The 131,361-nt window shown below is 44.7% G+C and overlaps 2 protein-coding genes across 3 annotated transcripts; one reads left to right on the top strand and one right to left on the bottom strand.

The window, feature by feature from the left end:
* Window positions 1-21,802: 21,802 nt before the first annotated feature.
* On the top strand, window positions 21,803-56,048 carry RHOC (ras homolog family member C). The gene is made up of 5 exons (XM_033917917.1): window positions 21,803-21,972; window positions 49,925-50,082; window positions 52,310-52,430; window positions 53,648-53,778; window positions 55,795-56,048. Exons 2-5 carry the CDS (start codon window positions 49,927-49,929, stop codon window positions 55,966-55,968), a joined length of 582 nt encoding a protein of 193 aa, XP_033773808.1. The 5' UTR covers window positions 21,803-21,972; window positions 49,925-49,926; the 3' UTR covers window positions 55,969-56,048.
* Window positions 56,049-64,252: 8,204 nt separating this feature from the next.
* Window positions 64,253-130,148, bottom strand: MOV10 (Mov10 RISC complex RNA helicase). Of its 2 annotated transcripts, XM_033917533.1 has the most exons (23): window positions 130,009-130,148; window positions 119,394-119,591; window positions 103,933-104,029; window positions 99,202-99,353; window positions 98,435-98,673; window positions 95,380-95,626; window positions 94,719-94,859; window positions 93,802-93,964; window positions 92,662-92,816; window positions 87,463-87,639; window positions 84,138-84,285; window positions 82,454-82,615; window positions 81,415-81,518; window positions 80,550-80,647; window positions 79,436-79,555; window positions 79,056-79,158; window positions 77,914-78,031; window positions 73,413-73,604; window positions 72,256-72,330; window positions 70,496-70,621; window positions 70,315-70,403; window positions 68,181-68,302; window positions 64,253-66,926 (listed from the first exon to the last, which is right to left on the bottom strand). In XM_033917533.1, the coding sequence occupies exons 2-23, from the start codon at window positions 119,525-119,527 to the stop codon at window positions 66,862-66,864; spliced, it is 3,027 nt and encodes a 1,008-aa protein (XP_033773424.1). In that variant the 5' UTR covers window positions 119,528-119,591; window positions 130,009-130,148; the 3' UTR covers window positions 64,253-66,861. The 2 variants fall into 2 exon arrangements, with proteins under 2 accessions (XP_033773424.1, XP_033773425.1); XM_033917534.1 differs by lacking the exons at window positions 119,394-119,591; window positions 130,009-130,148 and adding an exon at window positions 108,909-109,213.
* Window positions 130,149-131,361: the final 1,213 nt, after the last annotated feature.

Below are 131,361 nucleotides of genomic sequence, written 5' to 3'. Positions count from 1 at the left end.
ATAATGATATTTCACAAAAAAAAATCAATTTTTTGGCATCTGCAAGCCCTTTTTACCATAAAAATGTCGTCAAAACCACAAAAATTGGCCTACGATCCTTATGGTCCTGAAAGGGTTAAAAGGTGACACATTACATAAAAGAAGCATAGAATTTTAAAAAGAGAAAACCAGTTAGGATACCAATTTTCAAATAGCTGGGTCTTCAATAATTTTCTAAGATCAAGATAAGAAGATAATTTTACCGAACCAACCATTCAATTTAGCATCTTGAAAAGAGAGAGTATCAGTAAAGATGGAAGGGTGGGAGGAGTTGGGTTATCTTGAATATATCATCTGTGCAAGGTTCTCTTTAGAAAGCAGGTAAGGCTAAGCAAAGGATTTTAGTTCAGTCCATTGCACTGAGCGATTTCGTCCAAGGACTAGCCCGTTCAGTTGTTTCGTAAGCCATGGTATCCTTGTGACTCGGGTGCAATTGGCTAATCATCAGATGTTGTAAAGAGAAAGGTCATGACCTCTTTTTCCAGAAGGGTACTGCAAGGTTGGGGGGGTTATGGTTGAAGCGGCCTTATACTCCGCGGTCCCAAGTTCAATACCCTCACAGAAGATTCACCAGGAAGTAAAATCACTCACAAAGATCACTAACAGTGTTTGCATAAAGAATAGATATATTTGTGCAGAAAGCAAGATTCATAAAAGTTACAATTAAGCATTACAATTAATGAGAGATATAAGTTTTACAATTACAGAGACTGCTTCTATGCTCTTGTGAATGAGAGAATAGGTGCTGTGAGGACAGAGAGGTAGAGAGGAAAAGCGGGGTGGAGGGGGGGGGGGTGATGTTCCAAGCTTCAGGTTCCAGAGATAGAGCAAGAGAGGGGGTGTTGCAGAGAGGAGGCTTTTATAGCTTGGAATCTTATTCTGAATATAGAAACTATTGTATTTCCCAGTATCTTTCTGTTTATAATTTGTAAACTGTTTGACTGACCAGGAAGGTGAGTGAGGTGTGCTAGACTGGAGAAGAATAGACTGGAGTCAAATGTAATTTCCAGTAGGCTTCTGACAATATCTGTGCACTTGGACCCATCGGATCTCCTAAGCTGTCCATCTTAAGCACCAGACATTAACACATCTTCTTAACACCTCTTAGCTGTCTGTAGCACCTTTTTACTGCCAGGTCCTCTAATCATTGATTGAATTAAGGCTGTCTGCAATGACATTCCCTAAGGTCAAAACAAAAACCAACTGCAGATGTGTACAAGATGCAGGCAGAATTTATTGTGACAAATATAAATTTTTAAAAACCTTTTTCCCAAACAAGGGACCCGACACGGTCCGTGTTTCGGACAAACCTTCGTCAGGGGTCCTATTGAGTACAAATACAAACAAAAGTTTATTATTTAAATTATAAAAACAATATAAAATATCATATATATGGACAGAAGGATGTTGCAAAGCATGCAATCTCAAAACTGCATGCATGAAGATAAGTGAAAAACAAACATTTGTGATAGAAAACACAGGTATCTGCACAAAAACAAACAAACACATAGATGGCATAGGAAAGACATGCACAGATGGAACAAAAAGATGATCCAAAGAGCTAAGAAAGAAAGGGGATTAGATACGTACCAATATGCACTTATCTTCATGCATGCAGTTTTGAGATTGCATGCTTCTAGCACGACACAACATCCTTCTGTCCATATATATGATATTTTATATTGTTTTTATAATTTAAATAATAAACTTTTGTATTGTATTTGTACTCAATAGGACCCCTGACGAAGGTTTGTCCGAAACACAAGTTTATCAAGTTTATTATGCAATTTGATTAATCGCCTATTCTACATTCTAGGCGATATACAAACAATAATGAATAAATAAAAACTTGGGGTAATTATTACATAGACAAATAATATTACATAATTACAAAAACTTACAATCATGAAACACTAGGAAAACTATAATTAAAGGGTTACATTCTGTATCAAATTCTATATTTCAGGATTACAACAATAGGGAGGGAATAAAAGTACAAATAAGAAAATAAAAGGTTAAGAAGGAATGTAAAATTATTTATTAACTAAAAACGTCATTAAAAAGGAAACTTTTAAGCTTAGTCTTGAATTTAGCTAAGTTCTTTTCTTCTCTAATATAAATAGGAAGATTATTCCAAGATTGTGGGGCGGTCACTGAAAAAATAGTAAGCCGTCTAGTGTTAATAACTTTCAATGAGGGAATAGCCAATAGATGTTGATCCTGAGATCTCAGTGTTCTTGTAGTTATATAAGGAATTAACACTCTGAAAATAAAAGCTGGGGTTTGAGACATTATTGATTTGAACGTAAGCAAACATATTTTATATAAAATACGATGTGTCGGGTCCCTTGTTTGGTAAAAAGGTTTTTATAAATTTATATTTGTCCCAATAAATTCTGCCTGTATCTTGTACACATCTGCAGTTGGTTTTTGTTTGTTCCTGGTTGTTTTTTTCTGCAGACAAGGTTGGACCCCTCCTTCCTTTATGATTCCCTAAGGTCAGACATGAATGATATGATCTCCCATAGGCCTTTGCTGACATTGGTTAGGCTAAGCGAAAATGCCGATTGCTAGCAATGCTAGGGCTGACAGGTACAAACAGTGCTTCACGGACTTACCAAATAAATCTGTTGACAGGACTGCAGCTAAGTACAATTTTTGGAAAGAAATACAAATACTTATTAGATAATGTAGACGACAAGGAAAGATAGACAAACATAAGAGACAGAAAACATTATCCCTTTTACATTTCCGCACACAGTTCAAACCCCTCTTATTGACTTACACACGCATTCACTCGGCAGCTCTGTCTCTCTCACCTCCCTGGGAACTCTGTTCATGGGGGTAAGTCACTCTTATCTCTGCCCTTCTCTACTGCCAGTTCCAGACTCCGTCCCTGCTATCTTGCTGCACCATATGCCTGGAACAGACTGCCTGAGTCAGTGCATCAAACTCCATCTCTGGCAGTGTTCAAATCTAGGCTAAAAGCCATTTTTTTCAAGGCTGCTTTTAACTCCTAATTCTCATCACTTGTAAAGTACCCTTAGCTGTTTAATCATTCCCTCTGTGAGAAATTCCCTTTGTCTTTTTTGATTAGATTGTAAGCTCTTTCAAGCAGAATTGTCTCTTATTTGTTTAATGTACAGTGCTGTGTACATCTGTCAGCGCTATAGAAATGATAAGTAGTAGTAAGGGGTAAGTAACAATGATAAGTAAGGCCCAGATTCCCTAAATCTCTGTTGGCTGATTCTTGGCTGATTTTAAAACAGCGATTGATTCAGTAAGCGAATGAGTCAGGGCAGTCCCGACAGTAGTGACAGGAGAAGCAGCCTCCTGTCACTGCTGTCAGGACTTCTGCCGTTTTCCTTTTTCAGGTTTTTTTTAATGGCACAGATATTTTGCATGTATTACACACGCAAAATATCTTGCCAATTAAAAAAAAAAAAAAAAAAAAGAAACAATGGCCAAGCAGGGACTTCCTTAGGCTCCTCCCTAAGGAAGTCTTTGATTGGCTCAGGTGCCTCAGGCCCCTCCCAAGGGAGGAGCCCAAGGCGCCTGAGCCAATCAGGGTCTTAGGCCTCTCCCGTGGATCACATGATGCACCGGGGCGGGACCTAAGGCCCTGATTGCTTTGCTGGAGCCCAGAGGAGCAGAAGGAATGGAGCACCCCTCCTGTTCCCAACTTTCAGGTATTGAGTGGAGGGTGGGTCATGCCAGTTCTGATAGCAGGAGGGAGTTGGCATCCCTCCTGCCATGTTTGGGTGGGTTCCGACGGGGGGGATTAGTTTGATGTGGGGGGGGGGCGTCTGATGGCAGGAGGGAGTTGGCATCCCTCTTGCCATATTTAAGTTGTACTCATCTGCATGGATGGATCGGGTAGGAGATTGATCGGGCAGCAGTTTAGTGAATCAGGTCGGGGTCCAGTTGCAAAACCAGTAAAACTGGTTTTGTGATCGTTGTTACAGGATCGGTAGGTTTAGTGAATCTAGCTCTAAGTGTGCAGGGGTAAGATTGTGGAATTCCCTTGTTGGGCAAATATGGAAAAGTAGCGATAGGGATGCATTTAGAAAACGCCTTAAAACACATTTGTTTGTAAATGCCTTCCTTTAAATGGTGATTTTCCCTGTTTACTGATTTTCTGAAAGAATTGAACTGATTTTGTGTTCATTTGTTTTATTTGTTGCAAAATTTTACGTGTATAATATTTTTGTAAACCGTTTTGGTTTAAAACGGTCTAGAAATTTTTAAAATAAATAAATAGTAATTTCTATAAAATAACTATTTTATATTAAGTTTTAAGGTTTATCTAAGTGATTTTTCAACCAGGTACTCAAGTATTTTCCCTATCTGTCCCGGTGGGCTTACAATCTATCTAACGTACCTGAGGCTATGGAGGACTGAGTGACTTGCCCAGGGTCACAAGGAGCAGCATGGGCTTTGAACCCACAACCCCAGGTTGCTGAGGCTGTAGATCCAACCACTGCACCACACACTGCCAGCCTTTATTTAAAAGGACAAGTAAATCTGAGCACAGCCATGTAAGGGACACAACTTGGACCTTCTTTGCACTTCTTATGGTATCAAAGAGAACCAGTAGACATGTCATTTTGAGGAGTGCAATGCAAGCTAGAGAATATTCTAGCTTTCAAGAAACTGACCGCTGTTGAAAGGGGGCACTTATAGCTTAGGCTAGTGTATCGCAAACTGTGTGCCTCCTGAGATTTCAGGCATGCCGCGACACACTGGCGAGGAGGAGAGTCATCCACATCGGCTGACTGCCTACAGGACCTGCCTCTCGTGGCGAGAGGCATGTCCTGTGGGAAGTCAGCCGGCGTGGATGACTCTCCTCCTGGCCGGCAACTCTCCACGCACCTCCCCAATCCCTTCACTGAAGCGTGTCAGGGCCTGATGGACCCCCGTACACTTCCAGGTGTCTTCCGGCCACGGCACTGGATTTAATGTGCCGCCGGCCGGAAAGTTTGCGAGACACTGGCTTAGGTAAATGAACAAGGTCTGGGCACACCGGCTCCTGTTTGAACTTCAGAACTGGCATCGCAGGCCATCAATCCAAAACAGCGTCCATGCTCACAAAATAATGGGCGCTAATGTGCCAAGGGCCAGCTGCGAAAAGTTTACTGTTGCAGTGAATACAAATTTGCGCTTAAGTTTTCCACGGGCAAAATTTTCATTGAGATGAATCGTTTAGGCCCCCTTTTATGAAGCGGTGTTAGGCCTTTTTAGCGCCAGCTGCAGCTGTATTAGCTCTTAGGAATTCTAGGAAGTTTTACCGCCACGAGGGTTTTCGTTGCGCTGCTAGGATGCAAAATTATGCAAAACCGTTAGCAGATTAGGCAGGAAATTGTATTCTCAGAACCACTGATTTGCGCATTCAGATTACAGCAAACCAGTGCCGATGCGCGCAAATAAAAAGTTTATTTATATACTGCAATACCTCACGATTCAGTGCGGTTTACAATAAGAGGTACGAACTGTAAAAACACGGCAAATTTACACCACAAAGCAGTACATTATATTTAAAATATAACATTAAGAAATTATTAACTTATCTAGATTATACATATTTATCAAACAGATACGTTTTTCACGATCTTCTAAAAGCCTGGTAAGAATAATAATTAAGATCAAACCACTAAAACATTTGTTCCAAAATTCTGCCTGTAAGGATAGGGTTCAATTATGGCAGAGGTAGGGAACTCCGGTCGGGTTTTCAGGATTTCCCCAATGAATATGCATTGAAAGCAGTGCGTGCAAATAGATCTCATGCATATTCACTGGGGAAATCCTGAAAACCCGACTGGAATACGGCTCTCGAGGACCGGAGTTCCCTACCCCTGAATTAAGGAATCTTTTGTATACACCTTTTATTGAGGGGGGTAAAAATAAGGTTGTGTTTCGTGAAGAATGTCTGTTTTCTACTAGTTCAAAATGATCTAAAACAGGGGTGTCAAAGTCCCTCCTCGAGGGCCGTAATCCAGTCGGGTTTTCAGGATTTCCCCAATGAATATGCATTGAAAGCAGTGCATGCACATAGATCTCATGCATATTCATTGGGGAAATCCTGAAAACCCGACTGGATTCCGGCCCTCGAGGACCGACTTTGACACCTGTGATCTAAAAGGTGACTTGGTAACATGGGGTTTCTGTTCCAATTTAAAAATTAATCTTGCACTAGGTGGGCATCAAGCAGTTTTCTCTCAGTGCACAACCTGCATAAGACACAAATGGAAGGCGCCGTTTACATGGGCGGGGCATGCGCTTTCCCCACAATTGCGTGCGTACCCGCAGAACAGTGGGATTTAGTTGCCATGCGCATCTACACTTACCGTGGCATAAGTGGGCGCTCCTATAGGTTGGCACCTAAGTTCCAACGCACCCAGCATTTTGGCAACTAAACTTCCAGAACTGCTCCATTGGGTGTTTAGCGTATCGAGCACCATCAGAACGTTGCCCTGGTTTAGCGACCCTTTCTCTAAGCTGTGGTAAGCAGTGTGCTTACTGCGTGGTGCGCTGAGACACCCCATGGTCCTTTTTACACGTGTGCGTGTCCCACGTGCTTAAAAATAAACTTTATCTTTTTGTGCTGGGGGGAGGGGAAAGGCGGGACTGAGTATAAAATATTACTTCTCACCTTTAAAACTAGACTTGCACAAAATCCTTACCCCCATATACCTCGTCGAGAACACTTAGATCAAGCTCCCAAAATCTACTAATAAGCCCCTCTGTCCGCCAGATTGTCTACGGTACTACTCGAAAAACGATCTTTTCAGTCATGACTCCTTCAAGTTTCAAGTTTAATAAATTCTTTGATTAGATCGCAAAATCTCATTTCAATGCAATTTACATCAGATAAAAATCGGTTAAAATAATAAAATCCACATATACTGCTAATTGACATGAAAACATTAGGGAAAAGGACAACTTAAATTACAATATTAAAAAAATAAAATCGGGTATAGGTTTAGTACACACAGGATGGGAGACACATACCCACATATTTCAGTAACCTCCTCATCCTACCCTAAAATATAGTAAGACTGATCTATTAAAAAGCGTCTTTAAAAAGCCAGCTCTTTAGGATACTTTTAAATTTGTTCAATAGTCTTTCTTCTCTTAGATTAAGTTCTAGATGTGGGGGGCCGAAACAGAAAAAATCATGTCTCTCCTAGAGTATAGAACTTTTAAAGAAGGAACTGTTAATAGGGCTTTACCTTCTGATCTTAAAGATTTTAATGGGGAGTATGGAATTAAATATCTTTCTAGAAATGCCGGGGCTTTATTTATAAGTATTTTATGAGTAAGTAGAGCTATCTTATAAGTGATTCTATGGATTACTGGCAGCCAGTGTTTTTCCTTTAAAAGTGGTGTTACGTGATCAAATTTTTTCTTTTACATAATTATTTTTATTGCGGTATTTTGAATGATCTGAGTTCTACGTATTTCTTTTAAAGAGGCTCCTTTATATAGGGCATTGCAATAATCAATTTTTGATATTACCAGTGAATGTATTAAAATATTTAGCGCTGATGCTAGGTTGCATAGGGAGAGGTATGGCCAGTAGGAAAAACGAGGTACTGATGCCTCTGTATAAGACTCTGGTGAGACCTCATTTAGAATATTTTGTACAATTCTGGAGGCTGCACCTTCAAAAAGATATGAAAAGGATGGAGTCGGTCCAGAGGAAGGCTTCTAAAATGGTGTTTGGTCTTCGTGATAAAGCGTATGGGGACAGACTTAAAGATCTCAATCTCTATACTTTGGAGGAAAGACAGGAGAGGGGAGATATGATAGAGACATTTAAATACTTGCGTAATATAAATGTACATGAGTCGAGTCTATTTCATTTGAAAGGCAGCTCTGGAATGAGAGGGCATAGGAAGAAGTTAAGAGGTGATGGGCTCCGGAGTATTCTGAGGAAATATTTTTTTTACAGAAAGGGTGGTAGATGGGTGGAACAGTCTCCCAGAAGAGGTGGCGGAGACAGAGACTGTGGCTGAATTCAAGAAAGCCTGGGATGGGCACGTGGGATCTCTTAGAGGAAGAGATAATGGTTCCTGTGGATGGGCCATTTGGCCTTTATCTGCCCTCATGTTTCTAAGACTTCAGACAAGAATCATCCTTGGCAAAATTCAAATCTAAACTTAAAACGTTCCTATTCAAAGATGCATTCAACACGAGAATGAACACTTCATCTAAGGATGACAAGCTTGATTTAACTATGTTCTCCCCTCCCCCTTTTCTTCTTGGTTTCATGTCAGTTAAGCACAGTCTGTGAAAACCCCTTAATTTTTTATATTATAATGTTATTTTTTTTATATTATCAATTTTATGGGCAAACCATTTAGATAGGTCTGATTGACGGTATATCAAGAAACTAACAAACTTGAAACTGTACATTCTCAATTAGCACATGAGCTCTTACCATAGTTAAGTGGCCATGCGCTAATGGGAAAATTAACACATGGCCATTAACCCTTTCAGGACCATAAGGATCGTAGGCCAATTTTTGTGGTTTTGACGACATTTTTATGGTAAAAAGGGCTTGCAGATGCCAAAAAAATTGATTTTTTTTTGTGAAATATCATTTTTTTTTTTTTAAAAAATCAAACTTCTGGCTTATGGACAGTGTGGCAAGTGAATCTTCTCGTCAATCTGGCACCGACGCTAATGAATGAATGTCGGAACCAGTTTGTTTACATAAAGGCAGTATCATATGGAATCCGTATATATCAAATTTAGAACTGTAGACTATCCCAATCAAAATTTATAGGATTTTAAAGTTATGGGACAAATATGTCCCTTGGTCCTGAAAGGGTTAATGCTGAGAATGGAAAGATCGGCCGTTTTACTCATGCGGTAACGCATATACATAAGCACACTTTTTATTACAGCTTAATAAAAGGGCCCCTTAGGGCCAGATTCTATAAAACGGTGCAGTCATTGTCGACCAGCTAAAAAAATGGCCGCCGCTCGCACGTCAATCGCGCAGCAGCGCTGTTTTTTTTTTTTTTAAATCGCAGCTTCGAGAAAGATGGGACAGGGAGAGGCAGAGGGGATACGGCCCCCACCCGAGACATTTCAGATGCCAGAAATGTAGGCCACGGTTTTAAAAGCTTACGTGCCCCGGCGCTTACCTTTCACGTGAATCACAACTACGGAGGTGCTTTATGATGCCCAACGCCACTTCCCTCATTAGCCGCACCTACAGTGGCGTTAGGCATCGTAAAGCGCCTCCGTAGCCACGATGCAGGCACAGCTTTTTTTAGGCACCTACTTTATTTTAAAACCCCCAATTTTAATCATTTTTAAATGGCATTTTCCATTTAAGTTAGGGCGTCTAACTTAAGGCACCATTATAGAATATGAGCCCTTTTTTTAGCAGCCATTTCGTCTTCTGCGTCCTGGGTGTCTTTTTCTTATATAGCGATCTCTTCCTCTCCTTTTGGGGCGTGATTCATCCCAAGACGATGCCCTTTCTTTCTATAGAATCACTCCAAAGCTCTCACTGCTGGGTTAGAGAGGTTCTATAGTACCCCCTTGATATAATTGTCAGAAAAGAGAGAGGAGGGGGCACATGGGCCATGGCCTCCCCAAAAATTTCCAGTAGTATTGTTAACCGGGCCAGGCGGGGATCCTGTGAGGAAAGAAGCACCTCTTGTGAGGCTGGGAGCGGCATCTTGCTACTAGCCAGCGTGCCTACTGGTCGGCTCTCTCGGCCGCATCCTTTCACCGACATCTAGTCCTTCCCCACCCCACTCCCACCGTGTGTCTACCTTAAATGTCTTGTAAAAGCACAGCGCTGACCCCAGCATCTTCTCTCTGCTGTGTCTAGCCCTAGCGGAAACAGGAAGTTGTCACAGAGGGCAGGACACAGTGGAGAAAAGACACCGGGGTTGGCAGCAGGGTGGCGCTGTGCTTTGACAAGATATTTAAGACAGACATGCGGTGGAAGGAGTATGTGTCGGCGAAGGGACGTGGCAGAGAGCCGACCGTAGCAAGATGCCTTTTCCACCGGAGTGCCCTAGAAAAAAGGCCCCACATGAGACATTTCAGATTTGGAGGAGTAGAAGGTAGAGAGGAATGAAGGAAGAGATGCGGCATGCAGAAGGAGAAATGTTGGACATGGGGCTGGTGAGCAGGGGGCGAAAGATGCTGCACACAATCCGGAGGAGAGGAGAGGAAGACATGTCGGATGTGGCAGTAGAGGGAATGGGAGAGATGCACCCTGGATCCGTCTCTCTCACTTTCCCCCCCTCCCTTTGCAGCAAGGGAGGGAACGAGATAGAGAAATACACGGACGTTGCACATGGGGTGGGGAGGGAAAAAAGAACTTGCTTTGTGTAGTTTAATTTTGTGGTTACCATTGTTAGTAAGATTATATTGTGTGTATATGAAAAATGAAAGAAATGGCATTTACAATTAGTACTATTATTATGGGGGTGGGGTCTGGGGCAGAGCTTTTAGGCCCCCAAGCAAAAAGGCTGCCTATGCCCCTAGAGATTCCCCAAAGTACTTACCAGTAACATTTTATTGTTAATTTCTAAGGGTGCAGAATGTTCTTTTCCAACCTCCTCGGCTTTCGCGCACTGGAAGAGTTTTCTGAATGCAAACCCATAACCAGTTCCATACCATTGCGTCCTGTGTTGTGCCAATAGATTTGCTCGAGGTGGGAATCGATCCAGCATTAACTAAGGCTCATCAGAGGTGCCAAAATCGATACTAGACCTGGACCAGTGAAAGAAAGAGGCCGAAGAAACTTCCAGTCTGTAGCACATACTTTTTTTCTTTCTTGTTCCGAAGCAGGGAGCGGGACCAGCGCCTCCGAAGTGAATGAGCAGCACCGGCAAGGCAGTAGATTGTATAGTTATCTCCAATGGGCAACATGACTACCCCTAACTACACAAACCACTACCTCAGCCAGTCAACAGCTCAGGCAGGTGCCTTTCCTCTGCCACACACGCGACTGGTACCTCAGATCGGCTTAAGCACTAGGGCGGCAGTGTTTCTGCAGACATCACCAACCGCGTCACTTCTGCTCTCCTGACGTTAGCACAGGCAAAAAACAGCCCCCCCCCCCCCAGCAAATCCCTCCTTCCCTACAATACCAAACCTTCCAAATTTGAGGGCGCCAGTTTGCTGGTATAGTCTTATGTCCAGATTGGTAGCAAGGCGAAGCTCCATGACGCTTTCTTATCAGGATAAGGGAGCAGCTTTAAGCCTTGAGTTAAGGATTTATATTTAAACTAAACAAAGGGGCTGCCCATTTTTACAGATTTGGAAGATTTTTGTCTTTTTTTAAGTATCCTGCCAATCTTTTCCTGGTACACGCATGACGCATATACAGTAGGACCTCTTCCTCACATCTGCATGGCGTGCCATAACCGTCTCATCATTACGTTGAAAGGTTAGAGATGAAGCTCTGACACACTAGATTGTAGCACTTTGCCTTCAGAGGAGGAAAACTGTGGGAAAAGTTAGCAGCGCCACTGGATCCCACCAGTTAAATAGCGGGCACATGCTTAAAATGTTCTGCCGGCACACACGGAGTTAACACAGCTTTACAGAGGCTGTGAACGACAACAGAATTACAAATAAAAGGTTCAGAAAGGCAGAACAATCCCCCGCAGTCTGTATAGGTCACACACATGTAGGCACTGATCCCAAATCCCTCACACACATACAGCCCCCTCCCCCTTTTCACCCAGTCTCTTTCCCCTCACCTGGCTTCAGGTGCAGAAGAAACAATAGGATTCCTCCTGCCTTTCAAGTCTGCAGAGACCTGTTTGACAACCACAAACAACCCAATCAGCTGCCACCACTGGCTGGCTCAAGCTTACAAAGAGCCGCCAAGCTTTTGAGGGCCAGTAAAAAGCACTTGGTAGTTTGAAGTTTGTTTAAAATTTCCAACTCCGCCTAATCAAACTTCTACGCAGATTCTGGCCTGTGGGCCGTAGGTTGGACAAGCCTGGTCTACGCAGCCTGCTGTAGGAGCACATTTTAAAACACAACTGAAAATATACACAGCCACCTCAGGACCAGATTAAGTCCAACCAATGCCCCTACGCACAGTCCAACCATGGTGCCCCTGGGCCCTTCCACTGCTCAACTGAGAAGACATTAAGATGTTGAGAAACATCTTTATGGCGAGGAGTGGCGTAGCGGCAGAGTTGTTGCCTCTGCACCCTGAGGTTGTGGGCTGTGCTCCCTGTGACCCCCTGGGCAAATCGCTTAATCTTCCATTATAGGTGAACCACTCTGAGCGAGTCCCAATCCCTTCCCTTATAACGATTAGGAAAAAAAAAACGCTGAAATTCATGGTGGATAATGATTGTGAAAGAGTTAAGGGCACAACAGCTAGAGGCAAACACTGCACTGTCCTAAGTGGGTGCTTATTTTGCTTAATCGTTCATTCAGGGCTGAGCCAACCCTGTCTTTCCCATAAGCACACACCTTGGTCAACACACACTCTCGCCATCCCCTCACCCGTGTCCAATTCTGTGCGACTAAATCTCTAGATCAGGAGTGTCAAACTCAATCACATAGGGGCCGAAATTTAACACACAGGCTAAGTGGAGGGCCAAATTTTCTATTAAGATTCACGGGTCTATTAGTCCCCCATCACAGCGAACACGGAGGGGGAAGTTATGTTTAAATGCTGGGCAGAAGATAAATTTTCATCTCAAAAATTGCTTCCCACTTTGTCATATCATTTAAGGCTGCCTCGATTCATTCGCAAAGCAATGTTACCCTTAAAATCATTCTAGAAAGATTTATACCCTGGATGTACCACCTGAAAAAAATCTCACTGTGGGATGGTTCAACTTTGTCATCTCTGGCATTATTACATTACATTCGTGATTTCTAGTCCGCCGTTACCTTGCGGTTCAAGGCGGATTACAGAAGAATTGTCATGACGCTACAAAATACATTCGGTGGATTACATGAGAATTGTCTTGATATAAAAACATAGTAGATGACGGCAGATAAAGACCCGAATGGTCCATCCAGTCTGCCCAACTTGATTCAATTTAAATTTTTTCTTCTTAGCTATTTCTGGGCAGGAATCCAAAGCTCGTTTAAACACATAAGTGCAATATAACAGACATTTTAGATTACAAACACTTTAAAATAACTATTGATCACCATTTTAAACTTGTTTTTAGGTGGGGGGTGGGGGGAGAGGCACATAACACATATTCAAAAACTGTACTCGGTCGAATATATTGACAAGAGGCTTTTACTTCATCCGGAACATTTAAGAAGTCTTATGGACCAGCTTACAGATCAATAAATAACGATATTTCTTTTAGGGCTCCTTTTACAAAGGGGTCCTTTTATCAAGCTGCGGTAAGGGTTTAATGTGCGCAATACCACGCGTTACACCGCCTGCCATGCTAGCCACTAACGCCTGCATTGAGCAGGCGTCAGATTTTCAGCTGGCTGCGGGGGTTAGCGCGTGTTGAAATGTCCGACGCGCTAACCCCGCCAGCGCGGCTTGATAAAAGGACCCCAAAGCCACGGTAGCGGTTTAACGCGTGCTGGCCGCCCCCGCCCCCTCTTGAGCAGGCGTAGTTTTTCGGCTAGCGCGGGGGTTAGCGCGTGATTAAAAGTCACGGGCGTTAAAACAGCTTCCGCTGCGTAAAAGGAGCCCTTAGTCCCCTCCCTTCCCTCCAGCACATTGAGTGACTTTCAGGCTAACCAACTCCAGGTCTCAAACTCCTTGAAATCCAGGATCCCAGCCAATTATTTGGAAAGGGCGGGCGGGCTACTTCCAAGCTAGATGGCATCGAGCCATGCCACGCTAGCAGTCGACAGAAGAAACTCAAAGCCTGAAAACGAAAGAAGAAGAAAAAATAATAATAATAATACCCGGTAACGTTATTGCATGCGGTGCGGTTTCCTTTGCATCAAATGAGCCTGGCCTGGTGATCAAGAGTTATACGAATTAAAACCAAATAACTAGAAATACGAACACAACAAAAACAAAGCACCCCAAAAATGATCGTTATACCTCGAGAAACGAAAGCTCAACCGGTAGAAGCAGATCCGACTGTTTCGTGTTTTTTTTTTTGTTTTTTTTTTCAGAAAGCATTTCGTTTAATACCGAACTGCCGTCCCCCACCCTGTATGCAAACATGCAGAATTCCCACTGCCACACAAGGCATCTTTTGGGTTAATCTGCCATCAAAACGCCTTTTATTAAGCAAGCCAATTTTCCAAAAGTATGCTCGAGAGAAGCAACGTCTGCAATCATTCGGAAGAGACAGTCTGTAAAGAGCATGCATGAAACTAAAATAACATTTTAAAAGATGCATGCATGAAAATAAATAACATTTTTAAAAGATGCATGAAAATAAAACAACATTTTTAAAGAAGCATGCATTAAAATAGAATAACATTGTAAAAGAAGCATGCATTAAAATAAAATAAAAATTTTAAAGACCATTACACTGTTAAACCGTTGAGAAATCTGTGCTATAAATGAGGAAGTGCTCTCTGCCGATTGCAGGGACAAAGAATTTTAACGGCTCCTGCACGGCTTTTTCCCAGCCCCACATGCCGCATCCAATTGCAACTGCAAAGCTTCACCGATGCAGCTCCCCCCCAGCAGCATTCCTGCAGCCCCCACCCCTCTTTTGTGTTTGTTGTATATCCGCTTAAGCCTCTGCTCTAAGGACTCCGGAGAATCAACATCCAGGGAGCGTCGCTCAGCTCCTGCAGCTGGAGAAAAGCCCGGGGCAGTGGGAAGGGAGAGCTACGGAAGCCTGGGAGAGTCAGTGCCCATCAGTCCGATTCCCGAAACGACTTCGCTTAGTTGGTGCTTCCCAATGGCCCTTGTTAAGGGGGAAAAAGCAGCCAGACGGTGTTTGGACAAACCCTACAGAACGAAATAGGAAACGTTCGTGTTTCGTTTGGTTGCAAACCCTTTCTCCCATACCCTACCACAAGATTTAAAATAGCCCGCTAATGTCTTCCCTCCTTCATCCCCATTGCATTAATTAGCATACACTAATTAATATGCAGAGTTTGCTAATTGTAAAGAGCACATATTAATTAGCATTCACTAATTAACACTTGTTAATTAACATATACAAATGCTAATTAGTGTGCATTAAATAGCATGTGTTAAATGCCAAACACTAATTAATGTGTGCTATTTTTATGATTAGTGCATACTGTTTGTAATTAGCATGTAATTGCAAATGCTAATTGGTGATCGCATGTATTAAATTAGCCTGTGTAAATTAGTGTGTGCTAATTTAAAAGCGTTTGCATTGATTAGCTAGTGCTAGTCCAATGAACATGGCCAGGATAGCGGCTGTGCCCCCACTTGAGCTTTTAACAATTTCAGCCTGCCAGATGTGATATTCTAATTGTTTTCTGTAATTAATTCTTTAACTCTCAGTGTATCAAACCCCTAAAGTCTTGTTCATGACCTCTATAATGTGGGATCACTTATAATGTGTTTGAGGGATGTGGCCTTTTTAAATATTATATTCTGTTATTACATTAGATTGAAAGCGAAATAAACAGGAGCAATTTCCAGTCCCAAAATGGCCGCTGGGACCTCCCACTGCATTTCGGAAGTTCTGACAACTATTTTGGTTGAGGGACCTGTAGGGACATGAATAACTGGGGATCATTCATGCCCAGAAGAAACCACTAGACCACCAGGCAGTTGAAAGCAAAAGTAGGCCAGAGGCAGGGGTCCATAAGGTGCCATTTTCACTTTCAGTTCCAGGTCCAGTCAAAACCAAGCAGTGAATTTCAGCCATAGATTCAGTTTTGACCAGAACAAAAAACACCAGTTTGGATAAGGAGCTGCTTTGACACGCAGCTCCTGATTGGTGAGGCCCAAGTGATTTCCTTCACTCGCCAGCGCTCTGGCTGCCCTCTCCTGCCTCTCCGGCTGCCCTCTTCTGTCTCCCCTGCTAAAAATCGTATCCGCGGTTTATCAACATTTGCGGGGGCTCCTGGAACGGAGTACTGTATTCCACAATGTTCAACAAAGGATTCAGTGTGGATCACGATAAGAAACAACAATATAGTACATGACATCCAAATCAGTTATTCTATATCATATTTAGGTTTTTAAGTTCTCATGAAAATAAAATAAGAGCTATATTTTCTAAGCTGAGAAGGCAACTATTCTAAAGCCAACAGTACCTGCTCTATACCACAGGAACAACACAGAAAACCAGCCCTCCAATGCTCAAAGCTAATGGCATTTGAATTCTATGTGCGCTGTGAGACTGAGAGTAAGGCAGATGAACATGTCTGGTGCATATGCACAAGTTTTGCACGTGGCGAACCCTGAAGCTTTCCAATTTTTTCCCCCCTTGAAAGACTTACATGTAAGCACAGAAAACAGGCTGTGCTTTCTAGTGCTGCCCAATTTGAATCGATTTACTAATTCACTTTGGTGAATCGATTAATTTTCCCCCCAAATTGGACACAACTCTGTCGCGTCACTGATGACATCATAGTCTCAGCTCTGGAATGTTGCTACGTTTTGTGTTTCTGCCAGGTACTTGGGAACCTGGGTTGGCCACTGTTGGAAACAAAATAATGGGCTTGATGGACCTTTGGTCTGTCCCAGTATGGCAATTCTTATGTGAGCCAAGTGCAGGAGAATCAAGCCATTGTGACATCACCGCTGAGGTTGGCTCTTAGGCATTGGTGGAACGAGGCATGATGACATCACAATCTCAGCTCTGGAATGTTGCTACTCTTTGGGTTTCTACCAGGTAACATAGTAAATGATGGCAGAAAGACCAGTCTGCCCATTAGCTAAATCCATTAAAAATACATGATTCAATTAACTCGTCTCTTCTTTGATATTTCTGGGTCATAGACTGTAAAGTCCACCTGGTATTGTCCTATGTTCCAAATGCTGAAGTTGCCATCTAATCAAGCCATTGTGACATCACTGCTGAGGTTGGCTCTTAGGCATTGGTGGAATGAGGCATTATGACATCACAATCTCAGCTCTGGAATGTTGCTCCTCTTTGGGTTTCTGCCAGGTACTTAGGACCTGGGTTGGCCACTGTTGGAAACAGGATACTGGGCTTGATGGACCTTCGGTCTGTCCCAGTAAGGCAATTCTTATGTGAGCCGAGTATAGGACAATCAAGCCATTGTGACATCACTGCTGAGGTTGGCTCTTAGGCATTGGTGGAATGAGGCATTATGACATCACAATCTCAGCTCTGGAAGGTACTTAGGACCTGGGTTGGCCACTGTTGGAAATGGGCTTGATGGACCTTTGGTCTGTCCCAGTATGGCAATTCTTATGAAGTACTGATTATGTTTAGATTTCGCTCAGCCTTTTTCAGTTGTAGCTTAAAGAGCTACATTCCATTTGCTGGAGAGCTCACAGTCTAAGGGGCTGATAATTGCTAATAAGAATGGTAAAAAAGATTTTTTTTGGTGCCTTGGGTTTTTTGACTTGTTCCTGGGATTATTTGGGGTGCTGATTCAGAAAATTGCATTGGATAGACCGTATCAGCTCTAGTTTCTTCAATAGGGTTGAATTTATGCTTTTGGGATAGTAGAGGCAAGTATGACCATTGGGCAAAAAAAAAGATTGGCCTCCGAGGGAATATATGAACATAAGAACATAAGCCGTGCCTCTGCTGGGTCAGATCAGAGGTCCATCATGCCCAGCAGTCCGCTCACGCGGCGGCCCATCAAGTCCAGGACCTGTATAGTAACCCTCTATCTATACCCTTCTCCTTCAGAAAATTGTCCAATCTCTTTTTGAACTCCAATACCGTGCCCTGTCCTATCACGCCCTCTGGAAGCGCATTCCAGGTGTCCACCACCCGTTGGGTGAAGAAGAACTTCCTAGCATTGGTTCTGAATCTGTCCCCTTTTAATTTTTCCGAATGGCCTCTTGTTCTTGTAGTTGTCAAAAGTTTGAAGAATCTGTCCCTCTCCACTTTCTCTATGCCCTTCGTGATCTTGTAAGTCTCTATCATATCCTCCCTAAGTCTCCTCTTCTCCAGGGAAAAGAGTCCCAGTTTCTCCAGTCTTTCTCTATCTATCTCTCTCTATTTCTGTCTCTCTCCCTCTTTCTTTCTATCTCTCTCTCTATATTTCTCTCTGTCTCCATTTCTCTCTCTCTTTCTGTCCCTCTCCACTTTCTCTATGCCCTTCATGATCTTGTAAGTCTCTATCATATCCTCCCTATGTCTCCTCTTCTCCAGGGAAAAGAGTCCCAGTTTCTCCAGTCTTTCTCTATCTATCTCTCTCTATTTCTGTCTCTCTCCCTCTTTCTTTCTATCTCTCTCTCTCTATATTTCTCTCTGTCTCCATTTCTCTCTCTCTTTCTGTCCCTCTCCACTTTCTCTATGCCCTTCGTGATCTTGTAAGTCTCTATCATATCCCCTCTAAGTCTCCGCTTCTCCAGCGAGATAGAACCCTACTGCCACCACTACATATAAAGCTAGGCCTGATGAAACAATTTGGAAAGGCTTTGAATAAAGACGGTTTGTGCATTGAATACTTAGCGCATATGTTACCTGGACTCACCATGGAAAAACTGAAGGCAGGAATTTTCAATGGTCCACAGATCAGACGACTTATAAATGACCCACATTTCATAGCATCAATGAATGAAATCGAATCATGAGCCTGGTCTTCATTTGTTCTTGTTGTGAAAAACTTTCTTGGCAACAGGAAGGCTGACAACTACACACAATTAGTAGAGGATTTGCTCTTTCATTTCAACAGGCTTGGCTGTAACATGAGTTTTAAAGTCCATTTTCTGCACTTAGATCGCTTTCCAGAGAACCTTGGCGACATAAGCGAAGAGCAAAGACATAAAAACAATGGAAGCCGGATACCAAGGAAGATGGGATACACACATGATCTAATCTAATCTTCTATTTCTGCTTCGCTCATACCTAGGTAGGCTCAAGGTGACTTATAGAGGGGGGCGAGGAAGGAGGAGGGGTGGGAGAAGAGACGAGGTGGGGGGGGGAGGGGGAAGAGAGGATGCAGGTGATTAAGTGTCAAATAGTTGAGTTTTCAGTTTCTTCCGGAATATGGTGTGATTAGGTTCCGTTTCGGTCTAAGGTCATAATGGCCGACTATTGTTGGAATCTTAGGCGGGATTGTCCTGGCAGATCCCACTCTCGAAAGTCATACAAAAGAAGCTTGTGTGTCGAATGACTGGAAAGTTTGTATCATAAACTGGTGTTTTTGGTATGAAATAAGTCGATTTTCATGTTGTACACTTTTCTTTTAAATTTTAATATGTTTCCTTCACGCAGAAAAGATATTAATTTAAAGTCTACATTAAAATATCCTGATTTGTTAACGGGCGAGCTGAGTGAAGAGTGGTATATGGCCCATGTTCTGTATCTCAAAAACTAGAGCTGATAGGAGAAAACTGGTGCCCTTTTTGGAATCAGCAGGTCAAATATACCCAGAAACAGGTCTAACGGTTGAGGCACCAAAATGAGCGTTGGCATTACTTAACAGCTCCAATTGGCATTAATTGAGATTTTTCAGGCACATTTTAGGAGCCAGAATCCGCATGTAAATGTAAGATGCAGAGCTGAAAAGGGGGCTTAGGCTGATCAGGGGCATTCCTGGAATTTATGCCCACTTTTTTAGACAAGGGAGATCTCTGCCCAATCTAGGCGTGAGAATTGACACCGGGTTTTACTTGATGTAAATCAGGGGTGTCCAAGTCCCTCCTCGAGGGCCGCAATCCAGTCGGGTTTTCAGCATTTCCCCAATGAATATGCATGAGATCTATTAGCATACAATGAAAGCAGTGCATGTAAATAGATCTCATGCATATTCATTGGGGAAATCCTGAAAACCTGACTGGATTGTGTCCCTTGAGGAGGGACTTTGACACCCCTGGTGTAAATCCTTGGGTCTGGATCCAAGTGCCAAACACTATCCTATAAAAGGTGCCCAACTCTGAGCATTGCTTATCCGTAGTTCCCAACCCTGTCCTGGAGGACCACCAGCCAGTCAGGTTTTCGGGATAGCTCTGATGAATATGCATGGGGCAGATTTGCATGCCTGTCACCTCCATTATATGCAAATCTCTCTCATGCATATTCATTAGCGTTATCCCACAAACCCAACTGGCTGGTGGTCCTCCAGGACAGGGTTGGGAACCACTGGTTTACATGATAGCACTTAATATTCATTCTTATTAGCATTTGAAAGCAATTTATAGAATTGAGTCTTCAGTGTCAATTTGTTCGTCAGTGCCTGAACAGAGATTAGCTCAGGACAAGAAAGTTGACATAAAAAACCCCACAGGCATGCCGTAACCTGCATCATCCCGTACCCCCAGCCCAACACCTCTTCCAATTCTGCCCTCCCCCAAAACCTGACCCTGGTGTCTTGTAGCACCCACTCTACAATGAAAGCAGTGCATGCAAATAGATCTCATGCATATTCATTGGGGAAATCCTGAAAACCCGACTGGATTGCGGCCCTCGAGGAGGGACTTTGACACCCCTGATCTAGACTTACCAGGGATGTGTGGGGGGACTTGGGATGGGGGGGGGGGAGAGAGAGGACTACTAGGGAATTTGTGTGTGGTGGAGGGTGGGAGGGACTAGACCACCAGGGCATTTATTTAATATTAGGAGAAGAGGAGAGTCACGTCAGCTGGGTTAGAAGTGGAGGCCAGGGGGAGGGGCAAGGTGTTTGAGATGGAGAGAGAGAAGGGGTGGGCTAGATACTGCTCTTTTCAACCCAGTGGCTTAGTAAGGGGGGGGCGGTCCGCCCCAGGTGCCATGTTGGTGGGGGTCGCTGGCACGTCCCTTCTCTTCCCATTCCTCCCTTCCACGTGCGCGCCCCCCCCCCCCCCAATACCTGTAGTTGAAGTTGTTCACAGCTCTTCATGACCCCGTTGACTATCCTTCTGATGTCACTTCCGGGTGCCATGCATAGGAAGTGACGACAGGGTTGCGAGGAGCACGTTGGCGCTCTTGTTGCTCACAATGGCGAACAACTAGAGGTTATGGGGGAAGGGAAGGGGGCACATGTAGCAGGCGGGATTGGGGAAGGAGCGGGAGAAGGTTGCGCATGGCAGGCACCACCGCCCCCCCTCCCGGCCCCTCTCACCCTCGCTATGCCACCGAGGCAGCAGTGGAGGGTTAAGTGACTTGCCCAAGATCACGAGATGCTGCAGTGGGATTTGAACCCTGGTTCTCAGGCAGCGGCCTAGGCAACAATATGAAAAAATGTGAGCTATGCAACCAGTAAAGAAAGACAGCGCTTGAGCACCCCCAATCCTGAACAACTTTGACTGTATCTAGGGAAGAGTAATTCCCATTGGGTATAGCAACCCCCTCCCCCATCATTTTGAAAAGTTGGCTTCTATGCAAGTGAAAACAAGCCATTCTTTCAGGGTGTGCAGCAGCCCCCCTCCCCCCACGGTCATGCTTTATCATTACTGTTACAAATGCCAAATTTCAGAGACTTCTGGTTGGAAATGCACCCCCCCCCCCTGCCGCATAGGATGGCACCGGGGCTCTTTAATTGACCCCTTATCTCTCCCCTCCCCCAGCCCACTACTGAGGCAATCGTACGGCGGGTGCATCGATTTCTGCAGGGGCGGCGGTGGCCAGATCGGAAACAACAAGATCAGTTTGTCCAGCTTTCATTGGCACCGACAGGGGCTGAAAAAAGCAAGCAAGCAATTGTGCTGCTTAAGGAATTGCTCCAGTGCTGCTCCCACAATCCTTCAACCATGATGTCATGCTTAACCCTTGCGGGAGTGGAGGCTTTTGTGCTAGACCTACAAGAGGAGGGAGCTGCCAAGTGACAGCTCCACTGCTGAGAAATCTCCAGCAGCCACTGCAGTGGGGCGAGAAGAGACAGCACCAAGAGTGGCCCGAGGCCGGCTGCAGAAAGCCCGAGATCTCCCCGAGCCAGGTAAAGCGGGATCCTGCTTGCAAACGATTCCGGAGTCTCTTTTTAGCAAGGACCGGCCGGGCAAGGCCGGGCCCGGCCCGGCCCGGAGACTTTCTTATAGTTGACAACAAGAACTTTATCCCACCCCACCCCACCCCACCCCCCGGTCTGTGTCTCAACTAGTTTGGCATGAAGGGTGCGGGCAGCAAATCCAGTTCCCAATTGGCTTGCTAGACAAAGACAATATGGGTCTTGAAGGTTTGTTGGCTTTCAAAATGAATGCTAAAATAGTCTTGCTTTACAAAGGGGATGTAGTGTGTACCTGGGTGCACACAGGTGAAGGGTCTCATACCTTTCCTGGCAGTGCAGGGCAATGGGTGCCCAGCTGTAGCCTAGTCTCTGGCTGCTCTGCTTGGACGGTGCCCGGTGCTAAGAGGTAGGTGGAGGGCTGTGCTTTGGCATTCTGGGCAGGAGGGAGGAGGTGGCCGTGGCAAGCTCAGGACCTCTCCCGGGTTGCAGTTCCCATGGAAACGAGTTGGATGAAGTTTGCAGGGAGCAGTGCCTCCATCCTGGCTCTCTGCCATAGCCCCGAAGGAGAGAGTTCTAGGGAGTGCCTCCATGGGGATCCGAGATCTCCGCCCTTCCTTTCAATGGCCCAACTAGGGTGGCTCCTTTGGGCCAATGGTCAGTATTAATCACTAATGGTCAAGCAAAGTAGGACCAGCTTGAAATATGCCGACTCAAACATCCGAAGGATGCAGTTTGTAACGAAAAGAAACCCTACTCCTCTGCCCTCCAACCGAACCAGCAGATTAACCCTTCCCCTTAATTGTATCCATGACATCCTGTTTAGATTGTAAGCTCTTTCGAGCAGGGACTGTTTTCTTATTCTTGGTGACTCTGTACAGTTCTGCGTGCGTTCGGTAGCGCTATAGAAATAGTTAATAGTAGTAGCGTGAAGAGTTTCAGCCTGTCATATGCAGAGCTGAGATTGTGATGTCATAATGCCTCATTCCACCAATAAGAGCCAACTTCATCAGTGATGTCACAATAGCGTAATTGTCCTGTAACTATTCCCTTTAATGCAGTGGTCTCAAACTTGCGGCCCGGGGACCACATGCGGCCCGCCAGGTCCTAGTTTGAGGCCCTCGGTATGTTTATCCTAATCACAAAAGTAAAATAAAACAGTTTCTTGATCAAATGTCTCTTTAGCTATAAATGACAATATTATTATTAAGACTTAGCCAAAAGGAAAAATTTATAAACTATAAAGAGTTTTTACCTCATGCAAAATTGTCATTTCTTTAATAAGACATTAACTATTTTTTTCTGAGGCCTTCCAAGTACCTACAAATCCAAAGGGTTTGAGTTGGAGACCACTGCCTTACGTTCTCTTTGTCTGTTTAGATTGTAAGCTCTTTTGAGCAGGGACTGTTTTCTTCTTCTTTGTGACTCTGTACAGCGCTGCTTGCGTCTGGTAGCCCCATAGAAATAATTAATAGTCTTAGTAGGAGCCGATGTAGACAACACCTCATGTGTAGCAAGCTGTCTGTCAGAAAAGGTTTTCTTCCTAATCCATATAATTAGGTGGACAATTAGTGATTAATGCTGACCGTAGGCCCAGCGGAGACACCCTGGTTGTGCCATTAAAGAGAAGGGCGGAGATATGGAGTATCCCTCTAACAGAGATACTTGTGGGAGGTGTTTATTTTTTTTTTCTTCTCCTAATTCTCTGTTGTTGCTGGTTAACAAGAAGCCAAAGGCCAAGAGGTTATGGAAATAAAACCTGGACTGGCTTAATCTGTCCTCCGTGACCTAAGTGAGTTCATTTTTGGGAGAGGAAGGAGAAGTCCTGACTGCTCTCTTTCAATCTGCCACAGAAAAAGAGAGCACTGGAGATTTTATTGGTCTGGGCTTGACTTTGTCCCATTCACGAAGGTGACGTCTTTCCTGGTTTCCCGCTGCTGACAGCTGCCCAAATGTAGAGTTATGCAGAGGTGATCCCCTTTAGAAAAAAAACAGGTTTCACCCCCTATAAATAATTATCATGCAGTATTCATAGATACGGTGTCAGGTCAAAAGCGTGCCGGGACAAAGGCGCACGCAGACAATTGAGCGCAGCGTGGAGGCGTATGCCGCAGAAAATTACTGTTTTTCCGGCTCCGACGGTGGGGGCGTGGGGGGAACCCCCCCACTTTACTTAATAGAGCCGCGTTGTGGGGGCATTGTGGGGTGTGTGGGGGGGTTGTAACCCCCCATATTTTACTGAAAACTTCACTTTTTCCCTGTTTTTAGGGAAAAAGTTACGTTTACAGTAAAATGTGGAGGGTTACAACCCCCCAAACCCCCCACAACGCCGGCGCGATTTCTATTAAGTAAACTGGGGGGGCTCCCCAACAAAAACCCCCATCGGCGCCCTTAAAAACTGTAATTTTATTCGGCGCGCGCCTCCATCTTGCGCTCAGTCGTCGGCGCGCGCCTTTGTCTTTCGCCGACTTGTCTATGAACCCATAGATACAGGTGCTGTTTCCAAATTCCTATATAACCATTCTGCGGTCCTCATCCTTCTTGTACAAAGAAAATAAAGTGTTCGGTACCACCCTTCCTGGGATGACACAGTGGTCTGTAGGAGGAATTATAGAGGCTGTTTCCCCCTCAAGTTTCGGCAGTCTGAGAGAGATGTGTCAGTGTGAGACAACTCTGTGACAGCCAGCTACTGCCTAAGAAGAAAAGCAAGAGAAACCATGAGAGAGGATATACAAGGGGTCGCTGAAAAGTTCTCAGCCCAACCAACATAGTTGGGGCCGTCTCCATCAAGGGCTATACACTTAGTCCAGCGATTTTTCACCTTTTTCGGTCTATCGGAAAAATACGGAACGGAGAAAATGGAAAATCGCTGGGCTAAATACGTATATAGACGTGCAAGGTGCAATTAGTACTATTATGGGGGCAGGGTCTGGGGTGGACATTGGGTAGAGATGGGCGGAGTCTGGCCCACGACTTAGCCCAGTGTTCTTCAACCGCCGGACCACGGACTGATGCCGGTCCACAGAATAATTTTTTTATTTCTGCCGATCCATAGGTGTAAAAAGGTTGAAAAACACTGGTCTAGAGGATGGCATCTGGCGTTTACATGCTAAACTGCCAGTTATTAAGCCAGTTACGCACATCAGTCCTACCATTCTGTAAACTGGGTGCATTATGATACCTAGTTATAGGCACTGGCTTATAGAAGTGCCTTGAAAGTGTTTGGGTCCAGCACTGAATGTGTTATTGTTACTTATCACAGCAGGGGCATAGCCTGACCTGTCCTGTTGGGTGGGCCTTCCAAAACTTCCCTCCTCCCTTTGTCCTGTGACCAAGCAATTCCCCTCACCCTGCTCTATCTTAGCATTTTCACCGGCGGCAGCAGCAGCAGCGTGCAAAATTCACTGCTTGCGTTTGTCCCGCAGGCTTCACTTTGCCATGCACTGTCAGAGAGGAAACAGGAAGTGACATCAGTGAGGGCGGAACATGGCAGATGGAAGCTTGTGGGGCTGTTGCAGGTGGCAGATGTGCATCACTGCTGTCACTTGCAAAGGCGCTAAGGTGTGTGTGTGTGGGGGGGGGGGGTGAAGTTGCTGAGCCGCAAGGTGGGGAGGTTCAAATTTCACACAGTAGAGGAAATCTGGGGAACTGATGACCATCAGTGAACTGTTTGGGGGGGTCAGACGGGGTGGCCTGAGCCAAGAATGGGTGGGCCTGTGTCCGCCCTAGCCCTCCCACAGCTATGCCACTGTATCACAGTAAGACACAGTTAAATAAAGCAAGGTGCTTACAGTATAGGATGGATCCCCTGTAGGCAATATGTCAATCTTTAGTTTGCTTTTTGTTTTCCTCTTTGCATATTTGACTACCCTTCTCACCATATGTATTTTAAAACATTTTTCTCCTGCAGTGTCCCAAAGTTCTAGGTAAGTCTCATAATATGTTCATTGGGTGGGCGGCATGTCATTGGAAGGAGAACTTGGATCACCGAGAACGGTATTGACAAGTGTGCTTTTGAGATTCTGTTAGCTGCAGTGAAGAAGGTTCCCATCTGGAGCCGAAACAAGGGCTGCCGTTCCGAGTAATGTTTCCTGCAGTCTTGCTGAGGGACAGACTTCAGAAGCTGTACAGTGCTTCTCTCCTTCCCTTGATGGGGGGTCTGGTAGAAGCGATATCAGATGCCCCATTACATCTGCCCCTCTTTTGGAGAGGGGCGCTCATGTATGTTGAAAGCTGTAGGTTCGATTAAAGGTTCGGCTCCTTGGTCTTGCTTTATGGGCGGCCATTCCTTCTGTTACCTGGCTTTTTATAATGCAAGGATATGTTTGTCACGGCAGTCGGACCAGTTTGGCAGGTGCAGTCTTTCCTTTTAGCTTGTGACAGCTTTATGTCTGAGGTGCCAGAAGGATGACGGCGGGGGGAGGGGGGTGCGGGATGTTAAATCCAAAAAGCCCTAAAAAATTGTAAGGGCTGAACTCTTTGACTACTAAAGCTGGCTTACGAGGTCAAAAAAGCCATTTTTATACCCTGTGCAAAATTTCACAATCAAACATGATGGTGGTGGTTAGTTATGAGGAAGGTTTTGAAGTATTGATAATTCCTGGCATTCGGGGGGGGGGGGGGGGAGCAGTTAAACTCTCTAGATCTGATTGGTCTATAGTGACTTTTTATAGAATTGCGCTTTATGAGTTGTTGGTCTAACTTTCAATTAAGTCCAATTAACACCAATTATGAGGAGTTAATTGCCAATTATTGGTTATGATTAAGCCCTATTAATCAATTAAGTTAGGCACCTGCATCGGTGCACTATAGAGTTTTGGGGATACTGTCTCCAGGGCAGGATTTTCTATTTTGGGACCTCAGATCTGGAACAAACTTCCAACCTCTTTACTGAAACCTCTTTAGAGAAATTTAAAAGTAATTTAAAAAGCTATCTTTATAAAGATGCATATGAATCTTAGATTAGATAATTTTTTCTCTTTTTATAATCCTTTTACTAACTCTTAGATTAAGCTTTCTTTTAAATATGTATTTTAGACCAAGTTTCACAAAAAATCAATGTTTTTTTTTACCCTTCCTAATGTTGTTCTTCCCTAAATGTTTTTTCTTTTGTTTTGTTTTTTAATTTAAAACAAATGTAGTTTATCCTTTATTCCTTATGTATTTTTAAACCTCTATGGATATGTTTGTATGTTTATTGTTCAAATGGTTTTATTTATTTCCCTGAATTTATTTTTTGTTATACGCATTGAAAATCTCAATAAACTTGATTAACCAATAGGCCAAGTAGGCACGTGCCTAGGGCCCGAAATGGTCAGGGGGGCCCGATGAAGAAGGGCATCAACATTGTTTTTTCTAAACGGCGATGGACCCCTCCAGCATCGATTGGCAACGCGGGCCTCCCCCCCCCCCGATCGGCAACGTGGGCCCCACCCCGATCGGCAACGCACCCCCCACCCCCATCGACGGAAAGCAAGACAAGCAAGCAACGTGGGTAAGAAAGGCAACGGGAACTGTAATTGTGCAAGTGGTGCTGCTTGCCCAAAGCTTCCCTCTGACGCAGTTTCTTGTTTCCGTCTGGGCGCATGGTGGGGTGGGGCGGGGCAGGGGGACCCAGTGTACTTGTGTGCCTAGGGGCCCTCGACGAATTAATCCTGCTCTGACTGTCTCTCCATCCCACCCTCTCTTCTTCCCTTTCCCCCAGCTCGTATCTTCTTCTCCCCAAACCTACTCTCCTCCAATCCCATCCCACCCGCCTCCCTACCCCAATCAGACAGCCTTCCATCATGTGGTTCGCACCCTCCCGGCTGGCTCTCCCTTCAGTTCACTGATCGCCCACATTTCCTCTAGAGGCTATCTGCTACCATTACTTCTCCAGCTGTTCTGTGTTGTGTTCCGGCCCTGCCGTTCCAAAATTCATTTGCTCTTCTCAGTTTTCAAGGAACGCATGACTCAAAACTCACTGAGAACGGCAGAGTGCCAGAAGAAAGCAAAACAGCTGTTCCAGAGATGCTGTCAGCAGGTCTCGGGAGAAAGTGCTAGAGCAAGAATGTAGTGAGGGGGGGAGGGGGGTTACACTTGTTAGAAAAAGCTGTCATTGGCTTCTAGGCTCTACGATGAAGATTACTGTCTTGCACCATAAGAAGTGCCGACAGGGATGGTTCAGTGCTTGCTATTATTTAAATTCCTATTTTCCTAATGTATCCTTAAAGTATTTTATCTCGGTAATGTTGCTTCCTCCTGCCAAGCAGCTGTAGAAAGTTGGAAACCCCTGAATAAGAGTAACCTTTCCCTGTTTAATCAGTTCGCCTAGGGTCAGAAGTAGTGTCTCAGATTTCTCTCCCCCCCTCAAAAAAAGAAAAAAAAGAAATTATGAAGAAAACAACTTTAAATATCCTCCCCCACCACATATTTAGGATATGTAATACTACATTTTAAGTAGCTGATTTATTTGGATCCTACTAGAGCAGCGGTCTCCAACTCAAACCCTTTGCAGGGCCACATTTGGGCTTTGTAGGTACTTGGAGGGCCGCAGAAAAAATAGTTAATGTCTTATTAAAGAAATGACAACTTTGCATGAGGTAAAACTCGTTATAGTTTATAAATCTTTCCTTAATTGCTTCTGATCATTTCAGCTATACACAGAAAGTGAAGTTTAGATAGTTTTTCACTTTCTGCATGATGCACTGCTTTCAGCTGAAATGATCAGAAGCAATTAAGGAAAGATTTATAATCTATAACGAGTTTTACCTGGTGGGCCGCATGTGGCCCCCGGGCCACAGGTTTGCGACCACTGTGCTAGAGGGACATTTTCTCTTGAAGAGCAGAACAGGGATGGCCAGTTCTGGTCCCTAGGGCAACAAACCAAGCCAGTTTCCAGGATATCTAATCTGGACCACCCTGGTGCTGACTCCTAATGCCTGCAAAGAGGCAACAGACTGTTAGCAGCCCAGGACGGACAGATTTTGCTATGTTTTCAGTATGTTTCCACAGATGACTTGCTTCTCTTTCTTTCATTTTCCCTAAAATAGTGTCTTTCAAACCGTGTGCCCTGGCATAGTGGTTTGTCCCAAATAGATTCCGGGTGTGCCACGAGAGATTCCAGAATTTTACCTTATTTATTTCTTAAAGTTCCCTTCATAAGTATACGCTAGAATAGATGACATGTACGTCACGTACACAATATTCTGTCAATTATTCTATAATTATTGTATTTCCTCCCTCTTTCCTTCATGTATCTTTTGTTAGTGCGTCCTTATTTAACCTAGTACGTGTTGTAGTTCGTCCAACAGTTTTGTATTTTCATTTTATTTTAAAAGTTTGTTTTAATGGTAATTCTGTTTGTTGCAATGTTATTTTATCTAGTGTTTTGTACAACGCTTTGCAGAATCGATAAAGCGTTTAATCAAGAAACTAATTAAACAATAAACAATAAACAATGTTATGAGAATCTGCGTGCCTAGGGATACAACTGCCCAGATAAGCATCATTCTTTGACGTGATTGGTCCTTGAAAACTAACGGCAAGGAATTTTATTTTGTAAGGAGTCGTTATCCGAACTTGAAGCAACAACGCCGAGAAAAATGTTTTAAAATACATATGCCGTTTGGATCTTCTTATCTTTGCGAACTTGGATTTTCAGCTCTGACAGAAATGAAATTTTTTTTTAAAAAAGAGACCGATTGTTGATGGTGGATGATGAAATGTGTGTTTGCTTGTTGACTATCGAGCCACGTTTTCAGCTAATTTGCACTCAATAACAAGCTCATCCATCGCATTGATTAGCAATTTTATTCTATCTACTTTAGTTTCACCGTACATAAATAACTTAAGTTTTTGTTGGTTTTGCAGTTTTATCATTTCAATTATAATGTGCCATGAAAAACATTTGCTCCGTTTAGTGTGCCGGAGCTAAAAAAAAAGTTTGGGAGACAGTGACCTAAGGGCGTGCTGAGGGGGTTCTTGTCTCTGTGTGCCCCTGCGGGTGGGGAGCGTGGGGGCTCTGATTTACCTTGAGATGGTGGTGGTTGATGGATGGGGGCGTTCACGTTTAGCCAGACACCTTGAATTGGCTTCATCTCACTTGTGTTGTGTGTGTTACTTGTTTGTTGCTCTGGGTTTTATGGTTTGTTGTCAACCTTTTTTGGGTGTGTTGCAAAGTGCTGTTTGCTCACTTGTGAGTCAGCTCTCCACACCTCTTTTCGTTCCTAGTACATACTAATCCATTCCTGTAATTGTGGTTGCCTGATTTGTTTACCTCCACCGTCAGATAGCCATCTCATTACTCATGGTCCATGTAGTTCCCATTCGCCATAAATTCTACAGGGACCAGCAGAAATGGAGTTGGGTTGGTAAATGGGATGCAGAAAGTTGGATTAAGATGGTGGGGAGTGCGTGGCACAGGGGTTAGACCTTCAGCCTTAATCCCCCCATTGTCCCAGGTACATTAGATAGAGTGTGAGCCCACAGGGACAGACAGGGAAAAATGCTTAAGTACCTGGATAAATTCATGGGAACCATTCTGAGCTGTGCTGGGAGAACAGTATAGAAAATTGAATAAATAAATAGTGTGAAAAGTTTCAGCCTCTGATAACCAGAGCTGGTATTGTGATGTCATAATGCCTCATTCCACCAATAAGAGCCAACCTCCTCAGTGATGTCACAATGGCTGGATTGTCCTAGACTTGGCTCACTTTTACTACATGTGGATTTCTAGAGTGGTGCAGTGGTTAAAGCTACAGCCTCAGCACCCAGAGGTTGTGGGTTCAAACCCACGCTGCTCCTTGTGACCCTGGGCAAGTCACTTAATCCCCCCCATTGCCCCAGGTACATTAGATCAGTGGTTCCCAACCCTGTCCTGGAGGAACACCAGGCCTATTGGGTTTTCAGGCTAGCTCTAATGAATATGCATGAAGCAAATTTGCATGCCTATCACTTCCATCATATGCAAATCTCTCTCATGCATATTCATTAGGGCTAGCCTGAAAACCCGATTGGCCTGGTGTTCCTCCAGGACAGGGTTGGGAATCACTGCATTAGATAGATTGTGAGCCCACCGGGACAGATGGGGGAAAATGCTTTGAGTACCTGACTTGTAAACCACTTAGGCAGTAAGAGGTAAATAAATGGTGCTCTTATTTGGCCTGGATTAGAAATCCGATGAACCTGACTCTCTCAGCATTTACCTTCCCTTTCTAAAGCAGTGGTTCCCAACCCTGTCCTGGAGGACCACCAGGCCAATCGGGTTTTCAGGCTAGCCCTAATGAATATGCAAGGAGCAGATTTGCATGCCTGTCACTTCCGTTATATGCAAATCTCTCTCATGCAAATTCATTAGGACTAGCCTAAAAACCCGATTGGCCTGCTGGTCCTCCAGGACAGGGTTGGGAACCACTGTTCTAAAGGATCCTGTTTCAGGTTTCAGCTGTTTGGATGGTGGGGGAGAGGAAGATGGGAGAATTTCTTGAGTTGACTACAACTCGCTCCTCTGAACTCCGGCCTTACGCACATGAGACATCAGAGGCCTCACTCACAGGCCATTTTCACAAGACTGGTTGAGAAACGGGAAGCTTGAGTTGCGGATTAACTTGAAATTTTAGGTAAACATTTTCAAGAGGTTTTTAAGGGTCTGATGCTGTGAAATAATGTTGAGAAACTCTAAGCTTTAATGAAGTACTAGCGATATTCATTTTCTATACAGTATGCCCCGAATTCTGTGTTTGCACGCTGAGCCAAGATGGACGCCCAACTAAATTTGGCCAACAAGCCAATTAGTGCTAGTAATTGGGTGCTAATTGTCCTCCGTTGGCACCAATTTGAATTTGAACGCGCATCTTGCTACACACCGTTCTGTAACAATATGCACCCAAATCCCATAACATGTAACATGAAAAGGATGTCGATGTGATGACATCACACATGCACATGATATCATCGCATTGACGTCTGCGCACTTCCAGATGCCCTTGAACCGTGGCCACCACGTTCAGCGTGCCGCAGCTTCGCACAATTTGTGAGACACTGTTTCAGAGAATGAAATATATAAGATTATAGGGGACTATTGAGTAGAAAAGGGGGGATTTTTAGTGCATGTTTGCTGTATATCATCCTGGGACCTAATATTTTTGGTTTGTTGAGATTTTATCCAGCCAAGATGTGTTGGTGTGGATTTGATCCAAGAGAAATTGGGAGGAGATATTTGACGTGGTTTGGCAGTATTTGAAGTCTTCCTTCCTCTTGTCCAGCACCTCTGCACCAAAATAAAGTATTGGAAGAGACTGGAGGACCTCAATATGTAAACTCTGGAGGAGAGGAGGGACAGGGGTGATATGATACAGACATTTAACCCTTTATTTGGCATTGTTATTCAGAAGCATCTGCATCTCAAATGCTTTTATTCAACATCAAATTACATAAAGCAGTCATAGAAACATAGAAATTGATGGCAGATAAGGGCCACGGCCCATCCAGTCTGCCCACCCTAATGTCCCTCCCCTACCTTCTCCCTGTGAATAGATCCCATGTGACGATCCCATTTGGCCTTAAAATCAGGCACATGCAGTGGAAGACTATTCCAGCGATCAACCACCCTTTCTGTGAAAAAGAATTTCCTGGTGTCAGCTCATAGTTTCCCTCCCCTAATTTTCCACGGATGCCCTCTTGTTGTCGTGGGACCCTTGAAAAGGAAGATATCTTCCTCCGCCTCTATGCGGCCTGTGAGATACTTGAACATCTCGATCATGTCCCCCCTCTATCTGCGCTCCTCGAGTGAGTATAGCTGCAATTTGTCTAGCCGTTCCTCGTATGGGAGATCCTTCAGTCCCGTGACCATCCGGGTGGCCATTCTCTGAACCGACTCCAGTCTCAGCACATCCTTGCGATAATGCGGCCTCCAGAATTTCACACAGTATTCCAGGTGGGGCCTCACCATGGATCTATACAATGGCATAATGACTTCCGGCTTACGGCAGTCGGAGAAGAAAAATTGGTAAAACTAGAGGACATACAGTAAATTGAGATTTAGGGGTGGCAGACTTAGGAGTAATGTCAGGAAATTCTTTTTCATGGAGAGGGTGGCGGATGCCTGGAATGCCCTCCCGAGGGAAGCGGTGGAGAGGAAAACGGTGACGGAATTCAAAAAAGCCCAGAGAATCACTAGAACACGAATGAGCAAACTTTCACGGTCTGAATCCTGCAAAGGAGATGGCTTTCCTAGGCTGGAGTAAGTTTCGATGGCAACTCCAGTAGTTGGAACCTAAGGACAGTACCGGGCGGGTTTCTAAGGTTTGTGGCCCAGACGAAACAAACCTCCCCAAAAAAAGACAATTCAATCATGAACTTCCACTGGCTCATTGAACACCTAGTAAGTTATTAACACTGGAGCACGAAGACTTTGAGCTCGAGATTACCTCAAAGCCAGTTGCACTGTACAGTGTGGCCTGCCACGCTCTGTGAACTTTGATCCGTCACATCACAGCCAAGGATGAATGACTTCAGAGGTTGCCATTTTCCAGGAAGTTATGGGAGTTTCTCTTTGAGCATCGATGGAAGAGGAGTTCTGTCAGTCAGATTTGTTCAAAGTTAATGCATGTGTGCTTTTCGGAGGAACCAAAAGAGACCTGTGGCCTTGGCTTTGGGCAGAATGGGTGATGCACGGCTTAGCTGTATGTTGCCATTCTCAGAACCTGAAGAGGATTTGAAAGGTGTACAGTGAAGCATAGGAGCAGAAAAAGTACAGTTCACCACGCCAGGTGCAACCTAACCATTTTTCCTTCTAAAAAGTGGTGCATTACATAAGCTGCAGCAACTCAAAGGGAGAAATCTTTGAACTCCCACCCGCTCCTTCACTTTCGAGCAATGAACACTGGCTGGCTCTTGCATCCTGCACCTGTTCCCTTGGCCCCCTCCACGTACAAGACTGCCGATCTTGTCAGCGGTGGAAACGCAAAGCTCTCTTGGGTAGCTGCAGCTGCAAGTCAACTCTGATTTGTCAACTACCTTACCTGAATTTTATGAAAATAATCTGAAACGGAAGAGCCTGGCCAGAAGAAAGGGGGATGGCGAAGGACATCTGCCTTTTATTTTTATTTTTGTCTCTTTGTCTCTATTTCTTCCCCTGGTTCAGAGTTGGGCGCCTGGGTGAACCTTCAGTCTTAAACACCCATCTCTCTAGGTTTTGCTAATTAAACTCAGCAAGCAGGACCATCACACAAAATGCAGCTTAAAGTATGTGTTGATGGTTCTATGAGTTTGTGGTTGTCAGGACTAGTGCTGTTTGCTGCCCCTAACAAACTGAGGCCCCTGGTGACTTCCTAGTTTTGCCTGTTGGTTGGCCAGCCCTGTCCTGTTCTTGTCTGCCCCTACCCTGGGACTGAGTTTGACCTTTTCAGGCAGTTCTTTATAACAACATAAGAATAGCCTTGTTGAGTCAGACCAATGGTCCATCTGGCCCACTCTTCCGTCTCCTCGGAGGCCAGTCCAAGTTACAAGTACCTGGCAAAAACCCAAATAGTAGCAGCATTCCATGCCAACGATCCAGGGCAAGCAGTGGCTTCCCCCATGTCTGTCTCAACAGCAGACTCTGGACTTTTTAAAATCAACTACATTAACCGCTCTTACCACATTTTCTGGAAACGCATTCCAGAGCTTAACTATTCTCTGAGTGAAAGAAATGTTTCCTATTATTGGTTTTGAAAGTATTTTTGACGGAGTGAAAAATCGATCCACTTGTACCCGTTCGACTCCACTCAGGATTTTATAGACTTCAATCCTATCTCCCCTGAGCTGTCTCTTTTCCAAGCTGAAGAGCCCCAACCGTTTTAGTCTTTCCTCATACTAGAGGAGTTCCAATCTTGGTCGCTCTTCTTTGAACCTTTTCAAGTGCTACTATATCTTTCTTGAGATAAGGAGACCACAATTGAACACAATACTCCAGGTGAGGTCACACCATGGAGCGATACAGAGGCATTATAATATTTTTAGTCCCTTTTCTAATAATTCCTAGCATTTTGTTTGCTTTCTTAGCTGCTGCCACACATTGGGCGGAAGGTTTCATCGTATTGTCTACGATGACACCCAAATCTTTTTTCTTGAACGCTGACCCCACCGGTAACTGTGATTCGGGTTATTCTTCCCAATGTGCACACCCCTTTGCATATGTCAACATTAAATCTCATCTGCCATTTGGATGCTCAGTCTTCCAGTTTCCTAAGATCTTGCTGCAGTAAGAGCAACCTGCAATCTCTTTCTTCAGAGATGACCCGGCTTGTGCAGTGAGTCGCCACTGAGGGACCCACTGGGTATGAGTCTGTTTTTGTAGCTGGAAAGCAGGTCACAGTCCTGGAATCAGAGAGCCCATAGGATGCAATTTGGCCACCCTGTGCATATTGAAGGTGTTGCTCGCGGCGGTGAACAACTAGAGATACGGGGAAGGGAAGAGGGCGTGCGTGTGGCGCAGGGAGGCGGGGGCGGAGAGGAGGGGGGGCCGGCACCTCCCCCCCTTATTACGTACGCTACTGTGCACACTCACATACATCCCCAACACATAGACACATGCACTCACAAGCTCCCCAAGAAGCATACACATACCCCCTCTACATTAACGTACGCTAACGCATCCACAGACTAACATTAGCACGCGCTAATCAGTTAGCGCACCTTAGTAAAAGAGGGCCATGGTGTATATCTGCGACACTCATCACCCAGCCTCTGACATCCCATCCACAGATAAACATAACATAACAATAATACATTTATTGATATACCACAATACCTCACGGTTCAGTGCGGTTTACAATAAGAGGCAAAAACTGTAAAAACACAGTGAATTTGCACCACATTATATTTAAAATAAAAGGCATTTCCCACACAGGAAAGCTAGGGACCTCCCTCCACTTCAAAATCACTGAGTTCTGGAACAACCTTACCTCCCCTCTTCAGAACTTGAGCTCCCTCCAAGTTTTCCGCAAACATCTGAAAACCTGGCTTTTCTCAAGAAATGTAAGTCTCCCTCCAACTTAGGAATCAAGGAAACTCTTATATCTTGGCATCCCAAGTCCTCTAAATTTTCTTCACACTTCTACCTCTAACCCTCTGTTGAAGTTCCTTCCTATTTCTCCTACTGTAAACCGCGTCGAGCTCTACGAATGTGGAGATGATGCGGTATACAAACCTAAGGATTAGATTAGATTAGATAACATTAAGAAATGATTAACTTTATCTAAGTTATACATATTTATCAAACAGATAAGTTTTTAACAATCTTCTAAAGGCCTGGTAAGAAGAAGAACTTAAGATCAAACCACTAAAGCTTTTGTTCCAAAGTCCTGCCTGAAAGGAGAGAAATCTCTTGTATACGCAACCTTTTATTGAAGGGGGAAAAAAATAAGGTTGTGTTTCGCGACGAACGTCTGTTTTCTACTAGTTCAAAAATGATCTAAAAGATAACTCGGAACAAGGGAACAAAAAAAACCAAAAGAGAACTGCAGACAGACGGACAAGATGCAGGCAGAGTTTATTGGGGAAAGCAATAAAACCACTTTTTACGGAATAGGGGACCCAACACGGTCCGTGGTTCGATCAACACGTCTTCTTCAGGGTACAAGACCATATAGGGCTCCTTTGGCAAAGGTGCGTTAGGGCCTTAAAGCGTGGAATAGCGCGCGCTAAATTTCCACGCACCCTAGCCGCTACCGCCTCCTTTTAAGCAGGCGGTAGTTTTTCGGCTAGCGCGCGCTAATCTTGTGCGAGCGCTAAAAACGCTAGCGCACCTTTGTAACGCTAGCGCACCTTTGTAATACAGGCATAGTTAAAAATTATTCTTGCCTCTACCGAAAGCCAGTGGAACTTTTGATACCATATTTTCCCGAAAATAAGCCCTAGTTGAATCGCTGGATTCGCCAGTAGCATCGCTTCCCCCTACCCCCCTCCCTCCCCGCTGACCCTCCCATCCGAACCCCGCCGACCGTGAGACCGAAATACCTTGTTCCAAACGGCAGTGTCGGCAGCAATCTAGACAGGCTAATTTGCAGCCTTCTCCCACCGCGGCGTTCCTCTGCCGCATCACTGATGATGTTATCAGCAACGCGGCCCCGGCGAGAGAAGTTTGCTGATTAGGTTGCTGTCGACGCTGCCGTTTGGAAGGTATATCGGTCTCGCGGTCGGCGGGGTTCAGATGGGAGGGAGAGATGGAAGGGTCAGTGGGGGTTCAGCTGCGTGGTGGGGGGGGGAGAATGGGAGAGAGTGATAGAAAGATGCTGCATGGTGGGGATAGGAGGAAGGTAGGGATTGAAGCTGTGCAAGGGTTCTGCTGCACAAGGGATGGGAGAGAGGGAGGGAAGATGCTGCACATGTGGGGGAGAGAAAGGAAAGAGGAAGAATCGGGGTGGAAGAGAGGAAGGGAGATATTGTACATGAAAAAAATAAGACCTAGTACGTTTTTTGGGCCCCAAATTAATATAAGACAGTGTCTTATTTTCGGGGAAACACGATAGTATAGTGTTACATGTTCTAATTTTTTTTAGATTGAAAATCAGACACACAGCCTTATTTTGGATGATTTGCATCTGTTTATATATCGCGATCCACCAAGTTTGCTGCGATTTACAGGGTTATCCCAAATGCTGGACGTGACCTTCCATGGAAATAAATAATACACATCACACTACCAACTCAGAGATCCAGACGCACCCGGCACACACCATCACTCACTCAGTACCCACATGGCACCCACCCCCATCCCCTCTTACCATGCGTAGACCTATTTTACTATGGCTGTTTCAGCTGGATTCCCCACACCGACGTGCCTTATGTCTCGAAATGCCACTGTATGTGCCCAGTTTTTCAACTTGCTAATCCCGATACCAAGTTTAGTTGAAATATTGTCGAGTGTTTTCCCAGTGTAGCTGCCTTCACCCTTATAAATCAAAGTAAATTAGGGTGTTCTTCTGCTCAGCGCAAATTGGAAATCTTTGCTAATTGGATTTGCTCTGATGTCCTGGAGTTGTTGCCTTTAATGGTTATCAATCAGCAGTGCTGAATTTGTAGCATCTAATAACAAATTAATTCCAACCGATGCCGTTGTTTTCCACAGTGAATGAGACAATGGTTAAAAACAAATATGCAAATTAAAGGCCTGATTTTGAAAACAAAGCTCTGCGCCTAATTTCTACCCTGATTTAAGCCAGACTTAGGAGCCTAAGGAGGCAATATTCAAAGTGGCAAAGCTGCCGAATACTGGCGCTAACCAGCTTTGCCCATTTTAAAGTCGCAGTTGCAATGAGCAGGAGTGATTGTTCAGGGTAGGCAATTCCAGTCCTCGAGAGCCACAGGCCGGTCAGGTTTTCAGGATATCCACAATGAATATGCATGAGATGGATTTGCATGCACTGCCTCCTTGAGATGCAAATCTATCTTGTGCATATTTATTGTGGATATCCTGAAAACCTGACCTGCCTGTGGCTCTCAAGGACCGGAATTGCCTACCCCTGAGCTAGACTATGGGGGGAGGGAATAAGGGATCAGGGAGTGAGGAATTTATCTGGGGTTTTCTTTTTTTTGAGAGAGAGAAAGGGGGAATTGGGAGTGGTCTATTGGGGGGGGGATTCAGAGGTGCTGAGGGCACCTTTTGATGAATTTAGGCCTTCCATTTGTTTGTTTCAAGTTTCAAGTTTATTATATTGTTTGATTAAACGCTTTTAAAATTTCAAAGCGTTTTACATAAATAAAATAAAGTGGACTTACTTATACAATTACTATTCATATAAACAAACTGGGAAACAAATTTAGACAAGAAGACAGCTGATAACAATGGGAAGGTGGGGAGGAAATACAATATTTATTTAAAGATTACATAAAAGGGAAACACATTGGGGAGATAAGAGGAAAAATGAGAGACCGAAAGGAAGTCTAGAAAAATGAAAATTTGTAATCTGTCAATTAAAAGCTTCTTTAAAAAGAAGACATTTAAGGTTCTTTTTAAATATTTTTAAATCCTGTTCTAATCTTAAATACAAAGGAAGAGAGTTCCATAACATTGGTGCCGTAACGGAGAAAATTGAAGCACGGCGGGTTCCAATAATTTTTAAAGAGGGGACATTTAATGTACATTGTGAAGATGATCTGAGAGTTCTAGATGAACTGTATGGGATCAAGAGCCTATCTATGAAAGCCGGAGTATTGGATTTTAATGTCTTAAAGACTAAAAGAGCTATTTTGAAAGTAATCCTATAAGATATTGGCAACCAATGAGCACTTTGAAGTAAGGGTGTGACGTGATCAAATTTTTTGGAACCTGAGATTATCTTTATTGCAGTATTTTGAACGAGTTGTCTGGATCAGGGGTAGGCAATTCCGGTCCTCGAGAGCCGGAGCCAGGTCAGGTTTTCAGTATAGCCACAAAAAATATGCATGAGATAGATTTGCATCTCAAGGAGGAAGTGCATGCAAATCCATCTCATACATATTCATGGTGGAGATCTTGAAAACCTGACTTGGCTCCGGCTCTCGAGGACCGGAATTGCCTACCCCTGGCCTAGGTTTATGGATGTAATGTTTGAGTCATCCCATCTCCTCATCATTTTTGTCACCCTTCTCTGTACCTTTTCTAAGACCACTATATCTTTTTTGAGATTTGTTGGCCAAAATTGTACACAGTATTCAAAAGCGGTTGCACTATGGAGTGATATAAACGCATTATAATATTCTCAGGTTTCATCTCCATTCCTTTCCTAAGGGTTCCTAACATTTTATCTTCTTTCTTGGCCACCGATGCACACTGAGCAGAGGATTTCAAAGTACCGTCAACGATGTCACGTAGAGCCTTTTCCTGGGTGGTACAATAGAAAAGCCCTTATTACACAGATATCCTGGTTGGCGTTTCAATGTTTCAGTATGATGGGACAGCACTTCAGAAAACCATAACGCTGCATCAGTGACGTTATGGTGAGAATACTAAAAGGAAATCTTAAGACAATCCAGGAAGATAAGACCTTTGAAATCAAAATAATAAAATATTTTGACACGCACCAGACATGACTTAACAAAAGATCTTGGGTTTTCTATGGCATTAGTTGTTTAGGTGCCTTCGACATGAGTTCGAGCCCTAGCAACTTGATGAATTACAGATCTAGAAAGAAATTGGTTTTGTGCTTCTCCGGGAAGGTCCTCCAGCGCCATCCCTAGGGTTGTTTTCAACGTGTCCAGCCTGGTTTTTTCAATCTTCTCAAACATGATGTCCTTCTCCAATGATCTTTCTCTTTTGACGGTGTGACCAAAATAAGACAGTCATGACATCATAATTAGGGCTCCTTTGAGTGACATAGCTGGCTTGAAGGGCTATGGCTCACTGGTTGAGCTGTTGCCTCTGCACCCAGAGATTGTGAGATCAAATCCTGGTGCTGGTCCTTGTGACCCTGGTCAAATCACTTAATCCTCCAGTGCCCGTTGCTTTGAATGTCAGCTTTGAAATGCCAAAGCAACCAAAAAAGGGGGTATACAAATTCCTTTTTCCCTCTTCCAGAATCAATTCGTTAGTTCTTCCGGCGGTCCACGTCGCACATAAAATCCTTCTCCAGCACCAAAGCTCAAATGAGTCAGTCTTGTTTCTGTAGTGTCCAACTTTCGCGTCTTGGACAAGTCTGATCTTCGTTTGGAGTGTTATTTCCTTGCCTTTGAATATTTGTCGGGGACTCTTGGCGTTACAAGCCATAACATTATATTGCTTTGTCGGCCTCTTATCACCCATCCATCTCTCTGTGTCTCTCATCCACCCATCCCTCTCTGTTTCTCACCTTACCCACCCCTTCCTTCTTCCTGTAAGACTGCTATTGGAATTCTTTCATGTTCCTCTTATATATACTGATATTAACATTTGCTTATTTCTGATCTGAAGAAGAACCGTTACCATTGAGCTAATCAAGAAATGCATTAAGTGAGTCCAACAAAAAAAGGTATCACCTTATTTCTTTATGTTTTGTTTTATTTCTATATATCACTTATGTTAGAAAGTACTAAGTCTCTTTGTCTAAGCTCTAAATCCTAAAAAAGAAAGGAAGAAAGTAGAGATCTTGTGAATAAGGAATAATTAAATTTTCTTATTGCACTGGCGAAGCATAGAGGCATTCTCCATCTAAGACTAAGAGTTACCGAGAGCCCCAGCTGTCTCTTTGAGGTGCTGAGTCATGCTTCGGCAGAACGGGGGAATGGAATTTGTTGGCTTTGGCTTTGTCTTCAACAGGTGCCGTGGCGCTGAACAAGTAATTGAAAGAAATCTCAGGGTACATGGAAATAAATGACTTGTTTTCTCCAACTGATATTTTATGCCATAGAAACAAAACACATTCTTTTGTTAACGCTGACAAATGATCAGTTTTGCGACTTTGCTGTAATAGTAGGTTTCTAATTCCTATCGGAGATTGTTTTATGCTCTTTGGAGGCGGAGATCAACAAGAGGCTTTTCCCAGCGTAGACTCTTGTTTAAATTCTCAGGGGTGGATATTAAAAGGGGGTTCAGCAAGGCATCTATTAGAGAATGACATGGGGACGAATTTGTCCCCGTCCCTGCAAGAACTCATGCCAAATAGAAACATAGAACATGACGGCAGAAAAGGGCCTTGGCCCATCTAGTCTGCCCATGAAGAGATCCCACATGCCAAATAGAAACACAGAACATGACGCCAGAAAAGGGCCACGGCCCGTCTAGTCTGCCCACCCTAATAGCCCACCCCCTAACTACCTCCATGAAGAGATCCCACATGCCAAATAGAAACGCAGAACATGACGGCAGAAAAGGGCCACGGCCCATCTAGTCTGCCCACCCTAATGGCCCACCCCCTAACTACCTCCATGAAGAGATCCCACATGCCAAATAGAAACATAGAACATGACGGCAGAAAAGGGCCACGGCCCGTCTAGTCTGCCCACACTAATGGCCCACCCCCTAACTACCTCCATGAAGAGATCCCACATGCCAAATAGAAACACAGAACATGACGCCAGAAAAGGGCCACGGCCCATCTAGTCTGCCCACCCTAATGGCCCACCCCCTAACTACCTCCATGAAGAGATCCCACATGTCAATCCCATCTTTTCTTAAAATCTGGCACACTGCTGGCCTCAATTGCCTGTTGTGGAAGATTATTCCAGCGGTCAACCACCCTTTCGGTGAAGAAATATGTTCTGGTGTCGCCATGAAATGTCCCACCCCTGATTTTCAACGGATGCCCTCTTGTTGCCGTGGGTCCTTTAAGGAAAAAGAGATCCTCTTCCACCTCGATACGGCCTGTGACATATTTGAACATCTCGATCATGTCTCCCCTCTCTCTGCGTTCCTCGAGTGAGTACAGCTGCAACTTACCCAGTCGTTCCTCATACGGGAGATCCTTGAGTCATGAGACCATCCTGGTGGCCATTCGCTGAACCGACTCAACTCTCCGCACCTCTTTTTGATAATGCGGCCTCCAGAATTGTACACAGTAGGCCGCATTATCAAAAAGATGGGGGAGAGTTGAGTCGGTTCAGCGAATGGCCACCAGGATGGTCTCAGGTCCTGATTTTTTTTTTTTTGGGGGGGGGGTGCAGGGACCATCTTTGCACAGGGGGAGAGGGGAGAGAAAGGCTGTTACAATTTGGGGGTGGGGCCAGTTTCAGTGGAAACAGTGGCGTAATGAGGGTGAGCAGGGCCCGGAGCAGTGGTGTCCCTCCCCCACCCTCTTCCCCATCCCCCCTGCTTTGCGCGCATGCCCCTTCCCCATACTTATGTAACTCTTACGTGAGCAGCCACCAGCTGAAGTGAAAAAGATATGGGGGAAGGGAAAGAGCGTGCATATGGCAGGGGGAGGACGGAGTGAGAAGGAGGGGCGGAGGGGTGCTGGCGCCCGGGACGGACTGCCCCCCACCTCCCCCTTTACTACGCCTCTGGGTGGAAACCAAAAAGTTTCAGGTGCAGATCGGTTGCCCTTAATTTAAACTTGTGTTCAAAATCGCGCAACTAAATAAGCGATTCGTCAAAGTCCAATCAAAATTTGAAACCTTTACCACTGCGCCACACTCCCCCTGTGAGAAGGTGCTGAAAAGTTCTCAGCCCCACCAACCAACTTCCTAAATGCCGAGTGTTAAGTGCCCGTTTTGACGTTGTTTCGGGTCATTCTCTTATTAGCTGGGCTGAGAACTTTTCAGCACCCCCTGGTAGTGTGAAGTCTCTGGTAACCAGAGCTGAGATTGTGATGTCATAAAGCCTCATTCCACCAATAAGAGCCAACATCATCAATGATGTCACAGTGGATTGATTGTTCTACACTTGACTCACTTTTATTATATACGAGGGGGGGGGGGTGCTGAAAAGTTCTCAGCCCAACCAACCCAATTCTTAAATTCAGAGAGTTATTTTGCTGAAAATAGTATTATCTTATTTCATTAAATGCCAATTTTCAGAAACAAAATTCTATATGTTTTTTAAAATATTGTTTCAGATCATTGATTGAACCATATCCAGGTCATTCTCTTCTTCGCTGGGCTGAGAACATTTCAGCACCCCTTTCTATCTGTCTATCTATCTATATGTGTGTGTGTGTGTATCCATTACTGTTCCCCAAGAATTAGACCAGAATGGCTAGCGATAGGCCTTGGGGACATAAAGTGGATCTGGCTATTGACATAAATCATGGGAGGATATAGAAATGAAACAAAAAAACAAAGGAAACAAGGTGATACCTTTTAAATTGGACTAATTCAAAGCCTTTTATGATGAGCTTTCGAAGGTAACCCTTCTTCAGATCAGAAAAAAAAGCAAATGTTGACAGGTATCAGTATATATAAGGACAACATGAAAGCATTTTGGGGATAGGAAGAGACAGGGGGACAGAAAGGTGGCAGAGCAGTTTTAAATGTCTTTATAGTGGGAAAGAAAGTCAATATCTCTATTAAGTTCTGTCTGGTTGGTGTCAAAATACTTTATCATTTTGATTTCAAAGGTTTTACGTACTTGGATTATCTTAAAGTTCCCTTTTAGTATTCTCACCATAAAATCATTGGTGCAGTGGTCAGTTTTTCCAAAGTGTTGTCTGAATAAGGCAGTGATGTACCTAGGGTATGTGACTCCAAGGCTTGGAAATCCCCCCCTCATGGTTGGTACCTGGGGTGGGCCGCCCCATCCCTTGGTACGCCACTGGACTGGGGTGACATCCTGGTTGGTCTTGCAATTCTTAATATGATATCTATGTAGGTTGATTCTGATTAGAGAGTTGTGTGGGGACAGAAATCCCACCCATCCCCACCCGTCCCCGCCAGGATCCTCTCTGTCCCCACCCGTCCCCGCCAGGATTCTCTCCGTCCCCACCCATCCCCATAAAAAGCAGCAATTACTTCTGATAAGATGATAAATTCCACAGTTTCTTTTGTGTTTGCGCTGCTGTTTTCCTTGTGGAATCTCTTTGGTGGAACCCTTTTTTTGTTTTCTGTTCAGGTAATTCACTTATAAACCCCCTCTTTTACTAAGGCTGATGTGTCCATTATATTATATGGACGAACCCTGCTTCCAAAGCCTTCCATCCCCGTGGGAGTCCCGTTGGCTAGAAGGAGGTCCCCGTGGGATTCCCGTGGATTAGGGGGGATTCCCGCAGGACCCCCGCGGGATTCCTGCGATCCCCGTTCCCATGCAGACCTCTAATTCTTGTCTTTAGCATTTGGCTTGTTTCACTGATGTAACGTGCCTCTCTGCACTAAATGATGTCTACCAGTGTTCTTCAATCTTTTTATACCTATGGACCGGCGGAAATAAAAGAATTATTTTGTGGACCAGCAAACTACTAAGACCGTCTCAGTGAGTTCGGTCTATAATTCTATGTATGAGTCTATGGAGCGATATACGGTTTGTAACCCGCTTAGAGCTCCGATTTGCGAGGATTTGGCGGGATCCAAGATTGAACGTAACATAACAAAATGGACTCCCACACAGAACACCAGTGGTAAAATCCAGAATTTAACTGTCGCAGCGCCTCAGACACTTGCAGTTGGATCCGACGCGGCCGAAAACACAAGCTGCCTCCGAAGTTACCAACTAATGTTGCGACCTGGATGATGTAAACAAGGGTGTGAATTCTCATAATTTGACTGGTGATGCTGTCCCAGAAGGCTGCGATTGAGCAAGAAAAAAAACAAACCCGACGAGATCTTAATCTACTTTTAAAACCACAATTGTAAAAACCATTTCCAACATTGTAGCTTTAGGATCAGCTTTTTATGGCCCACCTTCCAGCGGAGTGCACTGGTACCAGATCTACGCAAAGGTTTCGAAATCTAGTCCTGATTTACTGAAATATTAATTTGAGATTACCGCCCACCTCCAGAGATCAGAGGTTTATTATTATTATTAGGTGAGCATTTCAGATCAATTAACATCCTTGAAGGTAGCAACAAAACCCAGCTTTTCCACATGCAACCAGACATGGAATTAGAGCGAAGTTGTTCTCTGAAAAAGAGTATTCACCAACTTTAAAAAAAAAAAAAAAAAAAAGAGAGACAGCCCGAGTTGTGTCACTGGCCCTGACGCTTCAGACACTTAATTGCCCTGGTTACGTCAGGCACATCACAGTTTATTTAAGGATAATAAATTGTGCTGCTCTAGTTTCAAGTAAGGATCGCTTATTTGCTTTTGCATAAACCGCTGATAATTTGGTCTGGTATTTCTAGCACAACCATTTCTACTGTCAGTGAGACCCGTGTCTAGGATGTGGCATCAGAGGAAGAGCTGACGCTGATGCGAGCAGCAGGTTGAGGTTTCTGCTTGCGCCGGGGACGGGGAATGGGGAATGTGCGTGGGGAAGGAGCGGATGCTGGGGGGGGGGCGCCACTCACCCTTGCTATGCCATGGGTTGGGAGTTTAAACCCGCAGTTCTCCCTGTGACCCCGGACAAGTCACATAGGGCTAGATTCACAAAGCAAACCGATCGTGTACCGATCAGTTTGCGACCCCTTTGTGACCAGATTTCCCTCCGGCCCCATTCACTAACCTCTCCTGCGATCTGCTTCGAATCCGTGCATGCAAATGAGGAGAAACGCATGCAAAGTGGACAGGGACGCGATTCACCATCCAAATTTTAAAAATCGACTGGGCTGGCCGATCAACCCAAGAAGCGACTGCTGGGGACCAGTCAAAAACGTCTTTCCGACTCTCTGAAGTCCTGCTCTCTGCACGTCCTGCTCTCTGCTGCCCCGAATCTCCCTGCCCCGCTCTGCCCCAATGCTCTTCTCCTGCCTGCTCTGCCCCAATCGCCACCCTGCTCGTCCCCGGTTTTCTCCTGCCTGCTGCCCCGAATCTCTCCTGCCCTTCCCTGCACTGTGAGCCCGTGGTTTTAACCCGCGGGTTTAGGCGGGTTAAAACCACGGGCTCACTGGGCTAAAAAAGTATAAAAGAAGTAAATTAAAAAATTTTTTTAAAAAATTGCGGCTCGGACGGGTCTAGGCGCATGCGCAGACCATCTACAGATGATCTGCGCAAGCGTCAGGATCACACACCAGCGATCCGTGCTGGCAGATGGGGGTGTTCCTCTGATCTCTCCATGTGCATATTTGAATTTCGAGAATCCATCGGACATGCCCAGATCGGGCATGGGTCGGTCCTGATCGGGCAGGTTCGTGATCAGGCAGCCTTTAAACCCCCTCCCTCCCCCCCATTGCTCCAGGTACATTAGATTGTGAACCCACCGGGACCGACAGGTAAAATGCTTGAGTACCCGAATAAATTCACGTAAACCATTCTGAGCTCCCCTGGAAGAACGGAATAGAAAATTGAATGGTTAAATATATACAGTATACCCCCAAAGTTCGCAGGGGTTGTGTTCCAGGAGCAGCCGCAAATTTTGAAAAACCGCAAGTATTGGATGCGGGATCAGAAGTGGGAGAGGGCTGCTGTGAGTGCCGACGCGGGCCAGGCAGAGCGGATCGGAGGGGGCCGGAGGATGCGCACGGCGGGGTCCCGGGTCGCGGAAGAGGCGAGTTCGCGGGGGAGTACTGTATTCACAGCCCGTGACACTACCAGAAGACAGCTCATCAATCGGCCTGAACAAGAGGCGGACGGAAAAAAACGCGAACACTGGGGCCGCGAACTCTGAACCGCGAGTTCGCGGGGGAGTACTGAACACAGGGAGAGAAACAGGCTCCTGAAGGTGATGTGGTAGCAAAGAAAGTTATTTGTGTCTGAGAGGAGGAAAGGAAACCCTGCCAGGAGTGGCACTGAGCCATTCTGAGCTCATCTGCAGACTTGGGACTTAAGACCAGCCTCCCTTTTTAAGGAAGTCTGGCTGACGCTGTTGCCCTGCACAGGTTTCCTGCGGACTGTGAACTTTCAGCACCCTTAACTGATCACCTCATCCGTTTAGCATGGGAGCACGGGGCGGATGCCTCTTCCTCCAGGTTCTTCTGTGTCATCAGTGAATCACCCCAAGAGTTTTGAAAGAGCTTATTGTGACAACGTAACTGATATTGCTAACAGGGCTTTACCCATAAAAGTGCATATTGTACGCTCGGGACTGAAACCATGAACAAAGGTCACTGTGTCAATTACAAGGTCAACATTCAGAGGATGGAGTGGGAGGAGGTAATCCCTCACAGGGAGGCTCTTTACTTTGGGCTAGATTCACAAAACTCAACGATCCGATCCGTGGCCGAGTCTTCCCGGGCAACCGATTCACAAAGTGTCTTCATGCAAACTGCAGCGGTCGGAGGTGCGACCCCAGAGCGATCCTGACGCATTCGCAGACCATCTTCTTTGCCTGTAGATGGTCTGCACATGCACTGGCTCTCTGCGCAAGCAAGATCAAAACGGGGGGAGGGGCTTTTATGGAAGAGAAGACGCTTTTAACCTGTGGGTTAAAACCGCAGGCTCGAAGGGCGGCAGAGAGCAGGGTTTTTGCACAAGGGAGATGCTTTATTTCATTGGGAAAGGATGTGAGCGACTGGTCTCCAGCAGTCGCTTCTTTTTTGATCGGCCAGCCCAGTCGTTGTTCCTGAATTTGTTTAGTGAGTTGCTGCCGTCCTACTTTTGCATGGCATTTCCCCCTCATTTGCATGCGCGGATCGGATTGGTTGGAAGGTTAGTGAATCGGGTCGGGACACGATCGGTTTGCTTAGTGAATCGAGGCCTTTGTCAGGACCTTCTTTTGAGATTTGTGCCCTCCACCCCCACCTTCAGAACAAAGCACTGTACATTAAACACGTAAGAAACAATCCCTGCTCAACAGAGCTTACAATTAGAGGGAACTGGGTAGGCCACATGAGGTTTGTGATTCGAGGTCACTGGAATGCTGATTTGTGAAAAGTCCCATTCTCTATGGGGACATTCTTCGCGCTTACCTCAACTATTCCTGTCCTTGATTGGAATCTTATTTCATTACAGCCAGCGATTAATGTTGTCTTCCTAGCTTAGAAGAGCTTCGGGGAGTAACTAAAAGGCTGTAAGTATAATTGTCTGGCATTCCTTCTGGCCTAGAGACACTGCTGTATAGTTGCTTTGATGAAAACCCTAGTTAGTGACCCATTAAATATGCAGATGGGAATATTTCTTTTCTGCCTTGCTGAATTCAGTTTTCAATTTCATTATTCAGCAGGCCTGACCCGTTGTACAGGCAGTTTAAATCTCGATGAAGTCCCCGAAGCTTAGTCTAGTAAGACTGGTAGGTACCTCTATTCCCAGAGAAGGCAAGCACTGGTTAGCTCTGGTGGGGTTATACCAGTGGTCTCAAACTCAAACGCTTTGCAGGGCCACATTTTGGATTTGTAGGTACTTGGAGGGCCTCAGAAAAATAGTTAAATGTCTTATTAAAGAATATCAACTATAAAGAGTTTTATCTCATGCAAAATTATCATTTCTTTAATAAGACATTAACTATTTTTTTCTGAGGCCCTCCAAGTACCTACAAATCCAAAATGTGGCCCTGCAAAGCGTTTGAGTTTGAGACCACTAATGTAAAGTATAACGTTCTTTTACAAAAATTCCTGCTGGAACCAGTTTCCCAGTTTAAGCTCTTATCTGCGGAGGATTATAATAGTTTGAATGCATTAATCTGTTGTTTTAGCCCCATCGGTATGTTACATAATGTACAGCTGACAGTGTCTGTTCACAAATGATGCCTCGGGGAATGAAAATGGATCCTTTTCGATAAAGTGTTGTAACAATTTGTGACGGAGCAATTTATCATAAATCCTTAATTGGAAGTATTGATTTTGATTGGTCAGTAATGTCGTGCCAGTCAATTGGCTTTATGTTATGTTAATCAGGCTTTCTATTCCGCCTTTATCTATTCAGTTCAAGGTCAGATTACATTGCAAGAGGTTTGGTCAGTTACCCAGGAAATTACAATGGACAGTTTGACACGGACATTCAAGTTCAAGTTTATACCCCTAGGTTTCAGGCTCCAGTGTTGTTTTGTATGATTAGGGTTACCAGATTTCCCAGATGGCTTTTCAAAACCCAGGTTTGTCCGGGTTTTGAAAATCCTCCCTCAAAATCGCCGTCGGGCAGGAGGGCAACACGATGACATCATGCACATGATGTCATCCTGCCTGACCAGAGCAGGCAGCAGGGGGCGTGGCTGAGGCAGGGCTAGGGTGGGATTGGGGCATGATGGGGCGGGAATGGGTGGAACGGGATGGGCCTGGTGGCGTGTCTAAGGGGTCGTAACCCTATGTATGATTCGACAACTCAAACGAAGTTTGCAGCTGGCTCCCTTTTTTCCCCCCCGCTATTCGGGTGAGTCCAGTCCTGGTTTTGACCATACTGACCAGTTTCTCCTAAAGGGAAGCAGGAATGGGACTGAGTCTGCGGTGGGATAAACAAAACCTACTGTAGGAACGGTTCAGCCCGTTGTGGAAAGAATGGAGTTGGTTGGCGACCACACGAGACGTTGTGGCACGGTACAGGGATAGATTTCATTCTGTCACTTATTTCCCCCAGCCATGGCTGCGATCCGGAAGAAGCTGGTCATAGTGGGAGATGGTGCCTGCGGAAAGACCTGCTTGCTCATCGTCTTCAGCAAAGACCAGTTTCCCGAGGTCTACGTTCCTACTGTCTTCGAGAACTACATTGCTGACATTGAAGTGGACGGAAAGCAGGTAGGCCATGCGGTGATGGGAAGATAATGATGAAAAGGGGCAAAAGGGAGAGCTAGAGGGTCATTTCTATAAGGCATTTACCCTTGATCTTGGTAATTTTTTATGACCGAGCATCTAGCGCAGGGGTGTCCAACCTTTTGACTTCCCTGGACTGCACTGGCCGAAAAACATTTTTCGGGGGCCGCACAAACAAGCAAACGCTGTCTCAGGCATTGCTGGGCTTCTCCTCCAATCATAGGTATAGACCAGTGGTCTCAAACTCTCGCCCGGGGCCACATGCGGCCCGCCAGGTACTATTTTGAGGCCCTCGGTATGTTTATCATAATCACAAAAGTAAAAGAAAACAGTTTCTTGATCATAAGTCTCTTTAGCTATAAATGACAATATTATTATTAAGACTTAGCCTAAAGGAAAGATTTATAAGCTATAAAGAGTTTTACCTCATTTCTTTAATAAGACATTAACTATTTTTTCTGCGGCCCTCCAAATACCTACAAATCCAAAATGTGGCCCTGCAAAAGATTTGAGTTTGAGACCACTGGTATAGACACAGCGGCCATCGGCAACCTACAGGGCTCAGTCATTAGGACCCATATGCTCAAAACTCACCGTGCGTTTAACGATCAACGCTAAACCAGTTTTAACCGGTTTAGCATCAAAGTATTTCAGCTATCGATTCCCCAAATGGCTAATCACGGTCTTTTTTTGTGGTTTATGTCAGCCTCTGATAACTGTATGTAAATGGATTACAGCGAGTTCATCAATATTAAAATGAGCGCTCCAGTCAATGCCCAGATGAGGCACAAAATGAAGCGATCCAAATTTAGTGACAGGTCAGGAGGCTCCAGTAGCATTGAAATGCGTGTATTAGAAGCATATACAGTACCGGCAGGTCTGGGCTGCTGATTGCATATGGAAGTTCATAAAAATACTTTTTATGGGATTGGGGTCCATAGAGTATACGTGGGTGTAAAGAGCATGTCTCATGTGCACCCGTTAAAGGCACATCTCATGCATGTCCATGTAGAGAGGGAGAATGTGGCACAGCCTCCTGAGCACCCTGAGTTCAAGTTCAAGTTCAAGTTCACTTTATTTTTGATGAATCGCCTATTTAAAACATTCTAAGCGATGTACAGTTAAAAACAGATTATAAGGGAACACATAATCATATTAGTAGTACATTAATAACAGCTAAATAAATATTTGTTAAATAATTACATAAAACAGAAAAGATCCCTATATATATTGTTAAAAACAAACATGAAAAGAGGGAAAGGGGGGAAAAAGTTACAAATTTTTCTCTTGATGGAGGAAAAAAAACATAAATTAGGGAAAAAACAAAGGGAGGGGAAGAAGAAAAAGAAGAGGAAAGAAGAAAAAAAAGATATTAATTAATCAATAAAGGCATCGTTGAATAAAAAAGTTTTTAAAAGTTTTTTAAAAGAGACAAGATCTCTATCCTTTCTAATAAAAAGAGGCAGAGTGTTCCAGAGTTGGGGAGCTAAAACTGAGAACATATCGTTTCTCCTTGTTCCCACAATTTTTAAGGAAGGGACCAATAATAATTCTTGTTGTGACCCTGGGCAAGTCACTTAATCCCCCCATTGGCACAGGTACATTAGATAGATTTTGAGCCTGCTTTTTCTGAGCTCCCCTGGGAGAACAGTATAGAAAATTGAATAAATAAATAGTATGAAAAGTTTCAGCCTCTGATAACCAGAGCTGGCATTGTGATGTCATAATGCCTCATTCCACCAATAAGAGCCAACCTCATCAGTGATGTCATAATGGCTTGATTGTCCTAGACTTGACTCACTTTTACCACATTTTGATTTCTAGAGTGGTGCAGTGGTTAAAGCTACAGCCTCAGCACCCTGGGGTTGTGGATTTAAATCCACGCTGCTCCTTGTGACCCTGGGCAAGTCACTTAATCCCCCCATTGCCCCAGGTACATTAGATAGATTGTGAGCCCACAGGGACAGACAGGGAAAAATGCTTGAGTACCTGAATAAATTAATTTAAACCATTCTGAGCACCCCTGGGAGAATGATATGGAAAATTAGATAAATCAATAAGAATCTGAAACTGCTTCTCCCACATAAATGCACTGAGACGATTTAAAGCAGTGGGAACTGGGCTAAAATGAAAAGGGGCCATGTTATTAAGGCAGCCTTGAAGCATGCAGTTTCTCAAGGGACAGGAAGTAAATTGTGTTCTGTCTTTCCAGGTTGAATTGGCCCTTTGGGACACCGCAGGACAAGAAGACTACGATCGGCTGCGGCCACTGTCTTATCCAGATACAGATGTGATCCTGATGTGCTTCTCTATAGACAGCCCAGACAGTTTAGGTTCGGTATTAAAAAAAAAAAAAAAATTATAACAGGAAATACACTGCTTTTTCTCCATAAATCGCATTTCTGGTTTTTGTATGTGTATATGTTTTAATTTTGTTCCCCCCCGAGATGCTTTTATATTTCTGATTGTCTTGTGTGAAATGGGAACTACAGTTCCCTGCATGCACTGGGCAGAAAGCTAGGACTGGTTCAATCTATGTAAAAAAAAAAGATGAAACCCCCCCCCCCCCAAAGCTGGTGACCTCTGCTCACGTTCAGCATTCTCTAGGAAATAATATATAACCCCTTCCCCCCCCCCCCCCGCCTCAGTCTATAAACTGTCTGGTAGGTGGAAAGATGTTCATAATGACAGCAAGCTGCTTACGCTGAATCGGCTTCAGCTGTTGCAAAGGCGGCGGACGTCACGCTGGTCTGCTCAATTTGATCACTTAGTCCATATTCTGCAAAATGGGTGCGCAGTTTCCATAGTGCAGAACTGCAAGGGGTGTGGACGGCTAAGGAGTGCTCCTGGCACTTACAAAATACTTACAGTTACGCACCTGCAGTTAGGCGTGAGTGTTTACGGAGCCTGCATAAGTGCTTGCACTTAAAGTCAGATAAGTAATTGCAGACGTTTGTCCATATAAAAGTCACGCTCGGCCAGTGGTGTAGTAAGGGTGAGCGGCGCTCGTGGCGGTTGCACCCCTTCCCTGCCGTGCGTGCCCCCTTCCCTTTTTAACTTCTCAGGCATGAGCAGCATGCCTACGTCGGTGTCGGCTCGCCTTTTGACGTCACTTTCTAGGCGCAGGCCCTGGAAGCGACATCAGAGAGCGCGCTGATGCCGACACGGACAGCAAGCTCACGCCGGGGAAGTAAAAAAGGTACGGGGAAGGCAAGGGGCATGCATGCGCGGTAAGGAAAGGAGCGGAGGGGGGGCAGAGAGGAGGGGTTCTGCACCCTTAGGAAGACCGTGCCTGAGGCGGACCCCCTCCCCCGCACCCTCTAACTAACGCCACTGCTCTCAGCAGCATCTCAGCCCGTCATCCCCCATGTGCCCAGCAACAACCTCCCGAGTGTATGGAAATCAGAATCTGGTTTTTTAGGCTGCCATAGTAATTGCCCTTCCCCCACACCATTTGGTTGCCAGAGGGCGCTGGCATTCCCAGCTCGCAGCGTTCCTAAATTTGTTGTCAGAGAATAACCTGTGTGCGTTTGCACTTCTTCCTTTGCAGAGAACATTCCTGAAAAGTGGACTCCAGAGGTGAAGCACTTTTGTCCCACCGTGCCGATCATACTGGTTGGAAACAAGAAGGATTTGCGGAATGATGAACACACCAGACGGGAACTGACAAAGATGAAGCAGGTGGGTAACAATGCTCACCCTTGAATGTTTGATTTTTTTATCACACAGAGGAAATCTTAGGGTTACCAGATTTTTACAGGAAAAAAAAAAGGATGTGTGGCCCCCACCCTCTTCTGCCCACGGCCCTGCCTTGTTCCATCCCCCCCAGCCCTGGCCCCACACTACTACTACTACTATTTATCACTTCTATGGCGCTGAAAGGCGTATGCAGCGCTGTACATTTTCACATTTAGTAGATGGTCCCTGCTCAGAAGAGCATACAATCTAACTTGGATAGACAGACATGAAATATAGGGTTGGGGATGCAGCAGAACCCAAGGTGAGAGGAGTTAGGAGTCGAAAGCACTCTCGAAGAGGTGGGCTAGCATTTATAGATGGTCCCTGCTCTGAGGAGCTTACAATTTAATTTGGACAGACAGACATGACATATAGGGTTGGGGGATACAGAACCCAAGGTGAGAGGAGTTAGGAGTCGAAAGCACTCTCAAAGAGGTGGGCTAGCATTTATAGATGGTCCCTGCTCTGAAGAGCTTACAATCTAATTTGGACAGATAAACATGACATATAGGGTTGGGGGATGCAGAACCCAAGGTGAGAGGAGTTAGAAGTCGAAAGCATTCTCAAAGAGGTGGGCTGACATTTATAGATGGTCCCTGCTCTGAAGAGCTTACAATCTAACTTGGACAGACAGACAGACATGACATAAAGGGTTGGGGGATGCAGAACCCAAGGTTGTGAAACATCAGCCAGTCTCGTTTGCTGACTATCCAGAAGGAACATGCATGAGATATCTGAAGGCACTTTTTTCCTCATATGCAAATTATTGAGGTAGTCTGAAACCCAGAGAACCAAACTGACTGCTGGGGGGGGGGAGGAGGGAGGGGAGGCATGGATATCAGGGCAAAACCGGTACCCACTTCCCTCTGGAGTTATATGAAAAATACTTTCTTACAAGTCAAATTGTTCAAGTGGAATTAGTTTTCTAAACAGTCCAGTTTCCATTATTTGCTTGATAAGTTGGGGTTTTTTGGTTGGTTTTTTTTTTAACCTAAATGCAGTTATTGATTTAAACAGACTTGGTGGTTAACCAAAAGTGGTTAAGTTGTGGCTTCACCCCCCAGAATTCCTCCAAAATAATGGTTTTTCACTTAAATGGTAAAGGAGATGGGATTAACCATTCCCCTTAATAGTATCCATGACATCCTGTTTGTCTGCCTTGCCTGTTTAGATTGTAAGCTCTTTCGAGCAGGGATTGTTTTCTTACTCTTGGTGACTCTGTACAGCGCTACGTACGTCTGGTAGCGCGGTTCATAGATGAAAGCGTGTGGGACAAGCGCACGGGACAAATGCATGCAGGACGTCAGCGCGCCGGATTAAAAGTTAAATTTAAAGCATTTGGGGGGGGGGGTTGGGGGAACAGTTTACTTGGAAGTGTTGGCGCTGCCGTTGGAGGGTTCGGGGGAGGGTAACCCCCCTCATTACAGAGGAAAGTGTAATTTTTCCCTGTTTTAAGGAAAAATTATAGTTTCCTCTGTAAGTGGGGAGGTTCCCCTCCCCCAACGGCAGCGCCAATACTTCTAAGTAAAGTGAAGGGTACCCCCCCACACACATACACCCCTTTGGAGCACTTTAAATTTAATTTTTAATCCGGCGCACTGACATCCTGCGCTCATTTGTCCATGCGCGATTGTCTGGCGCGCTTTAGTCCTTTCACCAGTAGCGCTATAGAAATAATTCAAAGTAGTAGCAGCAGCACTGGCCTTGGCGGTTACAGCTCTAGTGGAGCTGTTACTGCCGTGACCAGCGCTAAAAACTGTGCTATGGTTTTGTAAAAGGCGGGGGAGGGGCAGCAAAAATTATGGTGCTTTGTGAGGTAAAAGACTAATTCAGCTTTCACACTTGCACAACCTTGGGCCTCCTTGTCGAGGGCCAATTAGCGGCTTCTGTGATGTATGGAGAATGGAACCAAGCGTTAGTATATTCATAAGCCAACCCCACAATGTGGTTTCATTCCAGGAGCCAGTGAAACCAGAGGAAGGCAGAGACATGGCCAATAGAATTAATGCCTTTGGCTACCTTGAGTGCTCGGCGAAGACCAAGGACGGGGTGCGAGAAGTATTTGAGATGGCAACACGGGCTGCACTACAAGTCAGAAAACACCGGAAGAAACAGCGCTGCCTGCTGCTATAAAGACAGAGCCAATGCGTGTGTGTGTGTGTGTGCGTGACAGAGAGAGAGATGATTTTCCTTAAAACGTTACCTGTACTGTATACCTGTCTGCTTTATTTTTCCATGCAACATAGGAGGTCTGGAGCCAAAGACTGAAGTTTTGTACCCTCCTGCAAAACAAAGCACAGCACACCTGGCAGGAATTTAAGAGGAATTTTCTCTGGAATATAGAGCCAGAAAAGGTTAAAGAGCTCTGATTATATATTTATTAGCATTGGATGTTTTGGGGTTAGTAGAGATCCCAGATAGCACATGCAGAGGAGGCCTTCCTGTAGAATTTATTATTTTAAAAAAATAATTAAAATCCATCATTCCCTCCTCCTCCCCCCTGTTTGGAATTTTCCAGACAGCATGAAGTCCATTCTAGAGAGTTGCGCGGGGACAGAAATCCCACCCATCCCCGCCAGGATCCTCTCCGTCCCCACCCGTCCCCGTCAGGATCCTCTCCATCCCCACCCATCCCCGCAAGGAATTACCTCCATCCCCGCCCGTCCCCATAAAAAGCAGCAATTACTTCTGACAGGATCATCAATTCCACAGTTTCTTTTGTGTTTGCACTGCTGTTTTCCTTGTGGAATCTCTTTGGTGGAACCCTTGTTTTGTTTTCTGTTCAGGTAATTAACTTATAAACCCCCTCTTTTACTAAGGCTGACGTGTCCATTATATTATATGGACGAACCCTGCTTCCAAAGCCTTCCATTCCCGTGGGAGTCCCTTTGGATAGAGGGGGGTCCCCGTGGGAGTCCTGTGGGCCAGAGGGGGGTCCCCGTGGGAATTCCATGGGTTGGGGGGATTCCCGCAATCCCCATTCCCGTGCAGACCTCTAGTCCATACAAAGCCATGGAGCTGAAGGAGTGCTCGGAGCTGGTACATGGACAGCTTTGGGAGAAACATCTTGGTTCTTGTGATTCCACCATTTCCTCAGGGAAACTGGATTATGGCGCACCCACTGGATCAGCCTGACCTTTGGTAACCCCTTCCAATGCAAATGCCAAAGCACCTTAAAAACCCAAAGAGGCTACACGTTTCAGAATACTTTGGGCTTGGTATATTAAAGGAGAGGATGAAAAAATTATCCTAGAGCAACCTTCAGTTGGCGCTTAAATGCAAGGGTCCAATATTCAGAAGATGCCGAGTGCCTAAATTTATGCTGTGGTTTTAGTCAAAGTTAGAGGTAGGGTTACCAGATTTTTCGTTTGGAAAATCTGGAACCCCCCCCCAGACCTGCCCATCATGCCCCCAATCCTGCCCTAGCCCCGCCCCCGCTGCCTGCTCTCGTCGAGCAGGAGGGCATCCGCACACACGTGAATGCCCTTTTGCCCGACGGCGATTTCATAGAAGCTTTTCAAAACCCGGACAAAGCGCCGGGTTTTAAAAAGCTGTCCAGGGAAATCTGGACCTCTGGTAACCCTAGTTAGATGCATAACTTTTCAGCTGAAAAGTCACCTAAAATTTAGGCCTGCCCTTCATGTGCCTAGTATTAAAAATCAGTGCTAAGCTCCTACATTCTTTCACTGCCCTAAATCCACCCTTATTGCCACCTACATTTTATGCTTCTAAATTTAGGAGTTTAGTAGCATTTGAGTAAAAAGTTATGTACTCGGGCCTACTAAATTTTCAAAGAAGCCAATTTATGACCATAAACCCTTAAAATATTAGGCCCCGATATTTGGCCAGTGATGGTGATCAATGATGGTGAGGATAATCAAAGCCAGGACTGGCATAGGCTTCGGTTTATTTTTAAGGCCTTTAAAGACAGCCACAAGTCAATATTCATCACATAAGCAGCCATGAGTTACCACATAAAAACAGGACAGACTTTTCTGCAGTCCTATTTATGTGGTATACCTGGATGCTTAAGGGCTGAATATCAACATTTAACTAGCCAAGTGCTGACTCTACCTCCAGAACACTCCTCCCCGCCCCCCCCCCCCCCCCCCCCCCCGATGTAGCCCCTTTGTAGTTCAACACTAAATAGTGAGATTCCGCAGCATTGAGCTGGTTAAGGGCCCCAGACTAGTAGCAGCGAGCCCCAATCAAGAGATTTAACCAGGCAGTGGCCAGCTAAATTGCTTTCATCATCAGGCCCACATTGCTTCAGTTAAAGAAAAGGACCCAAATGAGTTATCCACCTGCACTTGTGCATAATTCCGGTGGGCTGCTAAAACCCCTGTGGAGATTCCGGCCTAGCTAGCACCGAACCCTTAATTACATCAGCAGCAGCAACCCAATCTTTTAACCTCAAATTAGGTGTAATCCAGATGACTGACATGGTAACTCACATCCCCATCCCCACAGATAACCGTAGGAAACCATCCCATGTCACTCTTTAATGTCTATCTCAACCTCAGTCCTACACCAGCATTCTTCACTTCAAGGCTTGAGGGTCAGTGGCTGGGCCCATTTGACTCCGATTCTTCTCTCCTTAAAGAATGACAAGGGGATGTCAACAACTTCCTTCGTATCATTCTGTCTTATGTTCTTATGTAATCCAAGTATAAGACAATCAAGCCATTCTGACATCACTGATGAGGTTGGGTCTTAGACATTGTTGGAATGAGGCTTTATGACATCACAATCTCAGCTCTGGAATGTTGCTACTCTTTGGGTTTCTGCCAGGTATTTGTGACCTGGCTTAGCCACTGTAGGAAACAGGATAGTGGGCTTGATGGACCTTCACTCTGTCCCAGTATGGCAACCCTTATGGTCTTATGTTCTAACCATTCGGTGCCATTCTTTGTCTATCTACACCAGCATTTTTCACTGCAAGGCTTGCGGGTCAGGGACTCCGATTCTTCCCTCTCTCCTTAAAGAATGACATGGGGATGGTTTCCCCCCAGTTACCTATAGGGGAGGTGACAAATTCTGGCACCATGTCATTCTCTAGGGTGAGGACTGCACTCCAATCAGGTTTTCAGGATTTCCCCAATAAATATGCACGAGATCTGTTTATATATACAATGGAGGTAGCAACTGCACCTAGATCTCATGCATATTCATTGGGGAAATCCTGAAAACAACACTGGATTGCAGCCTTTGTTGCCCACCCCTGGATGGCTTCAGAAAGCTTTACCAGGCACCGGAGAGTCCTCTCTTAGGTAAACTGAGCAAGAGTAAGGCCACTTGTTCAGGCAAGATCGTGAATAGGTCGCTCTTGGACCAAGAATTTTGTCATCACCACCATGTGATCCACTATAAACCATCAGACCAGGAGTTCAACTAATTCCTCAGAACACAAGTTTCAAGTTTTATTAATATTTGATTTATCACTTATTCAGTTAACTAAGCTATATAAAAACATAGGTTGTAAAAAACTAACATGGTAATACACCTCTTTTAATCCAGGACAAACATGCAGCGTGGGGATAGCGGGGAGAAGTTACAAAATTTTTTTAGTTAAAAAGAGAGAACAATAAAAGGGAAAAACAAGAGGAAGGGTAACAGAATAAGAATTGAAGTTTCGTGTGGTAGATATTGAACGCATCTTTAAAAAGATAGGTTTTTAATGTTTTTTTGAATGAAGTTATGTGCTTTTCTTCTCTAATGTACTGTGGTAAAGCGTTGCACAGTTGGGTCAGGTTTTCAGGATACCCATGATGAATTGCTTTCATTGTATGCAAATATCTCATGCATATTCATTATGGGGATCCTGAAAACCTGACTCAGTGGGTGTGTCCCAAGGACTGGAACAAGAAACCCTGGATTAAACCACTATACCTTACCTACACCACTCCAGCCGCAATTATCCTTCCTGATCTAAACTATTCACCCAGTAGCTTTTTTTTGTTGTTGTTGTTGGGAGGGGGGCAGGGAGAACAGACTACCCCTGATGTCATCTTGGTGGGGGTGCCACACCTCTCCTCTTCGTTCCCACTCCTCGCCCGCCACATCTTCCACATAATACTCTTCGCTGGCATAAGCATTCGCTCCATCCTGCTCTTCACACCAGCCTCAGCATCCCACCTCACTGTGCTCATCACGCTTGCTACAGGAATTATGCCAGCCATACACTTAGTCCTGTGTACAGCTTCCTTGCTAGTGGCAGGCAAAAAAAGGTTCGTTAGGCTAAGGAAAAATACGAGGGCCAAACCACCAAAATTACAGCATTGAGCAACCAGGAACTGCAGCGAAGAGGGAAAGATGCAACCAAAATATAGCAAAAAAGTTAATGATTTACAAAGGCCAAGGAATGAGAGAGTAAACAGGTTAAGTGTCTGCATGAATCAGTTGCTTCTTCCAATGCACATGTGATGAGGAAGCATCTGTTGCCCCTCCATGTCAACACCTACTCACGACATCATGTATGCACCAGGAACAGCAGCATGTCTGATACAACTGAAACCTTAAAAGAAACCCAGACCTATGAAACACCCATGGAAAAGTATTGTATAACTTATAGCAAGCTAATAACTAAACTAAGTCTTAGGTTTATATACCGCATCAAGGGGCAATTTTAGTCAGTAGTGGGATGGATATTCAGTGCTGGCACTGAACAGCAGCAGTCTGGGGCCTGCTGGAAGGCACCCGAGTCCTGCCAATAGTCAGCAAGGATACCCAGAAAGCGACTCTGTTATCTTGGGCAAATTAGGCTGCCCTATCTCTAAAAATAAAGTTGTAAGTTTCCCCACCTCCTCTTTTAGTTTGAAAGTTCCCTTATGTTCATTCAAGCAGGAAGTCTTCATACTATGTGTGTAAAAAAAAAAAGTGGCCTTCCAATCGTTTCTGCTCCACATGAAAACCAGGGCAAGATCCTAAGTATTCCCAGGCATTATAGGTTTGCAAAAGGGCAGCAAGCAGTTTTGTCTTGTCCTTTCCGAAGCGGAGATGCACAATAGAGAATGACACGGTGACAAAATTCATCACCATCCCCGTGGATAACCGCGGGAAATAATCCCATGTCATTTTCTAGTGTCTGTTTCAACCTCAGTCCTTCTACACCAGCATTCTTCAAAGCAAAGCTTGAGGGTCAGTGGTTGTGCCCAATTATACTCTGATTCTTTCCTCTCTCCTTAAAGAATGACATGAAGATGGTTTCCCGCGGTTATCCACGGGGACGGGAACGGTGATGAATTTTGTCACCGTGTCATTCTCTAATGCACAAGAAACTAAAATTACAGTTGGGGCAATTAAAGAGTTTTCTACTGGTGGGTTTAAGGAATCCAGTGCAACCAGTTACCTAGGTAGGAAGAAAGTCCAGTTGGATGGATGAGACAGCATCAATTAAAGGGGCCCCTTTTACAGAGACACAATTGCTCTGCTGCCAAAGTAAATGCATTGAGTAGCCTATTTTTTCTGAAGCCCTCACAGTTAAAGTTTAACCTCTTTCCTTTCCACCAATCCAACATTTTTCTCTCTTCCTCCTGCATGCTTCTCCACTGGTCCTCCTTCCCTCAACCAAAACATCTCTCTCTCTCTCTCCCCCTCCACATTTCCTCTCTGTCCTTGCCTCTTCCCTCAGTGGCATCCCTCCTTCCCACCCATCTTGCCCTCTCCATGAGTTCAACACATTCCCTGTCCTTGCCTCTTCCCTCAGTGGCATCCCTCCTTCCCACCCCCAACCCAACATGCTCTCTCCCCCTGCACCATCTCACCCTCCCCTCCAGTGTGTAGCACCATTCCATTCCCTCCCTTTCTGCCAGGTCCAGCAGTACCCCTTCTCCCCTGTCCGGCAATACCTGTATTTTGCAGCCGTGGTCTGTATGCGATTTTGCACACTGTGCAAGAAGAGAAGCGTCAGTGACTTGCAGCTTCCTGCAGCCGTTGCGTATGCTGGGACTGCTGCCTTCGGGTATCCGGCGGGTACATGAAGGCAGGAATCCCAGCATACGCGACGGTAGCAGGAAGTTGCAAGTCAGCCGAGGCCAGCACCTCTCTTCCTGCCCAGAGTGTGAGATCGGGTACAAGAGTGCAGGCTGCAAAATACCACCCGGGGGGGCTGCATGCGGCTGTGAGTTTGAGACTGTTGCTCTACAGGGAATGAAGAGCCAGCCCAGAAGGGGGGAGGGAAGCACCAATAAGACACAGCTGATCATACCATTACTGGCAGCTCTGCAGGTTTAAAAAAAAAAAAAAATCTGAAAGGGCACATTTCACCAGCATTTTGATAAACCTACAGACAGCTAACCAGCAAAGATGTTTCTTTGATGTTGGAGGCTCCTCACCGGCTTCGTCTGTGGATCCCCCACTGCTGCATTCCGATGAGGATGGCTGCTGGAGGGAGATTCTCGGGCCTCACTTCTCTTCATGAAGTCTCTCAGTGCCCTCTTCCTTAGCTTGCGTGCATGTGGTGACACGTGCGCACAATGCAAGCCACACGGAAACCTCGAGCGCCGGATCCAATCAGTGGGCGCACAATTCATGAGGATCCAGTGTGTTCATCCTCCTCCTGCATCCCAGTTGTTTCTTTAGATGATTCAGGCATCTTCAAGTTGATGAGTAGAAAAGTTGTAATGGAGAGCTGTAGAAAATCCAACCGATGGGAACGGGCGGAAACTAAAGACTGGGGATTAGGGGGAAATGGGTAGGGCTCGGGCATGCCCAGTGGGGCCCGGGCACTGCACATGCTCAGAGAAAAAAAAAAAAAAAAATCTCTGAGCTATTGGAGAGCTTATCCGCAAATTGGGAGGTGTTGGGACAACACCCATATGTGGCTGACTCATCCTGCTTGTCCTAGGAGAAGCAAGTTTGTGAGAAAATTAGGATCTTGGGCAGGACAGGCTAAAAGGTGTCAAAGTCCCTCCTCGAGGGCCGTATTCCAGTCGGGTTTTCAGGATTTCCCCAATGAATATGCACTGAAAGCAGTGCATGCACATAGATCTCATGCATATTCATTGGGGAAATCCTGAAAACCCGACTGGATTCCGGCCCTCGAGGACCGACTTTGACACCTGTGGGCTAAGGTAGTCCTGGTTCTACTCATTGCTTGAACAGAGGGGCAAGTTCAATTTAAGTCAAGGGAAAAGCATGCTGAGCTCCCGGACCTGTCGGGTCCCGTCATCTTTTGCTGGTTCTCTTTCATGCCTTGCAAACAGTCAGGGGAGGGAGAAGAAACCAAAATCTATGTGAAGACATTTTGGCGTTTTGGTTTTTTTTCTTGCTTGAAATCTTTGACAGACTTAAATTATAAAAGTTAATGAATGAATGTACAAGAACAGGATAATAAAAAAAAAAAAACAACCATCCATAAACTTAGTTTAATACCAGCAGCTCAGGTGTGGTGAATCCAGCAGAAAAGTAAAATTGTTTATATTGAAGCTTCGGTGACTGGTGCCCTTGTGGGCATCCTACTACTTTCTGCAGGTATATCAGAGGGTTTAAATTAGACAAGGACATGGGGACAAATTTATCCCTGGAGGAACTCAATTTCTCCATCCCATCCCCACAAGGTTTGTCTCTGTCCCTGTCCCATTCCTGGAAGCTCTGCCTTAACTGCACAAGCCTCGAGCACTTACGATTTAAAAATATTTGAGGCTTGTGCAACTGAGGGCGGAAACTAGGCATTGGTGGAATGAGGCATTATGACATCACAATCTGAGCTCTAGAATGTTGCTACTTAGGATTTGAAAGTGTTTGAGGCTTAGGCATTGGTGGAATGAGGCATTATGACATCACAATCTGAGCTCTAGAATGTTGCTACTTAGGATTTGAAAGTGTTTGAGGCTTAGGCATTGGTGGAATGAGGCATTATGACATCACAATCTGAGCTCTAGAATGTTGCTACTTAGGATTTGAAAGTGTTTGAGGCTTAGGCATTGGTGGAATGAGGCATTATGACATCACAATCTGAGCTCTAGAATGTTGCTACTTAGGATTTGAAAGTGTTTGAGGTTTGAGCAGATGAGGACAGAGCTTAGGCATTGGTGGAATGAGGCATTATGACATCACAATCTGAGCTCTAGAATGTTGCTGCTTAGGATTTGAAAGTGTTTGAGGCTTGTGCAGGTGAGGACGGAGCTTAGGCATTGGTGGAATGAGGCATTATGACATCACAATCTCAGCTCTCGAATGTTGCTACTTAGGATTTTAGAGTGTTTGAGGCTTGTGCAGATGAGGACGGAGTTGCAGGAATGGGGCAGGGATAGGAAAAGAACTTGCCGGAACAGGAAAATGAGTTCCCATGAGGACGGAGAAAAATTTGTCCCCCCATGTCGTTCCCTACTTTAAACCAGTGTCGCACTACAGTGAGCCATTTGCACAGACCTGCCAAAACAAAAACAGGAAAAAGCAAACCAGTGCACACAGAGGACCGATTAGTTAACTGTTCCAAAATCTTTATTTAAAGGTCCAATGGAAAAAACACACACACACAATAGCATGAATTTAAGCAGCAAATTAAACAATGATCTTCTCCCTAAGCCAAGCTCCTGGGTGAGGGGAGCAAAGTTACCCTCCTGATCAGGTCAGGACAACGCAGCATGATGGAATGACAAAAGGGGCAGTGGGAAAGATGGACCGAGAAGTTTTCCCAGTTCCTCCACTCTTGACTGGTCACATTTTAAAAAAGATAATTCATATCCAAAGCTGACACTCGCAAACAAACCAGGAATGTTATATTGCAGAGATCGGAATACAATGATATTACAAAGACTTCCTTCCTACTTGCCCCATCCCCCAAACAATTCTCTTAAGCCCAGATTTGAATTGATTGCAAAGTATGTAACAGCAGTATCACAAAGCAGGTTTTGGGGTTTTTTTTTTCCATGGATAGGTCCACAGTGCAAAAGGGTCTCCTTTCATTAAGGCAAAGAATGCAAGAAAGTCCTAGGCTGAGTCTTTATCTCATAGGAAGTTTCATAATTTGAGAGTTAAATAGATAATCTGTATACCATAGTACACAAATCATGGCAGGCATTAAAATACAGGGTGAAATACAACCCCTCCCAAACCCCCCCCCCAAAAAAAAAAAAAACCCCAAAATAACCAAACAAATCCCAAAACAAACAAAAAAACTAAAGCCATTGTCCTAAAAAGTTAAACACCTCTTGCATTCTGTGGTGTATTTAAGAAAAAGAGTCCTTTTTAAAAGATCACAGAAGGGTCCGTTTCTCTCGTCAAAAGAATCAAAAACTTTGAACTGATAACTTGATTTGGAAACACCCAGATGGACATTAGCATTTCATCCATGTGATCAGCCTGGCTCAGCCTGTGCATGCCAGCGTGAGAAACATTGGGGTGGGGAGCAAATAAAAAATTCACAGAGACATGCACTGGGTCCTTCAGGCTTCGTAGGGCTGGGTCTCATCACCCCCATGCAGAATATCTACACACTACTCGGCGATGTGACTTCTGGGACCATTGTGGAGCCGACCGGTGCCAAGCCCTGTGACATGGATTTCCTGGGCCACGTCACAGATCATTCAGGCAGCTTCCAGCCATCTGGGTTAAGGCCCTAGTTTTCCAGTCCTCCAGGGTCATAAAGCAGCCAGGTTTTTTAGGATATTCCCAATGAATGCTTTTTAACTCCATTCCATGCAGACTTCCTTTGCATATTAATTGGGAATATACTAAAAACCTGGCCTTTGTTGACTGGAGGAGGGGGGAAGGGACGGGGTGCAGGAGGAGGTAGAGAAGAGACCCCCCATCGTCAGAAAGGGGATAATAGCGAGTCTGTGGCAAGCTGGGGGGGGGGGGGGAGGAGAAGGAAGAAGGTTGAAGCCACTGTTTTGCAGGCTTTGTTCACTCAGCCATGAATACATAACCTAGGCTCAGCTTTAAATAGCAACTTTTTTCATAGAAGATAAATTAAGGGTAGAGCATTTATGCTTTCAGATAGAAAGTCTGCCTGGTGGTTCAGTGGCAGTGCCACAAGAGGGATTCAAGTTGATTCTTGGCCCAGTCTTCTGTTTCCCAGGCTAGTCAATGATGCAGAATCAGTACCTACAAGTCTTAGTGGGATATTGAAGGGGGGGGGGGGGGAGATACAGTCCATTGTGCAGTGGTGACCCTTTGTGGTCAACTTTGGGACCTATAATATAATTACAGGAGTCCAGATGGAGCCCTGACTGGCTCCTGGCCAATGATTAACACTGCAGTGGTTGAACTAAGCAGAGAGGGGGGGGGAGACAAGAAAAAACAGCCTGGTTAATTAAAGGCTCAAGGTCCCGGATTCCAGCCCTCGATTCCAAAAGCACAACCGATCAGGGGCTAAACGACTGGGTCAAAGGAAAGCAGCAGCAAATTTCTCATGATTAAAAGAACTTACAAAATATTTACAGATCTTCAAAATATCAAAAAGGCACTTTTAAAACTTTTCCAGTAGTTTCCCCAAATCTGTTCTACAAGGGGACAGGAAGTATAGAGTAGAAAGCCAGAAAGCAATGCCACACTGGGAGGGGTTTATGCAGGCCACTGGGTACTAGAATAGCACTGATTGGAGGAGAGCTCCATCACTCCCATCTATCAAGCAATGACCTTTCTAGACTGCAATAAAGACCCAGTACAGACTGGCCCAAGGATCCCATCCAGAGAAACAAACAAAAAAGGTTAAGGGCGAGAGGTACAGCCTCTCCTCCGCCACCTTAGGTAAAAGGGGCACTTGGAAAGATCTAAATTTGCAGAACATATCTTTCTTGAAAAGGACACCCCCAGTGTGAGGAAAAGCTGGGCAATTATTTAAACGTGATGCGCTAAGCCATGGAAACCCTGAGTTACCCAATACCCAGTCTGGGGGCCATTTCTAAACTTCCACCTCACCCACATCTGAAACCCCATTGCCCGACTAATCTTGACCTTATGGGTGGGAGGGGCACCAAACTGCTCCCCCCCCCCCCCCCCATTCTCCAACAGTAGCTGAAAATGCACAGAAACATTTGGTCACGTTAGACACCCCAGATGGCGTTTATTCCGACGATGCAATCACATATCATTTCTCCACTCGGGCGCGATCTGCTGCTGGACTTGGCTTTCTCCAGAAGAGTTGCCTAGGGAAAGGAACAAATGCTGGCGTCAGAACTGGAAATGCAAAAAAAAAAAAAAAAACGGAACAATTACAATGTCGGGGGTGGGGTGGGGGGGACAGGAGGACAGTTAGTACTCAAGCCAAATTTGGGGTAAAATTTTAAGCTGGGACTAAGCAATTCTAATTTTACATGGGTTCTGTAGTTTGATCCGTCCTCACTACAAAAACTTAACCGGCTGCACCATGTGACAACCTGTTCAGTTGCATTAAAAAAAAAAACCAAAAAAAAAACCCTGCTCCCAAAGCAGCTTAAGATAAGTGACAAAGGACCTTCGAACACAAGAGGACATCCGCTCAAACTCAGGGGAGGGAAGTTTCGTGGAGACGTCAGGAAGTACTTCTTCACGGAACGAGTGATAGAGCATTGGAACAAGCTTCCAGTACAGGTGATCGAGGCCCGCAGTATCCCAGACTTCAAGAATAAATGGGATACCTATGTGGGATCACTGCGAGGGTCGTACCAATGAATAGGGTCGCTAGGATATTGACTTAATAGAGCAGGTCAGTAGACTTATAAGGGTGGGTCAATGGTGTGGGCAGACTTGATGGGCTGTAGCCCTTATCTGCCGTCATCTTTCTATGTTTCTATGGGTTTTTTTTTTTCTAATAAACCACCTCCCATAAACTGGAAAGAAAATATGGGATGTCGCAATGTGAATGGCTAAGAGGGAAATGAAAAAATATCCCAGGGGCATCGGGCACCAACTCCTCGGACCTGGTTAGGCTCTGAAGTCACTAAAGCAGTGACAAGTTCTGCACGAACTGATTTTTTCTCCCCTATTATTCCTGCATTTCCCCCCTCCCCCACCCCCATTAATCTTGCATTTGCCTGTCCAACCGCTCCCCCCTCTTAACATGTAGCCATTGCACAAGTCACTAGGTCTACGCACAGGCTACATGAAACTCGCTGCTGCCTCCTCGATGGTGGGTGTGGGGGAGGGTTTACCACCCAACCTGGGTGAACCCAGAAAAATCTGATCCAATCTCAATTCCGTTTCTTCATCCCAGGCACTGCTGTTCCCTGGTTTCTCTCTCAAAGGCACAGCGCTATAGTCATCCATAATGTGGGCCAAAAGCCAAGACCTGGTCGGGCTCTTCGGGTTCACTCAGCTTAGCTAGCAATCTTGTGCGTGCGCCACTCGGAGCCTTCGATTTACGGTGTGGTGGTACCACGGTTCCATCTTTGCCCAAGCCTTTCCGTGTGCGAGGTTCTCACCTGCCGGTTCAAAGCTCAGATCTAAGGAGCTGAGTTTGATGACCAGTTCTTCCTCCTCTATGTAGTCTTCCTCATACGAGTACCCCACATATCCGCCTTCCTGCTTGCAGTATCCCAGGAATCTAGAGGGGCGAAACAAAGAGGCACCATATCAGGACAATCTATGCTATGTTTCTGAACCAGGAAGGCGTGTCATGGAAGAGGTAAGACAACCAAAAGCTCGTTTAATTATGCCCACGTACATAGAGTGCTAGCTCAGACGCCCTTCTGACCCGTAGGTTGCGCTTCAACAAATGAAAAAACTCATATGGTCACTTGTACCCGCTTTTTGGGTAGGTAGGATTTTGCCAGAGAAGTAAGGCATGGAGAAGGCACTCCCTAAAGGGATGCATGTCAAGGGTTTAAGTACAAAGGGTATCGGGCACCCTAGCTTATCTTTGTATTCCCCCCTCGCCCCTAAACACGACCCCCTTCCCCCAATATACATATGTTGTGTTTTTACACACTTTAACCCTTTCAGGACCAAGGGACATATTTGTCCCATAAATTTTGATTGGGATAGTCTACAGTTCTAAATTTGATATGTACGGATTCCATATGATACTGCCTTTATGTAAACAAACTGGTTCCGACATTCATTCATTAGCGTCGTTGCCAGATTGACGAGAAGATTCACTTGCCACACTGTCCATAAGCCAGAAGTTTGATTTTTTTTAAAAAAAAATAATGATATTTCACAAAAAAAAAATCAATTTTTTGGCATCTGCAAGCCCTTTTTACCATAAAAATGTCATCAAAACCACAAAAATTGGCCTACGATCCTTATGGTCCTGAAAGGGTTAAGGGCAATTTCAAAAAAGTTTCTTGAAGATTGCCCACCCTTCCTGGGAGATGAAGGCACACACTAACAGCTCCAAGTTTGCGGCCCATCAGGATCTCCAAGTTTGCTTTGACAGCAGTTGTTTCCCCTAGACTATGGCCTGGTCTTGCCTAATAGTTGGCTAGCCGTGAGTTATGCCACATACGACTCTTACTGATGCGGCTGAAAGCAAGCATGTTATGGAAAAAAAAAATGTGTAAACTTTGCTGCATCGAGTGCTTGGGATTTTCAAATAGCTAATTTACCCCGTGTACAAAAAGGGTTCTGTTATACACTGAGTATTTTAGGGACTGGTGCGATATCTCAGTGGCAGAGAGGGGACCTGGTTATGATTTCTGACCTAGGCATTCTAGTCCCTTGCTCAGCTGAGGCTCAGGTAGCCTCAAGGGAAAGAGGCAGTCCTCCCCCCCCCCCAAACAGATGTCACTACAGCAACTGCCCTTAAAAAAAAAAAAAATGCACAAGGGATACAAAAACAGGAATAAGTCCTTGGGTAGTTCTGAACAAAGGCCAAGAATACCTGATCCCAGACCTGGTTCCGAATGAGCCGACGTTTAAATTGAAGAGCGGCAAATCTGCCAGGCCCAAACAATTCATTTTACCAAGCATTAAACCAAACTGAAATATAGTTTGTCCCCCCCCCCCCCTCCAGTTCCAAGAAGACTGGAGAGGACTGCCTTGTGTGGCAAGAGTTACATGGCTTCATGCCAACTGAAAGTATAAGAGCCCAACGATGTGTTCTCCTATCTAGCCTATATCAAAAGGATGCTGCTTATTGCCACAGCATTAAAAAAAAAAAAAAAAAAAAAATCCCAAAGATGAATATGCGTTTTGAGGTCACACAGACCTCAGTATTTCTGGAAAATTCTTATTAGTCCAGGAAGAAACAAATCAACTTTCTCCAGGACAGGGCCACGAGCCTGCCATCTTTGAACCAGAGAGCATTTCTTCCCCAACATTTTCCAATGCAAAGGGTCTTGGAAAAGCAACGCCAAATCTCTGCTGGGCAGGGAGAAGCTGGTAGTTTGAAGACAGCTGGATGAGCAGCACCCTACCCCCTTGATGCCAGGCTCCAAACATCATTAAATGCACAGTCGTGTAAAACCATACCCGAGCCTCAAGGAGCCCAAATCTACCTCTACAATCGATATTAAGCATTGATAAAACTCAGTTCCCCTCACTTTTGTTAGATTTTTTTTTTGGCACCTTTTATGGTCTGTTTCTGCCCAGTTTTTAACACCGACATGCACTTACTTGTACCAGCTTACATCCTTGCTGAGAATAATGGGGTTCCCCACTACAATTAGAAGGGCCTTTGCTCTGGTGGCAGCGACATTAAACCTCTAAGAGAAGGAGAGAACAGAAGGCAGAGCTTAGTGGGACACACACCACACTCCCTGAAAAATCTTCCCCCCTCCCCCCGTGGGCACCTCACCTTGGGGTTCCTGAGGAAGCCCAAGCTGAAATCGTCATCCATCTTGATGTAATCTACCGAGCTACGCACTGTGGAGATGATGATCACCCTCCGCTCTTGGCCCTGGAACTCCTCAACAGATCCCACCTAAGAAAAGACAGACAGAAGGTCCTCAGGTCCCCAACTCTAATACCACCCCCCCTCCCCAAGATGAAGACTGCACCAATTTGAAAAAAAAAAAAAAAAAAGGGGAAACAAAATGCTACATTAAGATGAATGAGACATGCTTCAAAGTCTTTCGGCATTTGAACTATTTTATCAAACCTAATAGCACGAGAAGCAGCTGTAAGAATGTTATGCATACAACATGGAAGGACTGCAAAACTTGCAATTTAAACATTTAGCTCACGCCTTTCCACTGGTAGCTCAAGATGTATTAGTCAGGTACAATAGGGGATTTCTTTTTGAGATTTTCCGAATATGAATGGTTTCACATTTCCACAGAAGTCCATCTCACAAAAAAATTGGATATAAATGCACCGATAAAGAGTGGCACAAAATGTGACTCTCCACCAAAATGTAAAAGCACAATTCATTAGAAAACACAGTGAAAGCAGTTAGCTTAGTAGGGTTTTAAAAAAGGGTTTGGATATTTCCTGAAAGACGTCCATAAGCCATCATCAAGATGGATTTGTGGAAATCCACTGCTTATTTCTAGGATAAGCAGCATAAAATGTGTTTTACTCTTTGGACTTTGCCAGGTACTTGTATAAATGTCAAAATGTACAGTGCTGCTTACACCTTTCAGCGTATTAGTTGTGACCTGGGTTGACTACTGCTGGAAACTGGGCTTGATGGACCTATGGTCTGTCCTAGTATGGTAGCTCTTACGTCCTTATATGATCTCTTTTATAAGGACTAGGTAACTAGAAGAATGAGCTGTCCACTGCTGTCTTCACTTTCTTTCATCTCAAGCGAACCTTGACCCTTTCCAATCAGGCTGTCTCCCTCTTCACTCTATAGAAGCTGCCTTTACCAAAGTCTCAACAACCTGCTCCTGGGCCAAATCCAAAGGCCTCTACTCTTATCAGCTTTCGACATGGTAAATCACCACCTACTCATCGATGCAATGCCCTTGCTTGGATGTCAGGGCTCTTATTTATTTAAAAATTTATATACTGCATACAACTATGCGGTTCACACATTACATGCACATATCCTGTGCTCCCTACGGTCACTACCAATGTTATTAATGCTTGCTCCTCATCTTTCCCATTGCACCGTTAGCCTATGCTTTGGGGGATCCTCCTCCACCGCCACCCTGTTTTCGGTTGGTGTACCTCAGGGCTCAGTCCTGAAATCACTTCTCCCCCTCCCCCCCCCCACCTACATGTCTTCCTTTGGTGCTCTAATCTCCTCTCATGGTTTTCAGTATCAGTTCTATGACGATCGACTCTACACCTGAATCTCGACAAATATTCAATCCCGGATTTCAACCTGCTTATCTTAGCTGACATTGCTACCTGAATGTCACACCGCTATTTTATTCTCAACTTCTTGAATTCACCAATGATCTTCTACTGTAACCCACCATTTATATCTCTTGTAATCCGCCTTGAACTGCAAGGTAATGGCGGAATAGAAATCTCCACTGTAATGTAATAATGAACCTGGGGAAGCTCATGCCACCGGTATTGCAGGATTTCAGTTTCCTCGTGAGATATGACCACTTCATTTACACCAAAGTGAGGGGCAGCAAAGAATCAGAAAGTTACCATTACCTTCAAATCCTTGATGTCGTTCAGACCTTTGAGATTTGGATCTACAAAAGTGATAGCTCTTCTGAGTTTTTCCACCTGAGAAGAGAACATTTTGTGATAAATTGTGTTACTTAAAAACAATCTCCACCCTCCTTACTGGCCACTTCCCCTGTCGTGTGGACTGCATGGTTCTGTTAAAACCTGTCCAAACTTAACTAGACAAAAAAACCCTACAATTATTCAATCAAGATAGATTTGAAGTAGAACTGGAAAGAATTCTTTTGGATCTCTAAATCTGCATATCTGGATAAAGTCATAACAAATTAACACTATGAAGGTATAGATCTTAACTGCACATCATTTCTTAACAGGAGGGAAAAGGCCTCAGACCACTTATCGTTTCAAAACAGCTGAAGCTGATCAACTGAACCAATCACTAATCAAAGGTCATAAAAAACCCAACCTGGTTTTTACAATACAAGTTGGCTTCGGCTGTTTTGAAACGATATAAGTGGTCCGAGGTCTTTTCCCTCCCGTTAAGAAATGATGTACAGTTAAGATCTATACCATCAAGAGTTAATCTGTTACGACTTTATCTGGATATACGGATTTAGAAATTCATAACAGTTCTTGCCAACTGTATTTCGAATCTGTTATTTGGACGTTTTGGAAATGGAGAACAAATAAGCTAAGAGATGTCTGGCTCATAGATCCACTTAGCTATAGACCACATAGCTGGGCCAGCCAATCGCTGCCTGGCTGGCCTGGAACTTCCTCTCCGACATCAGAATTGATGTTTGAGCCAGAACAGCTTCACTGTCACTAACTGATCAAATGCATCTAAGTAGGGTTACCAGATGCATTTTGTGAAGAGCCCGAAGAACAGTCTGGCTACAGCGGGGGAAACATTTGTGGTCTCCGAGTGTTACTGGTTTAGGGGCATGGTGATTTATAAACAGTCACCACTTTAATGTCCACTTGCCTTGGCCTAGCTAAAGGAGGACATTGCTCCTGCCGACATGGGGCATTACTGCTGGACTGTGCACAAACCTACACCTTCAAGTGATTTTTGAAGCCTACTCCTCTCTCCACTCTGTACTGGGAAGTTCAGTGGACTCGTTCTAAACAAAAACCTTTTGAGACGTTGCTCTACGAGACCTGTACCCTGGTTTCCTTACCTGCTTCCTGTAGGGGGAAATGATTCCAATCTCCTTGGGGGAAATCCTGCCCTGTCCGCTTTTTCCTTGTGCGCTCAGTAGCTGCTTGAGATAGGTGAGCACTATCTCAATCTCCTCGATATTGAAGAAGGAAGGGCTGTTGCTCTCTCTTATGTCCTCTCCCAGTACTCCATGGAAAATAATTGGGAAGTCCTTAAAAGGAAAAAAAAAATAAAAATATAGACTTGTTCCTTATTAACCCTTTCAGGACCAAGGGACATATTTGTCCCATAACTTTAAAATCCTATAAATTTTGATTGGGATAGTCTACAGTTCTAAATTTGATATGTACGGATTCCATATGATACTGCCTTTATGTAAACAAACTGGTTCCGACATTCATTCATTAGCGTCGTTGCCAGATTGACGAGAAGATTCACTTGCCACACTGTCCATAAGCCAGAAGTGTGATTTTTTTTAAAAAAAATAATGATATTTCACAAAAAAAAATCAATTTTTTGGCATCTGCAAGCCCTTTTTACCATAAAAATGTCGTCAAAACCACAAAAATTGGCCTACGATCCTTATGGTCCTGAAAGGGTTAAGGAGATCAAAGGGAACAAAACTTCAAACATATGATAAAGCATTTAGGTTGCCCTCTGTGGTCACTCGTAGGGTAAAGTATACACCTAAGGAAAGTGAATATTTGTAGAAAAAAAAAAAAAAGTCACATAGGTTTTTATTGGACAAACTAATTCTTTTGTTGCAGGCGAACAAAAGCTACACTGCATTAGTTTTGGCGTTGATGAGATGCAAGGTCAGTCCCGCTACTGAAATGACTATTCTTTGCACATGGCCCCATTTTCAGCCCCTACTTATTTATGCAAACGAAGCTCCACACCCCCCCACACGCACCTCTGACCAGATGAAGGGCGTATAGCTCTCAAAAGCCAGCCACAGACCTATTACCTTGAGCCTTTTTTATGACATTATCTTAAGACTGGTTTACTGACCCTTAACTCCTATAAAGGAAGAAAACCCCCCAACTCACATTGATACCTCAACTTTGGGGTAATTGAGCTCATGGCAAAAGCTACCAAAGCTCAAATGATACTTAATGGGAGACTTAAAATACTGCTCTTAAGAGACGAGAGCCAGGACCATCGAGTTACAAGGAACTGCAGAAGAGCCAGGTGCAATCAATCAATTTAGCATCAGATGAGGAGAAAGTCCTGGATGTTTTACCTAAAGTCCCAAGATAGTCTCTTGCCTGTTTGGCTGACATTGCTGCCTGGATGTCCTGCCATCATCTGAAACTAAACGTGTCCAACACAGAGCTGCTCCTCTTCCTCCTAAACCCTCTGCTCCACCCTCCTCCGTTCTCCACCTCAGTAAATAATACCGTCATCGTTCAAATCTCACCTGCTCGCCACCTTGGAGTCGTCTGTTCCCTCTAAGCTGAGCAGGTGTCCTCCAGCTGCATTGCTACCACTAGGGGGTGGAATATTTTCAGTCGCTAAGGACAGGTATGTTCCCTGGAGTCCTGCAGAACTTGCCTGTCCCTCACAATTGAAAAATGTGACAGTAAAACAGCACCCTCTATTGGTGAGACTGTGGGTGGAGGACTCCTGCTCAGCTTAGAGGGAACAATCACTTATCTCTACAATATCACCAAAATTCACCCCTTCCTACGAGCACATTACCCGGATTAACCTCGCGCTTAGATTACTGCAATCTACTTCCAACGGTGACAGGTCAATTGTCCCGCTTGTGCACATTACAGAAAATAATTTGCGGTCAATTGTCTTGCGCTAGGTTGTCCGCGCACGATTGTCTTGCATGCAATTGTCTATGAACCACTTCTAATTGGTCTCCTGCAGTGTTGCCTCTGTCCCTAGCAATTGGTGCAAAATTCTGCCGCACGACTCATCTTCTACCAACCTCGCTATGCCTATGTCGCCCCTCTCCTTAAAATCACTTCACTGCCTCCCTATCTGCCTTCGCATACAGTTCAAGCTCCTATTGCTGACCTACAAGTGTGTTCATTCTGCTGCCCCTCGATATCTCTCCTACACCTCCCAGAGAACTCCGTTCCTCAGATAAGTCACTCTTAGCTGTACCCTTCTCGTCATCTGCCAATTCCAGACTTCGTTCCTTTCTAGCTATGCCTGGAATAAATTACCCGAGTTTGTCCGCCAACCCCCTTCCCTTGTTTAAAAGCAGACTGAAAACCCACCTTTTTGATACAGCTTTCAATCCTTAACTCTACTCTTCTGCCCTCCAACCCAGCTAGCAAATTAACCATTCCCCTTAACTACATCCATGACATTCTGTTTGTCTGTCTTGTCTGCTTAGATTGTAAGCTCTTTGGAGCAGGGACTGTCTTTGTGACTCTGTAGTAGTAGTTTCAAAAGGCGGCAACAGGTCACTTAACTTCCTCTGCCCACGGGATCTTAGGGAACTGTAGCTGACCGTCTTCAGCACCACATAGAGTAACACTAGTATCTTTTGAAAAGATTATCTAGACTAGTGGTTTCAAACTCGCGGCCCCCGCCAGGTACTATTTTGAGGTCCTCGGTATATTTATCGTAATCACAAAAGTGAAATGCTAAGTTTCTTGATCTTATGTCTCTTTAGCTATAAATGACATTCTTAAGACTTAGCCAAAAGGAAAGATTTATAAACTAAAGAGTTTCACCTCATGCAAAATTATCATTTCTTTAATAAGACATTAACTATTTTTTCTGAGGCCCTCCAAGTACCTCCAAATCCAAAATGTGGCCCTGCAAAAGGTTTGAGTTGGAGACCACTGATCTAGACCTTGTGCTTGCACCATCAGAGGCAATTACAGAACCAGTTGTTTTAAAAAAAGGTTTTCAGTTGTGTTACAAAGCATTCACATAGAAGCCTCACCCCTAGGGATGGTGATGCCATCCATCGACATGCCTGCGCTTTCTATACCCAAGGCTGCTGTGCTCCTTAGAAGCCTCATTTCTGAACCATTCTGCTAGTAAGTATCCTAACATGTGTAACTCACCAAGGCTGCTGAAATAGACAGGTTAAGTTCAAGTTTCAAGTTTATTGGTTTTTAATATCCCGATCATAAAACAAATATCTGACCGGTTAACAATAAAATTTGAAATAGGAAAGGAAGAATAGTTTAATGGTGTATTAGAAAGATTAGTAAGAAAAATAAAAAAAAAAGAAAAAAACATAAAACATACGGACAAACCTGACAGTGAGGATGAGTGGGGAGGAAGGGAAAAGTTACATAATCTTAGAAGAAATGGGATAGAGGGAAGGGATATAACACGAGGGGTAAGGGTGCATGGTATAAGAGATATGCGCTGAAGAGAAGGTTAGTTTTGAGAAAGAGATCAACAAGTGAACCAAGAAAAGATTAGGATTTGGCAAAGGCATCATGAAATAGATAAGTTTTAAGATTAGTCTTAAATTTTGGTAATTGGATTTCATCCCGAAGAGATTGAGGGAGAGAATTCCATAATGTGGGGGCAGTTATAGCAAAGTTGGTTTTCCTAGTGTAATAGGATTCTTTTAAAGAAGGAATGAAAAGCAGTTTTTGATCAGTTGATCTTAAGGAACGAGAAGAACTTTGGGGGATTAATAGTTTATCTAGAAATAAGGGCAGGTGAGAATGTTTAATTTTAAAAGTAAGCAGTATGATTTTATAAATTATCCGATGGGTGACTGGGAGCCAATGGGCATCTTTAAGAAGAGGAGTGACGTGTTCGAACTTACCAATTCTGTAAATAAGTTTGATTGCGGTATTTTGAATGAGTTGTACCCTGCCTCTCAGGTTCCTGGATCAATTAGTGACCTAAAACATGCATGTAGAATTCCTGAAGCCAAAAAGGCAGGTTAACCCTTTCAGGACCAAGGGACATATTTGTCCCATAACTTTAAAATCCTATAAATTTTGATTGGGATAGTCTACAGTTCTAAATTTGATATGTACGGATTCCATATGATACTGGCTTTATGTAAACAAACTGGTTCCGACATTCATTCATTAGCGTCGTTGCCAGATTGACGAGAAGATTCACTTGCCACACTGTCCATAAGCCAGAAGTGTGATTTTTTTTTTTTTTAAATAATATTTCACACAAAAAATCAATTTTTTGGCATCTGCAAGCCCTTTTTACCATAAAAATGTCATCAAAACCACAAAAATTGGCCTACGATCCTTATGGTCCTGAAAGGGTTAAGAAATCGCTCCATACTCTTGTCATGGCCAAGACTTGCTTAGGAACGTTGATGGGCTGGGGAGGGCTTCAACAGGAACTACAGTAGTTGAAACCTAATGACAGTGCCAGGCAGACTTCTACAGCAAAAAATATCACAGAAAAAAACCAAACACAAAACAGGAAGACTGGATGGGCCACACGAGTCTTTACCTGCTATCATTTAATACATTACTATGATGTAAAAGTGACTTGGCTGCACACAGAGGCAACATCAGCTCTGGGGAAGGGGGGGGGGGGAGAGCGTTCTTCAATCCTACCTTCTTTGGCAAATGCTCCCACTTGCAGTACGAATGGCTTATCATCTGATCTGCATACTCCAGGAGCTCGTTATCGTAAAACAGTTCGTTAGGAGTCCTCAAAATGGCCGAGTGGGACCTAATATATCGGGGAGAGAGGAGAAAGGTTTTTGTATAGTCCAAGAACACAAATGGGCCTATGATCTGCAAGGTCCAAGATGGCCGAAAAACTCCCAGCAGACCAGTTGGGGGGGAGGAGTCCATGATCAAAACATATTCAGCACATCAAGGTTAAAAGCATAAAAACATGATACCCAATACGACTACGTTTCACCCCCTTAAGGGCTGCGTCAGGGGCTAATGAGATCCGTCAATCAATATTATGAAGATTTTATTTATACCAACAACATGTAAAACATAAGTAAACCACAGACAAAAACTAAGAATCAAAACACGTCTAATTACCAACCCCCATTTCAGCCTTGAAAAACCCTATAAAAGACAAAATTTAGATCCCTCCAGTAGCAACTCACTCCTCATAGACACACAATTTGCAGTAATCAGCATTGCCTATCCACCCCCCTGTAACCCCCCCTCCCCCCCACAATGACTAGATGTTCCGGGCTTAGTGCCATAAAAATGAAGGTAAAAAGAGATCTAGTAATGCTTTGGGGTGGGGGAGGGGAAAGGAGTGTGAAAGAGAGCAACACCAGTCACTGTGGGAGGGCAGGATGGAGGAGAGAAATAGGGCATCCATTAAACCACCACCTGTTCATGGAACCAGGAAGAGATGCCAGAAGGCAGGCTCAGGGAATGCAAGCAGCAGGTAGGAGACCCTGCTTGCTGCCAGCGAAGAACAGTACAGAAGGGTGAGACAGGAGTGTGCTTCTAAGATACTCCCTCCACCGCTGGATGCTTCTGCCCCAGGAACAAGCTTCCATCACTACGCCACTACATAGCAGGATTAATGACTCGCAGCAAAGCGCCATTTTTAAAAATGCAGGCATTCATCCCACACTGCACTTAACCCTCATCTTTACTTAAATGATGGGAGTTAATCCTAACCGAGAGACAAGTGCAGTGCATCTGTTCAACAGGACAAGGCCCTAGGGCGCCATTCCTATACCCAGTAAAAAGCGAGAACGCCAAGGGAGACACTGAACCTGTAATTGTGTAGCAGCTTCGTGACAAACTGAGGGTTGTACTGTCCAGAAGGCTTCTTATACAGGGAATTTTCTGTCATCAACCTTTCCAGCAGCGACATACCTGGGAGGAAAAACCCCACACACAAAACACAAGTCAACCAAACTGACGGCAGCATATTTTCCCCTTACAATTAAAGGCCGACGGCATTATAAAGTGGACATAAGGAAATAAGTTTCCTTTCAAAGAGGCTGCAGTTCTGACATATTGAAAACATGACGGCTTTTGCCAGATACGGCAGCTGTCTCTTGATGCTCAACACTGGGGGGGACAGGAAGCGGAACTACTCGAGCATATGGGGGGAAGACGGCTCTTCCTTCCACTCATCACCCCATCTCACCTAATCCATGTTTGATTGCCATCGGGGACCTCAGGATTGGTCCCAGTTGCTTTGGGTCACCTGCCAAGACTAACTGTCCTCCATTCTTGTTGGAACTGGGATCCATCACATCCAGTATCCCTAGAAACGAGAGGGATCAGATGAAAAGAGTGCATATTTTTCCAGCCAGGCCATTGTAATCCCTTTGGAGTTTGTTCATTGTGCGACTAAATTTCCCACTTGGAACTGTGAAGAGCTTCTGCATTTGATGTGGGAAAGTCAACAGTGGACAAAATGACTAGAGGCCAGTGGTTTTTGCTCCGGCTGAAAGCAGATCTGCACCTTGGTTTCAGCTGAACCGGAACCGGAATGGCAGCCCCTCTGCTACAAGCCAAACTTCCCTCCTCTCCATCAGAGAACACCCCCTTCCCCTCATGGTGCTCCAGACCTAACTTGTAAAGGCCTTAGCGGTGTGTTTAGCAGAGGAGCATTCCAAGTTGCTCCTGCCCCCTTCTACGGTGCTGAAAAAAAAATGGCAGCCAAAGCTTCCTGCAGCAGCCTTGTGGAAACTACAACGAGAGGTTGTAGCCGCCATTTTAGAATTTGGAATGGTCCAAGCAGGATCAAATCACTGCATCTCAAGCCATTCCCAGTTGCAAAATAGTAGCCATGAAAAAAGTCACAGCCGCCATTTTTTTTCAGTGCGGAGAAAGGGGGCAGGAGCAATTTGATATGCTGCTCCAGCCCCCAACACAAGACTGGGGCCTTCACAAGGTAGGCCTGGGGAGGGCCTACCAAGGAGAGAGAAGGGCAGAGTGGTGAGTGTACTGGGAAGAGGGGGTATATGTGCTTTCTTCACAGGGAGGGGGGGAGATAGTTTCAGATTTTGCTTAAAAATTAGCATAGGCATTTTCGGCAGAAACTCAAAAACCCAGATTCAGCTCGTTTAGCCTCTAATGAAAGCGAGGCGAGACCTATAATCACATGGCATGTTGACACATTCATCATCCTGAAAACATACTGGTATGGAGAATCTTAAAGAGGATATGCCCGTGCCAATACCTCCCTTTTGCCCACCCAAAGTAGCATCAATAATTTGGGACACTTTCTTGAAAAGTTAGCATGTACCCTGTACCTGCAATGCCAATGATACACTCGGGCTCTACAGCGTGTCCGGATTCATCAATGAACACGTGTGAGAAATGCCCCTGTGGGAAATTTGCTGAAACAAGCCTGAAAGAGAGACAGACATGAATAGCGAATACTATGGAGCCCATGGGGTTCATCAGCTGCCTTGCCTGGTACACCTGCCATCAAGTCTGTCCCTTTTCCCCTTATTACTTTGCAAGGGAGGATCCTCTGGGGCTTTTTGTTTAAAAAAACTCCCCCACACACACACACATACACATGCATGAGGCTTTCTTGAATTTGGTCGCTATTTTGGCATCTATCACCTTCCCTGGAAAAACATTTCATGAATCCACCATTCTTTCTGTAAAAAAACCGGTTTTTGATGTTGCTTTGAAGCCTTTTACTGGCTTTAGCTTACATCAGTGTCTCAAAATTTTTTTTTTAGCTCCGACTAAACGATTTAATTTCTGTAACATCTGAAAATTCAAGTTTGCAAAAATAAGATGATCCAAACGGTAACAAAGCCTTGATTGCTTTGTTGCTCAAGTTAGGATAACTAATGCATAAAAAAAAATAAAATAAAAATTAAACTAAAATTACTTGCCATTATTTTTCAGGGAGCAATCGCGTCAAAGAAAGATGCTTGCCTGGGCAGTTGTACCCTTACGCACCCAGACACGCATAACACTGATAGACAGACTCTTGCATAAGTGATGTACGTGTCATCTATTCTAGTGTATACTTATGAAGGGAATTTTTAAAAATAAAGTATAAAATTCTGGAACACTGCTATAAATGAAATGCAGTAAACTAATCTAATCTAAACCTTAGGTTTGTATACCGCATCATCTCTACATACGATTACCTACCTTCCAGCGGTCACTAGGGTGGTGATGACCACACGATACTTCTGTAGGACAGCCTTGCTGGGGTACAAATACGTTTGTTTCTCAGAACTCCAGTTACAACATGGCTACCGGCATTGGAGACACAGGAGAAGAGATGTTACAATCCCACAGAAAGGAAACCACGCCAAAGCTCCATTTTTCACATGCCCTGTTCACAGGTTAACCTATTTTCATCACTAATGAAGAATATTTTGATGCAAGGACAGGTAGACAATATTTGGAATGACAAACATTCTGAAGTTTAAGTAATCCAGGAGTACGTTTTGAAAGTTTTAAAAACCTAGGGGGATATAGTTACAAGTTTTGTGAATGTGATGAGATAGATGAAAGATCGATAGAGCTTTGTGACAGCCCAGACGGACTATAGTCCATCTGGGCCGTTTGTTTAAAAAAATAAATATTCATTAGTTATCAACTTTAAGTTATCTATACTGACTACCAGCAGAAGCTCAAATAGCAAGCAAGCTTGGTTTTTAATATAGTTTCTGGACAGGCATCTCAATATATTTCTTTGGTCGGTCTAGTTCTGCCTGATAAATCCGAGATGTTATGGAACTAAAGTTTCCAGTGTAAATTTCAAGCAAATCTGCTGAAGTCTTATCTGGCAGCTCCGTGAAATTCTCTCTCTTAGCCAGGACAGATGCCAAAAGACTTATTTTGTTTCAGAGGGTTTTCTTTTAAGACGTTTTTATTAAGCTGAAATCCATTCAATTGATATTATAAGAAACCAGGCATGTTCTGGGAAGAACATGGTATCCACACTGAACTGAGAGGCAGTTACGGGATAAGGATTTTTATAGGTAAACACTTCCCCAGTGGAGGAGAGGGAGGCCTAGAGATACTCCCTGCTGAAGCACACATGGGGAGTTAAAACCATCTTTAATCTACACGACATGCATATCTGTCTTTTCTGGAACCATTTTGCGTGTTCTGCCGGCCAGCAATAACTGTATCCTGCAAGGTTTTACCCCCCTTCCTATTCTCCGTTCCCAGCCCCTACCTTGATCTCTTCTGGGACGAAGCGGAAGTCCCTGCTGAAAGCGATCATTCTGTAAATGTCTTTCTTGTCAATGTGCTTCATTAGCCGCTGGCACAGGAGGTCTGAAGCGCTGTTTGACGGGGCACAAGCCAGTACACGGGAGGTGGGAATGCAGATCAGAATCTAAAAATGAAAGAGACCAGTGATGCCAGAGCACAAAGGATGCAAATCTGCAACGCTTGGATACACTTCAGAATAAATCAAGGGAAACGTACGGCTGAGCTGGCATCAAGACTGGCACAATCTGAAGTGGGGTGCGAGTGTGGGTATATACACACTATACATCTCTGCACCCCCCTTCAGATTTTGCCACTATATATAAACCCAAATTGTAGCTTGTCTGTGTGTTGCTCTATTAGTCTGTTCTACTCAGTTTTACTGTTACTTAATTTATCATTAATAAAACTTGATTATATTATATATTACATATATATATATAATATAATCAAGTTTATATTATATATTATCCTATATAATAAAATGCTAGCCGTGCATGCACACTCCTATCTGCATACTTCCATGATCTGTAGGTCTGTGGACACAGGAGTGCGCGAGTCCCCAGCCATCTTCCCAACGAGGCATTTTCTTTTTCCCTCAGCCATTGAATTAAATTTGGCTGACGCGGTCTTTACGTTCGCCGTTAACGGACTTCAAAGTGCTGCAGGAGTCCATTTTTTTCACGGACCTTCACGGTAAGTGTTTCCAGGACTTGAACACAGCGCTGGACTCCCTGCTCTCCGACGCTGGCGGGGATCAAAAGGAGCCGCGGCGACACCTCGCGGGAAGGGAAGCCCAACAAAAACAATCCAGCCGCTACGTTCTTCGTGGTCCCGACTCAAAACCTGCTGATTCCAGCAGCGTGTGCAGCACTCTACACACGCTGCTTCGGGCCCTTCTACTGCCCTGATTTGCTCTGCCACATCTCTGATGATGTCATCAGGGACGTGCCAAAGCAAATCAGGGCAGTAGAAGGCCCCGAAGCAGCGTGTGTAGAGTGCTGCACACGCTGCTGGAATCTGCAGGTTTGTCGGACCGCGGGAAGGGAAGAGGGGGGGTAGGAGAAACGTGGTGTGTGGGGGAGGGAATGCTGCTGCTGCTGTAGGGGGAAATGCTGCTCCACAGGGACATGGAGGGGGAGGGAATGCAAGAAGAAAGACACAAGGGCAGGGAGAGACACAGAAAGACAGACAGACAAAGGGGGCCAGGGAGAGAGAGAGACGGACAAACAAATACAGCGGGAGAGAGACAGAAATAAAGAAAGACAGACAGACATATATTCTAGCACCCGTTAATGTAACGGGCTAAAATACTAGTATTATATATTATATAATCAAGTTTTATTAATGATAAATTAAGTAACAGTAAAACTGTGTAGAACAGACTAATAGAGCAACACACACGGACAAGCTACAATTTGGGTTTTTGCCAGGTACTTGCGTTTTGGATTGGCCTCCATGAAGACAGAATATTGGGCTAGATGGACCACTTATCTGACCCAGTAAAGGCTATTCTTACGACTCATGAAATTTGTAGCCGATACAAAATTATTCACACAACACCCCAGGTTGGCCTTGAGGAAAAAGAAAAAAATAAACCTAGGCTTACTGTTGAAAACTTGCATATCCTGCACCAGAACTTTCCATACCTGTTTGATGGCCTCCACCAGGGTGACCGTCTTCCCAGTTCCTGGAGGCCCAAAAATGAGGTAGGGAGCTGGCCGGGAGCATCCCGATACGATCTGCTTGACGGCCTTGTACTGCTCATGGTTCTGCTCCAGCTTCCGATCAAAGAGACTGAAAGAAGACAGAAAAACTAAAAACCAAGAAGGGCAGAGGTGCCGACCACCTCTTCCTAGTTCCTAACCCTTCAGGTCCTAACTCTTCCTTGCTTTCTTCTCACTTCCCCCCACCCTCCCCAATCCTCCTGTTTTTACCCTTTGATAGTGTAAACCTTTGCTGCCATTTTGTGTCTTGTATTGTTAATTGTACATTATACATTTTCCTATTGTGTTTATTTTATTGTTGGTTTTTAATTATTTCCCTTTGACTTATCTATTGTTAACTGCTTTGATTTGACTTTTTTGTTAATACGGCGCAATATCAAATAAAGTAACTGTAGCTCTGTAACCTCATTTCCCTCCTTCCACGGTTCAGCAGAGAAGCGGAATCAAGTTTTCCTCCTCTCAGAATTCTGATCCAGGTCAGGGCTCTGAAGAAGATTTTTTGATCTAATCTTGGCTTCTTAGAAGTTTTTTTTTTCGCATAAAACATTTTCTCGCAAAAATCTTTGCCTCAATGCAACCAAATGCTTCCGCAAATGCTACCACCCTTCCCAGACGGGCAACGGGAGAATTTGAAACTGCTCAGCTGTGCCATCTTTCAGTTTAAAAAGAGTACAGAACGAAAACCCATCACCACCGCCACCTCCATCCCACCCTTCAAAGTGAGAAGAAAATCCAGAAGACAAGAGAGGTCGGCGCTCGGCTCTACTGCAGTGAAGGAGATCAAGGCCCAAATTCTGTAACCCACCTATTTCGGCATAACCCAACTAGATAGACGTACAAAATTAAATTTGCTCACTCTCCAATCTATAATTTTTAAAACTCCCAATATTTATTTATAAACTTTTAATCCCCTATAATACTTCGAGAGTATTACGGTCAACTGAACAACATTTATTAGTTGTTCCGTCGTTAAAAGTTATTGGTACACGACGTCATTCTATTTTTTCAGTTACGGCTCCTCTAGCCTGGAACGCCTTGCCAATTCATTGACGAGAAGAAAGAATTTTAGACAAATTTAAGAGCAAACTTAAGGGATTCCTTTTTAAAGATGCTTTTAGTGATTAATTGAATTTTGTCTTTCCTACATTTCATATTAAATCTCTTCCCCTTATGTTTTTAACCTTAATTGTTTCTTTTATATTGAATTGTATTTCTCCCCATAACTTTACCTTTCTTTGATCATATATGTTAACTAGTGTTTAAGCCCGTTAGATTAACGGGTGCTAGAATATATGTGAAAATTACTGAAAACTTAATGCGAGAGCTTTAATATCCATTGTATGGTTGATTTATTTAAAGTTTTTATATTTTTCCTATTTGTTGCATACTTTGTGCTTAGTTTTTTTTGTCCATTTTTTCTGCAGACCTGTATAAGTCTGAGTGTCTCTCTCTCCTTGTCCAGTGTTTCTTGTGGTTTTTTTTCAATGTCTCTTTAGATCCCTGTCCAGAAATTCTGAGTGTTTGTCTCTCTCTCTCCTTGTCCAGTGTTTCTTGTGGGTTTTTTTTCAATGTCTCTTTAGATCCCTGTCCAGAAATTCTGAGTGTTTGTCTCTCTCTCTCCTTGTCCACTGTATTTTTTTTTTTTTTTTTTCAATCTGTCTCTTTAGCCCCCTGTCCTTCTGTGAGTGTCTGTGTGTCTCTCTCTCCTTGTCCTCTGTGGTGTTTTGTTTTTCAATCTGTCTCTTTAGCCCCCTGTCCTTCTGTGAGTGTCTGTGTGTCTCTCTCTCCTTGTCCAGTGTTCCTGTCCTTCTGTGAGTGTCTGAAATTTGTTTTGACAACTGTGGAAGCAAAGAAGAACGTACATACCTCTTTACTTCCATTCAGGTTAGGTTGAGCTGCCACATTTGTTCTGGGAAAATCACAAAGCTGTCTGCCTGTATTTCTCCCCAGCCAATTTCCCTCCCCCTCAAGTCCCTGTGCACCTCTTGCCACGGCGCATCCTGCCACGACCCTGGTCTGCATGTTTAGGTGTGGCTGTGAGTTCGGGCTCTTCAAATGAGCTGTCAATTAGGTGTGTGTGTGTGAGTTCGGGAGGAGCTGGCGCTTAGTTGTGCCTGTGATTTCGGGCAAGGTCGGTGTATAGTCGGCCTGGAGGAGTCGATCGGGCTGGGGCTCCCGTGCGCGATTGCAAGGTGGGCTGCGTGGGCGTAGGGCTTCGTGTGGGGAAGAGTTCCGCCTCCTTTTTCAGCTTTTGTATCGCTGGTACTGTCGGCTTGGGCCACGTGCAGGAAGATATAAAAGCCGCGCTGGGGGCTTGGTAGGTGTTGGAAGAAGGCTGGGGGGGCCTCTCGATGGATCGCTAAAAAAGGAGGTGGGGGTGGGCACGGCGAGAATATCTGTCGGAGGACTGTCGCCGCAAGGGAGCCGTTTTCAAAGCCGCCGCCACCGCGGCTCCTCTCATGAGCTGCACTTGCATCGGAAGATGAGAGGAGCCGCGGCGGCTTTGAGGGTCCGTAGTCCGAAGCTTTAGAGGGACTGAAGGGGACGGAGAAAAACAAATCGCGGATGCTGGGAAGTAAGGCTGGCGAGTCGCGCATGCGCACTCTTGCGGCCACGGAACTACTGATCATGGAAGCACGCAAATAGGAGTGCGCATGCGCGAGTTAGCCTTTTATTATATAGGATTAGTCCTGTTGCTTATGTTTAGTCATGTGATTTTAAGCTATGTATTTTTATGATATTTTAACATGTTTAATATTAAGTCTTTCTAGTTATGTATGTTTACCCTAACTTTGTAATTTTTAGCTGTGCATCGCTTAGAACCTGGAATAGGCGATTAATCAAATCTTATAATAAACTTGGAACCGTCTATCTAAATTGAACAAACAAGCCCAATTAAGCTTTTCAAAAATCAGCATTAATTGGAACATAGGCGCCTATCAGGAAAAGTGCGACTCCGCAACAAGGCGACTAAAAAGTTAGGCGGCCTTCAAAAAAATCTAGGTGCGGCTTCGTTTTAGGCGCCTTGTTACAGAATCGCTGCTCTTAAGCATGCTTAAGCGCTCGCATGGGCGCCTTAACTTTTAGTTGTGCCTAGAGCTGGCCTATTTACGGGGCGCGCCTGCAAAAACAGGGATTCGCTAAACAGCGCCCCATTGTGCTCGAACCGCTCTGAACGGTGCCTATTTCAGCGCCTAGCGTAGAATTTGCACCCCCCCCCCCTCAAGTGCTGCTTCCTCAGACTCACCGCAGCTCCTTTTCGGGGGGCACGATGCTTTCTCCGTACGAGAAGGAAGGGAAGAGGACGTCCTTCAAGTTGTTCTCCACCGCCAGCTGGACGGCTCGATGCTGGAGCCTCAGAGGCAGGCGGCTGAAGGTAAAGGTCACATCGAACTTCATGTTGTCTACAAATCTTTTCAAAAGGCTGTAGAGAGACAAGACCTGGTCAGAGAACACCGATGAAGTTGCGTTTGCCCAGGCATCTGAAGGCAGCAAATCTTTTGATTGCTGGGCTGCATCCCCTTAGGTCTGGGAACACCACAACCTGAACACTGGAGAGGAAAAAAGCTTGCAAGAGGTACAAAATGTGGAAGATGTGACTAATACGACAATTTTACCCCACGTTTTCTCTTATGCATGCAGGAGCTAAAACACCAAATACGAGTAAACAAACTGCAGCAAGAATGCTAGGTATAATCAAGAAGGGTATTACAACCAGAACGAAAGAAGTTATCCCGCCGTTGTATCGGGCGATGGTGCGCCTGCATCTGGAGTACTGCGTCCAATTTTGGTTGCCGTACCTTAAGGATATGGCGATACTTGAGGGTTCAGAGGAGAGCGACACGCTTGATAAAAGGGATGGAAAACCTCTCATACGCTGAGAGATTGGAGAAAATGGGACTCTTTTCCCTGGAGAAGAGGAGACTTAGAGGGGATATGATAGAGACTTACAAGATCATGAAGGGCATAGAGAGAGTAGAGAGGGACAGAAAGAGAGAGAGAAACGGAGAGAGAGATAGAAAGGGAGAAAGGGAGAGAGACAGAAATAGAGAGAGAGAGATAGAGAAAGATTGGAGAAACTGGGTCTCTTTTCCCTGGAGAAGAAGAGACTTAGAGGGGATATGATAGAGACTTACAAGATCATGAAGGGCATAGAGAGAGTAGAGAGGGACAGAAAGAGAGAGAAAGGGAGACAGAGAGAGAGAGAGAGAGAAAGGGAGAGAGACAGAAATAGAGAGAGAGAGATAGAGAAAGATTGGAGAAACTGGGTCTCTTTTCCCTGGAGAAGAAGAGACTTAGAGGGGATATGATAGAGACTTACAAGATCATGAAGGGCATAGAGAGAGTAGAGAGGGACAGATTCTTCAAACTTTCGAATAATAAAAGAACAAGAGGGCATTCAGAAAAGTTGAAAGGGGACAGATTCAAAACCAATGCTAGGAAGTTCTTTTTTACCCAACGTGTGGTGGACACCTGGAATGCGCTTCCAGAGAGCATAATGGGGCAGAGTACGGTACAGGGGTTCAAGAAAGGATTTGGACAATTTCCTGCTGGAAAAGGGGATAGAAGGGTATAGATAGAGGATTACTGCACAGGTCCTGGACCTGTTGAGCCGCCACGTGAGCGGACTGCTGGGCACGATGGACCTCAGGTCTGACCCAGCGGAGGTATTGCTTATGTTCTTAAGGACACACCCAGCCATGAATATGCATGAGCTAGATCTGTATACAATGGAAGCAGTGCATACAAGTTTCTCATGCATATTCCTTGTGGATATTTTGAAAACCCGATTGGCTGGGTGAGGATTGCAATGAGAACCTCTGTGCTAGAGGCTAAAGTGACTACAGATATTTATTATATACAGTAAAATCTTGGTTTGCAAGCATAATTCGTTCCAGAAGCATGTTTGTAATCGCCATAGGAAACCATGGAAACTCAGACGATTCGTTCTACAATCCAAACACTTTAACAAAAAATACCATACGTACTTGTATTGCAAGACCTCGCTCGTTTAGAACCGTCACTACACTCCCGCAGCGTCGGAGAGAGAAGAACCATCAGCTCAGTTGCGATGTGTGTACACTTCTCCCTCCATATTTGCAGTTTCAGCATTCGTGGTTTCGATTATTCGTGCTTTTTAGCTTGCTGGCTTCCTCCCCCCAGCCCCCAATTACGACAGCTTGCATACAGAAATCGCCAATTCCAAGTGTTTACCGAGAAAAATCACTGATTCCCAGCACTTTCTTCACCTTGTTTTGCCTCTCCATCAGGAACAGGCCAGGTCTCCCACTATGTTATTTGCGGTTTCACCATATTCACAATGGTTTTTAATTGAAAACAAACGAACATATGAAAAAGTTATTTGCAGTTTTTCTGTATTCGTGGGTCTGTTAATCCCCTATCACAGCGAATATGGAGGGAGAAGTGTATACTGTATGTACTTGTATTGCAAGACATTGCTTGTATATCAAGTAAAAATTTAATCAAACCAAGTTACTTGCAATCCAAGGTTTTACTGTACTTCTTATATCCTAAAGCAGTTTACACTGAATAGCACAATCCAGTATGAAGATTTAACGTCAAAAGGCGAGACCTCAAACTGAAAAGTCTTGTGGCAAAAAGACTGTAGCTCGCATTCTGGAGATGAATGCACAGCTGTGTGGATTGTGGCATTGGAGAGTTTTGGCTTCCTGGACCATGAGACAGCATCCATCTCTCAAAAACGGGTAAGGTGGTGTCTTTAGAAGCAGACTAGCTAACCTAATGAAGAGGGAATTAAACTAGAATCATTGGGCCGGGTGATAAGTGAATTATTAAATGCCTTTACACAAAATGAGAAAAAGGGGAAATGTCAGGAAGCAGTATGGCCATAGTATAAGAAATAAAGGTTTTCAATCTAAACCTTAAGTTTATATACCGCACTCTCTCCGTGAAGTGGAGCTCGGCACGGTTTACAAGAACTTAAAATATAAGAAGAGAAAGGAAAAGGTTTACATGAGCTTATATATAGAATGGAAGAGTAAGAGGGGAAATAGAATTACATGTTAGAGAAGAGCCAAGTTTTCATTTGCTTGCGGAATAGTTGGAGAGAGCCCAGGTTCCGCAACGGGATAGTAAGGTCGTTCCAGAGACCTGTGATTTTGAAGAGAAGAGATTTTCCCAGTTTACCTGCATAGAGAATACCTGAATAGAGAGGGGGAGGATAGTTTATATCTTTGGGCGGGTCTGGTGGAGTCAGGACTCGAGGAGTTAAAGGATAGTGGGATATCTTGAAAACCTGACTGGCTGGGGGTCCCCCAGGACAGGTTTGGGAACCACTGGTATAGAAGATTGAATAAATAAATAAATGCATTTGCTCAGGAAAGATGGAGTAGGAAGAAAGAGGGGGGTGGGTAGTGGCATTATATGCTAAAGATGATAAAGCAAAACAGAGAGGTTTTCCAGAAGACATTGAAAATATATTTAGCTGTGAAAAGGGAAATACAGGTGTTTTGAATATGCCAGATGTGGATTGGGCTACCCCTATTGCAAGGGTCACTGAATTCAAAGACCCTTCGAGGGCTGCAATCCAGTCAAGTTTTCAGGATTTCCCCAATGAATATGCATGAGATCTATTTGCATGCACTGCTTTCATTGTATGCCAATAGATCTCATGCATATTCATTGGGGAAATTCTGAAAACCCAACTGGATTGCGGCCCTCGAGGAGGGACTTTGACACCCCTGATCTACAGGGTGAACTGTTCTAGAAGTTGGAAATGGAACCAATCCAGGATTAAGCCATACTGGTCTCAGTGCTTAGGAACGGGTAAAGCATTTCCGATGTCATAATGGGTGATCATCTGACATCCTGTGATCATCAGATGGTGTAGTTTAAATATTAAGATAGGTGTGGAGAAGGTTCATTCAAAAGTGAAGGGGCTTTTTGTGTGGGTATCTAAAATCAACTGTTCAGCTGGGGTGGGGGTGGGGTGGGGAATTATCTCAAAGAGTTAACTGGAAGGGAAAATCTGGATTAGGCCCTTGGGTAGGATAACTCTTTGTTGACAGCCATTAATTGGGAACTTGAGAGCAGTGGGGGGAGGGAGTGTTTGGTATGGAGAACTCTTAAATCAAGATAAATATGGGATGCATTATTTACAAACAGATTTTGGCATTCCTCTTTGGAGTTATCTTAGGCATTTTGTAGGAGTAGGTAGAAATCTGCAAGGGAGGTGGAAGAGGGGGATAAGATAGAAATGTTTAAATACCTACATTAGACTGAATGCTGCTGTTTGTGTTTTGACGACAGTGAAGTTTTTGATATTTGTCCTATAAGTGAATCTGTAATTATATACAGAATATAAACTTTCAAAACACACAAATGCACGAGGCGAGGCTCTCAACTGATAGGAAAGTCTAGAATAGAGAATGACATGTTGACATTGGATCTCTAAGGGAGAGGGAGAGTAGATGGCATGGATGGACCGACTAGATATGTGGAAAAATGAAGGCAAATGAAGACTATGTAGCCCAGGGGTGATCAATACGTCGATTACGATCGACCGGTAGATCTTGAAGGCAAAGTGAGTTGATCGTGATACTTGTGTTACCTTCACAATCTACTGGGCCGATCAGCCTTTCTCTCCCCGACGTCAATTCTGCCATTGAAGAGAAGTTCCAGGCCAGCCAATCGTTGCCTGGCTGGCCCGGAACTTCTTCTCCAATAGCAGAATTGACGTCGGTGAGAGGAATGCTGATCGGCCCCATGCTTCTGCAGGGAGAACTTGGGGCGGCGGTGGCTTGGAGGTCTGTTCCCTGATGGCAGCAGAAGTGGCTTGGGGGAGGGCAGGGAGGGAGGGAGAAAGAAAGAAAGGGGGCATGAAGAGAGAAAAAAAAAGAGGGAGGCAGGGAGAGGAAGAAAAAGTTGGGGGAGGGAATGAGGTCTGGAGAAGAGGAAGCATACAGGAGGCTGAAAGGGAAGAAAATTGGATGCACAGTCAGAAGAAAGTGCAACCAGACTCTGTTGGCACCCCTGATGTAGCCTATAAGTTGTTAAGTTTATTAGGATTTTATATACCACCTATCAAGGCTTTCTAAGCGGTTTTACAATCAGATACTCAAGCATTTTCCCTATCTGTCCCGGTGGGCTCACATACCTGGGGCTATGGAGGATTAAGTGACTTGCCCAGGGTCACAAGGAGCAGTGCGGGGTTTGAACCCACAACCCCAGGGTGCTGAGGCTGTAGATCCAACCATTGCGCCACACACTCCTCCACTTGGGTCCTGGGTTGACCACTTTTGGAAACAGGATACTGGGTTTGATAAACTTTCAGTCTGTCCCAGTAAAGCAATTTTCACGCTCTTACAAGACCAACAGAAGGGAGAGCCGCTGCCGTCTGTACAAGCCACCAAAGACTCTCTCTGGCTAGTAATGTCAACACAGCTCAGCAAGCTTGTACACCTACTTTTCGGAGAATCCCAGCTTGACCCTTTCCAGTTCCACCGCATGGACGTAGCCTTTGTAGTGAATGATGTTTGGCCTGCCACGCTCCTCAGCGAGGGTTACATACAGGTGGTCTCCCCTCAGCACAGACGGCCTGTTCTCAGCAACACCTGGGACCTGGTGGAGACAGACGTCCATGTCAGCCGTCAGGCAGGAGTCGAAGTTTCAACTTGTTAATTTTTACTTCTTATTTCAGTCGGAGGAACCGGGAACAGAAGTACCGGATCCAAAGTTTTTAAGCGAGTGCATGCGTGTGTTTAAGCCGGGGGGTGGAGATACAGTGTATTGTCAGTATGGGTTTGTCTTAGCTTGACTAAAAGTCCAACAGGACAAAAACCCACGGGTATAAAAGCACACAAGAAACAGTGGGAACGGCCAAAGAACACTCCACGTAGATCACTGATGTAAAAGTCTTGTTTATTCCAAGAAAAGGCCATAACTGCTGACCCGACAGCACTGTTTTGGCGAATCAAAACGCCTGCATCAGGGGTCAAGTTGACAAGTTCTTTGTTAGTACAAGGCTGGGTCAATCCAACAAAAAGTCAAGCCCTAAAAACTGTTTTTAATTTGCTGAAACACAGCGCTTTGTCAGGTCAGCAGTAATATGGAATAAACAAGGCTTACATCATTGATCCTACGTGGAGCGTTTTGTCCGTTTTCACTGTTTCTCGTGTGCTTTGTCTTAGCTTGGCCATCCCTGCTTTTACCTTATCGTGGAGAGAATTTTACAAAAAGCTGTTTCTAAGCCATTTCAGAGCACTCATAATTCCCTATCCTTGTACAGATGTACCAGGACACATCAGGGTCACCCTTCAGATGGCAATATCCTTTCACACTCGAAACTGACCATGTAGTTTTTCAGGCCATCTACTTCAAACTTAACTCATGGCCTCAGTTCACACCGCTGGCGGTTTCAAAGAGAGACATTAAGGCAATCTCTCCCTTCCCAGAATGAGAATGGGGGCATGGTCTCTCCAGAGCAGAGTTAATGCAAATGGGCAGTGGGTGTGTATGATTCTATACAGTAATTATACATCCATTTTTAACTGCTCCCATAGGTACACTATGTTATGAAGTGTCCAGGTGTATGCCCATGTCTTACCTCCAGAACCAAAATCCGTCTGTTCTTGTCATCCCGCTTCATAGGCATGTCTGTCTGGTCATACCGTCTGATATCAACTTCCATCTGAAGCTCTTCCAGATGCAGAAGAAGCTGGAAGCGGCTGTTGTAGTTTCTGAATTGCATTGATGAAGCGAGCAAAGACCTGCAGTGGAGACCTTAGTTTAAGAGTCTAGCCTTAGAGATAAGTCTCTGCTTTACACAATTTGCCACCAAGCAGGGTCAGTGTGACAGTGATCTGGGCCTCCAGAGACTAAGGGCCATGGGCCCCTAACCACTTATCAAAAGTGATTAAATTAGATATAGCTAGGGAAGTGCGATTTCCTTACTGCGGTAGGCCCTCAGTAGGGTTATCAGATTTTCCCGAAGGAAAATCCGGACCCATGGCCATGTCCCCAGTTCTGCTCTATTCTGCCTGTGTCAAGCCCCGTTCTGCCCCAGACGGCATCCACGGACGCGACAATGATCATCCCTTCCCGATGCAATTTTGACGGGAAGCTTTTCAAAACCCGGACAAAAGTGCTGGGTTTTGAAAAAGCCATCCGGATACGTCCAGGAAGTCCGGATGTCTGGTAACCTTAGCCCTCAGGCACTCTCCCATTGTCCCAACGGTCAGTCCACTCCTCACCGAGTCAAAGGATAAAAACATTAAGCTCTGTTTGTACTTCAGGGGGGCTTTTTCCTCACAGGTAATGGATTCAGATCACAATGCAAGAAGAACCAACTACAAGTCCCCCACATCCACAGCTATGTACTAGAGGGGGACCCAGTGAGTCCAACAGCACCAGCGTGCCTTAGGAGAAGAAGGCCATCTGTCCCTGAGGAGAGTCAGGCATGTATTTTTAAAGGAAAAGAACAATTCAAACCACAAAAGGGAAATTATCCTTGCCATAACTTACTTGACTCGGGTGGCCTCATCTTTCAGAACAGTACTTAGCAAGCCTTTGGCATCAAGGCCAATCTGGATGACTTCCTTAAGCTTTGGGGGATAATTGTAGTTCTCAAGACTGATCTTCCTTTCCAGGTCATAATTTATAAAACTGTAAGAACAGGGAGTTGGAGAAGCATGAGCCCGCGATTGAAAGCAACACTCAGCGTTTACGACAGTGCTAAAAATATGCATAAAAATGTACAAAAATTTAAACCCAAAACTACACAACCAATAGAAACAAATATTCCTTTGCAACTAAAGCAGATAAAAATCAAGGTTTGCTATATCCTATTCTGCTGGGTAGATAACGACACGGGGGACAAATTATTCCCCGTCCCTGCGGGAACTCATTTTCCCACCCCTGCAAACTCTGTCCTCATCTGCACAAGCCTCAAACACTTTAAAATTCTAAGTGTTCGAGGCTTGTGCGGTTAAGGCAGAGCTTACGGGAATGGGACATGGGGAAAATTGTTCCCTTGTCATTCTCTACTGCTGGGTTTAACAGGGACATGACTGAGTTAAGATGGAAGCTTCAGGAATAAGTTCTCTCTATCAGCTGGTATAACCCCCCTGGCATCTTTTCACGTTTTTTTTTTTTCCTATTTTCCCTGCACAGAAAATAATCTTACTTATCTGGCCTGACGCCCTCATCCACTACAAGGATGGTTGGCTTTCGAAGGCTGGCCTGGTAGGGCTTGTAGGGAGCTATGGGTCCCAGTTCTTCCAGATTGTTCTTGGACACAGCCGAGAGGAACCGCACAATGCCAAATGAGCGGCACCTTCCTGCATCCCCGCTTGAAAACTCGAACACCACTGTGATGGGAAAATATCCGGAGAATTTGGTGTAAAATCGCACCTGGATCTCGTAGGAGTCACCTTTGAAAATAAAGAATAAATGAAGTTCAAAGTTCAGTTTGTTATACCGCAAAAGTTAAAATCTAAGCGATTTCCAATGTAATAAATATATAAAAAGGGAAGGGGAGACAAAAATCAATCTATACATATATTACATACATATGCAAAACAAATAGGAAAGAAATAAGAGGTTGATTAAAATTCCAGAAATGGGAAAGGAAAAAAACCCCCAAAAAACCAAACAAACAAGGTTGTGTAGTTACAAGCCAGTCTATTTTATGAACAGAATGCCTGAGAAAAATATGCCTTTATTTGAACCTTGAATGTCAAAAACGAGCTTTCAGTGCAAAGGTAGAGAGGCAAAGAGTTTCTCTGTGGAGGAGCCATGAGGAAAATGAGGAATTCCTATGAACACCAAGAAATAATTGCCTGAATGAAGGAAGAGTCAACAACTGTTGATTTGATGATCAACAAGTTCTCTGTGGAGAATATGGAACCAAAAAGTTAAATAAAAATTTAAAAAAAAGCCCCAAAACCAAACAAAGATGGACCACTTGATAAAATTTGACGTTAAAGAAAACTGTATTTGAAAGGAATTTGGTATGAAACGGGAAGAACATGCTCACTTTCTAAAAGAGATGCAAGAAGATCAAATTTTGAACACTGGTTGGGCCTTATAACACCATCGATTCAACACAAGGCTAAAGATGGCATACAGAACAAATACTGGGAAGGTTGGGGGGGGTGGGGGGTAGTGTAGAGAAAGAAGGAAAGTTCCACAGTAGCCAAGTGGAAAGTTCCTGTTGGTTTCCTCTGATGTGTAGAGCGTTCCAAAGCAAAGTGAATGATGAACAAGGAGCAGGTCCAAGATGTGCAAGGCCCGGAGTAGGGGAAAAGCATTAAAACCTTACAAATTCTTTAATTATCCCTCAGAGCATGGTCAGGCTGATTAAAAAGCAGATGGTGTATGACAACCAGGACCTTGCCTACAGCAAGGATCAGAGAGGCAATGTCATCTTTGAAGAGCCACAGGCTTGTCAACCCAACTAGAGAATGACATGGGGACAAATTTTTCCCTGTCCCTGTAGGAACTCAAACTTCCCCGTCCATGCAAGTTTTTTTTATCACAGTTCCTTTCCTGCAAGTTCTGCCTTAACCACACAGGCCTCAAACACTTAACATTTTAAAGTGTTTGAAGCTTTGTGCAGATGATAGAGCTTGAATGAACGGGGCAGGGACAGGAAAATAACTTGCTGGGATGGGAAAATGAGTTCCAATGGGGACAGGGTAAGATTTGTTCCCGTGTCTCATTACTCAGAGATCATCATCTGTACTATGAAACAGGGCGGTGGTAGCATCAAGGTAAGGGAATGTTCAGCCGAGGCCGGGGTATGTATCACGACAGAAAAGAGGAAAACCTGCTGCTTTCGGCAAGAGCTGAAGTTGGGATGAACGTTCATCTTTCAGTACGACAACTTCTTGAGCTAGGGTGCAATATGTGAGAACAAATCAGTAGAGTACATGCCTCAAATGACCTCATATCAGATCTGTGGTATGAAATTAAGAGCATGAAGAGCTCTACAAAGGATGATCTATTGAATATTCCAGGTGTGCAGTTTTCATTGATGGAAGAAATGTTTTCTCCATGTATTAACTTGGAGGGCTGAAGACTTATCCAATTGTTTCAATTTTGAAGCATATATTTTGCCCCCCAATTAAAACTTCACCCTTCAAAAGGTGTAGAGAACGGTGATGCATGCATTTAAGTGGTGAATGTGTTTTTCCATTCAAGTAACACTGACAAAATGTGAAAAGTGTTCCTGGGGTTGGGGGTGGGTAGACTTTCTATAGCCACTGATTTCACTAGCAAGTCAGTCCTGGAAGTCTGGGAAAAGCACCAATTCCCAGGTATTTATTGTGCCAGAATTCACCAATCTTTCTTTTGCTGCAACCGAGATGCGAACAACTCCTGTACATTTGACCAGGGTCACGACACCAGACATGGCCTGCGTGACTATTTGGGGTTGCAACTCAGTTTGGGAGGCCCTATATTTCAACCCAAAATTGACAGTAAACCACATGATTCTCTTTTCTCATGACTGCCGTTAGGCGTGTCTATTCAAGAGACATGCGTGCTTACAATCAATGACATCACTACTGCTACCATTTATTATTTATATAGCGCTAAAAGGCTTACGCAGCACTGTACATTAATAGAATAGACAGTGAAAAGGGAACAATAGTGACTCACTGAAGTACACTTGCCTCAAGATATGGAGAGTTTCTGGGGAGAATGCCGGTTCATAGACAGTGGAGCGTAAGACGTCAGTGCACTGACAATCCAGCGCAAGACAGAAGCGCGCGGGGGAAAAAGTAATTTTTAAAGAGCTCCGACGGGGGGTTTGGGGTAGCAACTCCCCCACTTTATTGGTTAGTGTTCACACTGCTGTTGGAGGGAGGTTCGGGGGGTTGGAAACCTCCATTATAGAGAAAACGGAACTTTTTCTGATTTTTTCGGGAAAAGTTCTGTTTTCTCTATAATGTGGGGGGTTTCACCCCCCACACCCCCCCCCGTAACGGCAGCGCAAACACTAACCAATAAAGTGGGGGGGGGGGTGCCACCCCAAACCCCCAGTCGAAGCTCTTTAAAAATTATTTTCCCCCCGCGCGCTTCTGTCTTCCGCTGAATTGTCTGCGCGCGATTATCCCGTCACTGAGAATGCCTTTGGAAGGCAGGAGGCTTTTCAGAGGCTGATGCTGCCTTCAATGGTTTGACTAAATCAAGCCACCCAGGCCGTTACCCTCGGCAATTCACGGAGCAACTCTTACCTGGCCTCAGCAGCAGAGGGTTGTCCAACGACACCTTCCTTTCATCCGTGAGGGAGAAGACCTGGAATCTCCGGAGCACTCTGTACTGCTTGAACGTCACCTCTTCCGATCCCTTGTTTTCAAGGTGGATCTGGAATGTTTTACGCGTATCGGGAACGAAATGGAACCGAATCCGCCCATCGGTCAGGTCATGCTCCGAGTGAATGCTGATCCCCCCTCGGTTTCTTACCAAGCTTGCTCTGGAGTAGAAAGATTTGGCGTTTTAGAAAAAGGTCACTTTCTCCTCAAGTCTCCTCGGCTACTAATTCAAACCACAACCCAGCACAGACAATAAGAAAAGAGAAAGTAATGGGCCTTTGACGGGTGTGGCGTTGGGGGTGGGCACTGCCCTGGGTGCCTCCTACCCTTGCTATGCCAGTGGTGCCAAGTTTATTAAATAGCACATAAGTGCAATAATGCACACATAGCTACAAATTAGTGTAAATTACCACCACTTAAGGGCTATTATCAGTGCTTTGTCATTAAGTTAGGCACCCAACTGGCATTATTTTATAACTTGTGCATCCAAATTTGCACGTTAGTCAGGATTTGGGTGCAACTATAGCATATTGTGTCTAACTATTTTCCTAGTGACCCCTCCTGCTTCTTGGAAACAGAGAACCGAGACAGACAGCCCCGATTCAGACCAGAGGGGAGGGGGGGGGGGGGAACTCCACGGCGATCAAAACGGAGCGGTATCAGCCGTGTTCGCGGCAGAAAACACCAACCTGTCTTTCCTAAGCGCCTCAATAATGAATTTGGCCTGCCCTTTGGAATAAGCCTTGGCATCGCCACTCTGCTGCTCTGTGCCCGTCATCGTCTGATCAGGTTGAGGCCGTCTGTACTGATCTACGAGTCTCACTTTGGTCTTTTTCATCACCTGAGAAACAGAGAAATGACAGGTTAGAGTCCCCAACACACTCCCCCCCCTGCTCAGTTTCCCACCTAATACTTTTAAACTTATTTAAATTTTCTATACTATCCTTCCAGGGACGCTCAGAACGGTTTACATTCATTTATCTAGGTACTCAAAAGCATCCCTTCATTAAAAATTATCAATACAAGGAGACAATTTATTTTTTCATGTACTGCACCGCAGACATGGAACGCCCTCCCTATTTTTTTACGAGAGGAGAAAGAACTCGGAAAATTTAAAACTGAACTTAAAACTTTCCTTTTTAAAGATGCTTTTATAACATAATTTTACAGTTTCAGTTCCATGTTTTCCTATTTTATACCTATGTTAACTATTTCCCTCTGTATTTCCCCTCAATGTTTCTTCTTTACTTTATGAATTGTATTTCATCCCTCCTTTCCCATGTTTATCAATGTTAAAATTAAGAGTTTTTACCCATTATTTAAGTAATTGTAAGTACTGTATTGTTTGTTTTATTTTTTTTTTATATTTAATAATTGTAAATTTTAAAGTGTACATCGCTTAGAATATCTGATTAAGCGATTGATCAAATCTCCTAATAAACTTGAAACTTGATCATATTTCCCCCCATCTGCAGGCTCACAAACTATCTAATGTACCTGGGGCAATGGGGAGATTAAGTGACTTGCCCAAGGTCACAAGGGCAGTGTGAATTTGAACCCACAACCTCAGGGTAGCTTTAACCACTGCGTTTATCCTGAATCTGCAAATGAAGGAACATATATAGGGAAGGTGGGGGTAAGTAGGAAGAGCCATGTGAAAGTGTCTTTGTAGAGTAACCTAGTATGTCTATGGGAAGAGTAACTAGGTATCTCAGGGATGGAGGGGGCAGAGAAGAACTTTCCTTTATCCTTATACCATCCCTTGCTCTTGTGTTAGAGAATGACCCGGGGACACGTTTTTTCCCCGAACCTGCGGGAACTCATTTTCCCATCGAGTTCTTTTCCCGCCCCATTCCTGCAAGTTCTGTCCTCATCTGCATGAGCCTCAAACACTTTTAAAATCAAAAGTATTTGAGGCTTGTGCAGTTAAGAAGAGCTCAGAGGAATGGGGCAGGGAGAGCAACAAAACTCATGGGGACAGGAAAATAGAGTTCCTGCGGGGACAGGGACACATTTGTCCCCGTTTCATTCTCCGCCTTGTGTGCACACTTCCTTCCCCCTCCTCCCTCTTGTCATTTCAAATCTCTCATTTTCTCAGACTGCGTATTTTTACTCCCCCCCCACCCCCACACACTTACCCTGGTTTTAACCTTTTCCTATCGTAATAAATTTTACGTTACGCTGGTTCCATTCGTAATTATTTTAGCAAAGTTTTGTATCATTCACCGTTATCATTTACGGCTATTGTAAACATAATGTAAATAAGTCACAAGTCTGTAAATTCAAATATTCTATGTTCCTGGCTCTTTATTAGTCCATACAGACTGTTTATCCACGATGGCAACGACATTTTTGGAATGTCCCATCATCCGGGACACACGAACGGAAAAAGTTAAGCTCTCTGAACTATCATAACACTTCTCTATGTTACACACGAGGAAAAAGTTCTCAAAAAGACTTCAATTAGGTTCAAAATGTAGCCAAATTGGCCACCAATTACCTCTCTCATGATAGAAATTCTGTTTCAGGCTTACAAAATCCAACATACAGTTTTCCCGGTATGTCTAGCCCCGATTCGTGATCTCCTACCAACTTAAGACATTCTGACCTCCCAACACAATCGCCTGCTGGTACCTCATTTTCATCGTATTTGCTTGCAAACTATCCATAGTGCAGGACGGCACCCACACTATGAAAAGTATTACCACTTTTTCTTTAACTATTTAATTTTTCATTCAAAAACAATGCACTAAAATATACATTTACATAGAATTAAATTTCAAAATTGCATTTACATCAGTCATAGAAATACTTCAAAAAACTTTTCCCCCTCCCTTCCACCCCAATACAAGACCAAAAACCAAATGCATTATTTCAGACATATAGTGAAAATCATATTGAACTTATTGATCAATGAAAACATCAAAATATAATATCCATCCACCCACCCTCCCTGGATGTGTAAATCAAATAAGAAATCAGGAGAATAATCCAGCTAAACATAGTTAACAAAATTTGTCAATGGACTCCATGTTAATTTAAATAATTTATTATTACACAACATTTCTGAATTCATTTTCTCATATTTGTAGCATAAAAGAGTCCCACCAAAAGAAGAAATTAAGTCGATTGCAATTTTTCCAGTTTTGGGTAACCATTTGCATGGCTATCCCAGTCATGATGGAAAATAATCGACCTTTATACTTGTCTAAAGGAGGTTTAGGTGACAACAGCGTACCACAAATAACCACCTCATACGATAACGCAATCAAATCAAATTCAAATTAATTTGTCCCCATATTACCACTTTTTCTAATGATTTCTCCAAGTGAACAGAGATTTAAAGCTGCTTAAAACTTATCTATTCCAGGGTCCCTCTGGGTAATTTGGGAAGAGGTAGATGGGGGGGGAAGGGGTGGATGCAAATGACTTCCTTTCCTATTGAGGACTAATTTCTATTATATTTTGATTTGGTTGTTAAGCTGTGCAGCCATTCCTTTACAAATGGGTTAAATATCAAACGCTTAATAAACCTGGAAACTTCCTTCTCTTTCCCTTTGCATTCCTCTTCCTTTCTAGCATTTTGCATTCACCCCTCCCCCCCCACACACACACACTTTATGGCAGTGGTTCCCAACCCTGTCCTGGAGGACCACCAGGCCAGTCGGGTTTTCAGGCTAGCCCTAATGAATATGCATGAGAGAGATCTGCATATAATGGAGATGCCAGGCATGCAAATCTGCTCCATGCATATTCATTAGGGCTATCCTGAAAACCCGACTGGCCTGGTGGTCCTCCAGGACAGGGTTGGGAACCACTGCTTAATGGGATATGAGCAACTCTTCCACTAATGCCATAACACTCTAGGCACTGCTTCAGACTACGGAGGTTCGTTCGTTCCCACCAGTCTGCACCATCACTTTTTATGCAGATGCAACTCTGCTTCCGCCATCAGGAGTTGTGTTCCCGACAGTCCTCCGAGTCTCAGCTGCAGCTTTACTGAACATTTTCTTCCAGCCCAGTCACCACTGTGGCTTTATCCCTTTACCTAGGATTGTCTGCGCATGTACAAACAGTCCTATGCTGAGAGAGAGACACACACACAGACAAAATGTGCATAAGTGGAAAAAATGGGAACAAAACTGAAGAAGAGCCAGCCCAAATGATCTGCCAGGTAACCCTAACCCAGAACATAAAAACTGTCATACTGGGACAGACCGAAGGTCCATCAAACCCAGTATCCTGTTTCCAAAAGTGGCCAATTCAAGTTTCAAGTACCCCAGCTAGATCCCAAGTGGCAAAACATTCTATGCTGCTTATCCTAGGAATATGTAGTGGATTTCCAGAAGCCATCACAATAATGGCTCATGGACTTTACTTTTAGGAAATTAATCAAGCCTTTTTTAAACCCTGCTAAGCTAACTGATTTCACCACATTCTCTAGCAAAAATTCCAGAGTTTAATTACACGTATAAAGAAATGTTTTCTCCGGTCTATTTAAAATCTACTACGTTGTAACAAAATTGCATGCCTCCTAGCCCCAGCTATTGTTGGAAAGCATGAACAAGCGATTCACATCTACCCTTTCCACTCCACTCGGTATTTTTATACACCTCTATCATATCCCCGAGCAATCTTCTCCACCCAGGGATAGGCAACTACAATTAGAGGGCCACAACCCATCAGGTTTTCAAGATGTCCACAGTGAACATGAATAAGATTAATCTGTATACAATGGAAACAAAGAAACATGACGGCAGACAAAGGCCAACTGGCCCATCCAGTCTGCCCATCCGAAGCATTCACTATCTCCTCTCCCTAAGAGATACCACGTGCCTCTCCCACACTTTATTGAATTCAGACAGTTCCATGAACACCGGGAGACTATTACTTTTTTACAGAAAGGGTGGTAGATGGTGTATTTCCTTAGATTACTCCCTCTTAACTTCATCCTATGCCCTCATTTCGGAGCTTCCTTTTAAATGAAAGATTTGCCTCACGCCAATGTAGGTACCGTAATTAAACTCCTATCGTCATCTCCTCTCCCCCACCTTTCCTCCAAAGCAGTACAAACAAAATCAATCTCATGCATATTCCATTGTGGACAACTTGAAATCCTAACTGGGTTGTGGCCTCAAAGATTGTAGTTGCCCCATCAGTACCAAAAAATTAACACAAACTGGAAAAGAAACTCAGTGATCAAACCGTGGAATTTGTTGCCAGAAATTTGGTCAAGTATCTAGCACATGTTTTATTAAGTATTTGGACAAATTTCCAAGAGTCTAAAACCAATTCTTAGCCAGGAGGTTCTGCAGGCGAAGGTCAAAGACTTTTGACCCTCAACACCTGCTATATGAAGGGTTTATGGAGAATTCTTCTTTTAGTCCTGTTAAAACCTTTAGCACCTTAAGGTGACTTACCTGCCCAAAAGAGATCTTGCTTCCCCTCACTTCAGCCAGGTTTGCATTCCTCATATTATACACAACATTTGAGAAGGAAGGTCTTTTCTGCTCATCTCTAGGGGAAATAAAAAAATACATTGCTCAGGGAAAGGCTGTAATAGAAAGGGAGATTTCTGCGACAGACATGTGAAGAAGAGAGATCACCAAAGCTGGATCACATCATTCCCTGCCTAGATTCAGAGAACCATCACCTCCTCAAGAAGAGGCATGTTGTTTTCAAAGTAAAAGCTCAAAGCTGTACTAGTGTGGAAGGGAAAAAAAAAAAAGATAATGAGGACAGAGGATTTCAGATGCATACAATAGATGGTCCTTGCTCAGAAGAGCTTACAATCTAATTTGCTTCTAAGGACTTGTGGCTACACAAAGTGAAGCAAAACCAAGGCTTGATCAAATAATCAGAGGAGATCCAGGTCAGGATAGGACCAGGAAGAGGGGAAGGGTGGTAGTAGCAGCAGGAGTTATATATAACCATCAAGCAATGGATTTCAGCAATGTGAATACATAAGTGTTTTATCCCTCATAAGAGGTGCCTGTCCCATCTGTGACTCAGATAAAATCCAACTGGATCCTAAAATTCCCCATCCGCTCCGGAAAATATCAGCAGTTTCTACCACCTGAGGCTCGAAGCAACACATCAAAGAGCTTTCACTACAATGGCACATCTCCACTTCCTCCTTTTTACATAACAAATGCTTATAACACACCTTACCACTAAAAGGCTCTAAAAACCAACACATACAAACAGGTGTTAAGAAGAATCAGTCATACAACTGAGCTCCTGCAATATAAAAACAGAGCCACACGAATTGCGTGATCATTTTATTGAACTAAAAAGGGGAGCGTGTGGCGAAGTAGTTAAAGCTACAGCCTCAGCAACCTGAGGATGTGGGCAAATCGCTTAATCCCCCCCCCCCCCACCGCCCTAAGTACATTAGATAGATTGCGAGTCCACCAGGACAGACAGGGAAAAATGCTCAAGTACCTGAATAAACTCATGTAAACTATTCTTAAGCCCCCTCTAGGAGAACAGTACAGAAAATTGAATAAATAGAGTGAAGAGTTTCAGCCTCTGATAACCAGAGCTGGCATTGTGATGTCATAATGCCTCATTCCACCAATAAGAGCCAAACTCCTCAGTGATGTCACAATGGCTTGATTGTCCTTGACCTGGCTCACTTTATTACATTTTGATGTCTAGAATGGAAAACCAAAAACACTCTGTGGAGCGACGATGTTCCTAAATGGACTTTATTTGAAAGTGTCAAAGTTCCAAAGCTACACTGAAATCATCCACATAAAATAAATTCATCCACATAAAAATAGGTTATTCACATAAAAGCCTTAAAGGACCTAGTCCACTAGGGATACAGGACCCAACAGGGGTCCCTGGGGGTCCTATAAAGGTGACTACGTGGGAAACAACTGTGTGGTGAACCGGAAGCGAGACACTGCTTGCGTTTGCAATAGAATGGTGCAGCGGTTAAGGCTACAGCCTCAACACCCTGAGGCTGTGGGTTCAAAACCCCACTGCTCTTTCTAATCCTGTGAAAATCACTTAATTTCCCCCCCCCCCCTCGTTGCCCCAGGTACATTAGATTGTGAGCCCACCGGGACATACAGGGAAAAGGTGCTCGAGTACCTGAATAAATTCATGTAAACCATTCTGAGCTCTCCTGGGAGAAAGGTATAGAAAATTGAATAAATACATACATTGGTGAGTTACCCCCCCCCCCCCCCATTATCAGGTCAGGGCTGATTAATTCTTCAGATGAAAGTGAGAACCCAATTCTTATGTTCTTATGATTATCTCATTTGGACGGTCTCAATGCAAAAGACATGCTATCTCTTATTTCAAGACTATAAAATCACATTGCAATATATGAAAAAGCAAGAAGCCCCCCCCCCCCCATACTTATCTGGCCACGGAGGTGGGCTAGGAGAAAACTCAGAATGATTTTTGGGTGTGTAGGTAACCATACATTTCTCTATAGGGACACAGGCAGAGCCATGGCAGTAATTACTCCCACACAAGAACATAAGCATCACCATACCTGGGACAGACCACAGGTCCATCAAGCCCAGTATCCTTTTACCAACAGTGGCTAGCCCAGGTTACAAGTACCTGGCAAGATCACAAAGAGCAAAGCAGATTTTATGCTGTTTATGCTAGGAATAAGCAGTAGGTTTCCCCATACCATCTTAACGGCTTATAGACTTCTGTTTCTGAAAGTTATCCAAACCTCTTTTAAACCCTGCTAAGCTAACCGCTTTCATCATGCTCTCCAGCAACAAATTCCATAGTTTTAACTAGTAGATTAAAAAAACAAAAAGATTAAACTTAGTAGCTTCATTACACGCCCCCTAGTCTAGTCAGGGGTCCTCAAAGTCCCCAACCCAGCCTTTTCTTCAGGATTTCCATACTAAATATGTACGAGATCTATTTGCATACAATGGAAACAGTGAAAACAAATAGATCTCGGACATATTTATTGTCTAAATCCTGAAAAAAAAAAAAACCAAAACCCAAAACAGGCTGGATTGGGGACCTCAAGAGCTAGATTTAAAGACCCCTGCAGTAAGCCCAATCTTTGATCAATTAATTTCCTTGCAAAATCTATCCAGTTAACGATGCAAAGGCTAACCGTACCTACTATACCTGAACGCCAGTCACCTTGAACTAAACCCCAAATACTTTCCCTTTCTAGCTAAAAAGCCTTCAGAATTGACATGTTTTGAAATGCCACGTTTAAAGCCAAGATCTTTCCGTGTATGGGTTACCCATCTTGACTATGTCGGGATGCAATATGATGAGAGCAAGGCACGTAGCCAGTTTGGAACAGCTGGTGATCTAGCTCAGCTCCTGAGTATGCCGAGAGGCGAAAGAGCTGGTGTCGCAGAAGGGAACACGATGATAGGAAGCACATCACAGGGGTGTTCATGTCATGTGATCCTTAATACAGTGTTCTTGTTCTTTATATATTAATCTATACAATATCACATAGTCCAGTCACTCAGAATACTTTCTTAAGTGCCTATGGGGTATCACCCTACCCTCAGAAGGTAGGCTGATACCCCATAGGCACTTAAGTATTCTTGAGTGACTGGACTATATGTGATATTGCATGTCATGTGATGAAATTTTTATTGTAAAGAACGTTTAAATGTGATTTTTTTTTTTCATATTAGAAAATTTAATACATTTAAAAATAAAAAATAGTAACTTCATTTATGATAGTCAATTAATTGCTTTAAGTACAGAGATGCCCCAAGAACCAGCCTCTACTCTGCTTGCATGACCAATGGAGAATTTCAAAGAGAAGGAAAGCCAGATGTTTGTCTTTTTATAACTGGCTGATTAATGAGAAGATAAGCTCCCACCCTACACTAATTTATTCCCAATATGCCAGGGCAGAAATTTGGAAGAGGGCTGCGCCTTCTTCAGCTATGGTTAGGCTTGGGACCCCTTATAGTACCGAGGCCTAGGGCAATTACCCCCTTTCCACAGCCCTATCCCCAACCTTGAAGAGGTGGGAGTCCCACAATGGTAAAACCTTCACAAGCTTTTTCTCTCCATATCCAGAGCTACCAAGTTACCCAGTTCCAATAGAGATTACTAGGCCAGGCTTGGATTTCAGATGACTCTTAATTCTCATGCATTAATAATAATAATAACTTTATTTTTCTATACCGCCATAGTCGAACTGACTTCTAGGCGGTTCACATAGAAAGAAGGCTGGACAATCAGCAAATTACAAAATGCCAGAAGAAGGAAGTTACATCATGAATTGGAGAAGCATGGAGAAAGAATACATGAGAGAAGAAAGATGTTACATAATACAATGGGGTTAAAAGGGGAAGAGAAAAAAAAAAACAAAAAAAAACATACCCGAGAGAAGTTATCTGATTAAGCAAGGAATTTGCCAAAATAGAACGGTTTTAATTGATTTTCGGAATGTGTTGTAGGTCTACCTGGCTCTATTGATGTGGTTTCCCAGCCAGGATCGCTGTCTGTTTGCTTGGAACGTGAAGGTTCCGTCTAGGAAGGATTTGTATTTGCAGCCTGTGATCTTTGGGTATGCAAAGATGTTTTTGTTTCTGGTGGTACGGGTGGTGTTGTGTAGAGTGAAGTGTGTTTGCAGGTAGAAAGGTGCTAGGCCCCAGACTTGTTTGAAGCAGATACAAGCAAATTTGAGAAACCAATAGCTCTGATAGCAGGCCAGAAAGGGATTGGGACTTGTATACCGCCTTTTTTTGTAGTTTGACGGCCACAATCAAACTGTTTTACATACAGGTACTTCAAGCATTTTCTCTATCTGTCCTGGTGGGCTCACAATCTATCTATCTAATGTACCTGGGGCAGTGGAGGATTAAGTAACTTGCCCAGGGAGCAGCGTGAAACCTCAGGGTGCTGAAGACCACAATGCTTTGGGAAGCACATTTAGAAACAAGAACTATCCCCCAAAAATTGTTTCTCCTTGAAGTAACCCAATTAAACAAGAGTTTTTCTTATCTTTTCATTCCATACTTAGATCATATTGGTGAATTTAGCAGTCAAGAGCAAGAGGGAGTTCTTGTAGTATAATTTTAGGTAGAAATTCTCTCAGGACCTGCTTAGGGAAAACTGGGAGACAGAGTCCAGAGCTTTGTAACAAAGCTGAATCATATTGTTACCAGGTAGGAACCTCAGAATTCTGGGACTTGTAGTGACATTTGCACCACGAGAAGCAAAAAGTTGCATGTATCAATCATTTAAGAGGATAGAAAGTAATATACACATAAAAATGTTGAAGCCATGGATAATTGGGTACTGCTGGTTACAAAATACAATGATAAGACCTGAAAGCTTACTGTCCATTCACACACATTGCCCATGTATTCATAATTCATTGGTCTTGGAAAAACTAATACAAAGCAAAAGGAAGCCATTCACTTACCTCAGGCTCTGCAATGCCGCTCTGGGGTTTTAAGGGCAGCGCTAGAAAATTTAAATAGCAATTTTAAAAAAAGGCCTCTTGCAGGAGTATGCGAGAGTCCAGGGAAGGTGGGGTTTGGCAGAAAAGCAGGTTTTCCTTTCTCTAGCTAGGAAGCTAACCTGAGAAATGAAACTAAAACTTCCAAAATCTGGAAGAATCACATACCAATAAAGGTGCTGCCCCCAAGCCCCATTACTTCCTACATAAAAACTTAAGCTAGAAGAGAATTTCAGTTTCACAACTCAGCAGAAAGGAAAAAAAAAAACCCTCCCCCCCAAAAAAAAACTACTAAGTCCACATCTGCTGACAAGAAATGCTTCACTTAGCCTAGCAGCCTGGTGCAGTTTTATTAACTTTTCCACCAATCAGGCTTACCAGATGGTGTTAGATCTCTGGAGAGAAGTTAAACCAATCCCAGTTATACCCCATTGCATGCATGGACTTGTAGTTTGGAATTTTCCGAAGACAAGCAGGAACTACAAGTCCATGCATGCAGTGGGAACAACACCAGAACTGGATCAGCTTATCCTGGATAACTTGGAGCCATTTAGCAACTTGCACATAGCATTAAAAAACACACACACACACCCACCAAAACTTAGGGACTCTGCATGGACAACCCAGTTCCAGGTAAAAGATTCCGATCCAGTCCTGAATTTCTCACAACCTCAACAAGTTGCACTATGGAACCTGTAGTACTGAGTTCAATAAATGGAATTAGGGACTGCAAATCCCATAGTGCCCTGCATTATAAGTTTTAAAACCAGGACACATAGGGCTAGATTCACTAAGCTTTGTGAGCCTTCTCTGACCCCGACCTGATTCACTAACCTCCTGGCTGATCAACCTCCCACCCGATCCGCCCATGCAAATGAGGGGAAGTGGTATGCAAAGTTCCAAAAGAACTGGCTGATCCAAAAAGAAGCGACTGCTGAGGACCAGTTGCTCACGTCCTTGCCGACTGTCCTGCTCTCTGCCGCCCTGTCCCTGCCGACTCTCCTGCAGTGCGAGCCTGTGGTTTTAACCCACGGGTTAAAAGCGTGTTCTGTTCCTGGCTGCAGCATATTCTGTTCCATTAAAGCGCTCCCCCCCCCCCCCTCCTTGTTTTTACCTCCCTTGTGCGGAGAGCATGCGCGGAACGCATCTACAGGCAAAGAAAATGGTCTGCGCAGGTGTCTGGATCGCTCTGCAGCGAACCGTGGGGGTCGCTATGGGGCGTGCCTCCGATCGCATTGATTTGCATGAGGACTTAGAACATAAGAATTGCCATCTCCGGATCAGACCCTGGGTCCATCAAATCTGGTGATCCGCACACGCGGAGGCCCCGCCAGGTGTACCTTGGCATAGTTTTAGTCCCCATATCAAGGGAGATGTGCATCTAATTTACTCTATGCCACTCTTAAGGAGATGTGCATCTAGTTTCCCCTTAAATCCTAGAACGGTGGATTCTACAATTACTTCCTCTGGGAGAGCATTCCAGGTGTCCACCACTCGCTGCGTGAAACAGGACTTCCTGATATTCGTCCTGGGCCTGTCCCCCCTCAGCTTCAATCTGTGTCCTCGTCACACTGGACATTGTAAATAACTGCTTTCCCTGCTCCGTTTTGTCGAATCGGTCGCCCAGGAAGACTCGGCCACGGATCGGATCAATGAGTTCAGTGAATCTAGGCCAAAGTAGCTGTGCGTTAGGGAAGGCTGTAACTCTACAGATAACACTGTCTTATTATTTACCTTATTAGAAGCCGTGGTTTTAAGTGTTTTTGCTTAGAGGAGAAGGTTTTGATGCAGGAAGCTGCGTAATCTCTCAATAGTTCTCTTAGGTAACAATTGTTAGCATCACCATTATAAACAAAAGAGCTCATTTCTGCTCCAGGGGGTTCAGTTAGCAAATATTTGATGCTGGAAAGCAGAAACAGCTGATTCTCAAGACCCATACAGCTCCAGAAAAAAAAAGATGGATAGAGACACCTGGATTTTACTTCCACTGAAAGCAATGGAGTAAAACCCCGATGTCCGAACCCATCTTCCTTTTTCTGAAGCCATATGGTAACCCTATCAAGGCCTCAATCTTAGCAACAAAAATAAAAATCACCCTAGCAGATGATGGGCAAAGGTGACCAACCTCCCTCACTAGTCTGTCTAGCTATTCCTGTCCATATTGCAAAAATATTTCCCAGCTGTCAGTCCTCGACTACTTGAAGGATATGGCGCCTTATCAAAGTCTACCGTCTTCCTCACTGAACCCATCTTATCCTGGGTGAGAAAGCATTCAAGGTCCCTCCTATTTGCACCCATCCCTATGATTTTGCTTCTCAATCTTGCCTCTCCCCCCCCCCACCACGATATTAGCAGTCTTCTGCAACCCTCGTTTCTCTTTTAATATTTAAGTTTCCTAATGAGATCCATATATCCAGCTCTTGTTAATGAGCCCAGTAAGTGGTGGGGGGGATGGGAGAAAAAGTTTTGGTACTTCTTTAAGGTAATTAAATCACTGGCATTTTAGAGAAGACTTACAAATGGACAGCGGCCAGGGTTAAGGCCTTGAAGGCCGGAGCTCAGAAGTCTCAGCCCTTTTGCGAACTGATTTTTTTCATGCCAAGAGATAACAGAATCTCTGCTGTTTTCTTTTTCCCTCTTTCCTGAAGCCTTTAGTTTAGTCTGGGCTCAGACAATGAGAAGGAGAGAATATGGGTTTGTTGTTTGTAAGAGGAGGAGGTCTCGCGTTACGGTGTTAGTTTGGCCGGAGGGCTCATTCGTTCTTAAGGAACTGCTTAATCAGGTTGTCTATTCCGCCTTTACCTATTCGGTTCAAGGTCGGATTACAGTAATCCCCCCGATATTCGCGAGGGTTCCGTTCCAGGAACCCCCCGCGAATGTCAAAAAACCGCGAATATGGTTTTTAGGCAGGGGAGACAGGAGAGGGCAGCCAGAGCGCCGGCGAGTGAAGGAAATCACTCGCTGTATGCTCCAACCGCCTCTTCCTGTACTAAAGTCGGGCCTCACCAATCAGGAGCTGCTTTGACACGCAGCTCCTGATTGGTGAGAGCCAACTTTAGTACAGAGAAGAGTGACTTAGATGGTTAAGGGGCCGGAGGAGTTGCCGTATAGCGAAAGATTAGAGAAACTGGGCCTCTTCTCCCTTGAGCAGAGGAGATTGAGAGAGGATATGATCGAAACATTCAAGGTACTGAAGGGAATAGACTTGGTAGATAAGGACAAGTTGTTCACCCTCTCCAAGGTAGGGAGAACGAGAGGGCACTCTCTGAAGTTGAAAGGGGATAGATTCCTCTTGGCGGTCCCGGCCCTTCTGTGAGCTCTGCGCCTGCGCTGCTTCCTTCGGGGTGGGGGTGCGGGTGCGTGCGAACGTTCCTTCAGGGTGGGGGTGCGAGCAGTCCTGCGGGGGGGGGGGGGGGGGAATCGGACGGCGGGGGGGGGGGGGGCATCAGGCTTTCAGGGTGGGGACAGGACTTCAAGGGGAAGAGGAGAGTCGGGGTGGGCGAAAGGAGAGTTGGGGTGGCCAGAGGAGAGTCAGGCGGCGACGGGAGAGTCGGGGAAGCATGCGCGGTATACGGGTGTGCGCGGTATAAAAATTTTTTTTAACATATATTTCGGTTTCCCGCGCGCTATACCCGTGTGCGCGTTATCTACATGAAAATATGGTAGTATCCTGTCTCCCCTTCTTAGTGGGCTTAAAAAGGATTTTTGTACGATGTATTATGTACTTTGTTTGGAGATACTCTTTTTTTTCCTTTGTGTTACTGGATAATGTATTATTCAAATTATAATAAAAAACTTATTGAACATAAAAAAAAGAAGTTCCTCGCCTCCTATACTGTACCATTCTCCTAGATTTTTGCAGCCCAAAGGCACGACCCTACAGTTTTTTTTAGCATTACATCTTGCCAATTGCTATACCATTCTTCAAGCTTTGACAGATCCCTCCTCATGTTATCCACACACTCCAGAGCAGGGGTAGGGAACTCTGGTCCTCGAGAGCCATATTCCAGTCGGGTTTTCAGGATTTCCCCAATGAATATGCATAAGATCTATTTGCATGCACTGCTTTCAATGGGGAAATCCTGAAAATACCAACTGGAATACGGCTCTTGAGGACCGGAGCTCCCTACCCCTGCTCCAGAGTGTCTACCCCAGAGATGTCCAACCTTTTAGCTTCCCTGGACAGCACTGGCTGAAAAAAATGTTTCTGGGGCCTCGCAAACGCTGCAGCAAGACAGAGGAGGGAGCCAACAAGACAGTAAACAACCAGGGACAGCAGAGGAAAACACTGCATCGCCCTCGACCAGGGCCGCAGGTTGGACACCCCTGGTCTACCCTATAACAGCAGGGGTGTCCAATGTCGGTCCGCGAGGGCCGCAGTCCAGTCAGATTTTCAGGATTTCCCCAATGAATATACATGAGGTCTATTTGCATGCACTGCTTTCATTGTATGCTAATAGATCTCATGCATATTCACTGGGGAAATCCTGAAAACCCGACTGGATGGCGGCCCTCGAGGACCGACATTGGACACCCCTGCTATAACAGGGTTAAGAACCACTGAAAAAGGTGCTGCCTGCCTCGGTTACTTTTGTTATGCCAAACTATGACGGCTACAGCTTTGAAAGTTATCCTATTCCAGACTGGAGACTGGAGACAGTCCTGAATTTCTCACAACCCTATCTGATTTAAATTAGAAGGATCAGGTGCTACAAATCCCACATTGCTTGAGATGAACCTTCAAAAACAAGATTGGCCAAAAATCTCCAACCAGGAGCTGGGTAACTTGGCAGCACTGTGAAAGTCTTTATCCTTTTTAAGTTATTAAGGGGCCCTTCTAGGAGGGAGTGCCACCAACCAACTTCTTAATTTCTGAGCATTATTTTGCCACTGTAGCTGAAAAGAATGTTATCTTATTTTATTCAGTGCCTTTTTGCAGAGGCAAAATTCTATTTTTTGACATTGTTTGGGATCATTGATTGAACCATATCCAGGTCATTCTCTTCTTGGTTGGGTTGAGAACTTTTCAGCACCCCCCTGGTAGTGTGAAGAGTCTCTGGTAACCAGAGCTGAGATTGTGATGTCACAATGCCTCATTCCACCAATAAGAGCCAACCTCATCAGTGATGTCACAATAGCTTGATTGTCCTATACTTGGCTCACTTTTACTACATGTGGATTTCTAGAGTGGCACAGTGGTTAAGGCTACAGCCTCAGCACCCAGACGTTGTGGGTTCAAATCCACGCTGCTCCTTGTGACCCTGGGCAAGTCACTTAATCCCCCCATTCCCCAGGTGAGCCCACCAGGACAGACAGGGAAAAATGCTTGAGTACCTGAATAAATTAATGTAAACTGTTCTGAACTCCCCTGGGTGAACGATATAGAAAATTGAATAAATAAATAAATAAGTCTTGACTAAGAAACTTATCTCGATTCTGTCCAAGCTGGTTTCTGAGGTTTTCAACACTCTATATGTCAATCTAGGGCAGGGGTAGGTAATTCTGGTCCTCGAGAGCCGGAGCCAGGTCAGATTTTCAGGATATCCATAATAAATATGCATGAGATAGATTTGCATCTCAAGGAGGCAGTGCATGCAAATCCATCTCAAACATATTCATGGTGGAGATCCTGAAAACCTGAACTGGCTCCAGCTCTCGAGGACCGGAATTGCCTCCCCCTGATCTATGGGATTGTGTTTTTCCTGTGGATATTTCCCTGTCCCCAGAAAGCTCATAATCTAAGTTTACATCTGAGGCAGTGGAGGGTAAGGTGGCCTGCCTAAAGATCTAAAGCAGGGGTAGGGAACTCCGGTCCTCGAGAGCCGTATTCCAGTCGGGTTTTCAGGATTTCCCCAATGAATATGCATGAGATCTATTTGCATGCACTGCTTTCAATGCATATTCATTGGGGGAAATCCTGAAAACCCGACTGGAATACGGCTCTCGAGGACCAGAGTTCCCTACCCCTGATCTAAAGTGAGATCTGGCCTGGGCTCCTCTCATTCTCAGACTACTCCCCCGTCCCACGTTCCTAAATGAACCTGGAATTTAGCCAGGCAATACAACACGTCCTTGCTTCTGCACTGACCTGACGAAGGGGGGATGGAGCTCAAAAGTTTGAAGGTAACTTGTTACTCCATAAAACTCTCACATAGTTTGATCTGTTGACCCTTATTTCTACCACAAAGTGATCACACTGTACTCAGACAATATGCAGCCCTTCAGCCAGCATGGTTTTTATGCTTTGGTTTTTTTTCCTCTTTGCAACAGTAATGGAAGCCATGGCAAAACACCAAAAGCTGATTTCCCTGTGAAAAAATAAAAAATAAACAACTTGAGCATGAACTTCTCGCTCCTCCATGCCTCCCCCTATCCCCAGACGTTCTGCCTGGACCCCTGTCACCAGGAAATGATCCCAGACTCAGGTCCCCTAGACAGGCCTCTCCCTCCCCTGACCAGCAGCAGAGTATACTTACCTAACCATCTTTTCTCTGCCCACCATTAGTCTTCCCGTTTGACCCATGAGACGGATGCCAGCCAGCAAAGGAGGCAGAGGTCAGTAAGAGAGGCTCAAGGGCTGATGGGGAGGAGGAGGGAAACGAGGATGCTTTTGGTTAGGGGTGGAAAGGCAACAGCACTTAAGAGGGAAGGTGTCAACATTTCTGCCCCTTCCCTGTGGGCTCTGTCCTCGTCTGTACAGTCCTTGAACACTTTAGAATCATACATGGTTCCTGCTCGGAAGAGCTTACAATCTAATTTGAACAGACAAGACAGGAAATCTCGGGGTTGAGGAGTTTCTAGCAGAAGGACTATATGATGGGCTTAGGTATTTGATGGTGAGTGAGAGGCGTTGAAAGCAACTTAAAAAAAAGCAGGCTTTTAGCTTGGATTTGAATACTGTTAGATAGAGAATGGCATGGTGACAGAATTCATCACCGTTCCCGTCCCCGCAAATAACTGCGGGAAAACCATCTTTAGTGTCTATCTCAACCTCAGTCCTTCTACACCAGCATTCTTCAATCAAGGCTTGAAGGTCAGTGGCTGGGCCCATTTCTACTCTGATTCTTCCCTCTCTCCTTGAAGAATGACATGGAGATGGTTTCCCGTGGTTATCTGCAGGGACGGGAACGGTGAAGAATTCTGTCACCATGTCATTTTTGCTTGAGACGACTCCTCTATCTATTTATTTATTTATTCAATCTTCTATACCGTTCTCCATGAATTTATTCAGGAACTCAAGCATAACTCCCTGTCTGGCCCTGTGGGCTCACAATCTCTCTTATATACCTGGGCAATGGGGGAGCAGGTGACTTGCCCAGGGTCACAAGAAGCAGCGTGGGATCCGAACCCACCACCTCAGGGTGCCGGGACTGCAGCTGCAACCATGGTGCTGCATTCTCAGATATAATATGGTAAAAGACAGCATGGCAAAACCTAGACAAAAGATGACAAGGACACACAGCTACAGATCGGAGGAACGCCCCCATCTGCCGGCACGGATCGCTGGTGTGCTATCATCTGTAGTAGATGGTCTGCGCATGCGTCTAGACTCGTCCGAGCTGCGACTTTTTCTTTTCATTTTTAATAAACTTTTTAGCTCAGCGAGCCTGTGGTTTTAACCTGCTGAAACCCGTGGGTTAAAACCACATGCTTGCAGTGTGCGGAAGGGCAGGAGAGATTTGGGGCGGCGGGCAGGAGAAAACCGGGGACACGCAGGGTGGCGATTCGGGGTGAGCAGTCAGGACAGATCTGGGTGGCGATGTGGCAATTTGGAGTGAGCAGGCAGGAGAGATCTGGGCAGAGCAGGGCAGCGATTCAGGGCAGAGCAGGCAGGAGAGATCCGAGGAAGAGCATCGGGGCGGCAGGCAGGAGAGAATCGGGGAAGCAGAGAGCAGGGCTTCTATGGAGCTGGGAGTCAGAAAGACGTTTTCGACTGGTCCCCAGCAGTCGCTTCTTGGGTTGATCGGCCAGCCCAGTCGATTTTTAAAATTTGGTTGGTGAATCGCGTCCCTGTCCATTTTGCATGCGTTTCTCTTCATTTGCATGCACGGATTCGAAGCAGATCGCAGGAGAGGTTAGTGAATAGTGCAGGAGGGAAATCTGGTCGCAAAGGGGTCACAAACCGATGGGTTTGCTTTGCGACTCTAGCCCTTTATCCCTTTGGGATGTGTTTGGCTTTTGGCATATTGTGACATTTTTAATTTGATCAAGACACTAATAAATTTAACCATTTTCTAAACTCTTGGAAGTCCAGGATCTGGTTCTACATTTGTTTTCTTTTGGAAGGCAAGATTGGACATTGTACACCAAAATCCAGTCCCTGCTCTAAAGTGGTCATAGTCTTAAGTGGACAGCTGAGGCAACTAGCCATAAAACACCCAAGGTCTCACGGCAGAAACTGTGCCTGCTTTTTTCCCAAGGGCAGTCTTGAAAGATTAGATACATTGTAACCACATTCCTCTTGTTGAGCTGTAAGGATTGTTTTCTGTCATTTCTGCACAACTTTGACTGAATTTTAAACGGTTTTGTTTTGAGGTTAGTTACTTCTTTATTCAATTTTCTACAGTATTAGTGAGCCTTTGCCCCTAAAATTGATATCAGTAAAAAAAAAAAAAAAAAAAAAAACCTCCTTTCAAAAAATGAGTATAGGTTTGAATTTAATTATTCCAAGCACAAGCCCAGATCAAATTTGGGTAAATTAGGTAGATCTCCATCCGGAGAGGGCTTACACTTTAGAAAGGGCAGTAATGAAAAAGGGGGTTTATAAGTTAGAGAGGGCCCCGGATCAGGGCAGGATTAAAGCATAGGCAAACTTAGGCATGTGCCTAGGGCCCAAATGTTTGAGGGGCCCTTTGAGGTGTGCTAATTCAATAGCGCCCATCAGTTGCTGGCAGAAAGCAGAGAAACCTTTGCCCCCCAGAGGTCAGTCTATTCTCCTCAGTGTTTCCTCATCTGCTGGTTGTCTTCTGCAGATTTAAAATATATTTACACTTCTCCCTCCGTATTCGCTGTGATAGGGGATTAACAGAACCGCAAATACAGAAAAACCGCAAATAACTTCTTCATGTTACTCGCTGTTTTCTATTAAAAACCATTGTGAATAGGGTGAAACCGCGAATAACATGGTGGGAGACCTGGCCTGTTCCTGAAGGAGAGGCAAAACACGGTGACGAACGTGCCATCGGCGATTTTCTCCATAAAAACTTGGAATCAGCGATTTCTCTACGCAAGCTGATGTAATTTTTTTTGGGGGGGAGGGGCCAGGAAGCTAAAAACCGCAAATAATCGAAACCGCGAATACAGAGGGAGAAGCATATATGGTTTTGCTCGGCCAATCTAAGTGATCTGGATAGATCGGTATATCGCAAACTGTGTGCTGCGGCAAGATTCTGGGTGTGCCGCAAGAGACAGTCATCTGGCACTGCCAGCACCGGTACCAGCGCCTCGCCTCCTCTCTGCCTCCCCCCAACATCCTGAAACTGTGAATACGGAGGGGGGGGGGACAGGTGTCAGGTCAAAAGCGCGCCGGGACAAAGGCGCGCCCAGACAATTGAGCGCAGCGCGGAGGCGCGCACCACTCAAAATTACTGTTTTTAGGGCTCCGACGGGGGTGTGTGGGGGGGAACCCCCCCACTTTACTTAATAGACATTGCGCCGCGTTGTGGGGGCATTGTGGGGGGTGTGGGGGGTTGTAACCCCCCACATTTTACTGAAAACTTAACTTTTTCCCTGTTTTTAGGGAAAAAGTTAAGCTTACAGTAAAATGTGGAGGGTTACAACCCCCCAAACCCCCCATAACGCTGGCGCGATGTCTATTAAGTAAAGTGGGGGGGTTCCCCAACAAAACCCCCCGTCGGAGCCCCTAAAAACTGTAATTTTCTTCGGCGTGCGCCTCTGTCTTGCGCTCAGTTGTCGGCGCGCACCTTTGTCTTTCGCGCCGTTGTCTATGAACCATCCTCTCCGTCCCCGCCAGGATCCTCTCCGTCCCCTCCAGGATCCTCTCCGTCCCCACCCGTCCCCGTCAGGATCCTCTCCATCCCCACCCATCCCCGCAAGGAATTACCTCCATCCCCACCCGTCCCCATAAAAAGCAGCAATTACTTCTGACAGGATCATCAATTCCACACTTTCTTTTGTTGTTTTCCTTGTGGAATCTCTTTGGTGGAACCCTTTTTTAGTTTTCTGTTCAGGTAATTAACTTATAAACCCCCCTCTTTTACTAAGGTTGACATGTCCATTATATTATATGGATGAACCCTGCTTCCAAAGCCTTCCATCCCCGTGGGAGTCCCGTGGGTTATGGGGGGATCCCCGTTCCCGTGCAGACCTCTAGTTGGGAACCACTGCTCTAATGGGTTAATCCTGCCTTGGCCAGATTCAGTATAAAGGAGCCCCCCAAAGGGCAGTGGGGCATGAATGTGATTTGGGCTTTCTGCCGGCCTCACCTACCTCTTCCTGAACTCCTGCTCATAGATGGTCTTCAGCTGCTCTTTGCCGCTCACATCCTCCTTCCCGGTGTCTTTGAGGAACTGCACGAAGAGCTTCCCCGCCTCCAGGATCTCTTTGCGGGATGGTTTCGACATCGTGAGCCCCTCTTCGCCCTCCGCATCCAGGCGTCGCGGGACGGATCGGTCTCTTCTCCTCCCTCTGGCAACGAAAGAGAAAAAGCTGAAACGAAACCGAAAGTAGCCGGGGCCAAGGGATGGAATCACAGCTGGCACGGAGGAAGGGCGCGGCAAAGCTGGATGCCCGGCAGAGGGGGGGGGGGGGGGATAAAACGGTGAATACCGCTACATCGGGGTTATTCTCTCATGGTACGTGAAAGGGAGGAAGGATGAAGTGGTCTGGTCATCTATCATTTGGGTCCCATGTGCCAGGTGCTAACATCCTCCCTTTGAGGGGAAAATCCCCCCCCCCCCCCAGTGACCTGGTATGTTAAAATTATCCCTGAAAAGAGTATACTGTATATGTACCTATAAATAAGATAGATAATATACCAATCGCCAAAATGGGTCAGATCAAAGGGCCGTGAACCCCAATATCAGTCCGGGTTACTGGTACCCAAAATGTAGCATGACTTTCCCCCCCAGGGGCAAGTAGTGACTTTCTCCCACTCTCCCTTAAGAAAGTTCTTTCCAGAACTTGTTACACCCAGAAGCAATAACAGTTTTTATGGCATCCTCCAAAAATGCATTCCGAGACTCATTAAAAAAAAAAATCAGTCTGGTTCCCTATCCATTAGTGGGGGCAAAAATGTTGCAAGGTTGTGCTTTTAAGTTTTAATAAGTTAGGAGCCCCTGGAGGACAAGGTGAAATGGTCTAGTTCCAACCCCACCCCCCACCTACCTTGACCCACCATTGGCCAAGTTAAACTACTGTAGTTACTACACTGGCCATCCAACCTAGCTCATGGAGCATTTTCAGATCCAGGTGAGACATTGGGCAGGTAGCATGGAATGTTGCTACTCCTTGGGTTTTGGCCAGGTACCAGTGACCTGGATTGGCCACCGTGAGAACGGGCTACTGGGCTTGATGGACCGTTGGTCTGACCCAGTATGGCTATTTTTATATGAGCCAAGTATAGGACAATCGAGCCATTGTGACATCACTTATGAGGTTGGCTCTGAGGCATTGGTGGAATGAGGCATTATGACATCACAATCTCAGCTCCGGAATGTTGCTCTCATTGAAGTTCCGGAATCTTTCTATTTTTTTGAGATGCTGCAATGTTGCTACTCCTTGGGTTTTGGCCAGGTACTAGTGACCTGGATTGGCCACGTGAGAACGGGCTAGTGGGCTTGATGGACCTTTGGTCTGACCCAGTAAGGCTATTTTTATGTCCTGCTTCTGGCTCAGTGCGGGGGTGTAATCAGGGCTGGTGTGCTGTGCAGGTTTCCAGAGACAGTTAAAAAAAAAATAAAGGAAGGGTGCAAGGGGTGGGGGCAGCTAGAAATTGGGACTTCAGTTAGTATTTTCTCAAAGTGTAGACAAGCAAATGGAGGGAGAGGGGCATAGACTGGACAAAATTATTTATACAGTAATAACACACATGTACAACTGAGACAAAGCACTGAAGAAAATGGCAGGTTTGTGCCCCCCCCCCCCCTGCTTCCCCTCGTTTCATCCTGTCCCCTGTTCCTCTGCGCCAATCCTTTAAAAGTGCTTCATTTTCCTGTTTCATATTGTAATTCATTTCTTTATTGACAACACACTGAAACTTGACAATGATATACACAAGATGAGGACTAGGCCTGATCTTTTCTATGTGATTTACAAATAAAAGCACATCTCTAAAATTCAACAACGTTCAGTCTGGGCTCAAAGACCCAGAATCACCCTCATTTTATAGCTCAGGGGTAGGGAACTCCGGTCCTCGAGAGCCGTATTCCAGTCAGGTTTTCAGGATTTCCCCAATGAATAAGCATGAGATCTATTTGCATATTCATTGGGGAAATCCTGAAAACCCGACTGGAATACGGCTCTCGAGGACCAGAGTTCCCTACCCCTGTTATAGCTGAAAACCCCCCTCTGACACTAGAGGGCTCACTTTCGAAACAGAAAAATGTCCCCAAAACGGCACAAAGTGGCAGATAGGTTGATTTTTTTGTGGGGGGGAAGCAAACATTGAAATCACTGTTTACAAAAATAATTTTTAAGATGTTTTTCTATGCGGTTTGTCTAAATTTCAAGGGGGCATGTTGGAGGTATGATTTGGGTGGCACTGGGGCAGTCTTACAATTTGGACGTTTTTCTGTGATGATGCTACATTGTATAAATGTCCACGACATCAAATATGTTTTTGGCTAGATCTGTCAAAAACTGACCCGATGACCACTGGAGGGATAAAGGCATGACCCCCCCTTAATCCCCCCATGGACACTGAAACCCCTTTCACTTGACAGTTGCAGATATAATGATCAGCAAACATTTCCTGCAGTAGCCTAGTGGTCAGTGCAGAGGACTGTTGAGAAGGGGACCCATCCACTTATCCTACTCAAATACCTACTCAACCCACAAATAGGTGACGCCTGCAGACGAGCACTGTCGTAATGGTAGTCAGGTGGGTACAGTACATTTTTAGCAAACAAGATGCTAGGAATTATTGGAAAAGGGATGGTTAACAAGACTAAGAATGACTCTGTATCGATCCATGGTGCGACCTTATCTGGAGTTCAATTGCGTTCAATTCTGCTCTCCTTATCTCAAGAAAGATATAGCGGCGCTAGAAAAGGTTCAAAGAAGGGCGACCAAGATGGTAAAGGGGATGGAACTCCTCTCGTATGAGGAAAGACTAAAATGGTTAGAGCTCTTCAGCTTAGAAAAGAGACGGCTGAAGGGAGATAAGTCTACAAAATCCTGAGTGGGGAACCACAAGTACAAGGGGGCACTCGGAGAAATTGAAAGGGGAGAGGTTTAGAACAAATGCCAGGAAGTTCTTTTTCACCCATAGGGTGGTGGATACATGGAACGCGCTACCGGAGGATGTGATAAGCAGGAGCACGCTACAGGGATTCAAAGAAGGTTTGGACAGGTACCTGGAGGACAAAGGGATTGAGGGGTGCAGATAGGAGTAGAGGTAAGGTTATAGGGATAGGATTAGAGGTAAATTACAAAATTAGTCAGGGACCACTGTTTCAGGCAATAGGCCTGATGGGCCGCCGCGGGAGCGGACCGCTGGGCAAGATGGACCTCTGGTCTGCCTCAGCGGAGGCAACTTCTTATGTTCTTCATGGGGACAAGTGGATCGATTTTTCACTCCGTCAAAAATGACAAAGACTAGGGGACCCTCGATGAAGTTACAGGGGAATATTTTTAAAACCAATAGGAGGAAATATTTTTTCACTCAGAGAATAGTGAAGCTTTGGAACGCGTTGCCACAGATTGTGGTAAGAGCGGATAGCGCAGCTGGTTTGAAGAAGGGTTTGGACAAGTTCCTGGAGGAGCGCACGCTCTTCCTGAAGAGTCTGCAGTCTTTGAGAAGAGTACACACTTTTTTGAAAGTGCGCAGGTGCTTGAAAATTCGAGAAAACACAACAAAGTTGTGTGTGTTTTTCTGCTCATTTTCGTTTTGCCAATGACCTATTTTTTCCTTACATATTTGACTAATTAATCCATTCTTTCTATGTAATATGCTATAATTAATAATTTTTGTAAACCGAATAGAACCTTTGGTAATGCGGTTAACAAGTACATTGTAATGTCATGTAATCTGAGCTCTAGAATGTCGCTACTTATGATTTTAAAGTGTTTGAGGCTTGTGCAGATGAGGACGGAGCTTAGGCATTGGTGGAATGAGGCATTATGACATCACAATCTGAGCTCTAGAATGTCGCTACTTATGATTTTAAAGTGTTTGAGGCTTGTGCAGATGAGGACGGAGCTTAGGCATTGGTGGAATGAGGCATTATGACATCACAATCTGAGCTCTAGAATGTCGCTACTTAGGATTTTAAAGTGTTTGAGGCTTGTGCAGATGAGGACGGAGCTTAGGCATTGGTGGAATGAGGCATTATGACATCACAATCTGAGCTCTAGAATGTTGCTACTTAGGATTTTAAAGTGTTTGAGGCTTGTGCAGATGAGGACGGAGCTTAGGCATTGGTGGAATGAGGCATTATGACATCACAATCTGAGCTCTAGAATGTCGCTACTTAGGATTTTAAAGTGTTTGAGGCTTGTGCAGATGAGGACGGAGCTTAGGCATTGGTGGAATGAGGCATTATGACATCACAATCTGAGCTCTAGAATGTTGCTACTTAGGATTTTAAAGTGTTTGAGGCTTGTGCAGATGAGGACGGAGCTTAGGCATTGGTGGAATGAGGCATTATGACATCACAATCTCAGCTCTAGAATGTTGCTACTTAGGATTTGAAAGCATCTGAGGCTTGTGCGGATGAGGACGGAGCTTAGGCATTGGTGGAATGAGGCATTATGACATCACAATCTCAGCTCTAGAATGTTGCTACTTAGGATTTGAAAGCATCTGAGGCTTGTGCGGATGAGGACGGAGCTTAGGCATTGGTGGAATGAGGCATTATGACATCACAATCTGAGCTCTAGAATGTTGCTACTTAGGATTTTAAAGTGTTTGAAGCTTGTGCAGATGAGGATGAAGCTTAGGCATTGGTGGAATAAGGCATTGTGCAGATGAGGACAGGGCTTGCAGGAGTGGGGGAGGGACAGAGACAGGAAAATAACTCGTGTGGACGAGATGGGAAAATGAGATCCCATGGGGAATGGGAAAAATTTGTCCCCGTGTCATTCTCTACTTGGGAGAACAGTATAGAAAATTGAATAAATAAATAGTGTGAAAAGTCTCAGCCTCTGATAACAAGAGCAGGTATTGCTATGTTCAATGAGTTTACATTGGCAGTATATCAAGATTTTAATAAACTACAAAATACACACACACACCCTTTTACAAAACCGTGAAAGCAAGTTTTTAGCGCCGGCTGGCACACTGAATGCTCTGCGCTGCTCCCGACACTCAGACTTCCTATGAGCGCCGGAGCAGCGCAGAGCATTCAGCGTGCTGGCCTGCGCTAAAAACAGGTATTGTGATGTCATAATGCCTCATTCCACCAATAAGAGCCAACCTCCTCAGTGATGTCACAATGATTGTCCCGGGACTTGGCTCATTTTTACTACATTTTGATTTCTAGAGTGGTGCAGTGTAGAGAATGACATGGGGACAAATTTGTTCCCGTCCCTGCAGGAACTCAATTTCCCCATCCCGTCCCCATGAGTTTTGACGCTTTCCCTGTCCTTGCCCCGTTCCTGTAAACTCTGCCTTAACCGTACAAGCCTCAAACACTTATGATTTTATAGTGTTTGAGGCTTCTGCAGATGAGGACGGAGCTTGCAGGAATAGGGCAGGGATAGGAATGAACTCGCAGGGATGGCATGGGAAAATGAGTTCTCTCGGGGACGGGGAAAAATTTGTCCCCGTGTCATTCTCTAGTTTAAAGGGTCAGAATCAACATAGATTTAGCCGAAATCTTCCCTCACCAATCTGCTATATATATTTTTTTAAGTGTGCATAAACACGGACATGGATTACACTGATGGGGTGTACCTAGATTTTTCAGAGAGCTTTTGACAAAGTCCCTCATGAAACATTCCTGAGGAAAATCCATAGCTATGGGTAGAAAGTAGTGTCCTCTGGTGGATTTACAGACTGTAGCACATGACCCCATGCCGTGAACTGGGTACAAGGTAGAAAACACAGATTAGGACTGCATGGCCAGTGGAGGAAAGTGAATTGCGACATACCACAGGGCTCTGTATTAGGACTAGTGGGGTTTTGTTTTTTTTTTGTTTTCTTTTTTTAAACATTAGAAATTACAAATCAGGAAAATGATCTAGTGGTTGTCATGGATATGCTGAATCTTCAGCTCAATGTGTGGTGGCAGTCACAAAGCAAAGAGAACATTAGGAATTATTAGGAAAGAATAAAAAATTAAACAGATCTCATCATAATGCTTTGGTATCGCTCCTTCCATGTCTCAACCAAGAGATAGTAGAATTAGAAAAGGTACAGAGAAAGGTGACCAAAATGGTAAAAGAGATATAACTACAGTACTCCCCCGATATTTGCGGGGGTTCCATTCCAGAAACCCCCGCGAATGTTGAGAAACCGTGCATACGGGTTTTAGCGGGAGAGGCAGGAGAGGGCAGCCGGAGCGCCGGCGAGTGAAGGAAATCACTTGCAGTATGCTCCGACCACCTCTTCCTGCACTAAAGTCGGGCCTCACCAATCAGGAGCTGCGTGTCAAAGCACTGGACTTTTCCTCCAGGAACTTGTTCAAACCTTTTTTAAAACCAGCTACGCTATCCGCTCTTACCACACCCTCTGACAACGCGTTCCAGAGCTTACTATTCTCCATAGGAAAAAAATTTCCTCCTATTGGTTTTAAGAGTATTTCCCTGTAACTTCATTGAGTGTCCCCTAATCTTTGTCATTTTTGACAGACTCTTCAGGGCGCACCTCTGAGAGATACTGTCGCTCTAATCAATCCCGAATTTAGTGCTGGATTCACCAGAACAGCATGTCAGACATTCTATTAGAGAAGACCTGCAAGCCCCAGCTACCTGCACATTTCCGACACGCAACTGCAGCGCTGGTGCAAGGGTATTCATTCAGTGCTCTAGTCTAGCCTTGCGCCCCTCAATTTATTCAGTACTCTAGTCTAGCCTTGTTCCCCTCAATCTTCTTTTAGGTATCTACCCCCCAACAAGATTTTTATAATTAAATTCAACAATCATGATCACCCAAACGCCTTCCCTCTACCAAAGCACCTTAAAAAAAAAAACCAACAACCCCATCATGCTTTAAACTTTGTTCCATGTATGCATACATGAAGGACGTTTCCATGGGCTATTGGCTACTTTCCCTGAGGACCATGATTCTTTGAGGTTGTGGACTCCTTGGATTTATGGCTTTGCTTTGACCGCAGCTGCTTGACCCCTCCCTTCCCCAAGCTTCCAACCTGGTCTGCCTAATGCAGTGTTTCAAACTGCGTGCCACGAGATTCCACAATTTTACTTTATTCTTAAAAATCCCCGAGAATAAATGACAGGTACATCATGTGTGCGAGAGCTTGTCACTATTATAAGCGTCTGTGAGCGTAAGGATATAACCACCCAGACAAGTATCATTCTTTAACGTGATTGGTCCCTGAAAACTTAACAGCAAGTAATTTTAGTTTCATGCACTAGTCCATAGGCTATTATTGAGATGGACTTGGGGATATCCAGTTTATTCCTAGGATAAGCAGCATAGAATCTGTTTTACTACTTGGGATCTAGCTGGGTACTTGGGACCTGGGTTGGCCACTGTTAGAAACAAGATACTGGGCTTGATGGACCTTCGGTCTGTCCCAGTAGGGCCATTTTTATGTTCTTAATTTAAGCAACAAAGCAATCAAGGCTTTGTTACCGTTTGGATCTTCTTATCATAGTAACATAGTAGATGACGGCAGATAAAGACCCGAATGGTCCATCCAGTCTGCCCAACCTGATTCAATTTTAATTTTTAATTTTTTTTCTTCTTAGTCATTTCTGGGCAAGAATCCAAATCTTTACCCGGTACTGTGCTTGGGTTCCAACTGCCGAAATCTCCGTTAAAACCTACTCCAGCCCATCTACACCCTCCCAGCCACTGAAACCCGCTCCAGCCCATCCCCCACCAAACGGACAGACACAGACCGTGCAAGTCTGCCCAGTACTGGCCTTAGTTCAATATTTAATATTATTTTCTGATTCTAGATCCTCTGAGTTCATCCCACGCTTCTTTGAACTCAGTCACAGTTTTACTCTCCACCACCTCTCTCGGGAGCGCATTACAGGCATCCACCACCCTCTCCGTAAAGTAGAATTTCCTAACATTGCCCCTGAATCTACCACCCCTCAACCTCAAATTATGTCCTCTGGTTTTACCATTTTCCTTTCTCTGGAAAATATTTTGTTCAACGCTAATACCCTTCAAGTATTTGAACGTCTGAATCATATCTCCCCTGTCTCTCCTTTCCTCTAGGGTAGACATATTCAGGGCTTCCAGTCTCTCCTCATACGTCTTCTGGCGCAAGCCTCCTATCATTTTCGTCGCCCTCCTCTTTGTGAACTAGGATTTTCAGCTCGGAAATAAATTAAATTGAAAAAGAAAAAAAAAAAAAAAAAAAAGAGAACGACTGCAGATGGTGGATGACAAAATGCGAGTTTGCGTGTTGACGATCAAGCCGTGTTTTGAGTTAATGTGCACTCAAAAACAAGCACATCCATCGCATTCTACTTCAGTTTCACCATTGTTATAATTACCCATACAGAGCTTAAAGAACTTTAAGGGCTCCTTTTACCAAGCCGCGGTAGCGGTTTAACGCGTGCTAAACCGCCAGATGCACTAGCCGCTACCGCCTCCTCTTGAGCAGGCGGTAGTTTTTTGGCTAGCGCAGGGGTTAGCGCGTGATTAAAAATCATGCGCGTTAAAACCGCTACCGCGGCTTTGTAAAAGGTGCCCTAAGTAGATAACTCTCAAAATTTCATTTATTTGTTGATTTTTAAATTTTCTAATTTCAAGTACAATATGCCGCAAAAAACGTTTGCTCCGTTTAGTGTAGCAGACCTAAAAAAAAAGTTTGAGACACGCTGGCATAATGAACCTCTCTGTACGTTTCCCAGCCATTTAATATTCTTCTCGGTAACACTTCTCCTTTTTCCCTATTCTGGCAGCCAACAACAATTTATTTCACAAGCTGTTTATTTTTGCTAGGCTTGTGGTTGCAGCTCTGCTGGTCTTCCGATTCCAAGAAAAGAACAAGTCAGTTCTTCCCAGGTCAACTTGAAGAACGCCAGATACCAGAACAATGCGTATGAGTCATTGGGAGAATACGGTGCAGTGACCAGCCAATCAGAAGGAGCTATGCAACAAGGCCGACCCAGAATTAAGCTCTCTGCAAGCTCAAGTGGTTTCATGGCATTATTGAACATAAGAACATAAGCAGTGCCTCTGCCGGGTCAGACCACAGGTCCATCCTGCCCAGCAGTCTGCTCCCGCGGCGGCCCAAACAGGTCAAGACCTGTCTGCATCATCAGAAGGGGCTCCCTTGCCACCTTGGTTTCCCATTTAAGTCCTGCCTTTCTATCAAAGTCCTAGCCCTCCGGTCTTGCACATGCACGACCTGGTTGGTTTATACTCATTACCTGGTTAACTTCCTATACTTGTGTTACATCCCAGCTCCTCCCTCAGTATCCCACGATCCCTTTATCCCTCAGGAATCCATCCAATCCCTGTTTGAATCCTTGTACCGTACTCTGCCTGATCACTTCCTCCGGTAGCTTCCCCCTCCTCTCAACCAGCCATCATTTGCAACCGTTTTAGTTCTCTGGCAATGCCCTGCTTTTCTGGCGAAAAATCAGAACTACAGATCCATGCATGAAGCTTGGTCCAGAATCCAATTTTGCAATAATCTACTGGGGCCATCCAGATAAGGCAGTTCTCTAGCAAGTGATTCTCACTGCTGCTTGCTTGATTAACCATTAGGGCAGTGTCCCTCAAACTTTCTTGAGCCGCGGCACAGCAAAGGTAGTGGCCGCGGCTCGAGGCACCTTGAAGTGTGTGGATATCGCTGTGGTGACATCCTCATGTCTGCGTGTGTGTGAAGGCCCTCTAGGCGGGCCCTGAGACACCAGTGGGAAGGGCCAGAAGGCAAAAGGGCCAGAGAGAAGGATAGGTGCCAGTGCCCATCGATTGCCTACAGGATGTGCTTCTCGCTGGCGCCTCTCCTTCTCCCCAGTGTACCCCCGAAATCTCAGGAGGCACACAGTTTGACATACACTGCATTAGGGAAAGGGACTTGTATACTGCCTTTTTGTGGCTTTTGACATTCAAACCGGTGAGCCCTGGAGGATTAAGTGACTTGCCCAGGGTCACAAGGAGCAGCACTGGGACTTGATCTCTTAAACCTCTGGGTGCAGCCTGGGCATCAGCGAGTGAGCCACACCTTCCTTCTCGCACAAGCCACAACTGCCTCACACGCTCCAACCCATAAAGGGGATTTAGCTCATGCCTTTCTCAATTGTTCCTGACCACTTAAGGGAGCAGGACTGGAACCCTGTGGCTGGGGACCTTAAAAGAGCAGACTTTGCTGTGCATCTGCCTGGTCTGGCCATGGGCAGTGAACTGGGGCTTTAGGGTGTGCCACTGTGGCAATGGCCCAACTTTTTTTTTGCCTCGGGTGACATTAGCAACTAGATATCACGTGTTGCAGGGGCAGAGGCTGGGGTTGCCACCCTCCCCGACAAAACAGATCCAGTATAGGAAGCTCCCTACTTTTCTTTCCTGAATTCAGCCAAGCGACATCATTTTCGTCGTTCCCAACTAGAAAATGTCCCGTATATTGCGTAAAGGAGGATGCAAACATTTCTCCAAAGCATGCACCATTTTATCTGCAAGAGCAAGAGCGTGACTCAGCACTTTTCCTCCCAGTTCTGCAATCCGAGGGGAAACGGAGGAGGCGATTTGGTGACGTGCAAAAATAAAGTCGAAAGTGGCAGGAAATGAACCTACCTCCTGGGCAACCAAACTCTCCGAGGCGGAGTCCCGGGAGCTCGTGCGCCCCGTAGCGTTTGCCGCTGGGGCTGCCACGGCCTTCAGGTCATGCAGCTTCAGAAATGGCTGGTCCCGTTCCCGGATGCACGAGGTCAGGACCGCTTGCCTTAAATGCGAGACCGTCAATTGCACGGCGGCTTTTGCAATCCTTACCCCTCCCCCCCCCCCCCCCCGTGCTGACTCTGACCTGGAGGGGAGGAGCGAGGATGAAAGCTACAGTATAAAATGAAAATGATGTGGGATAACAGTTACTTAATTTTTAAGGACAGGGATGGCACTAGCCCAGGGTAGGCAATTCCGGTCCTCCAGAGCCAGAGCCAGGTCAGGTCAGGTTTTCAAGATCTCCACAATAAATATGCATGAAATAGATTTGCATCTCAAGGAGGCAGGGCATGTAAATCCATCTCTTACATATTCATTGTAGATATCCTGAAAACCTGGCTTGGCTCCGGCGCTCAAGGATCAGACTTGCCTACCCCCGACATAGACAACTCCAGACCTTGAGGGCCAGAATCCAATTGGAATGATGTCCCCATTGAATATGCATTGAAAGCAGTGCATGCAAATAGATCTCATGCATATTCATTGGGGACATCCTGAAAACCCAAATGGATTCCAGCCCTCGAGGACCAGAGTTGCCCATGTCTGCACTAGCCCATCAGCACATAGCAAATCAGGGGTGTCAAAGTCCCTCCTTGAGGGCTGCAATCCAGTCAGGTTTTCAGGATTTCCCCAATGAACATGCATGAGATCTATTTGCATGCGCTGCTTTCATTGTATGCTAATAGATCTCATGCATATTCATTGGGGAAAACCTGACTGGATTGCAGTCCTTGACTGACACCTGTGCACTACACTAGGTAGTGAAAAGTCCGGCCACACCTACCAGCGCTCCATGGCTTTGGCTTTTACTTAGTTCAGCTAATAACATAACTTCTCAGATTTAGGTCTCTAACAGGGGTCTCAAAGTCCCTCCTTGAGGGCCGCAATCTAGTCAGGTTTTCAGGATTTCCCCAATGAATATGCAATGTGCATGCACTGCTTTCAATGCATATGCATTGGGGAAATCCTGAAAACCCGACTGGATTGCGGCCCTCAAGGAGGGACTTTGAGATCCCTGGTGTATAATCACATAGACCACTTCACTTGTTAAAGAAACTCCCTTCTCTTGTAGCAGGTGCGGTCTCACACCCAAGTCTCATATTCTCAGGCAATGGGATATCTACACAAAATGAGGGCCGGAGGGGGTGGAGAACCTACAAAACTGGGTCAATTCCAGCTGCAATTCCTAGTAACTTTGGGCAAATCACT

The sequence above is a fragment of the Geotrypetes seraphini genome, chromosome 13 (assembly GCF_902459505.1).
Source record: "Geotrypetes seraphini chromosome 13, aGeoSer1.1, whole genome shotgun sequence".
Lineage (NCBI taxonomy): Eukaryota > Metazoa > Chordata > Amphibia > Gymnophiona > Dermophiidae > Geotrypetes > Geotrypetes seraphini.
Note: the sequence above shows the minus strand (reverse complement) of the source record. Positions and strands in the feature narration are given on the sequence as shown.

What these genes read in the sequence shown, in the direction of transcription:
- RHOC (XM_033917917.1), top strand. Translation starts at nt 49,927, where the DNA reads ATGGCTGCGATCCGGAAGAAGCTGGTCATAGTGGGAGATGGTGCCTGC. An exon ending in TTGAAGTGGACGGAAAGCAG is followed by an intron (nt 50,083 to 52,309) that starts GTAGGCCATGCG and finishes CTGTCTTTCCAG; the next exon opens with GTTGAATTGGCCCTTTGGGA. An exon ending in AACTGACAAAGATGAAGCAG is followed by an intron (nt 53,779 to 55,794) that starts GTGGGTAACAAT and finishes GTTTCATTCCAG; the next exon opens with GAGCCAGTGAAACCAGAGGA.
- MOV10 (XM_033917533.1), bottom strand. Translation starts at nt 119,527, where the DNA reads ATGTCGAAACCATCCCGCAAAGAGATCCTGGAGGCGGGGAAGCTCTTC. An exon ending in GAGGCGCTTAGGAAAGACAG is followed by an intron (nt 98,674 to 99,201) that starts GTTGGTGTTTTC and finishes TTTCTACTCCAG; the next exon opens with AGCAAGCTTGGTAAGAAACC. An exon ending in GCTTCCTCAGGAACCCCAAG is followed by an intron (nt 70,404 to 70,495) that starts GTGAGGTGCCCA and finishes TCCTTCTCTTAG; the next exon opens with AGGTTTAATGTCGCTGCCAC.